General features: G+C 49.4%; 3 protein-coding genes, 1 long non-coding RNA gene and 1 pseudogene across 13 annotated transcripts in view; 2 read left to right on the forward strand and 3 right to left on the reverse strand.

The window, feature by feature from the left end:
- BMPR1A (bone morphogenetic protein receptor type 1A) overlaps window positions 1–2,604 on the reverse strand; it is a 135,988-nt gene extending 133,384 nt beyond the window's left edge. Inside the window, exon 1 of the mRNA XM_040242160.1 lies at window positions 2,416–2,604. The gene's annotated coding sequence lies outside the window, so the exon portion shown is untranslated. The remainder of the gene's footprint in view (window positions 1–2,415) is intronic.
- Window positions 2,605–11,629: 9,025 nt separating this feature from the next.
- Window positions 11,630–11,702, forward strand: LOC120865517 (annotated as a pseudogene).
- A 9,497-nt stretch (window positions 11,703–21,199) lies between these two features.
- Window positions 21,200–81,272, reverse strand: LDB3 (LIM domain binding 3). Of its 9 annotated transcripts, XM_040242167.1 has the most exons (16): window positions 81,132–81,272; window positions 80,912–81,024; window positions 70,790–70,941; window positions 70,237–70,312; window positions 64,104–64,126; window positions 62,858–63,061; window positions 60,711–60,725; window positions 57,972–58,141; window positions 57,307–57,343; window positions 44,663–44,845; window positions 41,393–41,535; window positions 35,869–36,310; window positions 34,251–34,431; window positions 33,540–33,660; window positions 28,478–28,593; window positions 21,200–24,007 (listed from the first exon to the last, which is right to left on the reverse strand). In XM_040242167.1, exons 1-16 carry the CDS (start codon window positions 81,229–81,231, stop codon window positions 23,918–23,920), a joined length of 2,166 nt encoding a protein of 721 aa, XP_040098101.1. In that variant the 5' UTR covers window positions 81,232–81,272; the 3' UTR covers window positions 21,200–23,917. The 9 variants fall into 9 exon arrangements, with proteins under 9 accessions (XP_040098101.1, XP_040098102.1, XP_040098104.1 ...); XM_040242168.1 differs by lacking the exon at window positions 60,711–60,725; XM_040242170.1 differs by lacking the exon at window positions 44,663–44,845.
- On the forward strand, window positions 27,156–34,900 carry LOC120865166. Its single transcript, XR_005721326.1, has 3 exons — window positions 27,156–27,191; window positions 27,312–27,457; window positions 34,890–34,900. It is a non-coding gene; the product is annotated as an uncharacterized LOC120865166 (long non-coding RNA).
- A 2,360-nt stretch (window positions 81,273–83,632) lies between the features above and the next one.
- OPN4 (opsin 4) lies at window positions 83,633–94,055 on the reverse strand. Of its 2 annotated transcripts, XM_040242174.1 has the most exons (11): window positions 93,826–94,055; window positions 92,411–92,556; window positions 91,871–91,906; window positions 91,249–91,382; window positions 90,722–90,925; window positions 89,881–90,052; window positions 89,283–89,447; window positions 88,288–88,395; window positions 87,268–87,448; window positions 85,984–86,127; window positions 83,633–84,053 (listed from the first exon to the last, which is right to left on the reverse strand). In XM_040242174.1, exons 1-11 carry the CDS (start codon window positions 93,967–93,969, stop codon window positions 84,015–84,017), a joined length of 1,473 nt encoding a protein of 490 aa, XP_040098108.1. In that variant the 5' UTR covers window positions 93,970–94,055; the 3' UTR covers window positions 83,633–84,014. The 2 variants fall into 2 exon arrangements, with proteins under 2 accessions (XP_040098108.1, XP_040098109.1); XM_040242175.1 differs by lacking the exon at window positions 91,871–91,906.
- Window positions 94,056–142,038: the final 47,983 nt, after the last annotated feature.

The following is a 142,038-nucleotide window of genomic DNA, read 5'->3' on the forward strand; positions in this document are numbered from 1 at the left end:
GAAAAGTGAAACTTGGAGAACACTTAGATTAATCGGAAGAAGGAAGACCAGAAAGTGCAAAGGGCGCAAAGAATAACAAAGTCAGTATAACCTCAGAGAAGCCCTATTTTCATCTGGGAAATTCATATTCATCCTTCAGAATTGTTCACAGGGTTCCAAAGCAACAATTTCAAGAAGGCCTTCTAAGATTCTTCCAACATAAACCATCACTAGGTCAGGTCCTCATTTTAAGCTCTTATAAATACTCTGCACTTTAATTATACAATTATATTTAATTACAGAATTCATGTCTGCTTCAGTAGACTCTAAGCTCCATGAGGGAAAGGCACCCTGTCTGTCTTTGCCTTCTGCCGTCTCCTATGTTATGTTAACATATAGTATTTGTTGAATAAAATGGGCAGATGAAGGATAGACAAGGAAAGGCATTCCAAGAATGATGGGTTGACGCTAAAAGCTACAAAAAGTTCAAGTTGACTTAGAAAGAGGCCCAAAAGTGTTTATTAAATTATGGGTGACCTTTGCGAAGGTAAAATTCAGATAACAAGGGTTAAGAAATGAATAGATGGTCAGGAAGTAAAGGCAGGAAAAGTAAATTACTCTTGGTAATGTCCCGAGTTAATTTTATGGAATGAATTTTAATTTCACTTCAGTTTTGCTCTATTTTTAACGAACACGTATTACTTCTATAAGGACAATTTTTTGTTGTTGTTGTTAACATGATTTGAAAAGGTAAAGCAGCAACAAGACAGGTGGAGGGAGTAGTGAATTAAAGGGTAAACAAGTACTTTAAGAGAGTTAACAAACTCCATTAAGTAGGAAAGAAAAGAAAAAACTGAAATAAGGTATTAACTAGGAAGAAGGACAAAACATATTCTTCTACCAAGATGGAAGGAAAAGAAGATGATGATAAAAGGAATCCAGTAAATTCTGGAAGGCGCTCCCACTGGAAACCTCAATGTTCTCAAGAAAGGATGTGAAGTGAAGCGAGTAGAAAAAGTTTCAAATGAGTTCTACAGAGAATGCGCAGGGGGCGGGGGGACCCAAAACAGAAGCGCCATACAGGTTCTATTAAAAGGGCATTCTAAATTTCAATTGGCCTTTTGTGAAACTTCATCCCATTTCGAGCTCAGAACTGCCCTAGTTTAGCTTTAATTTTAAATATTTAAATTCTAGTTCACAAACTATTTCAACAACTGAAAATTGATAGGCATTAATACATTCAACTTTAATTCCGACTTGAACTGCTCTTTTGAAATAAATACAATAAAGGAGTTGTTTTCAACTCAAGCAACAAAATAGCGATCATTTCAAGTATGAGTGAACTGAAAAGCGCTCCTAAACTTAAGAGTGTTTGCAGAGAAAGGCTTTTTGTAATTGTTGCTGTTTAACTCTTCGCGTGCCTCACTCTAACAGAATCCGAGTAACAGAGAAAATCTTGGGTTCAAATCTCAGCTCACTTAATCAAGTTATTCAACCTCTCTGGGTCTCGATTTCCTCTTCTGAAAAACGAGGAACACAATAACCAGGATTATCCTAAGGATTAAATGACGTAACACAGGCGAACGTGCCAAGTTCGTACTATGTCCTCAGAACGGTTTGCTAACCGTTTGAAAGAGAAAACTCGCAGCACTTTGACCAAATTAAAACACTGGAAAGCCTGAAAAGGCACAAGTCACAAAACGTCAGACCCTAACACACAGCACATTGGTTTTCTTCCCTGACGCAAGTTATTTTTTTCTTGCCAAACCTTTCCACTAGGAGTCTGGAAAGAGAAAAAAAGGGTTACAGTCAATCCAGCATAAAGTTTTCAGAAACTGAAGCGCAGAATCACAAACAGACATGGCAGCGGAAGCAGCGCGGGACGACAGGTGAAGCTCCGAGAGCCCTGGCACCTTCCCGCGGCAAGTTCTGCAGGAGGGTTCGCAGTGCCTCCAGGCTCGACCGCCCCATGAAACAGACATTCGTTTTCTTTTTTTCCTTTTAGAAACGTAATACACAAATCGTGAATATCACCCTCGCCGCTCCCGGGCGAGGGAGGTGAGCGCCTTTCCCATTTAAGGATTCAAGAATCGTCCTTGGTGGCGGCTTTCGCCCACACCGCCGCCCCAAACTCGGCCCGAAACTCGGGGGTGGGGAACAAAGAGGGGCCCGGAGGCGGGGACGTCGCAGGGGGCTGCCGGGGGCCCGGGTCTCCCGCAGGGCTGGGCCCGGGGCGGCAGGGCCCAGTCTGCCGCGGCCTGTCACAGCCTGGGCGGCAGAGACCCCCACGGGGCCGCCGGGCCTGGCGGCCCCCAGCTCGGGCCTCCCGCGCGCGCCTGGCTCCCCCCGAAACTTCGCCTGCGGCCCGCGCCGGCCTCCCGGGCGCAGCCGGCCTCTGCCGACGCGCACACGCACTCTCCGGGCAAGCCAACTCACCCGAACCCTGGGGAACTCATCCTCCAGCTCTCGGCGCGGAGCGGGGTGGGCGCGGCGGGGCGCGGCGGCGAGGCAGGGGGCCCGGCTCGGCCTCCGCCCGGGGCGTGCAGCGGCCCCAGCCCGGTCGCCCCTCGCGCGGCCGTACAATCCTCGTCTCGCGCGGACGGACACGCCGGAGTCCGAGCCTTCCTGCCCGCCCTCCCCGCCCTCCTCGCCCTCCTCCCTCCTCGCTCCTCCTTCGCCGAGCGCCAGCAGGCGGATCCCAATCTCGGCAGCCGCCGCCGCCGCCGCCGCCGCCGCCGCCGCCGCGGACACTCGCCCGGGAGGGGTGGGGGGCGGCGCGGGCGCGGGCGTGGGGGGAGGGGCGGGCCTCCGCGAGACTCGGCGCGACGCTCGCGCACGGGGAGGGCGCCCGCTCCGCCCGGCCGGGGACGCGAAAAGAGCCGAGCGCGCGGCGGAAGGGCCCGAAGGGGCTCTGGGGCTAGGCGCCCTGCTGCCGCGGAGGAGGGCTGGCCGCCGGCAAGGGGGCGCCGGGCTGCCGTAGGGAGGGGGGCTTCTCCTCCGCGCGGCCCTGCCGGCCCCTCCTCACCGAGACGCCGCATCGCCGCCTCGGCGGGGCCGGCCAGTCTCCGGAAGCCGGGTGGAGGAGACGCCGAGCGCGCGCCGCACAGGACTGAGTGCGGTGCAGCGGCGCAGATCCCGCCGCTGCGGGCTGCGCGCGGCCAGTGCTGCGGCGTTCCTTCGCGTGGCCCCCTCCCCGGACAAACGCTAAAGCTCTAACAAAAACTCGTCACACGTGAGGGCAGGTCAGCGCTTGCGGAGTAAGCCTGATCGCTGACAATTCACACGCCATGGCGGAGAACTGCCCGACCGTGGTGGTAGTCGTTGCGACAAAGAAACGTGCAAAGCCACAGTCCAACTGCTAGTTACCCATAGCTCCCCGGCCTCTCTTTCTGGGCTCTTTGCCAGCGTACAGAGGCGCAGGTAGGGGGGAGTTGAGGGGAAAGAAGCATTTTCGCGTCGATCCAGGAGCTGTGAGGCCTGGCCCGCCCGGGAGCCCTATGATGGAGCCCGTGAATTCCAAAGGCATAAGTTGAGCAGCGGTGTTAACCCAACAGAACTGAAATCAGCGGACTATAAATATTGTTCCCGTCTCTGCTGTCGCTCACTCTAGTGACCTCAGATACCCTCCGAGTCTGATTCCCTCCATTTGGAGAACATAAATAGTTGTCACTCCTTTTTTCTCCCCATTCTTTGGAAAATGCCATTACAAGTATTCAGTGTCCTGTATGTGAAGAGTCTTGGTCTCTTTTTAAAAACCAAATGTGACCTTGATCTCTTTGGTAAGTCTTTCAACGAATGCATGGCATTAAATTATCTCTTTACAAAAGATACTCTTTTTTTTTTTTTAAGTTACCTTTATAAACAAAAAAGAGACAAGGAAAAGAATGTGCCAAGCCCTGATATTTGTTTTCACACACATTCTCCCTTAAGAGATGTTTAGATTCCAGAGTATTCCCTTGTATTCTTGTTTAAATGGCTAAAATCCCTTCCATTCTTGTTTAAAGTTTTTTTTTTTTTGGTCCATCTTTCATTCTGTTCCCTGCCGGTCGCTTTTATCCACCTTTGCCCTTAATGCCTCAGATACCTTCTGTAATTCCAAATTATTTTTTCAATTCTACTTATTCTGTAATTTTTTTTCCTGAACTCTACACCTGTCTCAGGTATGAGAGTCATGGATCTTGCTATGCAGGATGAATGTTTGATACATGAGTTTCCCTGGATCACCTAAAATTTGTCACTTTTTCAAGTTTACTAGGTAGGACACCGCTTTGATGTCAAGGGATAGGGTGGACCTTTTGCTTGAGGAGATTCAGACTGATTAGCTAAAGAACTCATAGATGTAAGCTGAGCAATGTGTCATGGCAGATAAAAACTATGATGAGTGTGTACTCTCTAGAGCCTAGTTCAATTTTCAGATATATGAATCAGTCTATAAAATAGACAACCTCAGGTTAGAAATTTAGTACTTCAAAATGAACAAATCCATGTTGCCTAGGTTGTGTTATACGCCACTGTAGAAATTACAGCAAAACCGAAGCATCAAATTTTAGATCATCATATCTTTGCTTCTCGAGAAAAGGATCTCCTTTTCAAATTTTCAGGAATTTTACTTAATATCCTTTTGCTTTCCTTGGACAGAGCCCACCGAGTGCCCAGGATGAAATCCTTAGCTTTATCACAGCAGGCAACCTAGGTACTGACAACTGAGCAGGGCATGGTGTTTTCTTTGGTTCCTGGCATGTGTATGCATGCCAGCCTGTTTCTCCGGTTTTCCTGCCCACTTAAATGAACAAGAGCAGCCAGGAAGCCCAAAGAGACATCTGAACACGTATGGTCTGGCCCCCAAACTCAAAGACAACACCTCAAGGTGCAAATTCAACATTCTCTGATGTGATAGTTTTCCTCTAAGTAGGTTAACAGAATGCTTTGGAAATGGATCTTTTTTCTCTGCATGGTCTGTTTGAGGTATAAGCCTCAAGAGTGGTAGTTGCATGCCCAAATCACACGGCATTAGTTTGGAATGCAAAATCACCCCTCTTCTACAGTTCTCAGGTCCTCAAGAACACCTCGAGGTGTTCTGATCAGCTATCTTAACACCCCGAGACAGCCAATTTCGTTTTCTTTATACCACTTTTTACTGTATGAAATTACTTCATTTAGTTATTTATTTATGGTCTGAGTTTCTCTGACCCACTAGAATATAAACTCCATGAGAGCAAAAACCTTGTCCATCTTGTTCTCAACTGTTTCTGCAGAGCCTAGTGCATAACTAGTGCTCAATATTTGTTAAATGAATGAGATAAAAGACAGAATTTCCTTTAAGCATTTCTGAACCTTGTCATCAAAATCCAATTTGTATATTTATTTAATTTTCTCTTTTCTTTTAGCCACACTGTGCAGTTTGCAGGATCCTAGTTCCCTGACCACAGATAGAATCTAGGCCCCTTGCAGTGCGGAGCCCTAACCACTGGACTGCCAGGGAATCCTGGTATCCAGTTTTAGAGGGTGGCTTAGACTATGTTGAAAAGGTGAGGGCAAGTCAGGGAAGCTATGGGTTATACCATCTTCAGTGAAATGGACATGTCTGCTTTCAGGGAAGGTATTAATTGAATTAGGACTTCCCTGGTGGCTCCAACAGTACAGCGTCTGCCTACAATGCGGGAGACCTGGGTTCAATCCCTGGGTCGGGAAGATCTCTTGGAGAAGGAAATGGCAACCCACTCCAGTATTCTTGCCTGGAAAATCCCATGGATGGAGGAGCCTGGTAGGCTACAGTTCATGGGGTCGCAAAGAGTCAGACATGCTTGAGTGATAGACTAATCCAAGTTCATCCATCCAAAGTCACTTCCCTGCTATAAAGACTTTATGAGGCAAAGGCAGCCCTAAGTCATCATGGGTATGGAGGTAAATTAGAATTCAGTAAGGAGGGACTAGTGAAGGGATGTCCTTGGCAGAGTGATGCTTTAGTTGTTTTCAAACCCAATATTAAATGGATAAGAGTGCTATGAAGAGTAGAGGACACAGCTACATTATTCGGCATAGACCCTACTACATCATTTTATTGGTTAATAATACCCTGGTTAAGGTCATGGTTAAGAAGGACCAAGCCAAAACAGAAACTGTGTTTAAGAAAAAAGATAGTTATATATATATAATTGAGTGCACAAAATAAAGTTTAAAAATCTGTGTTTTCCTTTGTATTGGTATATTTTACTTCCCATTTTATTTTTACTTGTATATAACTTGATTTTTCCCACTTCTATTTTCATTTCTCTTTGTTTCAAAGGACTTGTTTCCTATGATTAAAAGATGGTTCAGTGAAGCTCTCGCTACAAAGTAGTCGCCACTTGGTCCTGCCTAGTCCACCGTCTCAACTGACCTCTCCCTGCTGCCAGTACACCCTTTACCGTAGAGCACAGTCCTCTCCTGGCAGGAAGACTCTTCTCAAAGCTCCAGTCCCAAGCCCAGGACTCAGCCATCGGCTGCTTCTGCTACTTACACCAAGATGTCCTAACCTTGGCCCCCATCTAAGCACTGACTCACAGCCCATTTCTTGCTCCTGAAGCCCGGGCCTATTAACCTGTGTGGAACTTGATTTTCTCTGCCTGTGGTCTGGACTCTGCTCTCTGGAGTCTGCCCCAGCCCTACAACACAGACTCTGTTGTGTACCGATTGATACCCCTAGTGGTAATACTTGTTTGCCTTCAGCTTTATTTTCTAGAATTTCCCTGTCCGTGTTCTATCCATCTGTCAGGCCTCCTTCCCCCCATTGCCTCAAGTTGGACATCCTGATGCTTGCTGTTCTCCTGGACTACCCCCTGTTGTTGCTCACGGTTCTCCAGCTAGCAGGTACTACCTAGAGGGCCTGAGGTCCTCCCACCCAACACCTGGACCTGGGGTCTCCCCACCCCAGCTCCACTCAGCTTACCGTCAATCTGTCCTTCCCTATCCTGTAGCAATTCACCTTGCTGCCTTTCTCTGTCCTGAAAGCAGTGGGTTTATAACCAATTACACTTTATTTTTTAACCAGATATACATAAGTTCAGTTCAGTTCAGTCGCTCAGTCGTGTCCGACTCTTTGCGACTACATGAATCACAGCACTCCAGGCCTCCCTGTCCATCACCAACTCCCGGAATATATATTAGTGTATATATATATATGTATATAGTTGCTTTTGTTTTTGCCTGGTTAAAAAATAAAATGTACTAGATGCTTGCATACATATATATACATGTATATACTTGTATCTGCATACATATATATATATTTATATATATTGTTAATATGTACATGTATAAACCATATCCAGTTCTACTTACCACTCCTAAACACTGATTCTACTCAAGAATTTTGTTGGCACTAGTAGTCCAGAAATCCTAGCATCTGGAGCTGAGTATGGTTACCTTGTGAATGACCATTCAAAGAAAGACAAGGTGTCATGATAAAGATTCAAGCTGAGATAACTGGGGAGATAATAATTTTGGATCAGGAATGCTGTGTTATTAACAGCCATACTATATCAACTGTACGTGCTCGACATGGTTATCTAAATATAAAGGTGTAGTGTGGTACCTCCAGTGTCCATAGACATACTAGTTTATCTACCACATATTTTGGGGTACCTAACCCTGTGCTAGATAGAAAGTTCTAGAGGACAAGAACTGTCTTTTTCTCACTCCATCATATCCTTAGGATCTAGCCTGCTGCCAGGCACACGAGTATGTGTTCAATATTCACTGAATAAATAAATGTACTATAATGCCCAGTACATTCCTTCCCCTAAAAGCTTAAAATCTCATAAAAGTAAGTTGTGCACATAATTTCTTTACTTGATGTTTCTTTCTGAGTCAAGATTTATTGTCCTTAAGACAGTTGCTAACTCATTTTGTTCTCTATTGATAGATAGCCCCCACTCATTTCTTATATTTTTATTAACAAAAGCAGGGTTGACTTTTTGGGTTTTGTTTTTAGTATTTTTGAGGCTGAATTTTAAAGCACTTAGCTTGATACAGCGAGAATCTAAGAAATCCTGTAATGACAGCACAGAAGTATCACCGACTATAACTTTTTTTTTTTTTTTGGCCATGCTGTATGGCTTCCAAAATCTCCAACCAGGGATCAAACCTGGGACCATGGTAGTAAAAGCCCAGAATCCTAACCACTAGACTAGCAGGGAACTCCCTATCACTGGCTTTAAATTTAACATCTCTTCAACAAATAATGCTTAAGTTTTGGAGTTCTGTGTGCTCTTTAAACGGAGAAGGCAATGGCACCCCACTCCGGTACTCCTGCCTGGAAAATCCCACAGACAGAGGAGCCTGGTGGGCTGCAGTCCATGGGGTCACTAAGAGTCGGACACGACTGAGCGACTTCATTTTTACTTTTCACTTTCAGGCCTTGGAGAAGGAAATGGCAACCCACTCCAGTGTTCTTGCCTGGAGAATCCCAGAGATGGGGGAGCCTGGTGGGCTGCTGTCTATGGGGTCGCACAGAGTCGGACACGACTGAAGTGACTTAGCAGCAGCAGCAGTGCTCTTTAAAAAAAGAACTTCCTCCATTCTCTCATGGGGAAATAAAATCAATTATCCAATCAGTAATCAACAGCTGTCACTGTTTCTTTTAAAATGTAGGTTTTACATTTGGTATGTTACCCACTTTAAAATCTGTCTTCCTCATTGTATGCCTGAATTATACCAGCTACACTAGTTGGTCATTCCCTCTTTCAACTGCTCTTGCTCAGTTTTTCCAGGTTTCGCTTAATGAGACGCCACACTCATCACAATCTGAGCACCACTACTGTATGAAAGGATTCTGCTAGAGTGGTGTCTCCACGTCCCACAGAATGAGCCACATTTATTTCTTCTTTTCATGCCATTCTTACCCCCAATGCCCAAATACCACCTCCTGTAGGAACTCATCTTTGACAGCTCCACCCTAAACCCCTTAGGCTTTTCTCTCTGGTCTACATCACTGACTTTTTTTGGACACTAGCTATTCCTGTGTCTTTCTCCAAAATATTATTTCATACTTTTATTCACTTACATATGAATAGGGGTTTTCTAGCCTCCCAGGCTGGGGGAGGACAACATAGAAGATATCGAAATACTCAAGGTATCAAAATAGTAGTCTTAGGCTGGAACCTACCAATGCTGCTGCTGTTTAATCGCTCAGTCATGTCCGACTCTTTGCAGCTCCATGGACTGTAGCCCGCCAGGCTCCTCTGTCCATGGGATTTCCCAGGCAAGAATACTGGAGTGGGTTGCCATTTCCCTTCTCCAGGGGATCTTCCCGACCCAGGGACAGAACCTGTGTCTCCTGCTTGGCAGGCGGATCCCATTGTAATAGTTAAGATTCTTGCCCCTGTTTCCAAGAGGCAATTGGGGGGAGCGGTGTCACAGACTTCTCAATGCACCTGCTGTGCTGCTCTATCCCTCAGGGTCAAAGAGAGAGCTCCTGTTCCTTCTTGCCTTCTACCCTCTCCTGCCCCTGTTGTTAGCACAATTGCTGTAGTCACTGCACTGAGCGCCTCGGGAAGCTACATTGCAGGATTCCAAGAGGTGCCATCCTGCTTTTTGTGAAAGATGCTCCTGAGAGTGGCGCAGTACACAACCGGCTCCCGGCCCCATGGGACACCGTGAAAGAGCCATTCCAATTCCATGCCAGGAGCCAAGCCCCTGACTTGCTTAAAGAACCAACATTTTTTTTTTTTACTATTAACATTATATATACCTCTACACAACATTATATATCTCATGCTGCTGCTGCTGCTGCTAAGTCACTTCAGTCGTGTCCGACTCTGTGCGACCCCATAGACAGCAGCTCACCAGGCTCCCCTATCCCTGGGATTCTCCAGGCAAGAACACTGGAGTGGGTTGCCATTTCCTTCTCCAATGCATGAAAGTGAAAAGTGAAAGTGAAGCCGCTCAGTCATGTCCGACTCTTAGCGACCCCGTGGACCGCAGCCTACCAGGCTCCTCCCTCCATGGGATTTTCCAGGCAAGAGTACTGGAGTGGGTTGCCATTGCCTTCTCCATATATATCTCATAGATACATTATATTTTACTATATAACATTATATACCTCTCAGGGCATTTGGGGGAAATGAAAGTGGTAAGATGTGTATTTGTCAGAATTAAATCAATTAGAATCCCATATAGAATGTGTAATTAATTAAAATTTTCATTTTGATTTCATTTTCATCAGTGCAAATGCTCAACACAAAAATTATTCTGTTGTTATACTTGGAATAATACATCATGCCAATCAAAATTTACATCTGTACCATATTTCATCAAAATAAGATAACGATTATAAGCAACATTATTTTATGTACAACTAGGAAAGAAAAATACTGCTAATTATGACATATCATTAACTGTAAGACATCCTAATTTCAGAAGTGATAAAATGTCAAAAAGTGTGCATCTAAGCATTGATGAAACACAGTGTGTTTTAATGCAAAACACCACCATATGGTCCAGTAGTTTGAAATATTAAGTTTCTGGGTTTTTGACATATAACTTATTTGTTTGTTATGCACGATCCTCGAATAATCACACTGTGAAAGTTAACCACAAGAGCAGAGACAGTACAGTTCAACTGCATATAAACATATAAAACAAACATGAATAACTCATGATTCAGTCACATAAAGTTTAAAAGAAATACTAGCATCCAGTCAATGTAATGTAGTATTTGGATTACATTACAAATAAAAAATTAAGTTTTGGACAGCTGCTTATTCTGAAAATGTGTGATGACAAGGAGAATGGACATATTTTTATCCTTGGAAAAGTCAAACTAAACAATTAGAAAAATCTCAACAGTGCATTTATCCCGGAAGCTGAACAATAGTCCTTGTTGCTTGTGGGGCCATCAGGAAAAGCCAGCTGTGGGTTTCTTTTTAGTACAATTAATTGCTTCCGCTGTATATAAAATTGAAAGAATTGGGTGCTTTAGTGCGGAAAAAGGATATCCTGTACACTGCTCCTATTTCCTCACAAAAGCTATTATTGAGCCTTTCGCCATTAATTCACATGTATTGGATTATCCTGTGATGAAAGACCAAGTGGCTTCTCATTTTTATAGTCTCTTATCTCCTATTTATTTGGCACCTCTCTGGAGATACCTGCTCTTCTCCCAAGACTGGTTAATTGCTAGGATGTCAGACGGTAGCTAATGACTGACTTCCTTTTCTGAGACTAATTGTGAGCTCATCTCTGTACTTTTTCTTAGAGTGGCATTTCTCATTGTTGAGAAATATTCTGAGTTCTGTTATTATTTGAAATGACAGAGACAGCATGTTTAGTACCAATTTTCAATCCCTGCCCACCGTTCAGTTTGAGATCAGCAAGTGACTCATTATAAATCCTCTGGGTAAACCTGAACGGTCCAGTATACAACAGCCAATTGCTAAGTGTGACTGTGTAAATTTTAAATTAGTCAGAAGGCTCAATAAGTGCTCAGTAGCCACAGGAAGTTAGTGGTTGCTATATTGGAAGAGGGAAGACATAGAAGATGGCCATTTTCACACAAAGTTCTATCGGACAGTGTCGCTATAAACTGTGGTCTGGTCCTCTCAGGCCTCGTGAGTAGTATCTGAACTCTGAGTTGATGTTTCTGTGCTCACCATTGAAAACAACTGGTACAAAGGCTACTTTCAGGATCATTTCTGTAGTCTGTTACTCGAGAAGTTTCTCTGAGCATGTGAAGCACCAGAAATGGGGGGCTGCTGTTCACCTGGTATAAAGTTACATAAGGTCTGGGAAGATCCCCTGGAGAAGCAAATAACTACCACTCCAGTATTCTTGCCTGGAAAATTCCATGGACAAAGGAGCCTGACAGCCTACAGTCTATGGGGTTGCAAAGAGTCAGACACTACTGAGCAACTAACACACACACACACACAATGAGTGTTCTTACCACAATTTAAAGTATATATATTTCTTTTTAAAATTATTTATTTATTTTATTTGACTGTACTGGGTCTTAGTGGTGTCATGTGGGATCTAGTTCCTTGACCAGGGATTGAACCCAGGCCCCCTGCACTGGCAGCATGAAGTATTAGCTGTTGGACCACCAGGGAAGTCCCTATGTATATTTCTTAACAGTAGAAAATTGACGAAAATGCAAACAGTGTCTGTGGTATCTCCAGGTAGAGGGACTATGATTACTTTTTCCTTCTTCCTATTTATATGTGTTTTGGGGGTTTTATTCCTTTCTTAATTAGTAAAAATCACATTTAAGATCCTTAAACCCATTCATTTATCACCAGTTTCAAAGCAGTTTTATCCAACCCCTGCCTTAGTCATTTTGAACAACTGTTTCTTTAAAAATTAAACTCAGCCAGCAGTTTTTAGTTAAAAGATCTGTATTCCCTTCTCTTCTAGCATGAAAAGCATCAGAGAACTTGAGTTTAGGATGCCCTAGAGCCCTGATAAATAGAATTACAAAACATTCCTCAGGAAGAGATGGCTCATGATCACTAGCAATCCTCTCACCCAGGCATTTGTTGGGCATTTTGCCAGGTTATACATATGTCTAAACTATACTTCAGACTCTCAGAATCAAGGCCCAACAGGTTAAGGAGGCCTATGGAGCTGAAGAGGGCTCTGGTTTTACCATTGAAAAGAGAACCATAAAAAAAGAATTCCTTGTTTCCTAAAAGTTCAGGCATGATCATACAGGTTTAATTAGGAACAGCCAGCTGTTTACAGCAAATTATAAACTGCATAAGCAGACCTCAGTGGACACTCCCAAAGGATGTCCCATGAACCCTTACTTCTCCAAGTCCATATTCAGCAGATCTGGCTTGGTGAGGCAGGGTGCTGTGATGCCAGCCAGAGGAGTATTCTAAAAGTCCCTTTCCATAGCTTTCCATGACCAAAGGAGAGGGTCAGGAGGGCATGGAAAGCCTCCACTTTTCTTTCCTTTCATCCTTGAAACTTGAAGCCAACTCACTGTTTTCCTGACTACTACTGCACCCGCCCAGTAGAGAAACATTTCAGAAACAAGCTAAGCAACAAGATAAGAACACCAACTTTGGAGTCAGAATTCTGGCTGAACTTCCTAATTTTTGACCTTGGGCAGAGTTTGTCAACCCTGAATCCCAGTTTCTTCGCCTATAAAATGAGGATAAATAATATCGATTTAATGAGGCAGATATGAGAATTAACCAAGAGCATTTGGAAAACTGTTGGCATAAAATCAACACTCAATTATTTTTACTTACCTTTCCTTTTCCTTCTAGAAGGTGATTGGTCCATTGGTGTTTCTATTGAAGGGGAAGGAAAACAAACTGTAAAACTCTTAATGAGCCTTACTTCAAATACTGCCCAGTACAGTTCAGTAATTAGTATATGAGTTCTGCTTCAGCTTGGGCTGGGTTCCAGTTCTTTGCTCCAGCCTTAGCTCAGGAATTTCCTCCTCTAGAAAGCCTTTGCTACCCAATCCCAAGCTGAGTAAATGGCTTTCCCAAGAAGTCCCATGGCACTCCAAGCTTGTTTCTATCCTAACAGTTTACCTTGCATTCTGCTTCTCAAAACAGGGTACCTAGCATTGAGCATGGAGTAAGAATGTCATAAGGCATCTCCTCCAGAGCATCAGTTTTATCTAATAATGAGTAAAACAAAGGGCATGTATATACTTTTAAGATACAATATTAGATTATATAAGAAATTTCATAATGGCAGAGGGTTCCTAGAAGTCATGTGCTCATCGTCCTTTGCTTTTAGATCTTCTTTGCAGAGAAGTTGGAGAAGCACGTATTGCCACATGGCAGTGAAATTACACAGCAACTAGTCTGTTTCTTCCAGCAGACCATGAGCTCTGTTAGGGCAGACATTGTACCTCATTTGCCCCTGAATCGCAAAACTTACCTACATAGCATGAGGCCTGTCTCAAGGTAGAGGCTCCAGGAATGTGTGTGGATCTGAAATTAACTCTCTCTCTTCTCCCAGTACTTTGGGGAAACTATAGTTTTTCCATCAAAGAGAGCAACTTTGGAATTGTTTAACTGACAGGACTTCACATTGAGTGCCTGTTAGAGAAAACACAATTCTAGCTGTACTTTTGGGGAAAGTATTTAACCTATCAGACTTTTGGCTTCCCAACCTGGTAGGGTGGTTAAGGCTTAATGAGAAAAGATTCACGAAGTAAACTGAGCTTGACACATAGAAGGTGCATGCAAAAAAGCTTCTTTAGTTTTCTCTAAAGTGACTAATAATTAATTAATTCTAATCATTAATCTACAAACAAAGAGATTATTTTGGTTATTTCAATCATTCCAAGCAACTCAAAAGGGATCTGAGCCACTGCCTGGGGCTTCTTCTACAGCACCCTGGTCCTTCTTCCTGAACTTGCAACCTAATATTACCACATCATCCGGGAGTTTCCTTACTGTCTCGGTGACTGTCACATTAAACCTGGACTTAAAAGATAGAGATAATTCAACTAGAAGGTGGAGAAAGGTAACCACCTATTAGGAGAGTCAGCTACAGAGTAAGGGCCCATTTCAAGCCTTGCCTCACTAAGTAATCTGATTGGTTTTTCCAACTCTGAGGCATGTCTTGATCCTGGTTCTGCAGACAGAACTGGGTCCGGGGCAAAGTTGCCAATTCCTAACTTAGAGAATGAGCCAGGGAGTCGGGATCCACAAATGCCTATGTCCTTCATTCTATTGGTCTGGGTCCAGAGTAACTTTACTCAGAAACTAGTAAAGCTTAAGCTTCAGGGTCCCTTACTATCAAAGCCCCCTGTTTATGCTGAGAGTTGCTTAAAGTGTTCTAGGTTGAGCAGGGAAGTCAGGGTGTTATCAGGGAGCATTCTTATGTTAGCTTTTCTGATAAGTTGCCTAAGAGATTTCAGAAGAAAGAGACCTAGAGAGCCTTGATTCCAGGAATTTGATTCTTTCTTCTCATTCTAAATGAATACTCTGTGGTTTACTTTGTGTTTGAAATTTTATATTCTTTTTAAGGATGACTCCAAAAAACCTGAAGCTACTTTTCTCTATTGCCTGCCTACCCTACAGCTCACCAGAAAGTCACAAGCACAGGAGAAGAGTTTCAGAGGCCTGTGTCAGGATGACTCCATGAGAGGTGGACTCACCCTCAGTACCTGCAGTCTATCTTCTCTCTCAGGAACCTGTTGAACACCTTGTACCAACTTCCTTCCACAAATGCTGGGACCGTCTAGCATTCCCAAGTGCTTTGATAGGAATAAAAAGATAAAGCCTCTATTAGCTGACTTCTCCCTTGATCTAAAAATGATTTTTAAATGGTCTTTTTATACCTATTTTTATGCATCGATAGACTTGGTACTAGGGAGGGGTCAGGGGATAACTGACTTGCATATGGAAAGGTAGTCTGTTAAGAATTTTTCCTTTTTTTTTTTTAAACATTAAAAAATTTTTAACTGAAGTATAGATGAATTTCAGTGTTTCAGGTATACAGCAAAGTGATCCAGTTTTATGTATATATATTCTTTTTCAGATTCTTTTCCATTATAGGTTATTACAAGATATTGAATATAGTTCCCTGTACTATAAGGCATGTCCTTTAAGAATTTTAATAAGATATTTTGGGTTTTTTTAAAAAATAGAATTAGTTCGTGAAAAAAGGAACATGGATCCCAAGTAAATGATAACAATGATGGCATCCTTTTGCATTTCTGTTCCTAATGTCTCCACTCTAATGCCTAACTGTAGATGGAGTTCTCATGATCATTGTTAGTCAGTTCAGTTCAGTTGCTCAGTCGTGTCCGACGCTTTGCGACCCCATGAACCGCAGCACACCAGGCCTCCCTCTCCATTACCAACTCCAGGAGTTCACCCAAACTCATGTCCATTGAGTCGGTGACGCCATCCAACCATCTCATCCTCTGTCATCCCCTTCTCCTCCTGCCCTCAATCTTTCCCAGCACCAGGGTCTCTTCAAATGAGTCAGCTCTTCATATCAGGTGGCCAAAGTATTGGAGTTTCAGCTTCAACATCAGTCCTTCCAGTGAACACCCAGGACTGATCTCCTTTAGGATGGACTGGTTGGATCTCCTTGCAGTCCAAGGGACTCTCAAGAATCTTCTCCAACACCACAGTTCAAAAGCATCAACTCTTCAGCGCTCAACTTTCTTTATGATCCAACTCTCACATCCATACATGACTACTGGAAAAACCATAGTCTTTAATAGACAGACCTTTGTTGACAAAGTAATGTCTCTCCTTTTTAATATGCTGTTTAGGTTGGTCATAACTTTCCTTCCGAGGAGTAAACGTCTTTTAATTGCATGGTTGCAATCACCATCTACAGTGATTTTTGGAGCCCAGAAAAATAAAGTCTGACACTGTTTCCACTGTTTCCCCATCTATTTGCCATGAAGTGATGGGACCAGATGCCATGATCATCTTAGTTTTCTGAATGTGGAGCTTTAAGCCAATTTTTTCACTCTCCTCTTTCACTTTCATCAAGAGGCTCTTTAGTTCTTCACTTTCTGCCATAAGGGTGTTGTCATCTGCATATCTGAGGTTATTGATATTTCTCCGGGCAATCTTGATTCCAGCTTATGCTTCCTCCAGCCCAGCATCTTCCATGATGTACTCTGCATAGAAGTTAAATAAGCAGGGTGGCAATATACAGCCTTGATGTACTCCTTTTCCTGTTTGGAACCAGTCTGTTGTTCCATGTCCAGTTCTAACTGTTGCTTCCTGACCTGCATACAGGTTTCTCATTATTAGTCGGATAACCTTTAAAATGTATTTTATAGAGATTAAGTAGGATCACATTGGTGAAGTTCATAGTTTTAAAAAATACATTGTTTTAAAAAGAAAGCAAATCTCAGAACGGTATGCATAGTACGATTCCAATTAAGTAAAACACAATGTGGGTATGTATAGTTTGTGTGAGTATATATACAAGGATGGGTCTATGTTTCCCAGATTTCAGAAAACAACACTGTGCTGTATCCACACAGAACTAATGTTTCCCAGACTTTAGACAACTGCATACAACCTTTTTTTTTTTTAAATCTCGCTGCACTGTGGGGCTTGCGGGATCCTAGTTCCCTGACCAGGGATCAAACCCAGGCCCCTGCAGCAGAAGCACAGAGTCCTACCACTGGGCCACCAGAGAAGTGCTTGCATACAGCCTTTGGCCATACTCATCCAGAACTACTCGATGAACAGCTTTGACACTTTTTTTCAAAAGCTTTATAAGGAAAATAAAATTTATTCTAACAAACGGTGACCTCCTTCACTAATAGAGTCAAATATTAACTCTTTACAACTGGCAGGTATATGAACACATTGTCTACCCTGACTTACCATCGCTTACAAGGCCCTCTGTGCTCTTTGCCACCCCTCCTGCTGCTCTTTCCTTACCTCTGCTCTCAAACCCTGTCCTTTCATTGTGCCAAAACTATACCCTGGGAGCCTCCATGTTTCTTTCCCCCTCAGACTCAAATTTTGGTGTGGCTGGTTTCTTCTCATCATTCAGACCTCAGCCCAAGTATCACTTCGCAGCCAGGTCTTCACTGACCACTTGACCAAAAGTAGCTTATGCCAGCCCCCAATATATTGCTTTGTTTTATTTTCCTGTAGCATGCACTATTTGAAATTGTACTGATTATATGCTACTTGTTTACCATTGTTCTCTTCCCTTTAGTGGGTAAGCTTTATGAAAGCAGGAATCTTGTCCGTACTGTCATCTTCCATCCCTACAATAGAGCCTAGCAATTCAGTGAGTGTTTGTGGAATGAAACGTAATAATTCTGAAATATTATACAATGTTAAAAAGAAATGAGATATCAAGCCACAGAAAAATATGGAGGAAAATGAAATGTATATTGCTAAGTCAAAGAAGCCAGTCTGAAAAGGCTACATACTATATGATTCCTACCATATGACATTTTGGAAAGGGAAAAACTATAGAGACAATAAGAAGATGGGTGGTTGTCAAGGGTTAAGGGGGATGGAGGGATGAGTAAGTGGAGCACAGTGAATTCTTAGGCAACTATATATGATATTATAATGGTGGATACATGTCATAATACATTTGTTCAAACCATATAATGTGCAATACCAAGTGTGAACCCTAATATAAACTACTGACTCTGGGTGATATGGAGGTGTCCATGTAGCTTCACTGATTATGAAAAATGTAGATTCTGGTAGGGGATGCTGAAAATGGGGGAGGGCTTCCCTGGTAAAGTGCCTGCCTACAACGCGGGAGACCTGGGTTCAATCCCTGGATTGGGAAGATCCCCTGGAGAAGGAAATGGCAACCCACTCCAGTATTCATGCCTGGAAAATCCTATGGACCAAGGAGCCTGGTGGGCTACAGTCCATGGGGTCTCAAAGAGTCAGACACGACTGAACGACTTCACTACACTTCACTACTACTATGCCTGGGTGGGGGCAGGGAGCATTTGGGAAATCTGTATACCTTCTGCTCAATTTTGCTATGAACCTAAAACTGCTCAGGGGCTTCCCTTATAGTGCAGCTGGTAAAGAATCCACCTGCAATGCAGGAGACTCTGGTTTGATTCCTGGATTGGGAAGATCCACTGGAGAAGGGATAGGCTACCCACTCCAGTATTCTTGGGCTTCCCTTGTGGCTTAGCTGGTAAAGAATTGCCTGCCATGCGGAAGACTTGGGTTGGGAAGATCCCCTGGAGAAGGGAAAGGCTTCCGATTCCAGTATTCCAGCCTAGAGAATTCCATGGATAGCTCATGGGGTTGCAAAGAGTCGGACATGACTGAGCAACTTTCACTTTCACTTAAAACTGCTTTCAAAATAAAGACTATTTAAAAAGATATACTGACCCAAGTTGTCGATAGTTTTAAGTGTGATCACTGAGTCACGTTGCTGTACATCAGAAACTAACACAGCATTGTAAATCAACTATGCTGCTGCTGCTGCTGCTAAGTCGCTTCAGTCGTGTCCGACTCTGTGCGACCCCATAGACGGCAGCCCACCAGGCTCCCACGTCCCTGGGATTCTCCAGGCAAGAACACTGGAGTGGGTTGCCGTTTCCTTCTCCAATGCATGAAAGTGGAAAGTGAAAGTGAAGTCACTCAGTCGTGTCCGACTCTTCACAACCCCATGGACTGCAGCCTAGCAGTCTCCTCCGTCCTTGGGATTTTCCAGGCAAGAGTACTGGAGTGGGATGCCATAAGATTCAGTAATGAAAACAAAAAACAATGCTGCTCTGAACATAGGAGTGCATGTATCTTTCAAATTAGGGTTTCTGTGTTCTTTGGATACATACTCAGGACAGCTGGCTCATATGGTGGTTTTAATTTTAATTTTTGGAGGAATACTGTTCTCCACGGTGGCTATATCAATTTATAGTCTCACCAGCAGTGTATATTTGTTTCCTTTTCTCCACATCCTCACCAGCATTTATTATTTCTTGTCTTTTCCATAATAGCCCTTCTGAGATGATATCTCACTGTGGCTTTGAGTTGTATTTTCCTAATAATTAGTGATGAATATCTTTTCATGTGTCTGTTGGCCATCTATATGTCTTCTTTGGAAAAATAGTTATTCAGATCCTCTGCCCATTCTTTAATCAGATTGTCTGCCTTCCTGTTGTTGAGTCGTATGAGTTCTGTATGCATTCTGGATATTAATCCCTTATGAGACATACAATTTAACAGATATAGCCTTTATTATGCTGAGGAATGTTCCCTGTATAACCGCTTCATTGAGAATTTTTCTTACAAATGGGTGCTGGATTTTGGAAAATGCTTTCTCTGCATCTGTTCAGATGATCATGACTTTTAGCCATTGTTCTATCAAGGATGTATCATGCCGATTGATTTGTGGATGTTGAACCATCTCTGTATCCCTTGAATAAATCCCACTTGATTGCGGCGTATGATCCTTTTATGTTACTGGATTTGGTTTGCTGACATTTTTTTAAGGATTTTTGCATCTGTGTTCATCAAAAATATTGGTCTACAATTTTGCTTTTCTGTGGTGTCCTTGTCTAGTTTTGGTACCAGGGTAATGCTGGTTTTGTGAAGTGTTGAACAAGCAATTTTCATTTGGTCCACAATTCCTCAGTAAAGAGGGAAGAAATTCTGGTATCAGGTAATACTACCGAATTCTAATTCACATGGTTCATACTTCTGGGACATTTGTGTAATATTTATTCTTGCTGCTGGCTTTCCCAATGTATTTTTTCTGGTTGAACAAGTTGAAGGACTTTAAAAAATGACACAGAAGTGAGGCGTTCTGACCCCACTCTACTGCTGGTAATAACAACTAACATTTGCATTGAAATTTTCTTCCCAAAGTTACTGTATTTGGCTCTCAAAATAAAATGCAGCTGTTATGTTAATAGCTTCATTTTCAGGCAGATAGGCAGACTTAGAGAGAGTCTTCTGTTGCCACACTGGTGGTATTAGATCAGCCTTGATCTAAACACTGGTCTTACAATGTCAAAGTCCATGTTTATTTCATGGCACCTGGCTGCCTCCCTAGCTGGTTGTGTATATGCTGGGAAGCCACTTCCCTTTTCTGAGACTCAGTTCTTACATCTAGAAAATACCCAGGTGATCTCTTGGATTCTTTCCAACTTTAAATTCTGTGCCTATGAATCTTTTTTTCTCCATCATCTATTTGAAAAATTGCTAAAGCTTTAAAAAGTACTAAAATAAGATTTTATTTCTACTTGTAACTGTATGGCTATTTGAAAATCTGATTCAGGCATTAAAAGTCAAATAAGTTATAAAAAATATCTTTTTCTTTTAAAGTAATGCCTAGAAACAGAACATCTCAAAAAAGAATGAATTGGTCATGCTGAAGGCTCCTCAGAGGGGCCTTCATTATTCTTAAAAAAATGCCATGAGGGGATTTTACTCTGAGCTTATTTTAAAACAAAAGGCATGGAAAAAAATATACTTTTCTAGAAATTAAGTTATTTAGAACAGAATAAAAAGAAATAAATATGAAATAGCTAAATAAATAAATCTTTCCAAAAGGAAAAGGCCAAACCTGGTCTTTAGGTTATTATTTACTGGTAAATCCACTTTGTACGCATAACATCTGTATTATTCATGTATCCTTCTTTGTTTAAACTGCTGTTGGACCACACAATCAAAAGAGCAAGTGAGTTATTTGTTTTTTCTCCTTAGGGCATTTTGTTTTCTCTCAGACTTATATTTGCAGGCATAGAGAAGTAACCTACTTTTGGTTATCACATGAAAAAACTTTATACAGAAAAATCTGTATTTGCACATCCGTTTGGGGTTTTATTTTGCTAAAAAGAATTCACACAGGCCAAAAACAAAAAACCATGCAAAACATTTTTATGCACACTTTTACCACACTATATTCCATTTCTGAAATGTTAAAATTAAAAATCCCAAAGCAAGAGTACTTAGGTTGAAAAGTTAACATTATAAAAGCTAGATTCCTAACACAAACACTGCAGACATAAGTCACTCAGTTGCAAAAAGTTAATGTTTATAAATGTTAAATAAATGTCAACAATGAGGAGACAAGAACTGTAGATCCAAAGTGTACTCCTCACCGTGAACTATTAAAACTTGTGTTTGGTGTTGTAGGACATCCACGATGTTAACTTGAAGTAGCTACAACCTTAACCCAACACTATGCCAAACTTAAAAACACGGAGGGAACCATATTAAAAATCACCTCCTTTTCCTGCTACCTTTAAAATGTTTTTGTTGTTGATTTTGGGTTTTGGTAACTAACAGTCCCTCAGAATACACACTAGCTGTGAAATGTAGAAAAACGGCTTCAATAAATGACGATTATGAAGCTCACCTGTGAGATTTAACTTTTCTTTTTAATGATCATATGCTTTTGAATGGCCACACTTGTGTCTGTGTATGTGTAAGATCTTTTAAATGATATTTTTGGGGAAAAAACTCTAGGGAACTTTATTCCCTTTCCTTCAGACCAGTCCTTGATAATTAATAGTTTTTTTTTTTGTTGTTGTTGTTGTTTAAGAAAATCTGCCTAGAGCCTTTCTGTACAGTCAGCAACCTCCTTGTCCCTGTGTATTTGAACTTTCCAAAAATAACAGAATGCTTGCTTGCAACTCCTGAAAAATCTCCAGGCACTCCCTGCAGATGTTACTCTGCCTGGTGCTTTATATTCACTTTCTCCCTGCACCAAAGCTAAAGAAGGGGCCTGTGGTAGGAGCCCATTTATGTCCCTCCTGGTGTTCCCTGGGGGATGTTAGTGGCTCCACTCTTGGGGAAAAAAAAAAAGGGGGGGGGGCCTTCTGTTAGAGACAAATCTAGCTGCTTCTTTCTCCCTCAGGTAGAAAGGCAGTCCCCTGGAAGCCTCAGTTCTCAGAAGAAAAAGTAGTCTAATGCATTCTCATAAAACATTTCAAACGTGCAAAGAGAAAATCCAAAACAGGAGTGAGCAGAGGGTAGCGGTGACTGGAAGATGGCCTAAACATTGTGCTCAAGTGAGAAACATCCACTCAAACCGCCTCCTCTGATGCCAGGTTCAGTGAGCATAACAGCGCTTCCTAAAAGGGAGAGAGACGATACCCATTTCCAACCTAAAAACTAAGCTTCTCTCTTTATCACCAAACAGCTTTAAAACGCTTACTTAACTCAAACTATCACTAACACTTTAAAGAAGTTTGAAGATCCCAGTCTATTTCAGTAAATGCTTAAACAATTGCTAGGTCAACTCAGCTCATACTTTTTTCAAAATACTAGCCAAAATGGCAGACGCGTCTATATCAGGCCATCTTTCCCTTCCAGCAGGCAACACAGTTGTTTACAATCAGTGTGTTGCATTTAAAGGAAGGCACGAGAAGGATGGAGCAGCTCTGAGGTGGGAGGTCCTGCCAGCTTGTGTGTTCTTACTGAGGCTGGCAGAAAGGAAGGTTTCTCTTTCCCACCGGGAGTTTGGGCATGTCCTCAGCCTATTCTGCCATCCTGTTTCAAACACTGTCTGTCTCTTCTTTTCTGCAGGTCATTAAGCCTGTTGAGGAAAGGGATGTTGAAGAGGACCTCAGCAGTGAGCACTCATAGGACTGGGAGCGAAACGCATGCACAAGACTACACATTCATGCTAACGAACCCATAAAGCCAAACAGGGGCCAAACACAGCCCAGAGTTACTGTGCAATCTCCTCTCACACACAGCAAAGCAAAACTGGAAAAAAACCCAATTCCACTTGCCCACCACAAGTCAAAAATAAGCTAAGCTTTCTGGGGACATTGGCTGTTTCAGGCTAAAAGAGGGTGGCAGAAGAGCCCTTCTTTCCCTCAGCTGTCTGCAGCATGAGCCCGATCCTTTCCCGAAGCCCTGTCGATTGCCCAGAGGCTCCCAGAAGACATCCCTCCAATGTCTGGGCTCCCATGAGAATGTTCAAGCCCGTGCAAGGTCTGAAGTCTGATGCGCCGAGGTAGCTCCATGACGCGAGGAATGGAATAACACTTCCTTTTTTGGTGAGGAAGGCCCAATCGGTCTTAGCTAACAAGCTCTCAGCTATGGCTCTAAAAATACCCTGCAGTGAGAACTGTTTGGCACTTCATTTTGTTTGTTAGAGGAGCTCTAAAGAACTCCACAGAAAACTTCAGATTCTCCACAACCGCTCTGAGCTCTGTCCCTGCTCTGGTGACCTCAGGGAAGTGTATCGCTTTGGGAAAGTGACTTTTTCTTTTTCACTTTTGAGTTCTTGGAATTCTGTCCTCAATGTTTGAAGTACAATTCCAGTCTTGGATTAATTACTAGCTTGGTTCAGGAATCTTCATTTGGCTTCTAGTCTGAACTATGCAAATACACGATCTGTGTGCAGAAGAAACGACTAAAATTATACTTCAAAAGGGCTCAGGCGCTTCCTGTCTTCTCCCTTTCCCCCCAAAAAAGAAACATCAGTCTCCTTCAATCCTTTGTTGCCAGCAGCAGGAGCAGCTCCCTGCCCATCCGTATCAGATGCCCTGGGCTCCCTACACATTGATGGCGTGCGCATGCTTCTTGCACAGGGGTTTGTCCTTCTTGGAGTAGAATGGCTGCCCCTCCAGATTCACGTGGCAGACCTGAGACAGAAAACAGACAGGCATGAAACAGTCCAGGAGAGAGGAGGACATGAGCAAAAAGATTTCAGCCATCCTTTAAGACAAAGCACTGTCACAGAGAGATGGGAGAAAAGGCAACAGCCAGCTTCTCCTCACAACAAACGCTTTACAACTAAAGCAGTATATGCGCAGCATTTACACTCAGTCGTGTCCGACTCTTTGTGACCCCATTGACTATACAGCCCATGGAATTCTCCAGGCCAGAATACTGGAGTGGGTAGCCTTCCCCTCCTCCAGGGGATCTTCCCGACCCCCAGATGGAACCCAGGTCTCCCGCATTGCAGGCGGATCATTTATCAGCTGAGCCGCAAGGGAAGCCCAAGAACAGTGGAGTGGGGAGTCTATCCCTTCTCCAGCGGATCTTCCCAACCCAGGAATTGAACCGGGGTCTCCTGCAATGCAGGCAGATTCTTTACCAACTGAGATATCAGGGAACCCCAAAGCAGTATAGATGCGTTGAACTATTATTAAAGACTTCCAAAGGGGAACATGGAATAAACTCAAGTTAAATTAAATTAAATTAATGGAATACAGAATGTATACACAATAAAGGTGATCAATGCTGTGTGTGTTTGCTTAGTCACTCAGCTGTGTCCCATTCTCTGTGACCCCATGGACTGCAGCCCACCAGACTCCTCTGTCCATGGGATTCTCTAGGCAAGAATACTGGAATGGGTAGCCATTCCCTTCTCCAGGGGATCTTTCCAACCCAGGGATTGAACCCAGGTCTCCTGCATTGCAGGGAGATTCTTTACCATCTGAGGTGACCAAAGGAGATCAAACCAGTCGATCCTAGAGGAAATCAACCCTGAATATCCATTGGAAGGACTGATACTGAAGCTGAGGCTCCAATACTTTGACCATCTGATGCAAAGTGCTGACTCACTGGAAAAGACCCTGATGCTGGGAAAGATTCAGGGCAGCAGAAGAAGGAGGCAACAGAGGATGAGATGGTTGGATGGCATCACCAACTCAATGGACTTGAGTTTGAGCAAACTCTGGGAGATAGTGAAGGACAGGGAAGCCTGGCGTGCTGCAGTCCATGGGCTTGCAAAGAGTTGGCAACTGGACAACAACAATTAAGATGATCAATTGATGATATCCACAGAGGTGATTAATATTTAAAGAAATATAACATGTCAGAAAAGTGATCCTGACTAATAATTAAAGGAAAAATAAATTAAAACCTCTATGAGATACCTGTTAACCTGGCAAAATAAACAAAACAAAAAGCCTCAAAAGCTCGTCACCTTTAGCCCATGTGACTAAAGCCAGAAAGAAAAAAAAGTGATCAGTCGAAAGTCAGCAGTATCAAAAGAGATCAGGCCTACTTGTCACTGTTTAGGGAATGTGAATCAGCCCAGCCTTTGGCAACGGATGTGGCAACATGGAAGAGAAGCCACGAGAGGTGCCTGCCTTGCACCCCAGTAACACCACTCTGGATAATTTCATCTTGCAGCAACTATTGCACAGAACAAGAAAGCAACATATGCTCAACTACAAACCAGGTAGCCATTACCATTTCTCTCAAGGGGATGATGATTAAGTTAATTTTTATGGTGCATTTTCCCAATGAAATGCCACCATGAAATGTAAATCAAATATGGCAAAGTATATGCAGGAAAATATTACATGAAAAAAAAAAGGCAAAATTATATACCCCCTTGATGACAACATGTGAGTGGAGCTTAAAGATGGAAACAAAGCAGAAAGGGAGGAGAGCAGCAGTATTTGTCAATGTGGACAAATATGATACCAGACACTCCGTATACACCATCTCATTTAATTTTCACAAAACTTAATGGGATGGGTATGACTCTTCTCTATTTCACAATTGAAAGTTAAGGCTCAGAAAGGCCAAGTATCTTGCTCAAGTCACAGACCTAGTTAAGTTGTAGAACCTAGGAATCCATATTCAGGTCTGCAAGACTCCACTTCTAAGCTCATTTTCCCCCTACCTCACAGCAGAGAGAGACTATGGTTACTCGGAACTGTTCTGGGCTTACAGGCTCGTATCAGGGTAGCTCACTAAGCCCATGGCAGCTAGGAGAACTAGTCCTGATCTTCCTTTCTTACTAATTCTTTTTCAAGTTACGGGAAAATATAAGCTCATTAAAAGTGATTTGGAAATATAAAGTGATGGAAAGAGGACCAAAGAATCCCTGAAAGTTTTCCAATCAAAATATTGCTTTCCCAAAATTAAAACCATGTTCCACTTAGATACAGACAGCTTCATGGGGCACTGAGTGCTACCCTGGGCTAGTTTGGGGGAAGGCATAATGGTTCTCTGTGTTAATTCTCCAGAGGACGGGACTTGCCTGGTTTCTTTGAGTAGATCCTGTGGGCAGTGCTGTGGGTCTTTCACACCAGACTGGAACCTATTTGTAATCTCAGACTGAGCAACCCCAAGCTTTACTGCTTCTACTGGTCTCTCTCTGGGACCTGCACCATATCATGATTCTCAGACAAACACAGAAGGCTCGAGGGAGTGGACCCGCGCTCACCTTTGCGTGATTTCCTCTGCAGGTGACACAGACTGCTCATCAGCCTGCCCTCAGAGAACAAGCCTTCTGTGCCACTGTCTTCCCTGAACCTCCTCCAAGTCTCTTAGATCTTTCTAGAAGTTGGGTAACCAGATTTACAGGCAGCATCTTAGGATTAGACAAGCTATGGCTTGAAGGTAAGGTAAGAGAGCCCTGTACGGTGCTTGCTGAGCTGTGGCTCTGCAGGGGACAACCCCAAAGCCAGTATATTTATATGGCTTTGTCCCTTTTTGGAGGGGAGGTCCTGATGTAATTAAAAGACCCTAAAAGGTGATGAGAGGTGTTCAAAGGGTTGGAAAATCAGAGTGCTATGGACTGAACTGTCCCACCACCACTAAATTCACATGTTCAAGTCCCAACCCTGAGTACCTCCAGCCTACCCAGAACAGGGAAAGCAGTGACTTTATAGGGAAATAGGGTATTTGCAGATTTAATTAAGATGGAGGTTAAGATGATGTCATATGGAGTAAGCTAGGCCCTTAATCCAATATGGCCAATTCCTTATAGGAAGAGGAGATGAGGACATAGAGACAGACACCTGTACAGAGGGGACTGTCACGGGAAGACAGACACAGAGGGAAGGTGACCACGTGGCGGTGGAGGTCGGGACTGGAGCGGCACAACCACAGCTCGAGAGACGCCAAGCACTGCTGGTAACGGAGGTCGGGACTGGAGCGGCACAACCACAGCTCGAGAGACGCCAAGCACTGCTGGTAATGGAGGTCGGGACTGGAGCGGCACAACCACAGCTCAAGAGACGCCAAGCACTGCTGGTAACCACCAGGAGCGTGAGAAAGTAGGGCCCTGCTGACACCTTGGATTTGGGCTCCCAGCCCTCAGAACTGGGAGAGAATAAGTTGCTGTTCATGTTGTAGCATTTTGTTATGGTAGCCTTAGCAAACTAATATACAGAGTGAATACAATGCACCCCACCAATGGGAAGGGATATAGGCATGCAGTGTAAAAGCTGAAGTGAATTGCAGTGAACTTTATGACTAGAGTTGCTCTATGTCATAAGTCTATAAAAAGTACTCAAGTTTAAACTATATAGATCTTTCACACATTCCTAAAATTTATCTTGAGCAGCTCTGGTTAAAAAAAAGCCCTAGTAGCACATTAACTTTCCCAAATAAAGTTTAGTCAATTACAAACTCATATTATGGAGTTTTATCAGAGACAACTATTTTCTAACTCTAATGTGGAGTCTAAGTGTTGGCATGCTTATTGTCATATCCCTTCCCTAAACCAAAGCCCTTGTAAAGACAATGTCAGTCTCACGGTAAAAAATGACCTGGCTATTCAGCAGGACTAAACTGCACGTGGTTAATACTTAATCTAGGACTTATCTCCTGGCAACTGCATATCAAGAACAGGACCATGTAGGAAAATGAAATTATATTTAGTCCTGCCTTCTAAAGGTTCAATCAAAAGAAATCTTACCTCAGCTTTTCATAGGATTAATCAATAAACTCTGATCTAATGCTCATGGTGAACATTTGGGGGAGAACCCTTCAATCACGTTGTCATATCTTAAACAACTTATAACCATGAGAAGTCATCTGCCTCTATTAAATCCAAACATCATTCGATCCTCACACTTATTGAGAGCACTGCTGGTGAGGCAAGCTACCGGTCTGCCACATCCCGAGACACTCCTCCGTCCTTAATGAAGTGGAGAGTAACGAAGCCCTGTTGGTTTATAAATCATTATTAGTAATAAAGTTTGGCTCAACTGTGACCTAGCAAGGCATCACGGTATTTGCCAGCTTTTAAAGAAGATAGAATATTAGAATAACAGTTGAAAGGTATGTGGAGGGTTTCTCATCTGGCCCTAGTTGGTCGCTCCAATCCCTTCTCAGAAAGTCAGAACACCAGGCTAAAAACATACCGCGCAAATGAAGCAGGTGTCATGCCAGGTATGCCCCAGGGCTTCGATAAACTTGTCACCAGCCTCCACCGGGAAATCACAGCCGTGACACTTGGTGCTGAACAGATTGACGTAGTCTGAAACAAAAGGCAGAGTAAGGACCAGGCTGGGAGGGATGCCCCTCCCAGCCACACCAACCCCAAACCAGAACAACTCCCCAGATCACTGAGCTTGAGGCAGTGATGAAACCTAATTGGTTACTTGTCGTCTGGCACACAAAATTCTCAGTTACGTGATTGGTTTTTTCCTTTTCCAATAATTTGCACTGGGGTTGTGCAGATTCAGGCTAGTCACCACCATGTGCTGGTTTGATCTGCAAACACCTTCTGGAACTGTCATTAACTTTCTGCAGGGTGATTTTCTCTGCCTCTGTCACCTCTTTTGGCCCAAAGAGACCAATCCCCCAAAAGAAAAAGCAATCCTATTTCCCAGCAACTATGCTTATTTCAGAGAAATGAGAGCCTTTAACTTTTTTTTAGAGTTATGGAATGTTCTTTGCTTGGTTATTCTTCTGTTGGGAGGTATCTGTGTTGATAATATATTTTCACTACAAGAAACAGTATTTGAGTTACTGTGTCAGAAGTAATTCCCCTCCCCCAGCCAAGAAGATAATAATACCAAATATTATTTATGTAATGTTTCACAGTTTACCAGGAATCCTCACATAGATGGTCTTATTTGCTAGTATCTCAATGTCAAGGTCTATGTATTAGTTTTCTTTGTACTCCCAGCACAGTGCCTGGCACACAAGTTGGTACTCAACACATGTATGTCAAATGACTGAGTGAACGGATGACTCAATAAATCAATGATTTGGAGAAAAAAAAAGATAAAATCAATGAATGAAAATGAACTTAATCTCTGCAAGATTACTTTTGTTTTGTTTTTTTTGGGTGACGAAACTGAGGCTCCAAGAGGTAAAGGCTGTAGCCAGAGCCACATGGGTAAGACAGCAGGCCAGGTCCCGAGCTTCTCAGCCACAAACTGTCCTGGCTGGGTCATGAGCAGCACTCCCAATGCACTCACAGTAGAACTCTTCCAGATCCTTCTAGAAAATCTTGATGCCTTTTACAAAGCCTTTATCCCCCTATAAGTGGACTTGTCTTTCCAGCTCTGCCACAGTTGGCTTTTTCTTATAGCGATTTTCTGCTCTGATCTCCTTGTGGAAAGTGTGCCTGATCACTGTCTTAAACCACTGCCGAGAGTCAGCATGTAGTGGGGGCCATGAACTTGGATTCTGAAGAAAGAAAGACCTGGGCTCAAATCCCACCTGTATACAGGAATTGTTCAAATCTGGGGCAAGTCACCTAACTTCTCAGTGCCTCAACTTTTTCATCCATATAATGTGAATAAGTACAGATTAAATATAATAAAGTATGTGAAGTACTAGGCACCAAAAATGTTGGCTTTCATTTTGAACGCCTTTAAGATGATGAAAGGAGGGAAGGGAACAGGATTTGAGTACCTACTATGTGCTAGTACGAGTGCTTTTTTATGTTTCCTGTTTAATCTTCACAGTGGCTCTGCAATGAACTATTATTTTCATATTAAAGACAATGAACCTGGCTGTAGCAGTTCCATCATGCAAGTGGTCAGGAGCCTGCTCGACTCCAAAGGTCATCCCGTCTCCGTGACTTCACGCTATTTCCAGTTATCTATTTGCCATGAAGCTTTGATAACTTGTATCTCTTGCATATTTTTTCCAATGTATGGTTTCCTTTTTGGGGTTTAATTATAATTTGTCATGCAAATACTCTTACATACATCACAAGCCATCGATCTTGTTTCTGATAGAATACTTAGTTTCTTTAGTAGGCAAAAATCGATTGCCTCACCAGGTAGGAAAACATCATTCTGCTTCCTTAAGAGAGTTATAGCAAGTTTATGGTTCACTCTGTGCTCTGCAGGAACTTACTAGTGTGTGATGTGAAGCAGGACGATAGGCCAACCTACTTCCACTTGAGAGAAAGCCCTGCACCCCACTTGTGAGTTCTCTTTCATTCTGCCCAGCTGGTCTCCAGATGCCCTGGATTCTTTCCTCCATCTTTGTGCCTCTTTATGAACCGGGTCCTGCTCTCAGAAATCCCTCCCCACTTCGTCTACCTGAACCTCTGCAATCCTTCGGGCAGCCTTCCTTCTAGGAAGACCTCATTCCTCTCCCACTCAAGGCAGATGAGACAGCCTTCCTGAGGGCTTCTCCTGGACTTCTCTCCCACCCCATTCATTCATCACCCACCCGTCTATTCATTGTCTCTTCACTGTCCGTTTGCGTGCCAGCATATCAGACGTTGATGGGTCTGCTTGAGGTTTTTCAGGGCAGCGACCCTCTTCTCTATGCTTAGTGCCCTTCACAGCGACTGGCACACATTTGATGGTGAAATAATGAATGGACAAAGATATGTTTCAAACAGCCTTGTTAAATTTGATTCCTTTTGCTGTTGTGCAGCCTGTTTTTTTTTCCCCCACAGATTAAGTTCTTGCTTCCCTGGTGGCTCAGATGGTAAAGAATCTGCCTGCAATGCAGGAGACCCGGGTTTGATCCCTGGTTGGATCTGATTTCCAACCTGGGTTGGAAAATCCTGGAGAAGGAAATGGCAGCCCACTCCAGTATTCTCGCCTGGAGAATCCCCATGGACAGAGGAGCCTGTTGAGCTACAGTCGATGGGGCTACAAAGAGGTGGACACGACCGAGCGACTAAGCACAGCATCGCACAAGCTCTTGAAAGGGCTTGACTTTATTTCTGGAATGTCTAGTCCTGTCTACTGATTAATTTTGCTTTGTTTTGTTTTAAACTTGTCTTTGTACTATCTGGAGAACTGCCACTTTGTTTTGGAATTTGATATCACAGGTCTGACTCTAATACATTGTTAAGTAATTATTTATTTATTGGCCTCACAGCCAATGTGGCATGTGGGATCTTAGCTCCCCAGCTAGGGATGGAACCTGTGCCCTCTGCATAAGAAATGCAGAGTCTTAACCACTGGACGCCAGAGAAGGTCCTTCATATTTCCCTATAATAGTAAAAAAAAAAATGACAAGGTCAGAACCAAACACAATATCCCGTGGTATTATATTGGGGACCTTCCTCAAGGCTGACTCTGATATTTTACCTCAAGGGTAGGTTAACCAATCAGGCTTGATTTTACTGCACTATTGGGTCATCTAGGTCTCCTTTCTTGACTTTGTGCATAAGAGTGTCACTCTTTATCACATTCAACAACCATACTAAATTTCTAATGCTCTTGCTAGAATAAAAATCAGCTATGTTACTTCTTGACTTTAAAACATCTCAGTGACTCCCACCTCTTAAGGGCCTGGTTTCAAACTGTGCTCCTTGGGGAGCTGTGGGTCTCCTGAGACCATTAGAGGGACGATGCCTGCTGTCCACTCACCATGAGCAGGTGCTCTGTCAAGAACTCTGTGCCCACTATCTCAGCTAATCCTCACAACAGCCTCTGAGAGTTAGGTGAGGAAGGAAGAAACTCAGACAGGGTAAGCGTCTGATCCATCACCACACTGCCTGGAAGTGACTCCTTAGGGACTTTAGTCAGGGTCTCTCAGGGTGGCCTGGGGTTGAAACTAAATCTGCTTCCTTGCAGGCTTTTCTTAACACCTTAAGACCCTTTTTACTCAAAATATCATCTTTGAAAATCTTTTTTTGGAGGGATTGCTAGGGAGAAGAGCAGTGAGAAGAGTATAGATCTATTATTCTTTCACAAGCCTCAGACATAAATTGTGGCTTATTACATATTATGAAAGCTATAATGCTTTTAGTTGACTAATAATAGCAATTTGTACTGGTACCACAGCATTTTTTGGGACAACCCCACGGCACGTGGGACCTTAGTTCCCAGACCAAGGATTGAACCCATGCCCCCTGCAATGGAAGCACAGAGGCTTAATCACTGGACCACCAGGGAAGTTCTGGTATCACAGCACTTTTACTAATTACCAACCATCATCATTTCCATGTAAGAAGGGAAAAGACAGGTGCTACCTTCCTCCTTTCACTGATACGGAAACTGAGGCCAGAATGACCGAGTGACGTTTAAGGTCATCCCATGAACCCTAGAGCTGGAAAGGGAATTCACCAGGGCCTCGGACACCAAGAAGTTTCTTTTATAATTTATTGTCAAGGGGAGGAAAAATGTTTTATTTTGTTTTGCTTTTCCCCTTGAGGAACTGAAATGTTTTCTCCTTTCTGGTTTTAAAGTAAACTAACTCACTGTGTTTCTTTTATTGCCCTCAAATTTGCTGCCCAGTCACTGTAGCTCTGTTATTCGTCATAATCAGCATGTTTCTTTTTCCCTCGTCTACTTGGTACTGATCTGCTAAAGTTCTATTGTCTTAACTTTCATGTTTATGTTACCTTTGTTGGAACCTGCCTCAAATCCTTACCTGAGACAGACAGGCTATGAATAAATGAGCGTGTAAGTGTCCGTGAGTGAGTAAATAGCTAGTTAACCAGGATGCCCAACTCTAACAGAATGCTTTGTCTTTAGAATTTACCATAACTGACTCCAAGTTTTCAGATAAGATATAGTATTTGGGGGGATTAGAGAAACTCCAGATTCAGACAGCACATGGCAGGACCCTGAGGGAACATCCAAGTCTGGTAAACATCACAGGAGCTGGGAGGGGACTTGCACATACTGGGTACTTAACACACTTCATACTTTCTCTGAGTTTAATCCTCACCACAACTCTAGGAGGCAGGTGCTGACCTCCCCCTTCTGCAGATGGGGAAAGTGAGGCTCAGAGAATTTTAGTAACTCATTCAGGGTTACCAAACCAGCCTGAGGTGGAACCTGGACCAAAGGCCGGAGCCAAAGCCTTTTCAGACGAGGCCTCATGGTCTCCAGATCAAAATCACCTGAAAGGTTCCCTAAATGATCACAAGATGCCGACTTGGGTCCACATATTTGGTGCAGGGAAAGCAGCAGAGACTGAATGTCTGTGAAAGGGAACCCCTAACCCGCTTCTTCCAGACTGTGGGGCCTCCCCATAGCACAGAGGTCCTACCTTTCTCACAGTAGGGCTCCCCATCTTCCATGTGGAAGAGGCTGTTCCCGAAGGGCTTCTTGCAGGCTGCACAGACGAAGCAGGTGGTATGCCATGTCTGCCTCAAAGCATGCATCACTTCCTGGGGAAAAGAGCCTCAGCTCAGGACAGAAAGGTCAGCGGGGAGGAGGAGGCAGGCTTGACGTCCACACCAGGCCTCGGTCAATGCAAGAATGCCCCATCAAGGAGCAGGACAGGCAGCCCAGAAAGCGGACCTCAGAGACATCGAGGAAGGTCAGAGGTGGCTGACGAGCGGCTCCTACTCGCGCAGTGCCTGCTGGGCGCCGGGTTCTGTGTGTGCTCATATAAGCTGCGACGCTTCCCCTCCCATTAAACCTGGCAGGGAGGCTGCTTGTTACTGTCATTTTACCAAAGGGGCGTCGAGTGTCAGAGCCACACAGAGGTACATGGTGAGGTGACTTGCTTTTCAAAAGCTCCGCAAGCCACTTCAAGCTATGTGGCCCAGGGATACGATCATCTCTCATTTCAAGTTCATTTGTTCCCTAGTTCACTGGTGCCCAACCAACCCTTCTAGGATAGAAATGGAGTTGTTCTTGCTCTGTTAGCACAGCAACTGCTTGGCTTCCAAATGGGACCCCACAACATGGCGGGGGAGGAGAGACTGGTTGGAAAACAGACACGGGTCTGAGGAGAAGAACGCTGCCCACTTACCCCCATGATTTTGGTGTTACACTTGGCACAGACTGGGGCAAAGAACTGCTCATAACACCGCTCACAGTAAACGTTGTTCTGCTCCTCCACAAAGCACACATCTGCCAGGGAGGTCTTGCAGTAGGCACAGTTGAACTCTTCTGGATGCCAGGAACGGCCCATGGCTACCAGAAAGGGGCCCCTGGGAAAGCAGAGAACAGTATCTCCTAAGCAGCCCCAAATGCTTAAGACCAGGTATTTCAAAAATATTCCCAACAATATTCACACTTTGACCCTGATAACCCTGACTTTTGTGACTGTTCTAATGAAATAACAGGAAATTCAGATAAAGCTCCATGAAAAAAGATGAGGTTGCATCACTTACAAAAAAGAGTAATGGGGAGGCTACTCAAACATCCACTACTAGGGGACCCATTAAGTATATTATGGGATATCCATTCAGGTGAATACTTGTAGTAAGAAGAGCCATGATATGACGGTGCTAATGGCTAACATTTGTTAAATGCTTACTCTCTGCCAGGCACCATTCAAGAAGAAATTTGCATTGATTAGTGTATTTAACTTTCATAACAACTCTGTGAAGCAGGTACTATCATGATACCCATTTTTAGATAAGAAAATTGAGGTACAGATGTTAAGTAAGTTGTTCAAGGCTATAGGGCTATTATGCTAGACCCAGGACACAAACCTGGATCTAGCTCAGTAATCAGAACAGTGAGACTAAAGAAATGCTTTATATTTTATTTTTAATTTTTCTGAATTTTCTAATTATTCTCTAATGAGTATATTCTTTCTGTTGTTGTTTGGTCAACTAAGTTGTGTCCAACTCTTCTGTGACCCCATGGAATGTAGCCCGCCAGGCTCCTCGGTCCATGGGATTTCCCAAGCAAGAATACTGCAGTGGGTTGCCATTCCCTTCTCCAGGGGATCTTCCTGATCCAGGGATTGAACCCACATCTCCTGAACTGGCAGGAGAGTTCTTTACCCTGTGCATTGGCAAATGGGTTCTTTACCACTGAGCCACCTGGGAAGCCCCATATTTTTTCTAATGATACTTTATTTTTAAATAAAAGTACATATTTCATATACATAAGTTCATCCTCCCCCACACACATGCACATACTATAAACATGTTATATTCAAAAAGTATCACCCATGACCCTTGGCTTCTAAGTATGAAATGACTTCTTTTCCTTTCAGTGTGGCAGATGGCCACCAAAACCCTGAGCAGCACAGGCCTGACTGAATAGACCCAGAAGCAGCCCCAAAGGAAAGCTGGGTCAAAACCAGCACTGTCAGCCAGCTTGCAACAGGCCTAATAAACCTACCAACCAGACTTGCAATTCTCAGAACCCAGCCTTAGCCCAAGGGGGCGGTGCTGGCACAACACCATGCTGGAGCTTCACCCACTTACCTCATGGAATCCTCACAACTCCCTGGGGAAGTGGGTGTCACACAGGCATAGAAGCTAAAGCTCAGAGAGGGTTAGACCAGAGACAGCTAGCAAGAGGGGCCTGAGGCTGCCCTGCATGCGGCCTTCTCCCTGCACCTCCCTCCCTCCCATCCCCCTTGCCCTGCCAGCACCCCAGCACAGGAGCACAGTGGGATCTGACCTTACCGGATGATGCTGTTGCAGTGTCCACAGAGCGGAGTCCGGCTGCTGGCTGGGAAGCGCTCGGCCCTCTGCACTGTACCCCTGGCAAGGGGGGACACCTGGGGAGCCGGTGGTGGCGGGGTGTAGGCAGGGGCGCCTCGGGGCAGACTCTGCTTGCTCACAGTGGTGGTGCTCTTGCCAGGAGCAAACTTCTGAGAGAAGCTGTCATCTGTCACCCATGGGGGACGGCTGGCAGACTCCGCAGGGCCCCCACTATAGGGTGTAGGATTATAGCTTGGGGCTGGCGAGGGGGTATAGGCTGGTGCTGGGGAGGGGGAATAGGTGGGAGCAGGGGAAGGGGTGTATGCAGGGGTAGGGGATGGGGTGTAGGCAGGGGCAGGGGAGGGCGTGTAGGGGGTTGGACTGTAATTGGCCCCTGGGGATGGGCTATAGGTAGATGCAGGCACTGCAAGCCAAAAATATCCAAAGAAAAATGTGTCAGGAATTCATCCCTCCCAGCTTCCCCCACCCCCAGCCAGAGAACTGTAAAAGACAACTTTCACATTAGAGCGGCACAATTCCAGTTTTTACACAGAGACGTGTCCCGAGCTTCTTCATGGCCTTGATTTGAATTTGCAGCAAGGAGCCAAGGGAGATAAAGAGCCATGGAGCAGAGCCCTGGGGAGCTTGGACAGGGCTGGGAAGGGATAGAACTATAAATATCTGCAGCTGTGCGGGGTGGGGCTCCGCCAGGCCTTGGCTGCCAGGAGCCTGCAGGAGACAGTGAGTGGGGGCGGAGGGTGCCGGCAAGGCTTGTATCTGGATCCCCTGGGCTGGAGAGGGTGAGAGTGGGTCATTGTGGCCTTGACTGGAAGATGCTTTTGTTTGCACTCTGACCAGTGATTTGACATCTGAAATGCCTCAATCGTATACATTTGCTGAACCTGGACCTAGTCCAGCCTTTGAGACAAAGCAGATGACTAGACAGTTAGGTTTTCAAGTTTAGATTTTAGGTTTAGTTGTAATCGTGTTTTGTTTGTTTGTTTTTTCTAACAGCTTGGCTTGATGTGTCATGGGGGAAAGTCCATTTTGGTTTGAATTGGGGTGGTGGGTCTTGAAGACATCATTCAGAGGAAGGCTAAACAGAGATGCTGAAGTGACACGGCCCAGGTCTAGCTGTTTCCTCAGCCTGTGGTTGCCTCTGGGGGACACAAGCTCCCCTGCCTCACTTTGATGGAAACTGAGAGTGTGTCTGAGTGTCTGTTAGAGGTTACCATCCAATGCAAAACGAAAATTCCCTGCCCTGCTTCTGGACCCCCCTCCTCCAGCTCACTGAGGGCTGAACACCCTTTTAGGGCAGCAACACAAAGGAGCAGAGCAGCTGCTCACCCAAAGCCCTCCGAGGTCTGGGCCTCCAAACCCAGGTTTCTAAGTTCTGCTGCCTCTTTGTGAAACTAGCAGGGCCAGACCCAGCTGCGCCCGGCACACCTGGTTTAGCCAGCCTTCGCTCCTAGGGAGGGAGGTTCCGGATGCCTCACCTCAGCTCGCAGTTTGCTCCTCTGCAAAGAGGTTTCATTCCTTCTACCCCAGGAAGTGTTTCAGGGCAGCCTCCCTCCCCATCCCTGTGTCTGGCCTGGTGAATGGACTATGCTGATAGGTGCGAAGACAGCCCTCAGCAGGCTCCAGCCTGGAAAGGAAGGTCATTCTCAGGGCTAAAGTTCCTGGCCTGGCCTCTGGTCTCTCCCCACCTGGTTCCCCTGGATTAACCTGCTGCTCCAACCTTGTACCTCCTGCTCCCAGATGATTGGCCCTTCAGAGCTAGGTGACATGGAAACCCTATTGCTGGGAATGGCAGGCCTGTGATTGAAAGCAGAAGGGATAAAACCCTCCCCAGTCCTGCCCTAGAGCCATCCTGGGAGTGAGGCTGGCTTCCAAAGGTAAATGCTTCTCCATAAGGAATCTTCTTCCCACTTACTAAGAGGATAGGCTAGGCACATAACAAGTCAACTGGGTAGTCCTCTTTACAGTTGAGGTCACTGAGGCTCAGACAGAGCTAGTAAGCAGTAGAGTGAGTCTCCAAAACCATTCTTTCTATCACCCCAAGCTGCCTCTGTGAAAAAACACGAGTCTGATTTCCAGAAGATTTGAGTGTACCATGTTGATAGGAGTACCTATCAACTTGGAGGAGACCTCATGGTCTGGCAATGTAACACAGTCACCAAGAGCCCTGGGTTCAGGTCCTCTCTCTACTACATCCTGGCTGTGTGTCCTTGGGTAAGTTCCTTAACATCTCTAGGCCTGAATTTCCTCGTCTAAAAATGGCAATAATAATTCTTAGTACCTTATTAGGAGGATGAAGGGAAATAAGAACTATAAAGGCTTAGCCTAGTACCTGGCACTGTGTACGTCACTAAATGTTAGTGAGAATGGTGAGGTGAGTGACCCCTGGGTCTCATGGTCCAGATGAACTGTAAGCTCATCTCACAGCTTGATTGTGGCGTCACCTGAAGGACTCCAGCCCAGGGAGACTGTAGGATTTAGAGGATGGGAGATGTGACCTAATCCTAATACTGTGTTATCTAGTACATAGTCCTAATGTGGCCATTAAGCACTTGATATGCAGCTAGTCCAAACTGAGACATACTATAAATATAGAATACACACCAATTTTTAAAGACTTAGTACAAGAAGGTAGAATATCTCACTAATAATTTTATATTGATTGATTATATTGATTAAAGTGATACTTTGAATATACTGAGTTAAATAAAATATATTAAAATTAATTTCACCTGCTTCCATATACTTTTTGTAAATTTATTTTTAATTGAATATATACTTTTTAAAAAATGTAGCTACTAGAAAATGTATTGTTACCAGATAGTGCCATCCTAATCGGGACAACAGTCACCAAGTGCTGCCTGCTTTCACATGCCAGGGCCTTATGTGCATTATTTCATGCAATACTTGCCGCAATCCAATGAGGCAGGTAATAGTCTCTAGTCCGTTTTACAGAAGAGGAATTGAGGCTTGGAGAGCTTATGCAACACCGAGCTGAAACTGGCGCTCGGGATACAGGACTCAACCCCAGATCCCTGCTTAACCACTCCCCAGGCAGAAAAACAGGCTTTAGCACGCCCCTTCCAAATCTGGCCCTAGCCCACTTTTCCAACGTCTCTCTAGCAATACTAACCCTATTGCCTCTGCCAGGCAGTCTTTCTCTTCCCTCATCTGGAAGGCCTTCCAGTCTCCATGATTCACTCCCTTTGTCTAAACCCCCAAAACACGAAGGTCTCAGCAGGTCAGAGGCACGCTGGCATCTGGGCACGGTGGGCTGATTCCTTGCCCAAGAGTCCCCCGGCAACCCCCACCCCACTACCAGCTAAGGCCCTTCCCTTTTTTCCGGCGCAGGCCAGCAGCTTCCCTCCACCATCAGGTACCCGGTGAGGCCCGGGGCGCAGGGAGCAGCTGCTTCACAGTTCTCTTCCCTCTGCGCCCTTCAGCCTGGCTGCCCCCGCCATCCCCGACGTGCCAGGAGAGAGACTTGATATCCCATCTCCGAGCCCGAGGCTGTTGCTATTTCTGCTTGATGGAATGAAGCCCGTCCAAATTAGAAGGTGATATTTCATCTCTAATTGGCAAGTTCAAAAGGCCCCTATCGCACTCGGCGGCTCGGGAATGTGTAATTAAACAAGGTGATTTCTGACTCACTCCAGGTCGGGCCCGGCTCCCGCGAGCGCCTGGCCCCCACCCGGCCCGCGGGCCGACGTGGCTTCCCTCGGCCCGTGTGGGGGCCCCTCCGCCCACGGTCCCCTCCCGGGCCCCAGGTGCTCCAGGGAGCGGCCGCCCGGTCTCGGCGCCCGCGCTGGGACCCGGCTTGCGAACGCCACGGTCGGCCCGGAGGAGCCTTCGTGAGGAGCTGCGGCTTGGGCTGCACACAGGCTCCGCGCCCGCCCCGGGGCCGGGGTCGGCGGAGGCGAGACGGGGAGAGGCCCCGGGCCCGCGTTCCCCGCACCTCGCCGGGCCGCCTGCCAGCCTCCCGGGGACTCCGCCCTCAGCAGAGGGGGCGGAGGCAGGCCGGCTCCGGCGCGAGCCCGCCTGGCTGCTTCCTCCCCCCGGGCAGGAATGAGTTAACGTCTGCCGGCCTGGGAACGCGGCAGAGGCCCGCAGCTCCGGGGCTCCGGCTCGTCTCGGCCGCCCGGGCTCCAGGCCCGGAAGGAGGAGGGGGCGCGCCCGCGGGCCAGGCGGCGCGCGCCACCGGTGCCGTGCCGCCCCCTGGCGGGCCTGCGGAAGAGAGCCGGCGGCCCGGGCGGGGGCGCCGAAGCCAGGGCCGCCCGGACTGTGCGCTAAGGGCCCACCTGGGAGGGGAGCCCGGGCCAGGGCGGAAGTGGCCACCTTGCGCCCCGACAGAGCCTCACCTCCTTTCGCAGCTGCTCCTCCAAACGCCTTATCACCCTCCCTCCTGTGCTCCCCATCGCTGCAGAGCAACTGCTTCCTCCAGCTCCATCCTCGCAGCCGGCTGGAAACTGCTCCCTAATACTATGGACTTTTAATCTCAAACCTCTTGTGTTCTCGCTTCTGAAGAGACAGAGCAGGGCACCTCTCGTGTACCAAGAACTGTCCTGGGTGCTTCCTTCTCATCTCCAGAGCATCAGGTGTAGACAACATGCCTGTTTTTTAAGCGAGGAAATACAGGCCGGGGAGATGGAGTACTTTACTGTGGATAGCAGAGCAGGGCCTGGTGATGGAGCCTGACGCTAAAGCCACTTCCACCCACACTCGACCCTGCTGTCAGAGTGTGTGAAACAGATGGCTGATCATGGCTCCTCTGCCCTACACATCAAGTCAACACCCCAAACAAGGCTCCTCTCGTCTCAATCCCTGTCTCATCTTCCCTTATGTTCACTGAGCCGGGGCATGCCAGGGGAGACACCTAAGCCAGCCTGAGAACTGCCCTGGAGCTCTGGGGAACGCCCAACTTTGCCTAGGAAAAGGGAGGGCATAGGCTGAGCCCTTGGCTCTGCAGTGATGAGAATGTCTAGAACAGAGCCAGGGAAGCCAGCCACTGGCCGACCCTGTGTGGGTCCCTCTCCCGCCCGTCACATGTGCTTTCCATGCCTCTGGTTAGCCTGTCCCAGCTGAAGAAACCAAAGAGCGGACAGGTGAACAGCTTGCCCAGCATCACATTATACCGTAGGTCTGTCCAAAGCCCATGGCACTTTCGTTATAGCTCCGCATCCACTGGCTTGAATCAGACTCAAGACTCCTGGAGGAACAAGACCCTCCCCCCTAAACCCTCTCTTGCTCACTTGGAGCCTGCAACTCCCCAGGTAGGAAATGTCTTGAGATCTAGGAGGCTCTGTTACTGCCTGGCACTGCCCATCTGTCTCTGCAGTGCCAGAGACAGCTTCCATAGGATTCTGATCCATAATTGGAAGAAGGGAGGATGAACGTCATTAACCCCCATCCTTCTGGGGGATGTGGCTTTAGAGCTGACCCGTGGAGCCCATGCCCAGGCTAGACAGTCTCCCCCGACCCTGCCTCTCACCTGGCTGGTAGACAGAAGGCCGGATGCTGGCAGTGGTGACAACCCGGGGCTTGGGTGCAGGGGCAGCTGGGGCCTCGCTGTGTGTTTGGGCAGCAGGTGCTGGAGAGGTGGCCACAGCGGGACTGTAGGCGGAGGCCCGGGGCCTGGAACCAAGTGGGGAAGAGTTAGCAGCCAGAAGGACACCCCAGCCAGGCCCTAGAGCCTGAAGCCACAGCAGGCTGGCTCCCAGATCTTTAAAGAGGCTCTGTAAGGAGGAAACCTGACAAAGATGTGCCTAGGGAGCTGCCAGAGGCTGCGAAGAAAAGACCAGGAGGTCTTAGGGGGATGAAGCTGCTCTTTGGGTGCTAAGTCTTGGTGAGTCTTGTGAAAGCAGCAGAGACACCGTGACTACCACCTTAGCAGAGGGAGGAGAGGACCAGTCAGACCAGAGGCTGATGGAAAACCCTCCACCCCTCGTGGAGACACGGAGGGATGGGGGTGGGAAGCTGGGGCGGGCAAGGAGGTCGAGGCAGGAAAGAGGAAAGATGGAGACAGTCAAACCTACTTCCCAACCTTTGGGGTCCCTCACAGCCTCAGACCACCTGGCTTCCTCCCCCTCCCCCTTTCTATTGTTGTGGAAGGAACAGCTCCAGGGAGGGGAGGTCAGGAGAACCCCCCAGCCCCCAACATACACAGAGGCTCTTCTTCTGTATAGAATTTCTGTTGCCCTCCTCCCACCGCATTAGCTGCCAAGAGGCCCAAAGCAGGCCTTTTGCCACTTATGACCCAGGGACCCTGGGACCAAAGAGATGGAAAAAAATAATGTACCAGTTCATTGCCCTCAGGAGATGCTGTGCTTGGTCTCTGCTCTTAGAGAACTACAGACTCCAAGAGCTCCTGCAGCTAAGCAGCCTGTTCAATGTCTGATTCAGTGTTTCCCAATTTCATTTGCCTGTGAAATCCCTCATCTTTTCTTCATTTTAAAACTAACAAATACTTTACAAAACATGTCCCTGGCTGCTCTCTGCATCTTTCATGCACTAATGGGGATGACATGACCCACACCCAGAGAAAATGGGACATTGACAGGGGAGTGGAGCAATGAGCCCCTGGAAATATACTGCCTCCTGCTTCCTGTCCTGCCTCCCTCTCACGGGCCCAGGGCCTGCCCATCTCTGCTGGGCAGAGTCATAGGATAAGGGAGTACCATCCTCTCTGGGGCTCTGGGAGGGGCTAGCCCTGAGCTTAGAATCCACCACCAAACTCCTAAATGGGTCCAGAAGGGGCTGGGTGCTGCCCCAGACAATTAGTTAGAACGCATCTCAGAGGGCCAATGTGCCAGACGTGGGGGCCTGTCCTGCCAAGTGGTCGTGTTTCTGGTTGAGTGAGGCCAATGTCTCCCCTCTCTGGGCCTGCCCTTCTCTGATATATCCCTGTTAAGACCCATGGAGTAGGAGCCTCAGTGGAAGAGGAAAAGGCCATGTCCAAATGGCGCCTAGGTTCACTGTGGTAGAAGAAGACAAAGGGTCAGCTGGTCCCCCCAGTGGAGGATGCTTTCCCAGCACTCCAGGAGCCACAGGTAATCTATCAGAGATTGGTGCTGGGGGAGCAAGCAGACGCTTAGGATATCCAGCAGGAATTCTGAGGCCGTGTGGGGTGTCCATTTGTCTCCCACTGGCTCCCTCTGGCACCACTCCAGCCCATGCAACAAGGAGGGCAGAGAGCTGGGCCCAGAGTGAGGTCCCTTGGCCCCCTCTGCTCCAGCTTGATGCTGGCAGCCCTCCATGGCTTTCTCCACTCTCCACCCAGGCTTCACATCTCTTTGTAAGGCAAAGTGGAGGGAGGGTTTGCTCTGTTGAGGGGGTCCTGAGGCCTCCCGGACAAGGAGGCCTGGAACGTGGTGCTGGAGCCTGCCTTTCAGCAGGGCTGGGGCTAGATTGTCCATGGGACCCAGGCATCTAAAGCCTTCCCCTCAAACTGGGGTGGCATCTTCTCACTAGACAGTAGGGACATGTCTTATCCTCCTCAAAGTTTCTTCTTTGTGTGGGGAGCAAGGCCCTTACTTGAAGAGACTCTGGTGTGCAGAAGGGAAGCAGCTTGCTAAGTGCCCCAAGGAAGCTGGGAAATGAGGACCCTGGAAGCCTGGTCCAGGCTCACCCTTGATACTTGAGTTGGGTTGGGGAAAGGCTGGGCTCCGCATTACCTGGGTCACTGTGAAGCCAAGGCGTAGAAGCAGGGCACACAGGCCACTCTGCCCATCCTTCATCCTGGCTTCAGGCTGCAGCAGGGAACCATGCACCCTGACCTGCTGAAAAGGTGTCCTTTTCAGCAAAACCCTGGGAGGGGAGTGTGGAGACGGGGAAAGCTGGCTCTGACTCCAAACACCAACTTGGCAGCTCCTCACAGCTCAGAAAGAGCTGGGCCGGCCTGGCCTGTTACACTGCCTGGCCGCTCCAGAATGACCTGTCCAGCCTCCCCCTCTGCCTCCCCACACCTCCCCTCATCCTTTTCAACACCTCCCTTCTGCTGCCTTTGCTGAGTAGCCATGAGGGCAGACGGGAATGCAGTAGCTTGCAAATCCTTGAGAGCATTTTGGGTGCTGGGTGTTTTATGCACATTTTCTGTCCTGACCCTATAAAAGTATGGGCATTGTGCATTAATGCATGTGCATTAATGCCTTAGGAGATGAGGAAGCTGAGGTTCTGCAGAGTTGAGTCACTTTCAGAAGTTACAGACAGTAAGTGGTAGAGCAGAGATGTGAGCCCCACCCTCCAGGTGTCTCTGGAGCTAGCGTGCTTTTCCATCAAGAGAACAGAGGGTAAGGGACAAGGGCGAGGTAGTTTGTAAATAGTCTGACCCACCTTCAGTGCTCAGGTCAACGCTCCCTCCTCCACAGAGGCATCCTTGATTTCCTTTCTCTGTAATCCCAGTTCCAGGAACGTGGATTTTCCACACAGTCTCTCTCTGTTATTTAACCTTACGTGTGTATGTGTGTGTTTGTGTGTGTGTGTGTGTGTGTGAGAGAGAGAGAGAGAGAGACTTTTACCTCTTTCCCTAGAGCATGTGTCCCTGGGGCAGGAGGACACGTCCAGCCTCTGTTCTCAGCCACACACACAGTGCATCGCCCTGAAACGCACCTCCAGCATCCCCTTCAGCCCAGGGTCCAAGGGTCCTAACCACTTTGGACGGGCCTTTCCGCGGGCCCAACACAGCTGCCAACAGACGGACCCGGGGGAGGCCTTTCCTGCCTCTCTTCCCCACGGGCAGAGCCGGCACCTGTGGGCCAGTTACCTTGGACTGTCCGCAGGGCTTGAGGCAGGGGCTGTGGCAGAGGCGGTGGCAGCGTGGGCAGCGGCTGCGGCCGGGGGTGGCGAGGCTGTGCTGGGACAGGCAGCAGCAGGCGACGGGGCAGAAGCGGGCAGCAGCGGGGTGGCGGCCTGGCTGGTGCACACTGGAGCATGCTCAATAGGGGTGCTGATGAGGCGACCAAGAAAGACAACAGGTCAAGGGCGCCACCCTGCAGGAGGGGAGCGGTGGCCGCAGCAGAGGCAGGCTGGGCAGAAGTTACCAGGCTTACTGTGACCAGAGCTGGATCTTCCAGGAGGCCTGTTCCCAGGCTGAGGAAAAGAGCACCCCCGCAGCCCAGGGCTCCCAGGAGGAAGGGCTCAGACCACAGGGCGGATCACAGGAACATCAAAAATATTCTCAAGCCAACTGAGATTCCCTACATGGTTCCCCTTCCTCAACATGCATTATAAAACCAGTGCGGTCCGAAAGGAGTCTAAACCATCAACCACGCTTTCTCCCCCATCCCGTTTTCCTCTTTCTTTCACTGTTCCCTGTTTAGTCAGAGATAAGCATTGCCTTTGAGAAGGGATTTTACAAGGAAGAAAACAGAGGCAAGATATTCTGTGGTCAAGGACTTAGGTTCTGAAGTTGCGAGAACTCGGGCTTTAGGCTGCGAAGGACTCAGAGCACTGATGGTACATTTGGAAGATAGGTAAAAGCTACCATGCCAGGCAGACCAAGGTCACCTGAACAAGAAAGGGGGCAACGTGTCGTGAGGGATTCAAGAATAAAGGGAGCTGTGCCTGCTTTCCGGGCAAACTCTGTGGAAGCAGCAGGACCACAGGGTCCCCTGTGCTCAGGCCCCTGGTGAAGGGGTGGGCAGGCCTGAGGCAGCCCAAAGATCTGCTGGCCATCTTGTGGCCTGGGGGCTATGGACAGCTTCCTACACCCCGAGAGCGATGTGGACGTGGCGCTGAGTGCCTGCACATGTGGAAGGCCCTGTTATTGGGACCATGAGCGCTGACCGCTCTGCCAGTACAGACCACTGTGACCAGATGGGGGGGGGGCGGATATCCCAGCAGATGCCAGCACAGGTAGGTCATGATCAAGGACCAGGTGCCCAGGCTCCCCACCCCACCAGCCTTGGCATTCTGCAAGCGCCTCTTCCCCCAAACCACCCCAGACGAAAGAGGGGCATCAGAGCCTGGGTCAATGAGACTAGATTTCTGCCCCCTGTGAAATGAGGCAGAGAATAAAAATTAAATTATAGGAAAGCAAAGAAATGCACATTCTTTGCTCACTTCGGTTATTGGACTAAGAGCTGTACTTTCTGTGATGGCAACTTGTTCAGTTGTCAAGTCGTGTTGGACCCTTCATGACCCCATGGACGGCAGCACGCCAGGCTTCCTTGTCCCTCACCATCTCCTTGAGTTTGTCCAAGTTCCTGTCCATTGAATCAGTGACGCCATTCAACCATTTCATCCTCTGTCACCCAGGATATTGCAAATCCTACAGGTGGGAATGATCTTCCTCACACGATGACATTCAATTATTGACTTCCCACTATGTGCCAGGCCTGTCTTAAATCCTCACAAAAGCCCTCTGATGTGGGTGTTACAGATTCTTTTTAATAGGAGAAGAAATGGAGACAGAGAATTCCATTGCTGGAGCTCCTAGAACTTGGTAGGTGATAGATTTGAAGCCTTACCCAGTACTTCAAGTGGCCCCTCAACCAGGAAGAAAGAACCTTCTTCCTGCAGTCAAGTAGAATCGTTCCCCAGCAAAAGGCACTATTCTTGTTTGAAATAACTAGAATAATCCTCTTCCCTCTATAAGTGCTTATCATATGCCAGGCCTTGCACTAAACAGCTATATAAGCAGTACCCCATTACTCCACTTGATCCTTTCAACCTGGCTGGGGAATTGGCATCAAGATCCTCATTTCACAGATGGGGAACTTGAGGTCCAGAAAGACTGACTCTCCACTAAAACATCACTTTGTCACCAAGTGCCAGAGACGGATGTGATCCCTAACTACTATATCATTTCTCAGACTTGAATATGTGGGCAAATTGGCCTGGAAATCTTGTTAAAAACGCAGCTTCTGGCTCAGAAAGTGGGTGGCGGGGCTGAGTCCAATTTCTAACAAGCTCCTGGGTGACGCTGATGCTGGTCTGTGGACCACACTCCGAGTAACAGGGAGCTACACAGGTCCGTCCCAGACAGCAGTGCCAGGGGGCCATGAGCTGCTGACCAAGGCATCACAACTTGCTCTCCTCCGTCCAGGGAGGCACATGGTAGAGAAGGGCATGAAACAGCAGGAGAGGGTCAGGAAGAAGCGGCTGGAGAAGAGGCAAGGCTGCAAGTTGGCTGTCACACGGGCGGGAGCACCGTTTTCCTCCGTGACCACCCAGGAAGCATCTGGAGTGGACAAGGGCCCTGGCCATGCCCTGCCCAGCCCTTTCCCAGCTTAGTGGTTCAGAGAGGCAGCCATGGGCACCCCAGCTCTCAGGCTCATGGTGGTGTCCAGGTCCTGGCCCACCATGAGGCCACTCAACGCCCCCCTCATGAAAGAACTTGGCTTCTGGAAGCCATGCCTATGAAGTGGCTGCCTCAGAGGGGCAGCTGCAGGCCCTGACATCCCCACTGAGCTGGCTGCTCAGACCCCCATGGCGTGGACACGTTTGGGAAGGCCTGTCTGACAAAGGATGCCCCATTTCCTTTAGCTGTTTCTCCCTAACCCTGCCACATGGTTCCAGGGGACTTCCGAGAACTGCAGACAGCAGTGATAAAAATACCCTTCTCTGCAGGACAAATAGGAAACTGGCTTTACCTGTCTCCTGTATTCCAATCCCCTGTCAGACCAGCTTACCTGTTGCTCTCCCCAGCCATAGCTCCACATGAATCCTGGCTTCTTGGGGGATGAAGTTGGAGTGGATATGGCCCTGGGAAATCTCATCTACCACAGGGCAGGACAAAGGGCACGCTATGAGCCTGCTGCTCAGGGTTGTGACTGGGTAGCCACCTATCTTGGGTTACTGGCGACAGACGCCAAGCAGCCGGGCCTAGGGAAGGTAGCAGCACCGCTGACGAGCATCCAGAAGGATCTTGGGTTCTTGTCCAGGTCAGTTCATGCCGGAAAGTCCCTGAGGAGGGGGTCTCAGAAATCAAGCACTGCAAAGAGCTTACTAGACCCTGGCTTCAGTCCTTAAGACAGTGCCTGTTAGATCACCCCAGCCTGGTCAAGGACTCTGGCCTGGTTCATAATTCACCTTAAACATCTAAGCAAAAACCAAGCCAACCCAACTATATCAACTAGCCGGAGGCTGCCTGGGAAGGGTGCAGCCAGAGGAGAAACACAGCCTGGCTGCAGTCTCCCTTTCAGTCCATCTCTTGCTTCCACCCAGTTGGCATCAGGGTGCAGGGTGCCAACCCCGTGCCCTGCTCTGTTGAAGCAGCCTTTGGTTGTTGCTCCTATTGGCGACGGTCGCGGTGCTGGGCCAGGAGGGCTCTGGGGTCACCGGGCTCAGGCTGGAACTATTGGCACTGCATGCTGTGGGCATGCCGTGACTGATGGTGCTGAGCAGTGTTTACCTTTACTGGGGTGATGATGCTATTTGTATTAGCTAAAAGAATGGAATATGAACATCTCTGTTGCTTCAGTGATGATAGAATGCCAGTCACGCGGTTGGTCTTGAAGCTATTCATGCTGCCACCCACCCAGTTAGCATTCCACCTTGCAACCTGATGGCAGTTGCTCAGGGCGGCCCTGATCACGTCACTTTGCAGCAGTGTTGCCGCACTGTGTGACTCCAGGAGCCCTGTGACCTGCGGTCTATGCAGTGACCGCCCTCCAGAGCTGCTCAGCACACAGCAACCCCCACAGGCTGTGGTGTGAATGATGCCCTGCAACCTTCCCTAGTTCCACACTGCTTTTGGAACGGAGTCAAAATCCAGAGCCTGGCATCCCAGCTCCGGACCACCGCTGACCATAACATCCTCTGCCTGTCTTCCGTCCCAGTCAAAATAATTAACGCAGGGTTCTGGGACATTCCTTCTCATCAGCATCTCTGTTTCCTCTGCTTAGAATACCATGCGCAGCCTTCCGTGACTGTGCATGCCCCACTCCTGTCTGTTCCCAAAGATCAAACACACAGACCTCTTCTTCCAGGAGGCCTCCCTGGATACTCCAGATGGAAAAGCAATCCCTGTCTCTGGACCTCACACAATCAGCCTTTCATCTCTGTGAGTCACAACCACATCAGCCATTTCGGATTCCTTGGGCACCCACAGTGGCCAGGAACCCAGTGCCTCGACTGATGCCCATGGACATGGAATGCTGAATAAGGACACGCTCCTGTTTGCCTCAGAGTGCTTCACACAGACCCCTGGCCTGGGGCCACCCAAAGTGCTGCCTGCAGTGGTCTGGGGTCACTGGGGAGACACCAGGTGGGCTGGAAAGCAAATAGCCTTCCAGGACTTCAGTTAGGTGGGTCCGAGAGGGTTCCATCTGATAGGCTGGGGTGATAGGGACAGGGGACTGGGGGGCCCCCACTCTGATGGGTTAGCTCAGATCCTCTGCTAGTCTTAGGACACCCACTACCGCAGCCTCCATCTGCCTGGCAGCCCTCAACCCCCAGCCTACCCCTGGTCTTGGAAGTCCTCAATAAAAGGTCAGCTAAATATGAGCATGCCCGAGGATGCCTAAATGCAGGCAAAAGTGCACCTCTCCCCACTTCCCCTTTTGACCTCTGGCCAGCCTGCCTTGCCTGGTCCCTGCCTTGACCCTGGGGTCAGACTGCTAAGGCAGGATGAGATGGGAGGTCAAGTTTGAACAAGAGGGTGTGTGTGTGTGGGGAGGACACTTTGGGGAACATCTCAGGGTGGTAGGCGGGACAGAACACGCTCCCTGACCAGCCCTTCTAGATGGGGCTGCCAAGGTCCCTGGAGGCAGAAAGGAAGCCTGTGCCCGGGCAGTGGGAGTGGGAGCAAGGCTCTGGCCCAGTCTAGTCCCAGGGGTGGCGGGGAGTCCTGAAGGATGGGCCGCAACACCTGCCATTACTTGTCGAGTGTTGATGACCTCATGTTCTCAGCTTGGGGTTCCCTCCGTCAGGGATGAGGCTAATGAGTAGGCAGGTGAGTAGGGAGGACATGGGCCCGCCAGACTGGCCCTTCCTACATGCTCAGGACTAGGACAGGCCCTAGGTGTGTGGAAGCCAGGAATGAGAACCTTCCTTGCCCTCTTGCCACGTGAGCAAGCCTCCACCAGGCACACCTTCCAGCTCCGCCCTCCTGAGCCATGGCCTGCTGATGAGGGAGCCCTGCAGTCTCCCTGTGAGCCACTCCTTAGTCCAGCTGTGTCCGCCTCAGCCACTTCTCTCCCTCCTGGCCAGGGCTGAGCATGCGCAGCGCCTTCCTGGAACCAGGGTTTGTGGTGCGCTTTCCAATGGGGAAGGAGGGCTGGCTCAGCCTGCCGGCTGTGGCTGGCGTGGGAGGGGAGGCAGGGAGCATTCACACACACTACCCAAAGGAGGCGAAGGCTGCCCTCTAGCCCACAGAACAGCTGCTCACCCACTGTCCTCTCTGCCTGCTCTCTGGAGCCCTGGGCAGGGCCAGAGGGACAGGGAAACAGTGGTTTGCATTGGAAGGACTGATGTTGAAGCAACTCCAATACTTTGGCCCCCTGATGTGAAGAGCTGACTCATTAGAAAAGACCCTGATGCTGGGAAAGATTGAGGGCAGGAGGAGAAGGGGACAACAGAGGATGAGATGGTTGGATGGCATCACCGACTCAATGGACATGAGTTTGAGCGAACTCTGGGAGATGGTGAAGGACAGGGAACCCTGGCATGCTGCAGTCCATGGGGTTGCAAGAGTCGGACACCACTGAGCAACTGAACAACAGATCCCAGCCCTAGTGGGCACTGCCCCTGCCCCTCTCCTACAGGCACCTGTCCTCTCCTCATCTCAGACCTGCCCCCTTGGGTGATACGCACACAGGTACAGCAGGACTGGGGCAGGTTTGGTTCATTTCAAATCCTCTTTATTTCGGAATAAGCATGCTTATATGTACAGGAGAGAGAGCTAGGGAGCCAGCCCACACAGCACAGAGAGGGGAACGTGCGCTCCAGGCTCGCCACGGCCAGGAGGGGCCTCTCCCTCGTCTACCCTGGGGCCTCCTCTTCCTCTGCAGGGAGCCCTGTCCTGGGCTGCCTGGCTCCAGAGGGCACGAGGGAGTAAGTGGGGCCGGGGAGCTGGCTTCTTCTCAGGACCCTGATCTATGGGCTGCTCATTCCAGGATGGCACTAGGCCGGGCTGCTTCTCCCGGGAGCTGGGGCTGGTGGGGGAATGGACCAGTGGCAGTGGCAGTCTGTTTCCTTTGGTTTGGGGATGTCCTATCAGCAAACCCCATCGCGTCCTCTCTGATCTACACGAAGGCCCTGCGCAGGGGAGCAGAGGCTTGGGCTATTTGGGGGGTGGCGAGGGTTGCAGTAAAGGGCAGGGGTAGAGTGGGTGCAGTGCTGCGTGGGGCTGGGCCTGGGCCGTCAGCGCTGGGCTGGGCAGAGAGCACAGCTGCTGCGGGTGATTAGCGAAGGTGCCCCCCAGCACAGCTATACATTCTCAAGCATCACCGTGGGGCTCACATGCCAGATCTGTGGGGGGGGGGGAGGGAGGAGTCAGGCCTGCAGGGAATGGGGGTTCCAGACAGCCTCTTAGCTTTTAACATTAAGAATTTGGGCCGAAAGGCCATGGTGCCAGTTGCGTAATTTGGCAAAACGTGGGCTGTTACGTTCCGTTTCAAACCTTTCCCTGTGGCACAGAGAGAAACAGAGAGACAGAGAGAGAGAAAGCAAGAAAGAAGGGGTTAGGGGACGTATCTGCCATCACCCTGGCTGACAGCTGGGGCAGAGGGCATGGGAGGGAGGGTTCAGCTTGGAGAGGCTTTGCCACCCATGGGGTAACTTCCAGGTGGTTAGGCCTGGTTTGGGACAAGACCAGAGTTACGAGGACCAGGATGGATGGACTACTGTCCCTGACTTGAGTGAGCCATGGAGAAGGGGCCTGGCTAGCGGACCTGAGAGCAGGCAGGGCACTGGGGTGGGTGGGGGTCTCCAGGCTCTCCCTGGCCCGTGTGGTTAGGGCTGGGCAGGGCTGCTTTGGCTGTGGGCTCTCGGGACTGAGCACCATAGGCAAGCGCTGCGTGGCCTCTGTTCCCTAGCTGGGCATCAAGAAGGAGGAACGCCTGTCCCCACGACGAGGCTGGGTGAGCAGACCTGCCAACTCCCTGTGCTGCCCCAGTCTCTGCCAACCGTTCTCTGTCCCCAGAGAGAAGCCTCCAAACACCACTAACTACCCCGCCCACCTAGGCCTGAGCACAGCCAGGCACATGCGTGCACATGTATACTCACAAGGCTGCTGGCACACATATACTGGGGGCCAAGACTTCCCGCCACTTCCTGCCAGCAAGGCCTCTGGGGCTCAGCCCACAGCCCTCTTAGCTGAGGACATAGGACAAAGCAGGCAAGGAAGAGCCAGAAATATAGATACGGAGGGGAGATTGTGCCTGGGAAAGGCCAAAATCCTAGACTTCCAGACCAGAGGGACCGCTAACATCTTCCAGAATAGAGGTGCAAGTTGGTGGCCCAGGGGCCTCATCTAGCCACAAACACAGTGTGTTCAACCTGGACAGTGTTGAAAATTCATTTAAAAAATTAACTGCTATATCCAGATCATAGAATACTACCCGGCAATAAAAAGATATGAATGAACCACTGGTATACTCCACAACTTGGATGAGTTCCCAGAGAACTAGGAGGACTGAAAAAGCCCATTCCATAAGGCCTCGAGCTGTATGATTCCATTTACATAACGTCCTTGAAATGACAAAATTATACAAACAGAGAACAGAACACATTAGTGGTTGCCACAGGTTAAGGACAGGGTGTGCGCAACAGGGAGGTTGAGAGTGGTCTGAAAAAACAAGACAGGGGCATCTGAGGATGAGGGAAGTATTCTGCGTTGGAGGGTATAGGTGTCAACACCCTGGTGGGGTTCTAGATTTGCAAGATGCTGCCACTGTGGGTAAAGGCTACGTAGGCTGTCTCGGTATCATTTCTTATAACCACATGCCAATCAAAATTTTAACAAATGAATTGCATATAAAAATCAGAAAGATTGGCTTTAGGTCTTTAAAAGTCAAAGGATGGGGTGATGCTGGACTTACATTTCTGCATGATAACAATCCTGTGTCCCCATATGTACCTCTGGCCACCTCCCCACACCTGTATTACCTGGCAGACTCCCCCTCGACACCTTAAGGCCTGCAAGTGGGTCCCTGTGTAAAGGTCCTGTTTGACAAGAGGGGTCCCCTGCTCATATATTTGAAAACCCCTGGTCCAGACTTTCCTAACACCACAAAGAAGCCAAGGCACAGATACATCACATGAATAGCCTATAGTCACACGGAAACTCAGAGGCAGGACCATGATCTAAGTGCCAGGCATCCCTTGCTATTGCCTACCCAAGGGCGGGGAGAAGGGGGTGAAGATGGTACAAGCCTAGACCCTGTGATGGGGCCCGCACAGCCCTGCCTGCTGACAGCGCCATGGGCGGCAACTATCGACCAGCACTCAGAGCCCCCCCGGGACACAGTGGCAGCCAGTTCGTCCAGCCAGGCCCGAGCCTTTATCATCAGCACTGAGTGACACGGTCCAGGACGGTCCTAGAGAGTTGGCAAGGCTTGTGAGTCTGCTCTGCTTGGAGCTGTTGGGAAATTCACAGCCAGCCAAGAGAGGAGCAAGAAGATGGAGGAGGAGAAGAAAGGGGAAGAGACTGCAGAGTGGGTGAGGGCAAAAGGGAAAGCGGTCCCGGGAAACCCTTGAGGGCTGCTCAGGTGACCCCCAGGGGAACTGTTCACTAAAATCAACTTTCTCCTTAACACAGGAAGGCCACGAAGGGATGCAGAGTTCTCTACTGAGGCGAGCGTTAGGTGAACACAGAGACTGAACTTGTAGACAGCTGCGTAGAGCCAGGCGCTGGGTCAGGGGGTGGGACCTGAGCTCTAACTGCGGCACTGCAGGATGGTTGTGTCCATGCGGTGGGATCCAGATGCCTGGCAGATTCAAGCCCTGCCTAGGACGAAACTACGCTTGCCTGCACTCCCACCCATCAACCTGCTGAGCCATCTAGGCGCTGGAATGCGTTCCTGAGGTCAGATGGAAGGTGTGGTGACCTTTCTGGGATTATAGGCTCTGCTACTTCAGATGAAGGCTGGGGGCCACAATACTACCTGTACCCACGTGGAAACTCGCAGGAGGCTGCTGTTTAAGCCCACTTGACACTTTGCTAAGGCGATGGATCTTTCCTGGGAGAGGAACCATGTCCACAGCTGACACTCAGACTGCTCTGTGGTTGCCCTACTTCCCCTGTAAAGACAGAGTCCCTGGAGATTAGGCCCTGGAGCCTTGGAAGAAAGCTCAAGTTCAAGTTCAAATTGTTAGTCGTGTCTGACTTTTTGTGATCCCACAGACTGTAGTCCACCAGGCTCCTCTCTCCATGGAATTCGCCAGGCAAGGGAAGACCCGGGTTTGATTCCCTGGGTCAGGAAGATCCCTTGGGGAAGGGAATGGCTACCCACTCCAGTTTCTTGCCTGGAGAATTCCATGGACAGAGGAACCTGGCGGGCTACAGTCCATGCGGTCGCAGAGTCAGACATGACTGAGCGTGGGTTTCCATTTCTTCCTCCAGGGGATATTCCCAACCCAGAGACTGAATCCAGGTCTCCCACATTGCAGGCAGATTCTTTACTGTCTGAGCCACCAGGGAAGCCCTACTTGCTACAAGATACCAAAGACATTGCCTCAGTGCCTGGAGCCAGGGCTGGAGAGGAGAGGAGGGGAGGGCGGAGTAGGGTGGGGCTCTGAGCTGCCCTGGGACTTGGTGGGGGCTGTCCCAAAGGTGGCGAAGGGACAGGTGAGGGGCAAATGTGCAGGTCCTCTGACATGCAGATTATACCTGTCCAGGAGGCCACCCAGTGCCCTGCCTGGTCCAGAACAACTGGCATCCCTGCCAGCTTTCCCAGCACACAGCAACAGAAAGGAAAAAGCATCCCAGCAGACATACAAGCCTAAATAGGCTGCCACGGTGCCCAGGTTGCTGGGCCCCAGATTTAGCAAACTCAGGCCATGCTGGAATGAGCTCCCTGGAAGCAAGGTGCAATGCAGCCTTCCTGGGGAGTGCAGCCTTTGTGAGAGACTCTCAGGTCCCCCACTGTGAGTCAGGCTCAACTGGGAGGGGGAAGGACAGAGGCTGTGTCTGCCCTCAGCCAACACGATGCGTCAGCAAGGTCGGGGGGTACAGATTCCAACTTGGGAGGAGGGACGGATGCAAGTGGGGTTCAGTCCCCCAAGGGAGCAAGATCCCTGACCAGCTTGGACTCAGGGTAGGGGTAAGTGTGTTCCCTACTGCTCAGATGGCCTCTTGGTTGAGCGTGGGGCCCCAGCTGGGACCAGTGGCCAAAGTCAGTACTTTGGGCATTAATCACAAACAGAATTGAACCACAGTACCTGTTGTACCCCCATCTCTTACTCCCCGGGCCAGAAGCTGCTTGGCATTCAGCAAAATAAAAAAGCCTACTTTCCTCCTTTGCCCGTGGGGAGAAGGGGCATTTGGTGGGGTGGCTGTAAGGACAACCTTCCAGAAATTAAAGTCAGGAAAAGGGAGAAGGGCAGGAGGCTTAAGCTCCTCCAGTCCCCGACAGAGGCTTCCTGGGGGCCTCAGAGCCTGCATTGCAGGGTCCAAGACCCAGAGGGAGGGGCTGACAGCAGTGCAGAGCTGTTGCGGGGCGGGGGTGGGGGGGGGGGGGGTGAGGGTGGGGGGGGGTGGGGGAGTGCAGCTTTCTTAGGGTGGGTCAAGGTCCTTGCCTGAGGGAGGAAGCAGGAATCTCTCTTCCAGATTTCCATACAAGGCTGAGGGAGAGACTCTAAGACCTGCAGCAGAGTTCTTAAGACACCCTGCCTTCTCAAGGGATCTGAATGGAGTTTGTGGGCAGTTAGACCCCAGGGTTGGGAAAGGGCCTGGTGGGGAAAGACAACCAGGCCGAACAGGCCCCAAGAGATGCTTCTGAAAGGAGGGGAGGGGGAGGCCCACACCGGACCACCGTGAATACTGCCTTTTGTGTTCTCACTCAATGACTTCGCAGAGCCTACAAGTATTCCAGGGAGAACACGTGAGACAAAGGTTCTCTATCCATACTAAATATGCAGAACTCCACCTTCTAAATGGAGTCTGTTCCTGAGATGCAAGCGAGAGTGACTGACCCCAGAAACATAAAGTGACCAGAAGCACTGAGGAGGGGTGACGGGGGGCTGGAAAGGCAGGGCAGGCCCCTCCTGGCTTCTTGATGGAAGGGACCTGGAGATTTTTGAGCAATTTGCGGTGTGTGCTGTGAAGCCCCTCCATCAGATCTTCGGTAAAGACCACACTGCTCACTGGAGTAGCTCTGAGTGGCACTCAGAAGAGGAGGTGGGACCAACAGAGGATGACACAGGAGCAGAGGAGCCCCGGGCAGAGAGAGCCGACAGCTTAGTTACGCCTCGAATAGCTCGATACTACCTTTTGTGCTAAATCAAACACCATCTCATTTCAGGCTCTTTACAGACACACTGCAGGCACCGACAGGTTAAGAACCATCACTGGAACCGCATGCCATTGTTAGCAGGCCGGGGAGGACCACACTTTAGGCTCAGACGCCCCAGCCAAAGAGTGGGAGCAACTTCAATTGGCAGAAACAGAGGTTCAAAAAGAAAATCCACATCAACTCGAGCTGACCCCAGAGTCCCACTCTCCACGTGGTCCCGTGGCCACTACACGCTGGTTAGCAAAGATAGAAAGCTTGGCCCAGAGTGGAAAGGCACCTCTGAGCCCCAGCCCCTCACATGGAGGCCACCACGGGACGTGCCGGCCCAAGGCAGACTCTCCCAGGAAGGACATGCAGACAGCACATTTGCTTCTGGAAGTGTAAGCACAGTCACACTGGGCCCCATGCCTGCCCATGGAAGGCCCTAGTGGGTTCCAGTGGGTTCCAGGGCAGTGTGCCCACCTCATGCCCAGGGCTTTGCTTCCTTGCAGCAGCTGTGGTGCTGTGAGCAGTCTGTGGAACTGATACCTCAACGTGGGTCTGGACAAGTGAGTCCAAAGGCCAGGTGCCCCAGCCCAGCATAGCCCTTCGCGTGCCAGCTAGCTTCCCAGTGCCTACCCTTCAGACTCACAGGGGACAGGCCCTGAGATGAGTGGGCAGGCCAGGCAGCCAGCCCGGTGCCTCATAGAAAGAGATGCCCTCATTCTCAACAGCCCAGCAAAGGCCAAAGCAGCCCTGCCCCTTGCCCAGGGAGAGAGCCGGGAGAGCCCAGCATCCTTGCTCGTGCAGCCTGGGCCAGGGGGATAGAGACTCAGCTCCAGGCACCCACCTCACTGACCTGGGACACACACACCCTAAGCCAGCATCTGCTGGAGCCCCTCAGGGGCTGGGAGTTTTCAGATGCATTAACTTGAGGTGTTGCTTCTGTGAGTTGTGTGAGCTGGGGGCTGCCCTGGGAGGGATGGGGTTAGGAGGGGCAAGGCCACAGAGCCTGAGTCCAGGCACTTACCTTGACCTTCGCAAAGCTTCTTCATCAGGGTCTTGCACTGTGGGTAGGAAGTTGCAGGTCAGGAGGAATCGCGTGGCACATCAGGAACAAAAGCTACTGGAGCTCGTGGGCAGAGCCCCCACCCACGATGGGACAGTTATCGCCCCTACCTGTGCCCTCTGGGAGAAAAAGGCTGCGTGCTGGGCAGAGGGCAAGGAGGGGAAAGGGGGCCTTGGAAGAAGTGGTGCAGCTGGGAGAGAGTGGCCAGAGGTGTGGCCTGTAAGGTGCTCTTTTTTAAAAAATATTATTTATTTACGTATTTGGCCGTGGCAGGTCTTAGTTATAGCACGCAAGATCTAGTGTCCTGCCCAGGGGTCAAACCTGGGTCCCCTGCATTGGAAGAGTGGAGTCCCAGCCGCTGGACCACCAGGGAAGTTCCGCTAGGCCCTCTTAAACCGATGCAGGCACTGCTGGAGTCAGGGAGCCGAGCAGAAGGCTGATGTCAACGTGCCTGCCCCAGGGGCCCAGAAAGGGCGCAAGAGGCCACTATCTATCAAGGCCAGCTCATCTTCCAGGACAGGGGCCTTGACTCCTTGGCTTCTGTGGGACAATGGCGTAGGGCCCCGGACCCTCGTGGCCCTTCAAAGTCACCCCTTCCTGCCCCACCCCTGACAGCCCTCCCTTACTGTATTCTGTTCCAGTCATCTGGGCCAGGATGCGGAAGGAGCGAGACTGTAGGTTGGAGGAGCGGCGAGCCCACTCGTCAGCCTCATCTTCCGGCTTGTTCTGGTTCTTAATCACAGCCTGATACACGGGAGAGGCACTGTCCACGGTGAGGTCTTTGATAGGAAGGCTCCTGCAATGCGGAGAGAGGCCGTGGGCGAGGGCAGGGCTGGATCCTGCTCCTGGCCCCGACACCTTCCCCACGTCACATTCCCCTGGCGCCCCCACAACACCCCCCACGCCTGTTGGCAGCCCCCCCTACTTGTCTGAGCCCACCGTTGCCTTTCCCCACTGCCATCTGAGAGCCTGCAACAAGGGCTTGGCCTGGATCCTCAGTGCTCAGGGAGGTCACAGTGAGTCAGCGAATTCCACTCATGGAGGGCCAGGAGGCTCAGACCCTCCTGTCAACACCCACCCCACCCTCCAGTCTATCTCCAGATACAGGTCTGAAGATATCCGCCCCCCTCGGGAGCCGGATCTCCTTGAAGGAAAGCAGAGGCAGAAGAGGGCTTCTGGAAGTAATTTTGACCTCGCTAAGCAGTTCCTGAGTTTGGGGCTGGGTGAGGACAGGCTAGCTGGGGACTCGGAGGCTTCCTCAAGGTCAGTCCCTTGGCCTCCTCAAAGCTTGGGATCCACACTGGGAGCCACCACTGTCGTGACTTCTCTGGAAGAGGACTGTGGGCTCCTGCTCAGCAGAAATAAGCGAGCTCGGTGAGGATGTGGTTGGAAAAACAAGACAACTGGGCCCCAGAGGCCCAGCATCACCCAGGGATAGTGGGGTTTCTCGTTCAAGGGAGCTGGAGTGGAGCTGTGGGGAGGGTCACCAGTCCTCTGCCCCAGGGGAGCCCAGCCTTTTGAGGGGGACCTGGTGACCTTCTCTGAGACCCCTAAAGTCTGGCATATGGTAGGTGCTCAAAACTTAGTTGAATGAACAAATCCTTGATCAGAACCAGAAGGAACTCTAGAGCCCCTTGAGTACAAGGTCTATCAGCCCAGATCAGACTGCAGGGCAAGATGCATTAAAAGCTTTGCGGATGACCACTCACCCAACCAGAGAGGGCTGGGGGATCCAGGCTGCCCAGTCCACTCTCTCAGGAGTCAGGGTGGGTTCAGGAGAAGCTCAGAATAACAGCAGCCTGTTTCCCCAGCCTGTGGCCCAGTAGCCTAGCTCTCTCCGCTTACTGATGCTGAAACTAGGTCCAGAGAGGCCAGCTGACTAATTCCAGGTTATGTCATGTCGGGACCCCCATGGAGTTAGAACCAAGGCTTCCCAGCCCCCAGCTCAGCCTTCTTTCCATCAGACCCTCTGCAGCAACAGGCTCAGGAAGGCCACTTCTGCCCGCTGAGGATCTGCACACCCCAGATGCTCCCTACCTGGAGACACGGCCCGGCCCAGACACACCCCCTGTCTAGGCACACACTGCCTGCTGCCGTGGCTGCGTTGACCTCTCCCCCCAACCCCCGAGTGCTGGCTAGCTGCAAAGACGACTCCCCCAGTGCTTCCGTCGTCTACCCTCTCTACAAGGAGCTGGACAGAAGAAATGGCCTAGTCTCTCGGGAATGGTCCCCTGTGTCAGCTCAGAGTGGGCTACATGAGCAGAGGAGGAGAAAGATGACAGAAGGTAACTGACCAAGGCGGGCTACAGCTACCCTACTTTCCTGAAGGCTTTGCCCTGGCCCAGAGAGCTACAGGTCCTGGCAGCCTGTGGTTGAGATCAGATAGGGAAACCAGCAGATCCCTAGGGGGTCCCAGCCAGGGAGGAGACTGGAAGCAGAGGAGAGGCTGGGATCTCACTGGGGAGGTCATCTCTAGCACAGGGAGGAGTCTCAAGGGGACCTGAATCAGCGGGAAGGCTTTTGCTGCTATTTCCCTGGAATGTTCCCTTGAGGGAACATATTTCCTTCTTCCTTCCATGGCTCCAAGGGCTCAAGAATGAGAGCCCCAGAAGTGGGTCCCTTAGGAGTCCCACTGTCGGCTTCCCTTCCAAGACTTCTGGTGCTGCCACAACAGACACTGGGAACCAGACGAAGGAACTGCTGTGCCTTTCGAGAGTCTGGGGCCCAGACACAATATGTGCAGAGAGGGGACAGAACAGGCCCTACAGTTCTAGGACCCCGGGTCGGAGGCCACTGTCTGGAGCCACTCCCAGCGTGAATTTCTTACCACCCAAAACCCTCCACAGTCACTACAACACCAAGGTCACCTGTGGGCATTCACTCCACTGTGCACTGCCCCCAAGCCTGACTCAGGTTTCACCTCCTATGGGTGGTCCTGGCAGGGGCTGGCCCCTTCAGATCCCTCTTTCATGAGGATTCTGGGGAGTGGCCTCCAAGAGGCCCCCTCATCACCCTCTCCCTGAGTAATGGCCTGATGTGGATTCTGATGTTCAGGTCTATACCGTCCCAGTGCAGACCAGAAAGGCTGGGGGGAGCCCCCACAAAGCACAGCAAGAAGAACATGAGCCCTAGCCAGGGTGGTGTCATCGCTCTGATTTCTGTGTCTGTAGTGATGTTATTTGGGGAAAACCCCCAAAGGCAAGCACTTGCCTGTAGAGGCCGCAGGGCACGTCATTTACCTGTGAGGTGGGTGTGAGGAAGAATGTGGACGGAGCCACGGTCCTCAGGCACATCCCACCAAACCCATACACCATCCCGCAACCAGACAGACGGACGACGGAACAAATACTGTGGGGTCTACTTACGCCAGTGGTGATGCCCTGCCAAGCAGAGGAAAGCCCAGCAGTGAGTGCGTGTCCATCATGGGAGGGCGGGGGGCGGCGCATACACAAGGGAGCAGGGTTAGGGTCAGAAATGAGTTATGGGAGCGGGTGGATAGAGGAGGAAGAGAGAGAGACAAAAAGAAAACTGTCAGTGAGGAAGGAATCATGGAAATTAACAGCAGAAACGGAACACCTTATGGCAGACAGGGGCACCACGGCAGCATCAACCCAGGAGGGCTGAGTTAGAAGGAAAAGGGAGCGTGTCGCTTCCCAGGCTCGCAAGGGAAAGGAAAAGGATGGGAGGGAAGGTGGTAGGAAGGAGAAGCCTAGATTAGATCAATGGTGCATCATGTTAAAAAAAAAAATTACATCATGGCCATCCTAGAGGTAAAACCAAATGAGAGCAGTGTTTTCCCAAGGTGCAGAAAACACAAAATCAGTGAGCAGCAGTTCTTCACTCATCTTCCACTGTGCTTCCCTTTGGCGAATATTACCATATTAAAGATCACACTGAGGACGCACAGGGCAAGCAAATATTAACAGGAAATCCCTGTTCACTCTTTGGCTTAATCAGTCAGACTTGTTTTCCGGGGCACCCATGAGCTAATGGTTGCATTTTTAAACTTCCATGATCATATTTTCTGCTTTGAAAGATGGGGTTAGATAAGTCAGCACTACCCAGAGAGTTCCACAAAGAACAAAAGCCCTGAGCCCGTGGGGTGTGAGATTCACTGCTCCAGGGAAGGCAATGGCAACCCACTCTAGTACTCTTGCCTGGAAAATCCCATGGACGGAGGAGCCTGGTGGGCTGCCGTCTATGGAGTCGCACAGAGTCGGACACGACTGAAGCGACTTAGCAGCAGCAGCAGCAGCAGCAGCAGCTCCAGGGAAAGCAACCTCCGCCCCCTGGTGGCCCAAAGGAAGTACTGCGTGCCTGAGAGCACCAGGCTCCCTTGCATCAGGAGAGCCAGGAAGACCACACCATTTTCCATCCATTGGCTTCTGGAGGCTGCACCTTAAACCTGCACACACGTCATGGCCACGAGGACTGGGCTCTGCACAGGCCAAACACTACCGGAGTTATCCGGGACTTCATAATGCCTCTATCCCTCTTACAACATCTGGTTTTCCTAGCTTTGGGAAAAAAAAGTGCAATCATTTTAAGATTTCTTGCCTTGAGCTGTTGCAGATCTTGACTCAGGGATAACATGTTACCCAAAGAGATAATCAGTTTTGAAAGTCAACACTAATGGTGTTCCCAAGTAGAATCCAGTATGGGTTCTGTGTATGTATGTGTAAGGAAGAAAGGAACAGAGAGAAAAAAAGAGTGAGAGAGAGAGAGACAGAGACAGAGAGAGGCAGAGAGAGGCAAACACAGAGAGAAATGCAGAGAAGAAAGAGACTGAGATAAAAGAGACAGAAAGACGGAGAAAGACGGAGTGAGGTCCCCATTAACCTTTGCACTATTACCAGTTTCATCCACAAATGATTTTTAGCCAACTCTTTCCCTACTCAGCCCTCAAGTTCCTCAACCACTGCTAACAAGCAAATCCAGGAACCAAGGATGTCCTAAGTCCCACCAACCTGAGCCTGGGCTTCCCTGGGGCAAACCGGAGGAGGCAGGTGCTGGGTGCTCCCCAGGCTCTGGCAGGGCTGACCGCCAGCAGCACGGTGGGTGACTGGTCTGGAGGCCCCTTCCCAAACAAGAAACCCAGTCATGTATTTGAGAAGAAAGCGGCGACTTCCCCTCAAAGAATGGCTTAGCTGTGCGAACCAGGGGTATCCAGAATGTGACCCCCGGTTAACAAGATTCCAGAAGTCTCCTTCTAAACCAGCCCCTCCGGGAGCCTGGGAAAATGCAGAGGCTGTGTGAGGCACTTGGAGGAACCAGCGCGTGCTGTGTTTCTCCACCCTTCTCCTAAAGTTGACCGTGAAACTGACTCTGAAGAGAGAACACCATGTTCTGTCTGAAAGGCCCGGTCAAGGCTGGCTGTCTTCCAAGGGCTGTGCCCTGGGAAGCCCCAGGCGGCAGAGGAAGATGGTCCCGATGGCGCCCAGCGGCCGGGGGCCCTCCGCGGTGATGGAGCGGTGGAGTCGGCGAGCGCCCGCGGAGGAGGGGAGGCGCTTACCCGCTGAAGTCACTGCCCTGGGCCTGCGCCTGCCCGGCGATGGCGTCCATGATGGCGTCCTGGGAATACATGCTGATGGGCGTGTTGTACTGCGCGTGGATGATGGTGGCCTTGCCGCCCAGCCCCTTCACCTCGATGGGCTTGTGGGTCGACAGGGCCGAGTCCTTCAGGGCGCTGGGGTTGAAGCGTTCCTGGTAGTCGGCGCTGGGGGAGTTCAGGGGGAGGGGAGCGAGGGAGAGAGGTGCAAGGAGAGAAGGGCGACAGGTGGTGTTACCCCGGTGAAGGTGAAGGCTGGTGGTGGAGGATGTGGAGAGAGATCCCCCTAAGCCTGATCCTAGGAAGGCTAGCCGAGTTCCTCAGATCCATTTGCCCTGGCTGGGTCTGGTCAGGAAGATCCTCACCCTCCCCAGAGCCCTTTGCAGAAGGGGTTTCTTGCCCGTCTGCACTTTCCCAGATCACTGGAGGCCCCCACTAAGCCTGAGCTGGGGGGGGCATGGAAAGATCTCTCACCACACCCCCAGGGAAACAGACTGCAGAGGGTGGGGGTGGGGATTGGGATTAGGGGACAAGAGCTGGGTCACGAGTCAAAGGCAGCGGCAGCCGAAGCAGAGTCCGGAACGCCCCAAAGGCAAAAACCAGCCCCACTGGGCACCCAGGGGGATTCTGAGCTTGGATCCTCCACGAAGGGGCTCGTCCTGGGTCCCCTGGGCTCTGCTCCTTCAGACTCTTCGGGACGTGTGCTTCTTCCTCGGAGCAGGGCTTGGGTGCTCAGGGCCCCCAGGGCCAACTTGCTGGGCAGCCCACCAGCTTCTACCCATCAAGACTTTTCCCTTCAAAACGTTAAGCACGCTCTGCAGACAAGGACAAGGTCAAGCACAGCCCTTCTGAGGGATCCGGCCAGGCTGGAAATGTCTTCAGGCTCACCTGGAACCAGCATCAGTACACACTCCACCCAGCAGCCCACCAGAGCCAACCTGCCTTCTTAAGCAGCTGCAGCAACTAATTGGGAACACAATGGCCCCAGGCATCCGGCGGAGCCCCAGCACCCCTCCCCAACGCCTCCACTTCATCCTCGCAGCTTCGGACACATGCAGCCTCACTCAGGGACACGAACGCACCCTCACTCACGCATGCACATACATGTACACATGCTGACCCAGGCACACGCTGTTGAGACCCCCAGACACGCGGGCGCATGCTGGGATAGGCAGGCAAGCGCACACACGTGCTTTCCTTTGATACTAACTTGGCTGGAGAGTTGGCTACCACCTGGGGAGGAGAGAAAGAGCAAAGAAGACAGGACTATCAGAGTGAGGCTCCTGCCAGAGGGTTTGAGCATAAGGACGCAGGGATGGGCCTCACACTGGCCATTGTGGAGGCGGAGTCAGCCCAGACAGGCACTAGGTGAAGAGAGCGCACAGAGAGGAGTGGGCAAAGCTCAGAGTCTGGATCAGAGCCTTTCAGTTTGGGTCAGAGATGCCAACTGCAGCGTGGGTCCACAGTACCTAAAGCTTTGCCTAGGAGAAGGGTTGCTTTGGTCCATCTCCACGGGCGCTCATTTACCATATGCATGAATCTCCCACATACAGCCTGGCTCGAGACCTGGAGAGGAAGCCGAAGATGGAGACAGGACCAGCTCTGGCTGCTACAGGAATGGCCAAGGTCCCAGGTGGCTCCTGGCCAGCCACGCACAGCCGCTCTAGACTGGTCCTTGTTGAATGAGAGGCGGCTCTGGGAGTGCTGGTCCGTGAGCAAGAGCTGCCGTGGTGCTCGGGTGTGCACAGTGGGGTTCCTCGCAGCCCTGGGAACGTGTTCTCCTTCCCAGAGGAGGGGCAGGCAGCTCTGGACCCACCTCCTGGCCACAGTAGTAAGGGGTCTGTGTGGTTTCCAGTAACCACCCATGAAAGCCTGTGGATGGGCAGTGGTGCAGGACGGAGGAGTGGGGTAGCCTGGGAGAAGTGTGGGCCCTGGCGTTTTGCAGGAAGGCCCCCATCCAAGACAGCCCAGCTTGGACACTACAAGCAGGACCCCACCCTCACTCTTATCTAAGAGCCAGCCTCCTGGAGCATCTCTCCTTGAAAGAGGCCTTGCCTGCCTTATGTTTCTTTAGATGCAAATTCCTTGCAGTGAGAGACGCTGGTCAGAAATCTGAGGGGAGAAGAATGCAGAAAGTGGTGTCCCTGCCCCCACACTCTGCCACCACTCTGGACTCTGGCTGCGAGAGCCTGGGCTTCCGTTGGCCTGGGCTGGCCTGGTCCTCTCTTGGCCGGGATCCTGGGGATCCAGACCAAAGTCAGGGAGATCCCCCAGTCCCAGGCTCAACCCTGTCTCAGAGCTGATAAAATTCCCTCTGATCTCCCAGGCTCAAAATAGCTGCTGGTGGAGCTCTATTAGGAAAGGGCCAGCACAGATCCCCCATTCCTTCTCCATTTTTGGCCAGTACTGACAGCTGCAGGGTCAGCTCTTGTCCTGACCAGCCCAGTGTCCCCTGTAGAGGGCAGTGTTGGCCTCAGGGGAGGCTTCTGCCCTTCCCAGCCCATGTAGCCAGTTCCCTGTTTAGCCCCGCTGCTTAACTTTCGCCTGAGAACCTGAAGGCTGGGATCCTCGCAGCAGACATAACTCAGAGAGGAGTACCCAGGTCTTGGGAGAATGAGCCAAAGCTATAAGGCCGCCCTGGGGAGGGGGGCCCTTGCATCCACTGGCCTGAGGGACACTGCTCTTCAGTACCAGCCCCAGAGATGAGGAGGCGGAGGGGCTGCAGGCCCCACTGTCCTTGCAGCCACTCTCTTCCTCTCCATTCCTCCTAAGGGGATACAAGTTGCCAAGGAATCACCTTGCAAGTTGCCCAGAGAGTAAGAGAAGGAGCTTCCTTGTGGAGCCAGACAGGATAGAATTCAGATCCTGACCTTTCCTCTTCCCTGTGCTTTGACTCTGAACAAGTTACTTACCTGTCTTAGCCTCCGTCTCCTTATTCATAAAGCTGAGAGGGTGGTGCCCACCGCAGAATGAACAGAATCCTGAATGTAAAACCCTCAGCATGGGTTAAGAATGCAGTGAAAAGACATAGGGCTTAGCATTTGCCAACCCTGTCTCCCGTGAGCAGTTAGACACAGCAACAAGTGTTGGCCTCAGCCCTCGGCTACCCCTGGTCAGAGGCTCCAACCTTCCTGCTGGGGCTGTAGCATTGGCTTTTGCTTTAAATGAGGCATGCACCACACTCCCTCTCTAGCCCATTTTTTCTTCAGAGAAACTCTTGTGCCCTGCTGCTCTGAGTGTCAAGCAATAATGTGACGGTTGTCGGGTTCTGAGAAGCCATCGCACCAATATGAGGGCACCTCTGGGGTCACGAGAAGCAGGAGTGGGGCAGGCAGGCAGGTTCTATCTCCATGCGGGGAGAATTCAGACCGACCTGAGTGCCAGTCCTGTCTGCCACTCAATAGCCGAGTGACCTTGGGCAAATGACTTGCCCTCTCTGGGCTTCTACTTCCCAGTTATCAAATGAGGGAATGATGCCCACCTCTGAAGTCGCTGAGAGAGTTGTGTTAGACAAAGCATGTGGACTGTTAATCAGCCCCCAACCTCCATGGATGGTTCAGTGAGCGGAGACCTTACCATCACTGCAGGTGGGCAGTGGAGGTTTAGATCCACCAGAGCCTGACCTCCCTGCTGGGGGGCTAGTCCCAAAGAGGGCCAGGAAGACCTACCAGCCTTCTCAAAGCAGGAGAAGGGCACCGCTTCTACTTGTCTTTCCCTCAACCTCCTAGCAGAAGCCCCTTACTAGAAAAGGCCTGGGGTTCGAAGGCTTTGCCACCTTGGTCCGGGGAAGCCAGGATCCAAGTGCTCAAACTATTGATCGCCCAGCTTCACTCGGAAGCCCAGAAAGAGCTCGGGGCTCTGGGGAAGCTGGAGATCCCCAGAGAAGGAGCAAGCGGGTGGAGTACAGGTACCGTCTACAGCAAGGTCAGAGGAAGGGTGTGGGCTTGGATCAAACTGACCCAGATTGCCATGCTGACTCATCAGTGTACCTGCTGCGTGACTCCAGGCAGTGATGCCAGGTAGCATGTAGAGAGTGTGCACGGCACATGTATTGTCTCCTTTGGTCCTCCCCATAGTCTAGGGGTATGAACAGGCCCATGGACGAGCCCTGAACCCCGAACCACTGGGCCATATGCCTCGACTCGGCCTGCTCTGCCTCCCGCCCAGAGATGATGACACCAACTGCATGGGGCCACGGGAGAAATTATAATGAGATAACAAATGTGCCGGGCTAGGCAGCTAATGCATGCTCTGCTTGGCAGCTCCCTTCCCTCAACCTCTCCACAGTGCTCACTCAGCTCTAGGTTTTTATAATTCCTGTGCTCCAAGAGTCCCATCAGCTAGACCTTGGGGGCCAGGGGGTGGCATGCTGCTCTCCTGCATGGCTCCTTTCTCCTCAGAGTCCTGCTCCCTTGCTTCCCCACCCTAGTCAGAGTTGTTCCTGACAAACACTCCCCTCACCCCACTGCCCACTCTCTTTGTACCCAGCTCAGGTGCTCCTCCTCCAGGCTGCCTTCCCAGACCACTACCAGACCTAGAAAACGTGCCCTCCTAACCCCCAGGGCTCCCAGAGGGGTGGGATCAGTGCATCCCCTGGCCCCAGAGTTCTTGGAGGTATTAGGACAGGATTTGTCCTGTCATGGTGGGTGACCTGATGTCAAAGTTTGGGGAGTCCGAGGCTTTTGCATTCAGGCCCAGCTCAGCTGCTTAGTAGTTGGACAGCTGGACCCTAACCTTCTCTGAGCCTCAGTTTCCCTCTCTGCAAAATCTGACACACACGGTGGCTTGTGTCAAGTAATGAGGGCAAGCGTCAATAGGCTGACTGCTTTCAGGTGCTGCCCCTGGGGCTTGGAGCTGGCCGCAGTGGGACCAGTCCCCCACTCTAACCTGATCAGGCCTCTGTGAGCACTGAGGACCCAGGTGGGCCCTGACCGCCAGCGGAGAGCTGTGTGCCCGTTACCTACCCTCCTAGGAGTCCAGCGCCTGAGGCCTTCCCTCGGCGGCTCATCAGATACATCTGAGCCGTCTCCCTCAGGGTCTCTGCCGAGTACAGGCCAATGGGGTTGTTATACTGCCTTGGCTGGCTGGAGCCCAGCGGGGCTTTCGGGCTGAGTGAGTCCAGGGCCCCCTCCAGGCTGATCTTGGCCCTGGGGCTGCCCCGGGGTGGGCCGGGGTCAGAGGCCACCGTGTGTGAGGAGAAGACGGAGGTCTGAGAGAAGGAAGAGCTAAAGGTCTGCCCGAGCTCCGGGGTGCCTGGGGTGCCCGGGCCGGCCCTCGCCTCGGGGTGGGGGCTGGGTGCTGCCAGGCTGCTGTTCGTGTCCAGAGCAGGGTCCTGGCCCAGGGCAGCGCCATGCAGGGGAGAGAGAAAAGAGCAGTTAGAGGCCACGGCCGCCCCAGTGCTTCCGCGTGGACCTGAAATAGAGGGGTTAGTGCCAGCGCCCAGCCCACCACCTGAGCCTGCAGCCCTGCACTGAGTTCGGATGGGGAGACGGCCCGGACACCTGGAAAAGAAGAGTTTTCTCAAAAAAAAGGCGGGGCGAGGCACTGGCTCCTTGCCCTGATGCTATCATCAAACTAGACTAAATGCAAAGCCCACAGAGAAAGCTAGGCCAAGCCAGCCTGCCTGTGGGACTTGAAGTAAGGGGGGTGTGGTCTCAGGGAACTCGGGGGAGACCCCTCTATCCTACATCTGTTCCCCTTCCCCTGTAGGAGGACACTGGTGAGCGCAGCCCTGCCTCCTGCTCTGCTGCAATGCTGCACGTGGCCAGTGGGCCGAGCCTCCTGGGCTGGGGGTGAACAGGCAGGGCAGACGTGCAGCGGGAAACTGCAGGAGGAGCGGGGCCGACATCTGGTTCCCTCGGTCTGCCTCTGCAGCTTCTCCCGAGAAGCACTCTGCCCACTTCCTCAATCTGTCGCCCGCCCCAGACCCCCATTATCCTCTTCTTGCCTCTTCTCCCCACCCCGCCCATCGCCCACTCTGCCCCTGTGGACTGACAGGGTCAGTATGAGGTCATTCAGGGGGGTGGGTGGAGAGTGGCGGGAGTGGGTGGTCCCGTAGGCCTGGTGGGCTGGGCCTCCTGTGCTCTCAGTCCCTCAGGATTGAGCTGCTTAGAGGGAGCCAGGAAGGGGCCTGGGGCGGGCGGGTGAGGTGTGCCTGCTGCTGTGCCTGCCTCTGGACCTCACCAGCACTTCTGAGTGGAGTACGTGCGTGTGTGCCAAGTAGCTTCAGTCATGTCCGACTCTGTGACCCCATGGAATGTAGCCCAGCAGGCTCCTCTGTCCGTGGGATTCTCCAGGCCAGAATACTGGAGTGGGCTGCCAGCTCCTTCTGCAGGGGATCTTCCCGACCCACGGATCAAACCCGCATCTCTTATCTCCTACAGGAGACAAGGCAGGCGGGCTCTGCGCCTCTGGCGCCACCCGGGAAGCCCTTGAGTGCAGTGCACGCTTAGCTGCTCAGTCATGTCCAGCTCTTTGTGACCCTGTGGACTGCAGCCTGCCAGGCACCCCTGGCTACAAAAGTAGCTCACAGTGAAAGTGGTTCAGCTGTCTCTGACTCTTTGTGACTCCATGGACCTTACAGTCCATAGAATTCTCCAGGCCAGAATACTAGAGTGGGTAGCCTTTCCTTTCTCCAGGGGATCTTTCCAATCCAGGGATCAAACCCAGATTTCCTGCATGGCAGGCGGATTCTTTACCGGCTGAGCCACAAGGAAAGCCCAAGAATACTGGAGTGGGTAACCTGTCCCTTCTGGGGTCTTCCTGATCCAGTAATCAAACTGGGGTCTCCTGCACTGCAGGCAGATTCTTTACCAACTGAGCTATGAAGGAAGCCAAGGGGCAGGCAACTGGGAGGAGAAAGGAAAATTGGAGGGAGAGTGCCTGTGACTGAGGAGAAACCCTGAGGGGTGGTAGACCACCCACGGCTGAGAGCTTTTCCCGGAGTGACTGACTCAAACTGGGGCCTTGGCGTTCATGCCAGAGTCAGCCCCCTGCTAGTGCCCTCAGGAGCATGAGGGTCAGAGCCTCCTGGACACTTGTCCCTACCTGACCTGTCTCTTCCCTGAAAACACTGTGGACTAAGTCGATTTCCCATCAGCCCAACCGTGAGGCCCAGATATTGGCTAAGCACCCAGGTGGAGACCCCTACATTGTCACGAAATCAGCATTTCATCCAAGCTCGAACGCATCTCTCCAGGGGCCTGCCCCAGCTCTGCCCCTGGCACCTCTGACTCCACCACCCTGCCTGAGTGGGACGAACAGAAGTTCAGGTAGGCAGGCTAGGGCTGCACTCCAGGAACCATGGCTGAAGGTGGAGCCTGCCACCCATAGTCAGCACCTACCTTCTGGTGGGGGATCACTGGCAGAGGAGACTGGATCGGGGGCGCTGCCGTGGAGATGGGAATGGGACGCTTCGACCTGGAAAAGCCAGAAATAGGAGCAGGTGAAGACAGTTGTTCTCGGGGCCCAGACACCCACCTGGGCAGGGTTGGCGAGGGGAGAAGATCTGAAACCCAGGCAAACGGGGCATCCCCTGGGCCTGACCAGCAGGGAGAAGTCACCTCTCTTGGGTACTTAGCAGCCATGGACCTCTGCTAGGTCCCAGGGAGGCTGCCTGTGCACAGAGAAAGCAGGAAGACCCTGGCCTCCAGGCCCAGCTGCCCACACCCTGGCAGCGCCGTGCCCTACCCTATCTGAGCTCCTCTGCAAAGTGAGGCACAGACGTGGAGGTGCTTGATGCCTTGGGCCTGTCCTCACTCTGGCCCAGGGGCTGTCCTCACTTCGCGGTGCAGTCTGGTAGCACAAGGTTTGGCCCATGCTGGACAGCTCCTCTCCCCAGGATGCCTGGTGCCCATGCCCAGCCTCTGCCCCCGCCTCTGGAAAGCGCCCACCTACTTCTGCAGGGTGAGACTCAGGTTGTAGCTGGCAGACTTGATCTTGTTCTGGGCCTCCAGATGGGTCATGGTGTCTGTGTTGACGCCGTCAATGGCCACCACGAGGTCACCCTGGCTGAGCTGGGACTGGGCGGCCTTGCTGCCTGGTGTGATCTGAGAGGATAGCAAACAGAGGGTAAGCAAAGGGTGACCTGGGGATGGGACAGTCCTCAGAGAAGAACCACCAGGGATCATTCAGGAGAGGCTGGCCATTTTGTCTTTTATCCACTGTAGCCACCAAGCCTGCTTCCTCTTCTTGCTGCAAAACTGACGTATTTCTTGGTGCTTTGTATCTGAGTGTGGTCAAGAGACTAGCTCTGGCTAGTGGAATGTAGTTTAAAGCAATGCACCTCACTTCCAGGCCTGCCCCTAGCAATCGTCTTGCCATCCTCCATTCTCCCTGCTTGTCAGCTGACTGGATATAAAGGACCCAGAGGAGATCAGTCAAGCCACTAACTGAAAGGGACCTGGATCCTGGAGTCACTGCTTGGAGGAAAGATGACTAAGGAGCACTGAATTGGATGTTGCATGAATGAGAAATAAACTTTTGCAAGAGAGCTGGGGGTTTTTTGTTACACCAATTAGCCTACTATAGCATCTGCATCCTGAAAACCCATGGCATACTTCCTGGCTCCAGAACTCAAATGCTGCCAGGCCAGCAGGCAGGCCAAATGCAACCTCACAATAGCATCCTAGTGTAAGTGCCTAGCGCTCTACCATGACAGGTGTACAGAGAGGGCTGGCAGAGTGTCAACCTGCCTGGGGGAGCAAGGTCAGCTAGGACATGGAGCTCAGTGCTCTGCGGTTGGCTTCATATTTCCCAGAGGTACAGATGTGGAGGCCAGTTCCCAAATCTTGCACTCTGGTGACATTACAGAATATTAGAGTCTGGGGGCCCCACTCCAGTGTGATCATGCAGAATGCCATGGGTACACCATCCCATGAACATCACATGTAATGTCAGGAAGGTTGCACTCCCAGAGACATTACTCGTGATGCTGAAATGGCTGAGACTTTACTCCCAATGATATCACACATCATGCCAAATTCTGCATGTCCAGCCCCCCAGTAATACCACCCTGAATGTCACAATGGCCTCCCCTACAGTAACATCACATGAAATGTGAAAGTCTGGAGGGCCTGGTGACATCACCTAAAATAGTTTTGTGGCCAGCCCCTAGTGACATTATATACAGTGTCATGAAGCTTCACTTCTAAAAGTGTCTCATGGGATGTCATGGAGACTCTGACTCCACCCCCTGCTGACATCACATAGAATGACTTTGTAACGTGACCCCCATGACATCATCAGGAAGCCCCCTGTGACATCACATGGGGTGCCAGGCAGGCCTTGCCTCTGGTGACACCATAGGAAAGAGGAGACCCTGGGAGTCACTCCCTCCCAATGAGCTGTGCCTGGAGGGTGTCCCTTGGCTCTTCTTCTCCGACATGCCCACCAGCCAGGCCTCCTGGCTCCTCTGGGCACATTCCAGTCACCTTTCTGGCTATATCCCAAGGACAAGGCTGGCTTCTAACATTGGCAGAAGCCATTATCTGGCCAAGGCTTGGGGACCATCCTGGAAGGAGCCCTAAGAGGGCCTGGGGACTGTCCCTGGATACCAGGCCTCATGGAACTCTGGCCAGATTCTGGACTTCAGACATGGATGGAAACCTCGGCTAAGTCCCTATGAGGGGCCCTCAGCCCATTCCTAGATGGTCTAGGGTAGGCCAGGGACCATGTGTGCTAACCCAGGGATTATAGCAATTCTAGGCGAGTTCTTGCTAATTGCCATTGTCTTGCCATTTCAGACACAAGAACTGTGGTACCTTCTTAAACACTGGCCACCTTGTGCCCAGAGCAACCTCCCCACCACTCCCAGAGTCTGCTGAGATGAGGCAAGGACAACAGAAGAACAAATGCCTTCATTGTCAGGAAGCCACGTTATCCAGTTGCCAAGTCCCACCTGCTCTCCAGGCTCCCATAGGGGTGTCTTGAACCACTTGGACCGTCTCAAAACACATGTTGCCTTTAGTCCCAAATTAATGGCCATGCAGAGCCTCTCCTAGTGACAGGAGTTTATTATTTCCTTTGATTGAAATGGCTGCTGCTGCTAAGTCACTTCAGTCGTGTCCGACTCTGTGCGAACCCACAGAAGGCAGCTCACCAGGCTCCCCCATCCCTGGGATTCTCCAGGCAAGAACACTGGAGTGGGTTGCCATTTCCTTCTCCAATGCAGGAAAGTGAAAAGTGAAAGTGAAGTTGCTCAGTTGTGCCCAACTCCTAGCGACCCCATGGACTGCAGCCTACCAGGCTCCTCCATCCATGGGATTTTCCAAGCAAGAGTACTGGAATGGGTTGCCATTGCCTTCTCTGTTAAATGATTGAACAAAGGGTAAAAAGAGATAACAAAGAAAAGCAAAACACTTTCTAGACTGAGAGAGGACTCCTGAGGGCAAGCTGAGTTGCCCAGCCAGGCCTGTCTTGCAAGAAAGTTACCTTCCCCTATACCTTCTAGCTTCGCGTTCAGACCTCTGCTCTTCCTGGCATTTTATTATAGACACCTTTGAACGCAGACGGACTTCCCTGGTGGCTCAGACGGTAAAGCATCTGCCTGCAATGCGGGAGACCTGGGTTCGATCCCTGGGTCAGGAAGATCCCCTGTAAAAGGAAATGGCAACCCACTCCAATACTCTTGCCTGGAAAATCCGATGGATGGAGGAGCCTGGTAGGCTACTGTCCATGGTGTCTCAGAGTCGGATACGACTGAGCAACTTCACTTTCTTCACTTTGAACACAGAAAGGCGGAACTAATTCTACGGTGAAAAGTCAAATGCCCACCGCTGCGGTTCTACTGTAGCATTTCACTCAACCTGCTGGTCATGTGTCCATCCCTCTCAGCATCCATCAGTCCATGTCATATTTGACTCACTTCAGAGGCAGTAGCAGCCACCAGCATGCTCCTGTTCAGGGTAGACTGCAGTGTCTCTGCTGCCTCAGTGGACTGCTCACAGGGCTCCCCCACAGCAGGACACCCCTGTGCTGAGGTTCCCGAGCCAGGGCTCCCCCAGATGCTTCTGTGAAGCTACAGAGAGAGGGGCCATCATCCTGCAACAGGGAGTTCCCAGGCAGGGTAGGCACAGACCCCAGAGGAGAGGGCCGCATGCCTACAGAAGTGATGCCTGCCAGGCAGGACCAGATCTGTGTCCAGGAGATCATGGACAAGTGTGAACAAGGACACCAGAATGACATCCAAGAGATGCTGGGGCCAGATCAGCTGGAACAAACCGCGGCCATCTGGAATGCCCTCCCTTCCAAGATGCCTTGAGGACATCTTTCTCCCTCAAGCCTGGGTCACCAACACAATACCTTCCCAAAGGGCTCCCACCTTGCCCTTGCCTGGCTCCCCCTCGTCCTCAGGAAATGGACTGAAGTGATTCCCAGGGACGAGCCCAGCCTCCCCTGGACCTGGTCAAGAGCCAAACTCCCTGCAGAGAGCCGCCTAGCTGGCTCCAGCCGGCCCCTGGCGCCTCTCTCTCTGCACCTGTGTCTGCTCATCAGGGCTCAGTTGGCCTGACCTTTGGCTGCCCTGAGCACGGTTCAAGACCCCCTTGGGCTGGCGGGTGGAGGATACTATAATCCTCTTTTAGGAAGGTGCTCTGCTTGTTCTGCCCAGGTCTCCTTAGAGAAGAAGGCAGTATGGAGACAGGGACCCTGAGGAAGTTGTCCCTCAGCTCTGCCCAGGGAGCATCCTGCCCAACAGAAAGGCAAGGCCACCCTTGAACCATCGCACAGAACCTAAGTCGTATGGAGAGTACAGTCCAGGCACGAGGTACCCATGTATCTCTTGTCTGACTCCATAACCCCCTCCCTCTACTTGCCTTGTCCCAGAAAAGACCCAAAGCTGCTAAATCCTTGAAGGATATAGTTTTTTTCTTTAAAGTTTTTCTAGCCCCTTTGGAGAATTTGAAAAGTTCTTTGTAATGATTATTTCATCCTCATTTTACTTTTCAACTTCTCCAGTCACCAGCCAGCTTTCAGTGGGGAACCCAGCCACAGGCAGAGCTCCAGGATGAGGGTTCTGTCTCAGAAGCCTCTAGGATAGGCGCTAGGTGTTTAGAGGCCAAGATTGCCACCTAGCCCACAGGAGTGTTTCCTCCTTGCTGGGCCATAGTTTAGGGCATCCCAGAGTGAGCACAGAGACAGCTGGTGCCAGGGAGCAACTGTGGTGCCCGTGACCTTCGGGTGCCTGGGGGAAGCAGCAGAGCAAAGAGCATGGACTTTGGTCTGAGCCAGACCTGAGGTTGCAGCACCCAACTCCATGCCCTCTGTGTAAAGACAGCAACGATTCTGTTCTCCCAGAATTCTGGTGAGGATTTCATCATTAAATGGGATATTATACAAGGACAGTGCAGAGCTGAGAAAGTTTCAGGGAAGCTCCTAAAGGAGGAGATGCGGGTGCTGCCCCCGGCCCCTTGCCCTGGGGTGTGCAGGAGTGGGAGTCTGGGAGGCTGCAGCCTCCGGCTCCACAGGAAACAAGATCTGGAGCTGGCAGAAGGTGGTGTGTGAGGGCCCAGCCCTGATCAGTTCTGAGCCAGCCTTCTATCCTTAGAAGGGCCTGAGCACGGAGCTGGAGGAGAGAGAAGTCCTGAGAGAGAAGTCCTCTCCAGGGCCCCAGGGAAGCAAGATGCCGGCTGAGGCTCTGACTTACCCCTGAGCCCGGCTCCTATTTCCCCAGCTTCCTGGTATCAGAGGGAGCCCCTGGGCTCCACAGAGGTTCCTGGCCATCACTCTCAGTGTTAAAAGCCGGATAGGCAGTGCCTTCTTTTCCGTCTAGACCTACCAGTGTAGGTGTGGCAAGGAACGGGGGACCAGGGCAGGCAGTGGATGGTGTGGACTGCGCAACTTCCAGCATCTCCTCCTGACACCTCCACTAAGGCTGACGCCCAGGGGATTTCCTTGGAGTCCTAAGTGCATTTTTCATTGTGTGATTAAATTACTGTCATGCCACACTCTGCTCCCTCTCCATCTGGCTTCCCCCGGGGCCTTGCTCCATCCCTCACTCTCTCACTTCTGTCTTCCCATGGTCCTGCTCTCCAACTCCACCCTGGCTGATTAAAAAAAAAAAACAAACGAGCACCAGAGTCTGATCTATGCTCAAAAAGCCTCTCCTTACACAGAGGATTTTTAGGGAAGTGAACATATTCTCTAAGATACTATAATGCTGGATACATGTCAGAATACATTGGTCCAAAACCATAAAGTGTACACACCAAGCATGAACTCTAATGTAAACTATTTGTTCTCTGCAAAAATGACATGTCAGTGTAGCTTCATTGGTTATAATATATGTACACGCTGGTGAGGGATGTTGGTAATGAGAGAGGCTGTGCGTGTATGTGTGGGGGGAAGGGCGTGGGTTAGGGAAGCCCCCCATATCTTCCTCTCAATGTTGCTATAAACTTAAAGCTGCTCTAAAAAACTTAAGAGTTAAAAAAACACAGCCTCTCCCTGTTCATGCCTTAGCTGCCTCAGTCAGTCCCTGCCGTGTGTGCCTCCCTTTCTTCACTGCCAGGCTTCTCCAAAGAATGACCCGCAGGCCTCTGCAATCTCCCATCCCTCTCACGGCAGCCATTTGACTTTGGCCCCCGTCACTCCACGCATACCAGTGACCTCCCTGTGCCAAAGTCAGGGGTCACTGGTCCCTTTTCCAGCTGGCCACACACTTTACTGGCCCTCCTCTTATCCCACAGTTCTATGTCAAGAATGTTACGCAGTGGGTCCCCAAGAGCCCTCGGACATGGTGAAGTCCGCTTCATGCCACTTAGGATGGTTCCTGGGAAGAGATGGATCTGGGCTTCAAAGGCACAGAGACACTGTATTTGGGAACAAGAGGGCCCTGGGTAGGGGCCTTGGCAATCTTGGCTAGCCCCTGGATGAGAGGAAGGTTCAGGGAACTGGGGAGGCGTCTCCCAGGCAGGAGGCAAGCCCAGCAAACCCAGCAGACCTCATCCAGGAAGCTCTACTCTTCACGCTCGCTCCTCTCCCACGCCTTCAGCCCAAGGAGCCCTGGGGGCTGCCAGTGAAGCTGCCCTTGTCCTTTGTCCTAGCCCAGGACCTCAGAAGACCCACTCCCCAGGACCTAGCCAGCCTCATACCCACTTTCTTCGGGGCCCTCCCGGGTTCAGGAACAGCTCTGAGCCCCAGGGAGAGGAAGCATGCTGGGAGAGGGTCTGGCCTGGCGACCTCTAAGCATGCATTTCCCTGCAGTGGGCTTCTGTCCATTTATCTTCCCCAGTCCGGTTCGTTGCTTTGGGAAGCCCCTGCCAGCCCCGAAGCAGCCCTCCGGAGGCTTGCCTGACCTTCAGCGCAGCTATAAACAGCACGGCTGTCAGCACAGCTAGGTGCTGCCCAAGAAGCAGCACCACGACCTTAAAATTCCAGGAATCGTCGGCGTGGCTGCCCCAGAATAGCCTCAGCCTGTCCTCCTTCCCGTCCCCGGGGACCCTCTGTCCACCCCACCACAGCCAAGAGAGGCTGGCGAGTACCGGAGCTCAGCTAGGGGCAGAGGCCACTGGGCTGGTGCCCCAGGTGAGCCTGCTGGGTCGGTGGGCGAGGTGGAAGGAGTGGAGGCCTCGGAGCAGAGACAGGACCTCCCTGGGCCCAGGCTCAGCTCCCCCATCCTCACAAGCAGCCCATGAGGAAAAACAGGTGTATTTTCATACGTGTATATTAGACAGCACGCTCACATGTGTGCTTTCTCCAATTCATTATCCCCATGTTACAGATGAGAAAACTGAGGCTGAGCAGGTGAACTGACTTTTCTAAGGTGACCCAGCTGTGAATAGCAGAGCCAAACAAAATCTTAACATCTCTGCCATAAAGTCAAGGACTGCAACATGCACCAAGAGGCAAGTCCCAGACCGTGGCCTTAGCCTTGGCCTAGCTGCTCAGGTATTGGGGCTGGGTCTTTGGAATTTCTCCCTCTCTGCTCCCACCCCTCCCCCACTTCCTGGAGAACTGGCTGGGGTGGGGGGAGGGTGGGGGTGAGAGAGCAGCTCATGTTGCAGGCCCAGCCGCACCTGTCCAGGATAAATAAAGGCATTTCCCCTCCACCCTCTGAGCCTCTCTCCTGAGCCTGTTTCTCTGTGGGTCCTCAGGCTGAGACTCTCACTGAAGGGAGGACTTGAGGGGCTGTTGTTGCTCCAAGGCTGATTCTGTGGGGCTGGTGGGCAAAATGGGGTGGGTACGGGAGCTACTACTCAGGCTGCAGGTGGCCAGCCTTCTTACAGGGGGAGACGCAGCAGAGACGGGCCCCACTCAGGGCTTTATTGCTAGTCCCTAGCCAGAGGATGAGGTTGCAGCCATGGGAGTTAGGGGTTACCAAGGATACAGGAGCGGGTGAGTAAGTTTGAACCTGTTAGTCTGGCTCTGAAGTGAGATGCCCATCCTAGCCCTGTCCGGGGGCCCACAGGCCTCAGGGTTATGGTGTGTGTGCCCCTGCTGAGAATGAGCTGGCCCTGCCTTTGCCTATATCCCCTCACTGCCATACTCCACTAATGCCTTGTTTTTTTGCAAAGACTCAGGCCAGGACATCTGTTGCCCCTCTATGGGAAGAGGATTCTTCCAGAGAGCTCTGGCCTTGTTCCCTTAGGGAAGAAGTTTCTGCTGCAGAAGGACCTTAAGTGCCCCAGCAGGAAATGCCTCAGCCCTGTTGGGAAGGTGTACGTGTGTGTGTGAAGTCGCTCAGTCGTGTCCAACTCTTTGCGACCCCGTGGACTGTAGCCCGCCAGGCTCCTCTCTCCATGGGATTCTTCAGGCAAGAATACTGGAGTGGATTGCCATTTCCTTCTCCAGCGGATCTTTCCAACCCAGGGATTGAACCTGGGTCTCCTGCATTGCAGCCAGACGCTTTACTTTGTATTCCAAGGCCTGCACTGAGACCGGGATGCCCAAGCCCAGGGTATCAGCGGCTCACCAGAGGGTTTATCAAAAGGCTCCAAGCCCTGGGAAGGGCCAGCACCCAGCCCTGCATGTTTCATGGCCTTGGTGATTTGGGACATGCCCCTGAAGGGAGCTGAGAGGCCCCTCCCCTGAGGCCTGCCTGAGCTGTGGGTTCTATTTTTAAAAGTACCCCCTAATCATTGGCCCTAGTACATCCCAATACATCCCCTGCCTACAGTGAGGACATTCTTCCTGCTATCTAGCTTAAGGCCTCTGTGCTGCAATTTAAGCCCTGGGCTGGCTGGGGCCAGGTGGCTCATAGACCCCGGGTGAAGTCATTGGCTATCCTGGGTGCCACTGAGCTAGCTGGGAGGGCTAACATCCACTTGCACGCATGGGGTCGGGACCAGCACTTGAAGGCCTTGGGCATGGTAGCTCTGAGAGAGAGCTGGGCTGTCTCAGGTGTGGGAAGCTGGCAGACCCATGAGAGAGGACGGTACAGAGAGGAGACGTGCAACCAGGGGGTGGGGAGCTATGCAGGCTTCTGGGGGAGAAGGGGGGCGTGTCCACTGGGGCTCAACTGTCCATGTGTCACCATATCATCAGACAGAGTGTGTGCATCTCTGGGTGTTCTTTAGTACATGGGGCCGTGCCATCTCCAGGGCAGGGGGCCTGGAGACTCAGGTAAGAATAAGCCAGACCTCCAGCAGAAGGATGGGGACAGTGCCTTCTCCCTGCAACAGAGCCAGGCCAGCACCCCAGAGCAGTATGGCCTCTTTTGCTCTTATGAGTCTCCCATAGCACCCCCGAGTGGGGTTTTCCATTGCAGGGTCCCTCCAAGTGTCCACATTAGGTTCTACAGCCAGGACTGTGCCTGCAGTGGGGACATTTGGCTCCCTGCCCCTCTGCCGAGCTCCTTTCAGTCCTCTCCTGGCTATCCGCTTCAGTGCTTCCCCCCTAACCTCCCCACCCCATCCCCAGGCCCAAGGCAAGTTTCCTCTGCCCTGGAGAAGTCTCCCTGTCTCCAGGTGGGCAGTGACCCAGACACCCCTGCCCATCCATCACCCTCCAGCGACAGCCTGGGGCCTTAGCCTGCCCCCTTGTGCCCACACCAGCACTGCTAGGGCTCGGCTTTGGCCATACCCCACCAGGCAGGGGTTATCTTTGCCCCGGCACATTTCACAGTTCGCTGCGAGCATAGCTCTGCTTCAACCCCGCTCTGTTGGACTTCCCTTTACTTGACAAGTGTTGTCTGAGCACCTAGGTACTGGTCTAGGTACCACGGACACAGCAGTGGTTAAAACAAAGTCCTGTCTTACAGACAGCTTTGTCTCAAGCAGATCTAGCTTCTTGCTTCTCTGGACTTCAGTGTCTCCAGCTGGGCAATAAGATTTCTCAGACAATCTCCAAAGATCTCTGACTTCTCCATCAGGCAGTGCTCTCCCCCGGTCACAGGACACACAGTCCATTTCCCCAGATGAGCATGGGGAACCAGACGTGAGACAAGCAGGGAGAGCAGCTGTAAGTGAATGGCTAGGTGCTCCAGTGGGTGAGCAAGGCCCAGCTCCATGAAGCCACCAGTGCCAGTTCCTCCAGCAGGCCCAGGGAGGCAGAGGAAGAGAGCTGTTATCTCAGGTCTGGGATGGGGTGGGTGTGGGAGCCCAGTTATCAGCCCAGCCTAGCTCTGACTGCAGGACAGGCAAGGTCAGCAGTCTGTCACCTGCCCTCTCTACGCAAGGAGGGCTGTCTCCCAAAGCAGCGGCCTCCTTCCAGGCAGATGCTCCAGGCTTGGGTGTACCCCAGCCCACCTGGAAAAGGGCTTAGGAAGGCCCTGTACTTTCTGTTTACCTGCCTGCTTGCAAACTTAGCATTTCCTGCTCTACTGAAAAGACCAGCTGCTTGCCTACATTTCATTCTCTTAATAGGCTAGCAAATCCAGGTGGGTAACAGCTGTGGCAGAGACCAGAGGCCTGGGGTGGGCAGGATCAGGCTAGGTCCAGTCCCAGCCCCCAGACCAGGAAAGTCTGCTCTGCTTTCCAAGAGCCTCAGGGAGGACAGACAGATGGACGGATGGCCGCACACACCCTCCTTCTAACATGCCCCGCCCCCACGGGCGGTAGGCTGCGGGCCATGCACACTCACCCGGGAGATGGTGAGCGGCATGTTGAAGTCCTTGCCCCCCTGCAGGCGGAAGCCCCAGGGCCCAGGCCCCGTCAGGGTCACGCTGTAAGACATGGTGCTGACACCGGCGGCCCCTGCAGACAAAGGGAGAAGAGTGGAGTGAGAGGACCCTCATGCCCCCTGCCTCCCCAGTCCAGACCTCAGCCCCAGCCCCCGACCCCCGGGCTTGCCTGCTCTGTGCCTTGCTGCCCAGCCGGGCTGTGTGGAGCTCCCGAGAGGCTCCTAAGAATAGCTGGGAACGAATGCCATCGACACTGATATCTGCCCTCCGCTGCGCCCATAAATGGACTGTAACCCTATACTGTGCCCGCCCGCCCTCAGCCTCCCAGCGGGTCCACCGTGACTCACGCGGCTAATATAGCCCCTGGGGAGGGTTGTCCAGCTCCCAGTACCCCCCAGGGGGCAGGAGAGGGGCCTGGGTGGGGGGGTTAGTGATAATGCTCTGCCTCCCTGCTCTCCTCTCCTTGCTCCCACTGCCCTCTGGAGAGCCTGGTCTGCCCAGCCACACTCTCTACCTGCTGTACCCACTCTTTTGCCCAGAAGACCATGGCTAACCTCCCTTGGCCCAGGGCTTTGTGACTTGGGTGTTTGCAGCCCTGTGATCCCTGGAGAAAACCCTGAAGTTGTCCACTTATCCTCTTATCCCCAAGAGAAACGACAACTTCAGGGCCCAGAATTGTCCAATCCCATCAAAACAGTAATAGTAATAGCAGCAGCTCTGGGCACAGCCAAGCTCAGCTCTGGGCCCTCCACACCATTATCCCCTCAGATCCTGAGAGGCTGCCACTTGTCCTGCAGGAACCAAGGCTGAGAGAGAGGTTAACTAACTTCCCCAAGGTCACACAGGTAGACCCAGGCCATACTGGAGCCTGAGCTCATCCCTATGGGGATTTGTGCCAGATAACAGGTTCTGCCCAGTAGTGACAGTACCTCTTGATGCTCAAGCCTGGAACTGGGGAGGCCCTGCCTGCTGAAAGGTACCCTTAGCGTGGGGTCTGGAAGCAGGTCTGGGACAGGCCCCACACCCTCCAGGCCCTCTGGGGGCCCAACAGTTATTCTTGGCTCTCCTGTCTCATTTGTGCCCTGGAAAAGTTGACAGCAGCGTGGAAAGCTCCAGCTGCCAGTGTCGCACGCCAGGCCCCCGTGCCCTTTGAGCCGGAGTGGCAGGGGCCAGGGAGGAGGGGAGGAGAGGCCATGTGCTCAGCTGCTGGGACAAGGGGCCAGAAGGGGCAGGAAGGGGAAAATGTATGTGATGTGGTCAGCCCGTAACCCAGAGACAGCGTGTTCTAGGTGGGGGCCTAGACCCCTCAGGACTCCTGCCAGTGTGGTCTTTGAGCCAAGATACCTCTAGAAGCCCTTCCTCAGAAGAGCCCTCAGGCTCGACATAGTCTGGAGGTAGATCAAGGCCCCCCGCTAGTTCCCTGCTCTGGAAACCAAAGCTCAGGGAAGGCAACTGTCTGGCTGTTCTCTGCCCTCCTGGGGAGCTCTAGCCTGAGCTGGGCCCTGAGGACTCAGAGGAGGGCTGGATGTGGGTAATTTCCCAGCTGCCCGCAGCCAGCCTCACACTCTGGGCCTAGCACATATGATATGAATGGCAAGAAGGAGTCCCCACTTCACAGGGGCATTTGGTAACTTGCCCAAGGTCACAGAAATATCTAGTGGAAGAAGCCAGTGAGGGACCTGTGTTCTTTCCCCCATTTCACCACCTCTTCTGCTCCGTGTCATGCTGCCCGGCTGTCCTCCCTGCCCAGGCCTGGCCCAGGAGTCCAGCAGCTCATGGCCAGCACGCCCATCCCTTGCCCCTCCCCCAGGCCCCAGCCCATCCATCCCTGATTCCAGCTTTATCTCCTTTCCTGAGTGGGGGGAGGTGCATCTGTCTGGTCAGGCCAGAGAGGACCCAGCAGCAGGGCATGGCCAGTGTGGGGAAAGGAAGGAGCCGAACCCGCGCAGGGAGAGGGAGCCCCGAGCTAGGCTGTACCTGGAGTTGCAGGCTCTTTCTCTGGACTCAGGCACCCGCCATGCCGCCTCTGGGGAAAGGGAGGTGTAAGGAAAAGGATGTTCTTAAAGGGGAAGGCCAGCCTCCCTGCATCTGCCTCCCCTGGGAGATCTGAAGCCAGCCAGAGAGCAGCTGGTACTCACACGCTGGGCGTGAGCTGCTTTCCAATAACAGCAGCTCACTGGGGAGTAGGGATGGGGGCAAGCCTGGTCTTTCCCCTCCTCCACGCTCCTCCCTGCAGTTTGGGATGGGGTTTTAGGCGTGAAAACCACAAGGTGGAGGACAGAAGGAGAGCAGGAAGAGAGAAGCTGCTGCGGGCTTCAGGGGCCAGGGGCCTGGGTCTCTCTCTCCCATGGCGGCACCAGTAGGTAGAGACTGTGCTTGTCAGAGAACTTCTCTGGTTTTTATTTTTCTACATCCCTCCAGGCGCACACAGCCCTGGGGTGAACTTGGACTACTGATTGAAAACCAACTGTAGGCGCGGTGTGCGTACGTGTGTGCTTGGTGGGCATGCAGATACGTCCACACAGGAGCGTGTGCTGGAAAGGGAGCATGAGCACAAGAGGGTGGGCCATGTGGAAACAGCACTCTTCGGGGAGAGCCAGAGGTGAGTAACAGTTTCCGGCGAGCGAAGGTCTGTGTGCGGCTTTGACTGCGGGCCGTGGGAGACTCAGCGCTGTCCTTTCTGTGCCAGTGAAATGCCCAGCCCAGGTGCAGAGGCAGCTCATAAATAGCTGGGGTGTCTGACAGAGCCATCGCTATTGTCATCGCCTGGACAATCACAGCACACAGCATCCGAGGAGAGGCGGACGACTCCAGGCAGCGGGAGGGCCTGGGCGTCCACTCTTCCGTCTGAGCCTGAGGTGCAGGCTGTTGGATTGAGAAGTGGGTGCAGGCCGCATTGCAGAGCAGGGGCTTCGTGGTACGGGGCCATCAATCTAGACCAGCATGGGTGACAGGGCCGCTTCCAGAGCCTGCAAGCCCACGGGTAATGCTGGGTCTGTGTGCGTGAGGGAGATGTGAAGGAGCTGGGCGTGTCCCAGAAGGAAGGCAGGAATGATGGTCACCCTACATCCTGGCGTCCAGGTTGGGGAGCAGCCCCTTGGCCTGAAAGCAAGCAGCAGACGTCAGTTTAGCCCAAAGAGTGTCCCACTGGAAGTGGTGGCTCAGGGACCCTCTGTGTTTAGGGGCACCTCATGATGAAGGGGGCTTGCTTGGGGGCCGGGGCAGGGGGGAAGGTTTTGTCCCGGCTGGGGGTTGGGCCTTCTCCAGGCCATGTGGCTAGAAAATGGAGCTGGTAACGGCCGAGGTTGCCTCCAGGCGGTCCCCCAGGCTGGCCTGTCCTAGGGTCTGGACTCCTGGGGTCCAGAAGGAGCTCTCCTCACCCCCACCATCCAATTCTCCACTTTCCCAGGCTTGGGTGTCTCCTCTCTCCCTGTCGTCTTACATGCCTCATTTCTTGCCCATCTACCGACTTCCTCCCATCTTCTCTCTGCTGGATCATTCCAGGCAACCTGTCCTTCTGCAGCTGCTGTGGAGAGGCCCAGGCTGCTCTGCCAAGCTGGCCAAGCCCACCTCAGCACCCCGGTAAGTCCCCCAAGGGCTTCCTGTCCTCCAGGGTCCTGACTGGAGACCCCTCACGCCAGCTCCTGGTCAGGCCTCCCCACGGCTCCTACCACCTCCTGCCCCCTCTCCATCCTCACCTCCAGCTCCTAGAGTCCCTTGGCGGCTCCTAGGGTCACAGAGAGACATTCTGTGTCTGTCTGTTCAGGACACCCTGTGCCCCCCTGCGTTTGGACCGGCTGTTTCCTCAGTCTGGACTGCACGGTCCCTGTTCCTCGGCCCCATCCCACCTGGCGATCCCGGTTTGCCTTCACCGTTCCCAGGATCCCTCGGCCTCTGCTTTCAGTGCCTATGTGCTGATATCTCGATGGCAGTGCTTATCACGCGTGTTAGGTGACTGCTGATGTGCTGTCCCTCTCTGCCCTGTGCCCCACCCCAGGCCAGGTTTTCCTCCAGGAGAGGTGCAGGGCCTTTCATCCTTGCCTGGCCAGCCTGGGGGATGCTGCCGGCCTTTGCCCCAGCCTCTGTGGTCGCACACAATGCCCGGCCTCAGGGCTGGGGAGAGAGTCCTCTCTGAGGCTGGAGCCGCTGGGGAGTGGTGTTCCCTGGTGTGGCAACGCTGGAAGAGACAGAAGCCCCCCAGCTGTAGGGAGCTGCCCAGGGCTCCCCTTCTCTGGGACAGGCAGGGGAGCAGCCTTGAGGAAGGAAGGCAGGAAAGTGCCTCTGGTCTTAGTGTTGCTGCCCTGGCGAGCCCAGGAACGGGGGGTGTTGTGTGGGTGTGAGTGGAGGGGCAGGGTGGGAGCTGTCAGCTGAGGGGGAAGAGCAGCCGTGGGGCCTGTGCACACGGCATTTCCAGCGTTCCAGAATTCGGCCTTCTCTAATCGCCATCGACATTCCGTTCCATAGGCACTTGGGCTGACAGCTGGCCTTCTTTTAATAGCCACAAGTATTCTGGGCAACATCCTAATCTCAGGGCACTCGTAGCGAGCACATACACAGCTCGCAGCCCCACCCCCGCTCAGGTACATCCCGTTTCCAGTCGCAGAGAGGTACATGCCACTCACACTTGGTCACATTCTCAGCTTAGAGCAGACACATTGGGGCAGCACTCAAACCCATGCCCTGTGGTGTCAGAAGGACAGAAAGCATGTGCCGGGCACGCGGTCACACACGTTCACACACATGTGATATACATTCATCGCAGTATAGACACTACCACCTGCTGTGTACGTGCAGACAAGGTCACGCAAACACACACGCACTCAGGTGCAGTCACACTCAGGCTTGCTAAGAACATCTTGGAGTCACAGAGATTCCCCCCCAAAACCCCCAGATGGGCAAGGGAAAGCTGGGAGGTGCAGGGAGGGGGTGATTCCCAGAGGCCATTGGGCCTGCCCCCCTTTCCTGACAACTTCCTGGGGTACTTGCTCCTGTCCCACCTTTTTACAGGTTGGCAGGTGTCAGACCCAGTTACCTTCCCGGGAGCCTCTGAGTCCCGTCCCTGGGGCCTGGGAAGGGCCTTGGCTTCCACATCGTCCAGGCCCTGACTGCAGGGGGACCATCCACTCACTTGCTGGCCAGCCCCCCAGGCAGCTGTTGCTTCTGTGTCCGTCCAGCCCTGGGGAAAGGGGAGAGTCGCAGTGAGGTGAGAGAGGCATTTGCAGCATTGCCTCCGCCCCCTTCCTGGCCAGGCCTTTCTCCATTCTCCCTACAATCGTTCACCGCGGTGAAGACCATGACACTGTTTGCAGGGCTGCTGGTCACGAAACCCTTGCAAACTGTGAGTGCATGTGCTGGGGGCAGGGGGGTGGAGTGTGTGTACACGCTTTTGTGATTTCTTAACACATGGGCTGAGTATGTCTTCAAGAGGCTCTAGGCCTCTCTGAACGGATAAGATTCACTCTGTGCTGTGCACTACAGCAGTTCAAGGATTCTGACAGCTCCTCCCTCAGCCCCTTCAACTGAGACCCCCAGGGATGGGGGCCGTGGGAAGAGGTCAGCAGAAGCTCTTGGTGAGGGAGGCACAATGATGGAGGAGCTGGGACAGGAGCCCCCGGCACAGGGACCTCTCTTGGGGACCTCGGGGGACATCACAGTCCCAGGCCCCGAGTAGCTGCTGGCAGACTGGTAGATCCTATGGCTGGCCACAACGTGGAGGGTCATTCACGGGCACCCCATCTAGTACGCAGAGATGATGGCTTTCCTTCTTGGAGAGGACACAGAGCCTCAGAGAAGGTGAGTGGGCTGCATAAGCTCACACAGTGAAACTTGAACACAGGTACCTGGCTCCAGGGACAGTGTTCCTTCCGCTGCATCCTCTGAGCTCCTCAGGTCTTCCTCCTCAAGGAGGAGCGGCCTTAACAATGAGGATGATGGGCTTGAGCTTGCACCTACCTGTCTCTCTAGAAGCCCATCTAGGGAAGAAATGCTCATCTTTTTGATCTGAGACTCTAAGGCCCTGGGACAGTGCTGGTAGGGAAGAGAGCTGGCCTGGAGTGGGAAGACCCATGTTCAGTCCCAGCCCTGCTGCTGAGTGACCTGGGGCCAACATGTTGCCTCCCTGACTCTAGTGCCCCTGCCTGGCAGGGAGGGTTGTATGAGGGAAGGCCATATGGAGGTGGTGAGGGGCTCTTCCTGCCAGCGTCCCAGGTTCCTGAGGGTTCCTGAGTCTCAGAGGCAGGCCTGCCTAGAGGCCTGAGGCTGGACTAATTGAGGAAAGAGGGTGCGATGCCAGCCAGTGAGGGCCCAGACTCCTTACCACCTCACTCTCAGAGCCCAGGGATGCCTGGCGCCTCCGTCCAGAGATCCAGCTGAGGTCTGAGGCCTGGCTGCTCAGCGTGGAGCGATGGGTGGAGTGGTAGCTGGTGTACAGGCCAGTGCGCTGGCCCGACACGCCCAGTAGCACCCCCAGGCAGGGCAGGTGCTGGGCGATGGCCAGTCTGGAAGGACAGCACATCAGGTTAGGGGGATGGATGGACAGATTCGAGGAGATGGGGTGGGTGGACAGACTGACACTGGGCAAATGGAAGTGGGCCAAGAGCCACTGGGGAGTCGGGGCCATTCAGACATTGGGGTTATGAAGATGGACAGACAGACACTGGGTCCATGGACAGGGAAGCAGAGCCTTAGGGCGGCAGGTTCAGCCAGAGGCTTGGTTTTAGCCCTCAAGTGGCTGGCCTAAGCCACAACTCTGCAAATGGGGACCAAGAACACCCCTGAGCTGCCTCTGAGCTTATGGACTAAGGCCTGCAGCTGGCCTCTGCAGGGCCGCTGAGTTATTGACACCACCAGGCAAAAGGAAGCACTGAAGGCCCCCTCGTGGAAGAGGCCAGCCCTGCGGGGATTCTATCAGCAGAGAGTGCTCTGGGTCAGAACCAGTCCCAGGCCACTACCACAGCCCTCAGAGCAGAACAGAGCTCTCCCTGCTGCGATCTCTCCAGGCTGTCACTGTCTGGAGCCTCTCTTTGCGGCAGGCAGCACTGCCGATCAGCCATCCTGGTCGCCTCTTGGCCTCAGTTCTGAAAATCCCAGTTAGTACTGGACACTGCCCAGGGAACTCTGATGTCCCCCAAGCTGAGCCCCCTAGGAAGCTGAGGCAGCAGAGTGGGTCACACCAGCTCCAGATCCCACCCAGGGTCATGAGCTGTTTGTATTCCCAGTGTAGATACAAAGGACAGGAAAGATGGCTAGCCTCCGCCCCCATTTATAGGCCCAGGCCCTCCATGCCCATGAGGGTGGGCCTGGGGATCTGGGCCTGGGTCCTGGTGGAGGGTCCCACCTGTACTTGGGGTGGGTGATGGCGTAAATGATGGGGTTGTAGATGGCAGAGGCCTTGGCAATGACAGCTGGCACTGAGTTCATGTAGGGCGTCAGGATATGTGCATACCTAGGACAGAGAAGCTGAGGTCCCCTTGCCAGCTGACCCTCCCTGGAGACTCCACAACCCACCCGTCCTCTCAGGCACTTTCTTCTTCTTAGGCCAACCAAGCCTTGCCAGGGCACAGCCCAGCCTGGTCCAGAGCGGCACAACTAAGTCATTCCCAGAGGATGCACTGTGATGCCAAGGAGAATTCTGATCTGAGGTGAATGGGAACCCAGGGAGCAGTTGAGGGAGGGGTGCTGAGAAGATGTGCCAGAGTTGGGGGGGGTCTCAGCAGGTCCCACAGTTCCTTGGAGACCGTGCTGCTGCCAGTAACCCCCTCCCCTCACCCTCAGTGACTCTGGCCCTCTGACCAGCCCTCCCCACACCCCATCAAACCCTGACGCCGGCTGCTCCCCTGGCTCTTCGGGAGTTATTGCATAGGACCACCCGACAGGGAACCAGGGCACTCCTGCACAGGAAAGGTCTCATAGCCAAACACCTGAAAGGATTCATAGTTCTCACTGTCTCACAGTCCTCATAAAGTCTGGCCAGTGTCCGTGCCGTGCAGGTGTCAAAGTCTCCAGACACTAGCCACAAGAAGCCAGAAGCTCTGGGAGAGCTGCATGTTCCCCAGGGGTCTGGAAGGACCTGGCAGCCCTTGTAGGCCCTCAGGCCAAACCCACTGTGGCCCCGAACTCCTGAGCGTGTCTCCTAGCGCCTCCAGGAATGAGGCAGGCCCAGCTCGGGTGGGGCGTCTCACAGCAGCAGGGAGAGTAAGGCTACGAGGCTGGACCTAAGGTGTGAGGATGGCTGGCTTGGGCTTGGACTGGGGAGGGAGAGGCTGCCCCAGGGTCCCTTGACCCTTCTCCCACCCTTCCAGCCCCCGGCCCAGTCCCTTAACCACTGCTCACCCAGCAAAGCCCATCAGGGCAACGGTGGAGTAGGGGGCCCAGGAGAGCACAAAGAGAAGGATGACCAGCAACTCGATCTTGGCCATTTTCCACTCGTTCTGTAGCCGCTGCCGCTGCCGGGGACACTCACTGCCACCCTCGCAGGCCCCGAAAGTCTGGAGAGCTCTAGGAAGCGTGCAGAGTCTGGGTCTGACCCCACTCAGCTTGCAGTGAGTGCCAGGGCCATGGCTACTATCAGGGAGCCCTCTTGGACCTGGTCATCCTTTCCATGCAGGCGGCCCTGACCCCCGGAAAGTCCCCCATAATATCCAGGCTAAGCTGCCTCCCTGTGCTTCTACCTGTGGTGTTTTCTCTTTCCCCCAGACCCCTTGGCCACGTCTGAAGCCCTCTCTTCAGAAGACCCTATCTCCTGAGACTTTTTGAAGCACCGAGTTTGCACCAGTCTGTAGGAACCCACCCCATAAACACCTGTGCTGAGCTGGTCTTTGCCCATCTGAGCCTGGGAGTGCCCTGGGGGGCTGGATACAGACTGAGCCACGGATGGTGAAGGGGCACAGTCCTCCTCCCATCAGACCCCTCCTTCTTGCCCAGCTCTTACTGGCCCGTCTCCCGGATGGCCTTGAAGATGAAGACATAGCAGTAAATGATGACAAGCAAGGGGAGGAAGAACACGAAGCAGAAGAGCAGCATGGTGTAGGCGCGGACCGACGGCGTGAAGCTCACGTAGTCCCAGGAGCAAGAGGTCAGCAGACCTTCTGGCACATAGGCACCTGGGAAGCAGGGGCAGGGTGCTCAGCCTTCAGGGCAGTGCTGACCCAGGTTCCTCATCCAGCAGGGGCTTCGGATGTGGGGTCTGAGCTTCTCAAACACTGGCCCTGGCCCCGGCCCCGGCCCCAGCCCCAGCCCTGTGCAGCAGAGCAAAGAAACTGGGCGCAGTTGGGAGTTTTCCAAGCTGGTGCTATTAGAAGATAGCTGGTGAAGCCCACTGCTGCCCAGTCTTACCAGTTTGGAAGATAGACCTCATCACAGCCCCAGGGTCTTACTCCCTCAGACTTAAGCCAGTTTCCTGGTCCCGCCGGGGAAGGGTAGGTGCCTGCTGCTAACCCTTCTAGCTGCTGAGGCCTCACATCCCAACCCTTGCCTGTCTGATGTATTGCAAACTCAGCATCAGATGCACCTGTCACTTCCTGCCAGTCAGGAACCACGTGGTCTTCCCTTCTGTATTTGGGGAAGGGAGCCCACGTTAGCCTCTGATCGCTGATGGTGCAGCCTCAGCTCCCCCTGCTGCTAGTCATGCCCCCTGAATGTCCAATTACCTGAGGCTTCAGCAGTCCCCTGGCCCCTCCTGCCAGCTTGGGGACCCAAGTTCACCTACCTGTCCCTTGAACATGCCCCTCCCAAATTATCTTCCCGTCCCCTGATTCCCTGAGCCCACTTACTCCAGCCAAAGAAGGGCGGCAGGCTCCACGCTAGGGCGTAGAGCCAGACACCCAGCAGGACGAGCGCCGCCCGCCTCTTGGACACCATCCCGACGGTGGCCAGTGGGCGCGTGATCACCAGGTAGCGGTCCAGGGCGATGGCCGTCAGGGTGATCATGGAGGTGATGCCAAAGAGAGCCCCACAGAAGGCATAGAATTCACAGCCTGTGGGCATAACTCCCTGACCTCAGTGCTTGGCGGCGAGCCGATCAGATACCCGAGGGCAAGGAGGGTGTGTGGATGGTGTGTCCAAAGCTCCAGCGCTGGCCTCTCGAGGAAAACAGGCCTGTGCTCCTCTCACCCTGCCTGCTTGCATCTGACAGCAGCTTGTGGAAGCCTCTTGCCAACTCGTGAGTCTGAGGCGGGTGCTACCCACCCATGGCCCAGGAAGAGCATATCACCGTCTCATCTGGGCCACCCTCCACTGTGGACATCCTCTGCCCCAGCCCTCCTCCTCCTCCCAGCAGAAGGGAACTCCAAGTGTCTACCTGCTTCTCCAAAGAGCCACTGCTTATAGAGGCTGCTGGCGAAGAAGACGGGGGCCTGAGTGAAGGACATGAGGAAGTCGCTGACAGCAAGGTTGATAATGAACATGTTGGCAGGCGTCCTGAGGCCTCTGCTCCTGGGAGGGGTCATCTGCTGTCAGGAGGAGCTTCTGCTGGGGAGCTTCCCTCGAACACATGTGCACGTGCATGCGTACCCATGCACACATGTGTGCTTGCCCTCAGGCATGAGCTGCTGGGCCACAGACCATCCCACTGCCCAGCAAGTACCAGCCAAACAGCTCTGGAGCCTGGCATCACGGGCAGAGAAGTGAGACCCCACAAGGCAGCAACTCATGCCTCTCTCGTCCTCCTCTCCCAGCATCTTTGCAGTCCTCACCCTCGGGGCTGGCAAAGGGGAGAGGAGCTGATGATGGTGTCCACGGGTCAGGTACTTCCACGAACCTTGTCTCTTATAATCATCCATCTGTGTGTCTATCCCCCCTCTTCATTTTCCAGTAAGCACACTGAAGCTCCCACCCGTGAAGCAGCTTGTGGTCACAAGACTCAGTGAGTGGCACAGTCAGGATTCACTCATTTGCTGGGCACCACACATATAAAAACTTACTCAATCGTCACATTGACTCCATGAAGTAAGTGACAACTCCATTTTGCAGATAAGAAAAGTTGACTCAAAGGAGATAAGTAATCTGCTTAAAGTCATTTCAGCTAAGGGTTATTCACGCCTCCAAATGCCCATCTCAGCCATTCAGCTCGTGAGTGGGGCAGGTAGAGAAGGAAGCCAAGAGTGGTGGGCAGGCCTGGCTGCTGAAGGGCTGGAGAACTCAGGATCCCTAGACCAGGGCTGCTCTTTGAGTCCAGAGAAGATGCCCACTGGGGCAGGTGATGGTGGAGGTGAACCGAGAGCCAGGCGAATAGGCAGAGATGTGTGTGTCCTACACAGAGGGTAGGGGGTGCACCTGGGGCCCAGTTGGATACGCCACTCAGGTTGCCCTGGACTACTTTGGGGCTCCTTTCCTGGCTTTGAAGGCTAGGCTCAACAGTGCCCTGGCAGAGTTGGCACCAGAATTTCAGTCCCGTGTTCTGCCCCATCTCTTCCTGGCTGGCTCCCCTCAGTGCCCAGGCTCCCACCCTGCCAACCGGGCACCTGCAGAAGGTATAGATGACCGTCAGATTTCCCAGCATCCCTGTGAGTCCCACCAGCAGGATCACCGTGCCCAGGGTGTAGTGGGCGTGGTCTGGAACATCAACCGTGGGGAAGGGGACCCAGGCAGCAGCCTGAGCCCTGACTGCCTGTGAAGAGACAGAGAAATAAGGGCATCCGATGACCTCATCACCTCCAAATAGTCCTGAGAAGAAGAGTTAGGGTTCCCAATGGGGCAGATAAAAACTGCCCCAGTGGGGAAGGCTTAGAGTGGCAAAACCATTTGCTCATACAGCTTGCAGGTAGCTGAGCTGGAATGGAAACATGGGTCTCCCTAAAGTTGAGCCCAAGCTCCTATGGCCCAGAGGCAAAAGTCTTCTAGGAGTATGCTCAGATTACCTGTTGGAGGCTGGCAGGACAGACAGACACATGTTTGGCAAGCAGGGACATGGCTGGAGGGACTCCATGTTTCCTAGAGAAGGCAGAGCCCTCTCCTAGGTGGGTTCCTCCCCTCTGTATGGGCCCCACGTCAAACGCCTGAGACAGTTAGCAAATGTATTCCAGTCCCCTTGTACTGTGTGGAGGCGCAGTCAGATTAATGAATGAATTGAAAAAATAAGAATGCTTTTTAAAACAGAGAATTTATGGGGAATTCTCTGACCGTCCAATGGTTAAGGACTTTGTGTTTCCACTGCAGGGGGCACAGGTTCAATTCTTGGTCAAGGAACTAGGATCTTGCCTGCTGTGTGGTTAAAAATAAAGTTAAAAAAATAAAAAGAAAATTCAGCCCTCCCAAGTCACTGCAGGGAGGTCATCATCCTAGAAGGCCAGAACAAAGGGCCTTAAAGACCTCCCATCATAGCTGCTTTCCGGGGATGGGAGTGGCTTCGTTTCTGTCCTGCCCTCGCTCCTATAGCTACTGGAGCCTTCCCTTCCTGTCCAGAACCTAGGCCAGCATCCCACAGCCCTGAGGGCAGGCTCATCACTCCCCAGGTAACAGTGAGGATGTTAGGGGATGGCCCTGGGCCTGGCTAGGATGATGGAGGCAGGAGAAGGCATCAACACCTCACTCTGGACCGGGACAAATCCTGAGGCCCAAAGTAAGCCTTCCTCTCTGGAAGGCTCTGGGGGCATCCTACCACCTCCAGAAAGAAATGGATGGGCCATTCCAACCCTTTGTCCCATAAGGCTGGCCTTTCTGTTCCTCGGATGCTCTCCATGGTGAAGTAAAACTTGCCACACTCTCCTCTATTGGTCTTTTTGCGTAGGACAGGTTCGGAGAGGTTCAGTAACATGCCCACCATCCCAGAGCAGAGCTCAGACCTTTCTATCTCCCTGTCAAAGCCCCTGTTGTCCCTAGGAAGGGCACCAGGGGAGGGGAGGGAGGCTTTGCATGCACACACTCGCCCCAGGCTTACCGTGGGGCTGATAGACGGAGGGTGGCCCAGGCTGGAGGCACTGCTCCGGGAGCTGTCCCACCTGCTGGAGGAGGCTGGGGTGGCCAGGCAGCTGGATTCCTGCACCGGGCCCAGCGGGGCTCTTGGCCCTGAAGGAGGGTTCATCCTGGGGTGGGCTGGTCCTTTCTCAAGCCCACAGAGAAATCAAGGGCACCAGGAGCTCAGGACGTTAGCTGTGCCCAGCCTTCCAACTTTCCCCATCCTCAGCACCCCTTCCTGGTCTGCCGGCTGTCTGCTCCTGTGTCCTGTGAAGCACAAAGGAGAGAGTGTCACAGTTATGGCGACTGACAGTCACAGGATCCGTCCCCACCTTTAAATAGTGGAGCTGGGCGTACACATGCCTATCCACTCGGCGCCTCGGCTCCCTCAGACACAGGTCCCTGAAGATGGCAGTATGCATGTGTGAATGTGTGCGAGGGTGTGTGTGTGTGTGTGTCTGTGTGTGTGTGTGTGTGTGCAGGGAGTTTGAGAGTGTGTGTCTGTGTGAATGTGTGCATCTGTGTATATTACAGAAGAGATTGCCAGGCTCTGGCTCTTGGACTTCGTCCTTCCCTCTGGGCAAATTTCTTTTTCCCCAAGCTCATCAAGTACAGCTTCTGCCACCCCTAAGACCCCCCCAGCTCGCGGTTGTCTGTGGAGCCTGTACTCAGCCTTTCCACTGGGCACCCTACTCTCACATCTGCCCACATTACCCATCACCCCTTCACAGCCATCCCGCACAGGACCAAGGCTGGCCACCCGAGGTCACAGACGCAGAAGCTAAGAGGATATGCCAGAATATAACACGACGGGGGGGAGATCAGATCATAAGGCAATTTTTGTTTGTTGCTTTCTGATCATAAACTTGTTATTGAAGTGTAAATAGGGAAAAAGAAACAAACCCCCCACAAAGCTGGTAGAAACCTGGGAGCTTCCGCAGGCCTGCAGGCCCGGCCTGAAGCGAGTGAGTGTCAGAGGCAGAGGGCCACACTCACCTCTGGAGCACAGTGAGAGCCGTGGAGCTGGAGAGGACGGGGGCTGTGCACTCTGCCTTCAGGGCATCTCCGCCGCTTCCAGGGACGTCCTAGGTGGTCACTGTGTCCTGGGGCACAGTGCCAAGACTTGAAGAGCCCTGGAGTGGAGAGATATGCCCTGTCCTCTTCCTTGCCCCCCAGTCTTTACAAACAGCTCTCCGAGAGCCCCAGGTTCGGGCGGCCAGGGTGGGCAATGCCTACCAACAGGTGCCAGCTCATGGCTTAGATGCGTGTCCTCCCCAGGCCCCTCACTTCAGGTTCACCATGGTGATGGGGGCGGCTGGAGGAAGAAGCTCAGTGCAGGGTCAAACAGGGTGGGGGTCTCTGAGGACCAGTCCCACCAGTTCCCACCCTGGTTAGTGCATATGCCCTCAGAGACAGACCTAACGTTCTTCCTCTCCCAGTGCTGAGGCTGAACTCAGGGCTCAGCAACACCCACTGGCTCTTGGTGCTTCTGTGGCCCCGGGGTCCCCAGTTGACAGAACAGACACACACATACAGCTCTCTCTCCAAGGCCTCCCCCTTTCTCCTGCCCATCTTCTTACAACCCATTCTTCCTGTGCAACCCTAAAGGTGTTTGGAAACACAGATTCCTTCAGGTAATCTTATGCTTAACTCTTCGATGGCTTCCGTTGCTCTAAAGTTATAGATAAAGACTGAATGTGGCAAGGCGGTGAGGAAAATACTACAAACGTCACCCAGGATATAGGGATAAGAAGTGGGTTTTATTGGGGAAACTAAAGCACCAAGAGTCAGCAAGAAGAGGTGTGCCGTCAGCCACTCAGCGTCTGTGTGCCCAGGTCAGGCCGTCCTCACAGGGGACTGTATGCCCAGGAAAAGACCTGCCTCCCCTGCTACCGTCCCTTTTGAACGCAATCTCCACAACAACCTTGTTTCAAGAAAGAGCAGCCAAGCTGAGGCGCCAGGCAGTCTGGGTGTGGCTGCCAGCCGAGCAGGGAAGTGTCTGAGAGCGCCAGCTGCCAGCACCTGGAGACTTTCCTGGAAGTTAGATTCAGGTCTTGGGGGAAGGGGAATTCTGACCACGGGAGGCGGTCAAGTTCAGGTGCAGACCCCCCTCCTGGTGAGGGGGAGCCAGCTTGGTGGCTGGTGACCTGAGCCTCTGGGCCCACCCACCACCCCTGCACTCTGACTGGGCTGGCCTCTCAGACCACAGACTACACACAGTCCTGCGGTCACCCAGCCCCTGCTCACGCGCTGCTCTGGAACCTTCCTTGCCCCTTCTCTGGGTCTCAGCTCAAACACCACCTCTTCAAGGTGTCAAGGAAGGCATCCTGGGAATCCAGTTGTTCATAGCCTCCTGTCCATCTCTTGAAGCACATTATCAGTGGTGTTTATTTCATCTGATTGTGTCTGTCCCCCTCTCTAGACCACAAACAGGTGATTTGTTTCACTGTTGTGACCCAATGCCCAGCAGAGTGGCTGGCACGCTGTTTCAGTAATGCAAAAGCCTCCCTGGTCCTCAATTCTCAAAGTGTGGTCCAAGGACCAAGCACATCAGGGTTACCTGGAGCCTGTTAGAAGTGCTCCAGACCTACTCAGGCAGGCGATCCACCTACACATTAAAGGGGAAGATGCTGATCTAGATTTTGCAAGCAACATAGGGACTGGTGACAGGTAGCGGAAGTCTATCCGAGGCATCCAGAGGTTAGCAGCAGGAGGGGGGCACCACATCCGAGGCTGGGAGGACAGCAGGGATTCCAGGGGCTGGAGCTGCCCCCCAGGGTGCCCCAGGGAGAGCCGGCTCACAGCAGGGCGGGGGAGCTGGAGCCTCCGTGGGGACATGGCTGCCGGCAGAGATGCCACGGTGAGCAGAACATGGTACGAATGCCCACCTCTCCCCTCTCTGATCTCCCCTCCTTCTCAGGTGTCTCGCAGCGGCCAAGCCTACCTGGAAGCCAGAAGTAGGGGGTGGCCTGAGAGATGAGGTTCTCTCCCACAAATCAGAGCAGGGAAGGGTTATGGAGCCCACGTGGGTCATCCCTCCATGCCACCCCCAGCGGCCACAGTAGCCAGTGGACAATGTATGTCCCCTCCAGCCCCAGTACCGGCCACGAGATCACCCCTCTCACTTCGCCTGTAGATGTTGGTCTTTAACTTCTCCCCCCATCCCAGGGGCTGCTCATGGAGACACGGCCCGTGCCCTGGGTGAGCTGTGGTGCCAGCCACCTATTCAGCCTCCATGTTTCCCCTGGACCAGCCCAAGCCACCCTTCTGTTTAACCTGGCCTAGGAGTTTATGGACGATCACACCTATTCCCCCCACCATCCCACTTGCCCTGCCAGGGGATTCAAAGGTGTTGTGCGCCCTCGCCCACAGCTCTACACTGATTTGCTCTCTGCTCTTCACACTTGGCTGGTGTGGCTGGAGGTGGGAAAAGCTTTCCAGGCCCCTCACTCATGGGGGAGCACCAGGGACATAGGAAGAGGGAGGCCTGAGAGCTCCTCTGGGATGACAAAGAAGGCTTGGGCATCTGCGCAGCCAGGGGCCAGGGAGGCAGGAGTATGATGTTTGATGTTAGATCACGCAGGAGTCAGAAACGTCTCTAACAGTGGGCCCTCAGCAGACATGTAACTGCACTTGTCGAGGGATGGTGACCAGCCAGCATCGTGACACTGCCCACAGGGCCCTGATGACGACTTCATATACAGGTCTCCCGAGTTCCAGAACTCCTGTCCTCTGCAGAGAAGCTGTAAAAGTCCTTGGAGGAAAAGCCTCATGGTCCCGCGTTTCTGTGCTTCTGGCCACAGCACCTAGCACCCAGGGAGGGAAGCAGGCCTTCCTGCCCTCCAGCCTGGCGTAGCAGACAGCACAGTAATGCCATCCGCATCCTGTCCACTCCTGGGGACCAGTTTCCTCATCCTGGGGCTGGCCAGGGCTGTCTGGTTACCCAGAGACTCTTGGGAAACTCCCTGCAGCTGTTTCCAGGGGAATATGAAGTCTCAGTGAACATGTTCCTGCAGGCACCTGGCCAACCGCTCACCTGGACCCTCCCTCACCAGGAACCTGCTGGATTCCAGGCAAACCCTGATAGGATAGGGCCCTCCTTCCTTCCCTTAGCCTGAGGGAGAGACAGTAAATGCAGAAGCTGAGAAAATCCTTGCTTGTATGTTGCCTTGCATCGTATCGCAGGAGTGTCGCTCTGCCCTTCTAGCTGCCCTGGGCTTAAGAGTGCCATCCATTCCCCCCCCAACCTGGCCTGCACCTGCCCACTGGGAGATAGTCAGTTGACCTGGTGGTCCTATTAATGTCTCTGTGGCCGACCTCTGTCTCTGGTGCTCTCTCCACCCTTACTTCCCTTCTGGCCGCTCCCACTGAGTTCTCTTCTACCCAGCCTGTGCTAGCCAAGAGGGGCGGGGCAGGGCAGGAGGGGGAGAGCTGCAGGGCAGAGTCTACACAGCACTGCGGGGCTGTCTTCTGTGGCTGCTTCCTGGGTCTGACGCCTCATGGTCCTGCTGGCCCAGGCGCTCAGGGCTGTCCCCTCTGACTCCACGTTCCATTTCTGCTGATCCGTGCATGTCATTTCAGTGAGTCCGGCCCAGGAGTCTTCAGCTTCATCCCCATCCTGGGGCCATGCCTTCATCAAACAACTGCAGCGGCGCGCCCCGCCCTGAGCCGGCACCACTCACCGCGGCTGCCCCGGGCAAGGCCGCCCTCAGAAGGCGGTCCCTTCCCCGCTTTAGCGGGAGGCTTCTGTTGAGGGAGTTGGGGGCCAGTTAATAGGTGTGAGGGAGGACTCAGGAAACAAAAAGTCACGGAAAACATAGCGAATAGTGAAGTCTCTCAGTCGTGTCCGACTCTTTGCGACCCCATGGACAGTAGCCAGCCAGGCTCCTCCATCCATGGGATTTTTCCCGCAATAATACTGGTGTGGGATGCCGTTTTCTTCTCCAGGAGATCTTCCTGATGCAGGGATTGAACCCGGGTCTCCCTCATTGTAGGCAAATGCTTTACCGTCTGAGCCACCACGGAAAACATAAGCAAGGTGGAAAGAACAAACCTTTAGCTAGAGAACTGATTACATACTCTAGAAGGGCATGCGGCTGTTAAAAAAAAAAAAAAAAAAAAAAAAAAAACCCTTCGAGTGAGTGGTCCTGTATTTCACATACTTTGGGCACACACAGAAGCCCGTCAAAAGCAAGAATTTGCTACAACGAAATTTAGAGTGAGTGAACTGGGTGAATGTAGTCAAAAAATACAAACTTCCAGTTGTAAAAGAGCTAAGACCTGCGACGTAGGGATCAGATGGTTAATAATACTGTATTGTATATTTGAAAGTTGCTAAGAAACTAGATCTTAAAAGTTCTCATCACAAGAAAAAGATTTTTTTGCTGTCTCTCATACAGGGTTATCGTTACCATCTTTCTAAATCTGTGGGAGAGGGAGAGAGTGGGATGATTTGGGAGAATGTCACTGAAACATGTATAATATCATATATGAAACGAATCGCCAGTCCAGGTTCGATGCATGATACTGGATGCTTGGGGCTGGTGCACTGGGATGACCCAGAGGGATGGTACAGGGAGGGAGGAGGGAGGGAGGGGGGTTCAGGATGGGGAACACGTGTATGTATACCTGTGGCGGATTCATGTTGATGTGTGGCAAAAGCAATACAATATTGTAAAGTAATTAACCTCAAATTAAAATAAATAAATTTATACTTTAAAAAAAGAACTTAAAAAAATAAAAAGGAATGACGTAAAAAAAAAAAAAACAAACAAGAAGATTTGTAACTATGTGTGGTAATGGATCAGAGAAGGCAATGGCGCCCCACTCCAGTACTCTTGCCTGGGAAATCCCATGGACGGAGGAGCCTGGTAGGCTACAGTCCATGGGGTTGCTAAAAGTCGGGCACGACTGAGTGACTTCACTTTCACTTTTCACTTTCACGCATTGGAGAAGGAAATGGAAACCCACTCCACTGTTCTTGCCTGGAAAATCCCAGGGATGGGGGAGCCTGGTGGGCTGCCGTCTATGGGGTCGCACAGAGTCGGACACGACTGAAGCGACTGAGCAGCAGCAGCAGCAGTAGTAATGGCTGATAACTAGACTGATTGTGGTGATCATTTTGGAATATATACAAATATTGAATCATTATGTTGTATAATATAATGTTATGTCATGAAAATAATGTTATATCAGTTGTATCTCAATCAGAAAAAAAAATGAAACTCATTCCTTGGCACCTTTGACATTTTCTAGTTGAGCACTCTCATTGGGCACACAGAAAGGCTCCATCTACCCTAGGAATTATTATACACTTTTTCTGATCTTTTGGTGATCTGCTGGAACAGCAGGAAAAACAATTTTCTTCTTCAAAATTTTTAGCTGGGGACTTCCCTGGCGGTCCACTGGTTAGGAATCTGCCTTCCAATGCAGGGGACATGGGTTCGATCCCTGGTTGGAGAATTAAGATCCCACGTGCCGCAGGGCAACCAAGCCTGTGTGCCACAACTAAAGAAGTGTGCACACCGCAGTAAAGAGCGTGCATGCCACAGCAAACGTCCCTCATGTCACAACTAAGACTCAATGCAGCCGAATAAATGTATATATATTTTTTTGAATAAATATTTTTTAAAAATTGTTCTGTATCTGTTTAAGAAAAATCTTCTAAACGGTGCATGTTTACAAAAATGCGTACATATAAAGCTATACACATTAAATATATTAGAATAGCCTCCTGTGGAGAAGAAGGTCATGAGAGTGGGGAATGGGGATAAAAAAGGAAATAAAAGGGAAAAAAAGACTATTAAAAAAACATTTTTTTTAGCTGATCTTAACCACAATCCTTAGCTGTTTCCCATGGAATGAAGCATTTTTCTGAGGGCAAGAGGAAGGGAGGAAGGTACGCACTTTGACTTAGGACAGTCCGGAGAGATTTCTGACTGCTCAGAGTGCACAGGTGTAGACGACAGGATGGAAATCTACAATCAGCTAGAGATGTTCTTAGTGAAGAGTGATTCTGGATACAAGGTGTGTCTGGGTCTGTTCCCAGTGACCACCCCACAAGCCCTCCTTTATCGGAGCATGGCATGAGTGGCACCGGAAGACTTTTGAATGAAAATCCTGCATTGAAACTGGATTTGTCTTTTAATGTGACTGTAGACATGTCAGCTTTGGGAGCAGAATCCTGAAACTATAAACACTGAATTTCCTTTCACGTCTGCCCAGCGCTGCTCCTATCCATAACGGTCTGGGAAGTAACAAGCAACATCTCTGAGACTCAGTTTCCTCAGCCCTAGAATGAGGCACTGCTGCTGCTGCTGCTAAGTCACTTCAGTCGTGTCCGACTCTGTGCGACCCCATAGACGGCAGCCCACCAGGCTCCCCCGTCCCTGGGGCTCTCCAGGCAAGAGCACTGGAATGGGGAGGCACTAAAACTGCTCTATTCATAAGGAAGTGTATAGAGGACACTAGCAAGCTGCCCCCAGAGTCGGGGCCCCAGGCTAACAGGGGCTGTCGTGCCTGGAGCTGCAAATTTTGGACAGCACAAATATTTGCATCATCACCAGAGAACAGTGGGGTCATCTAGGCCTGCACCACCGTGTGGAACTTTGTGACCTCGGGCAGCTCTTCTCCTCTGAGCCTCCCTTCTTACCTATAAAATGGAGACAGCAGTGCCAGCCTCATTGGCTCCAATGATTAAATTGATAAGAGTGACACGGTAAATTACCTGACACAGTGCCTGGAGCCCAGCAGGCTTGGGCAGTGCCAGCCCCCATGTCTTGCACCTGGTTGCTGAGGCTGAGGCTGGTTACCCGGCCTTCCCTTCTCTCTCTGGGGCCCAGGCAGGTCTTGTCACAGGCCATTTTGTGGCAGAGTGAGTCCCTAGCCAGACCCTCCGGAAGCGGGCATAGGAGCAACAGGAGGAAAGGCAGGTATGCGGGCCACAGCCCTTTTCCCAGAGTGGGGAAGGGAGCTGGCACGGGAGCTGGCACAGGAGCTGGCACGGGAGCTTGTAGCCAAGCACGCCAGCCCCATATCCTCCAGGGGCCCCAGCTCCCCTACCTTCGGGACCCGTGGGGGTTAGTTCTTTGCAGGCAGTGAGTGCGTTGGTGGGGAAGGTGCTCATTCTCTCCTTTTGCAAAACCAGCTAATCCCAGGAGACGCTAGCAGTTTCAGGCAGCCAGAGTTAGGGGCTGGTGTTGGCTGGCGCCCTCCACATTAGGGTCCTCAAACGCAGCAGAAAGTTGCAGGGTCCCCCAGGCCTCTGTCCTGTCTTTCCTTCCCTGCTTGGTTGGGTTCGGGCTCTGGGCTGAGCACCCAGATGTGCCTCTGTGAGACTTCAGGGCCTCTCTTCTCTCTCTCCCCACCAAATTCTCTGTCTTCTGCCTTCACACCCAGGCCCCAAGGCACGCTGGAGTCACTTGGGAGTTTAATGAATTAAATACCTGGAGCCCAACCGGGTGTGGCCTAGGCATTGGGATTTTTAAAAAATGCTGCTGAACACAAAGTGGTAGGCACCGACCCCCATCTTTATGTCGGTGCCATTCACGCACACATCTGGACACACCTCTGCCCTCCCACCTGCTCTCTGCTCCATCTCCTTTGTTTGTTGCTACTGCTTTGCAAACTCTCTGTATGGTCAAGCCACTCAAGATGGTGGATCTCTTGCTCTCTGTACATTCCCTGCCAGACCAGCGCCTACTTCACGTAAGTCTTAGGCATGTGATTGACCTTTCTATGTACTTGCTCCAGGCCCCAGCTGTTGACAGTTCTCATCAAGGGTGGTGAGGGGTGTGCCCTCCTATTAGTTTCCCTGGTAACTAATGAGCCACCTGATGTCAGTTTTTCTGTAACTGGTAATCTCTCCTTCCACCAACCCCCCAGGAGCAAAGACTGCTGCCATGTTTTATCCACCGGCTGCCACACACTATGGTGTGTCCCTCCAGGACCCAGCTTCAGACAGGTAAGATCCCCCTCCCACCCATTAACCTGTGGATGTCTCTATTGCTGACTCCTGAGGGGTGTGGCCCCACACGACTTGCTCAGCGCACTGTCTGGATTCAGACCTCAACCAGCCTGTTCGAGCCCCTGAAAAGTGGGGGAGAGGGGTGGTGAAGGAGGTCCAGTACCTGCTGCTGAGGGCCACAGGGACACAGGAGAGGGGCCTAGTGGCAAGGAGTGAGAAAAGCAGATACTATGAGGTAGGGGACCAGGCAAGAGGCAGGGTTCTTAGCCTGGAGTTTGCAGGTAGAGTTTAAGGCATCCATGAACTTGGGTGAGGAAAAAAAGGATACTGTTGTTTGCACTAACCTCTAGCTGAAAGTTAGCATTACATTCATTATAAATGTGGACAAAACCCATGTCCTATTACCTGTGACTTTGTTACAGGTGGAAATCACTGCCCCTTTTCTATATGACAGACAGTGGTTTTGCTCGTCACTACTTCAGAATTGTGTGCGCATGCTAAGTCACTTCAGTCATGTCTGGCTCTGTGCAACCTATGGACTGTAGCCCACCAGGCTCCTCTGTCCATAGGATTCTCCAGGCAGGCATACTGGAGTGGGCCACCTTGCTCTCCTCCAGGGGATATTTCTGACCCTGGAATTAAACCCATGTCTCCTGCACTGCAGGCAGATTCTTTACCTCTGAGCCACCAGGGAAGCCCATGGGCCTGCTTAAAGCCTCCACTAGGTCTTATTTCTGATTTGTTAAGAAACGCACATATTACTCCATTGTGAATTTACTATTTAATATTAATTAATAGGAACCGATTCACTGTAATCGGTTCCCTTTGTAATTCTGTGTATTTTATTTCATGCGATGAAAACATTCTGGAAAAGGGCTTCATTTTAGGCTGCACAGCACCCTCAAGGGGTCCCTGGCACAACAGGGCTTAAGAAACATGGAGTAGAAGATGAGGCCAGGAGATGGCAGCCATGATTCCAGGGACTAGAGGTAGCCTCCCTTGGGTCTCCCCCAAGGGCTACCTGGAAGTCTTGAGAGCTACCCATTCTGCTGGAAGACTTGGTCTGTGCCAGGCCCGGTTGTTCAGGTTTACCTGGGTCCCCTGAGACTGCTAGAGTCTGGAAGGAATTTCCTGACCTCAAGGCCCCACTCTCCACCTCAACCCCTGAGCCCCGACACCTGGCTGCACGTCTTGCCTTGCCGTTCGTCGGATAAACTGAGATCTTGGCAGCCAGCAGAGCTGACCGACACAGGGAGGGCAGAGTCTGGGAGAGGCCTGGGCCACCCAGAGATGAGAGGACCCCAGGGTGTGGCAGTTACCCCAAGACAGAGTCTGAGCATGGGAGGTGCGGTCCCAAGCAGGGGACTCTGAGCGGGTGAGCTGTGCTTGGGACCACGCCTCCCTGGAGATACAGGAGCTGCTGGGCTTTCCAGGGAGGGCTAGACGGAGTCTGGAGGTGGAGACAGGCTAAGAGTACGAGACTGACTTCCAGCATGGAGGGGTTGGGAAAGGGGGTACCTGCTCCCCTGCCCTTTGACACAAAGGAGGCCCAGACTCACGCCCCTGTAGCTCAGACCCTCCAGCCAGGCTGCCCCTCTGCTCTTTTCACTCCCAGAGGCTGCCTCAGCCTTTCCCTAATCATCTAAAAGTGTCTCAGAATCCTACTCTGAATTGGAAAAGTCTAAATTAGAACAAATGACCTTAATCTGGGGACTTGAAATAAAAACATTACTTGATTTTACAGAACCCCGAGCATAAAAGCCTGAAAGTTTTTAAAGCACGTCCACACTCTCCCCACCCCTCCCCATTTCCTCCTCTAATCCTAGGTCTAATTAAAAAGCACAATCAGAACTTCAGACCCCTCCCTCAAGTAGCCAAGCCCTGAATTAGTTTCCTCGGGTTCAAGTTTCTGACCTTTAGACTTCTTGCACAAAAATGATGTTTCCCCACGAGAAAGAATGCAGGCTTGGGGATCCCTAAGCATTGTTTTCAAACTCACTGAAGAAAGCTAAGCTGCATCTCTCTCCATCATGGGTTCTGCTGTGCCTGCCTCTGGTTAGTGTCCCCGGAGGGGCTGCAGTCCAGAAGGTGTGAGGTTTCTGGTACCCCTGAGCCCCCTGACATAGGCACATCTCCATCCTGGGTCCAGACCTGCTGAGCACACAAAAACAGGTGTTTGCAGGACGTTGGGGAGGAGTTAAGCCTTGAGGAGGAAGCTGGCCTCACAATAACAAAGCCTCCCCGTACATCAGACCTCCTGTGCCCCTGAGAAGGGTGGAGGTGCTCGTCTGAGCATGTATGTGCCTCACGGAGAGCCATATCAGCAGGATATCCCACTGAAGAACAGCTCCTTGCCCCACCCTTCTGCCTCCCCCTCCACCCTTCTCTTGGGCCTGATCTCAGCCCTCCTGTGCTCAGAGATGCTCCTAACCAGACCATCCAGTTCTTGAGGGCCCACCCAGACAACCCCTTTGCCATTTTTTTTTTCTTGCCACTTTTGATTAGAAATTTCTGGTACTTCAGATCCAAGAACACTGGGTGGAAAGGACTCAACTGGTGCTGGGAGAGAGGTGAGCAGAGTAGGAAAGGGGAAAGGCAGTCAAAAGGACCATCTTAGGCAAAGTCCCGGCCTCCACCTGATTCTGGGGGAAGTGTGGTGTGTAAATTACCATTGAGAGTTGACCCAACCTCCAGGAAGGGAAGTTTAGCTTTCCTCCACTAGCAGTTCTTGGCTACAGGCTGCTCTGAAGAGGCATAGGCATTTCCAGTTCACTCCAGAGCCCAGGGAACAAGGAAACCCAGATGCCAGCCCTTAGAAGAGGGTGAGTGCACAGAGCTGGTGAATGGGGGCCACAGGACCTGTGCAGAGTACCCCAAACTCCTGCTACACTGAGCAAATAATTGGAATAAAATTCTCCAAAAAACAACAGGCGCTCAGTGGGGCCGGATCTCTGAGTGGGAAGGAAGGTCAGAGGTCATTAGTAGACTCCCAGCTTCTGGTCCACCCTCTCTGAGGGAGAATCCCTTCCTCCAGGTTTAACCTTCCAAATTTGTCATCTTCTCTTGAGTCCACCAGCGCATCCTGTCCTCCAGTCTGCGGAGCTGACTGACCCATAGGCTGCTAGAAGAGTCTTTGGCCAATATTTTCTCGCGTAACTACGATGACCCAAGTACTCACCTCACCAGCACCCCTGCCCATCCACTCTAGCCGACTTTCAGGAAGGGGATTGTCTGGCATGCAGAATTTGTATAAATCCAGCCACTGTTCCCTTTCTCCTTGTTGACAGGTTTTAGAATTGACCTGCATAGACATGAACGCTTCTAGAATTTGCTTTTCTGGCTTTCTAGATAATGGGATATTTGTTCCCCACGTCTCCCTTGGTGCCTGTACCCCAAAGGCTCTGGGGGAAGGACTGTACCTGTTGTGTTCAGCAGTGCATCCCCAAAGTTTCTCCTGATGCCCAGCAAACAGGAGGAGGTGCTAAGTGACTATGTGTTGAGCAAAACTGATGTCACAGGGCGATTTTTGTACAACAAAGTGTGAAGAATGAGCTTTGCCTCAGCCTCGATTCCCTGGAAAAGTCTGAGGCAAAAGTTTAGATGTTAACACTTTTTGGGGGGAGTGAATCCCAGGGTAGCTGGAGTGAAACAGGCAAAGAAGGAGGGAAGGCAGGAGTGAGCTGGCCACAGCACTGTGATAAGCACAGCAATTGCTCAGCTGCGTAAGACATCTTCAGAGACGCCATAGGGACCACTGTGATGCCAAGAAGTCTGCCTCAGGGGAGGGAGGGAGAAGAATAGATCCACAGATCCCACCTCCCAGCTGCCTGTTTTCTGGGTGGCCTTACCGGGCGCTGGCTAGCCCTCACTATGCATGCTGCCCCCGTGGCCTCAGCAAGCACTGGGAGAGCTGCGTCTCAAGACCATGGTGGTCTACAGCAGTGGTGGTCTACGGCCGCAGCCTGTAGGGTAAGCCAGGCAATAAGCAGAAGCCAGTGGCACTCCCCACCTGCTCTCCTGCAGCCCGCAACTTTGCAGGTTGCCCGGGGTTGGCCAACAAGCAAGCAGAGATGCCAGGCGGGCCTGCAGCTTTTTGTGTCTCCATGGGAACAAGCTTCACAATAGGAGGGAGAGACATGCGGCATGAACTGGGGGTGGGGGCAGGTGTGCCACGGGGCTTCCCAGGTGGGTCAGTGATAAAGAAACCGCCTGCCAATACATGAGACGCAAGAGACACGGGTTCCGTCCCTGCGTCAGGAAGGTCCCCTGGAGGATGAAATGGCAACCCACTCTGGGGTTCTTGCCTGGAGAATTCCATGGACAGAGGAGTCTGGCGGGCTGCAGTTCTTAGGGTCGCAAGGAATCGGGCGTGACTGACTGAGCATGCACAGGTGTGCCCCAGCGTCAGGTGGTTGGGCAAGGGTCACTAGGCAGACCTGGCCTGTACCCACGGGCTGTGCCCAGTTCAGCAACTCCCTCCTATGAAGATCCAAATACTCACTGTGCCTCAAGGATGTGGGAGTGTCAGGCTGCAGCCAACACTGACCAACACCTGCTATTAACATTTTGTTTTCTAGTCTCCCTCTCCTGGAGCTACAAGCTTACTAGGTTCATTGTCTTCCTTCCGGTTTGTTTAGGTGATGGTTTTGTCAAATACATTCATGTATAACAGCTTCCACAATCATCTTCCTTGCCCCATAAGTCAATGCCACAAAAGTGAGATTGTTAAGATAACCTCCATCTCCCAGCAGCAATTTTTGTACCAATCAAAGTATGCTAGGTTATGACAAAAGTTGAATGACATGAAGTAACAAAGATTTATTTCTTGTTTATGTCGTATATATCTATTCCCGGTTGCTGGGTCCTCTTCACTTTACACCTTCTCACTCCAGGATATAGGCTAATGAAGTAGTCATGATCACTGCCATGAACAGTCATGAACACTGCCAAACTTAAAAGCAAAAGTATTGATCTAGAGGGTAACAAATCAGCAATGAGACAGATGTTCTGGCCCTGAAGTGACATACATTCGCTCATAACAGAGTGGCCGGAACTAGTCATGTAGTACCCCATCCAACCACAAGGGGGCTATGAAACAACGAGGAGTCCCGAAGGCAAAGAGCAGGAAATATTTGGTCAACAACACAATTCAACTGCTTATGAACTATATAATTGAATGCTCTCTGGATCTAGGGAATAGAGGCCTAGCTTTACTAGAATTTCAGCCCCTCATAATCCCATTTCCAAACTTAAGACACCGCTAGCCAGTTTTAACAGCACAAGTATACACTATGCACCATTTTACTAGTTCTCCACCAAAGAACTTGTGGTGATTTTGCCAGGTAAAGAAGAACCTCCCAAACTTTCAGGTACAATTGACCCTGGCTCAATAAACCCCCCCCAAAATAAAATAAACCCTGGAGTCAATAAAACCGCTTCCTTGATATGTAGACCACCAGCCTGGTCCTCCAGTCAGGACTTTAAGAGCCTCGGTGATTACTGAAACTTCGGCCACTGTCAACAGCAGGCCCTGTGAAGCAGCAATCTCCAGTCATTTCCCCAGTTTCTGATTGTGTAGACGGAGCAGGTGGCCTGACTGCCGTGGAACCGCTCCCTGACTTAAAGAGTAAGTCTATTGCAATCAGTTCAGTTCCGTCACTCAGTCGTGTCCGACTCTGTGCAACCCCACAGACGGCAGCCCACCAGGCTCCCCCGTCCCTGGGATTCTCCAGGCAAGAACACTGGAGTGGGCTGCCATTTCCTTCTCCAATGCATGAAAGTGAAGAGTGAAAGGGAAGTCGCTCAGTCGTGTCTGACTCTTTGCAACCCCGTGGACTGTATAGCCCACCAGGCTCCTCCTTCCATGGGATTTTCCAGGCAAGAGGACTGGAGTGGGCTGCCATCGCCTTCTCCACCCTTCTGGCCTAAGAGGAAACAAGTTCGCTCCTTGCTCCCTACCGTTGGAGGCTGTTGTGTTGCATTTTCTCTCCTGTGCCTGAGTGATTGCTGCCAGCTAGCATGAAGAGTGCCTGCAGCTAGGGGAAACAAATCTGCAAGAACCCAGCAGAGACTAGGGGCAGAGCTGGTGGTACCCAAAGATGGCCAATAACCAGGGACAAAAGCCAGAGCATATTCAGAGAGTTCCTTCTGTGGAGGAGGTGAGACACCTGATCAAGGGCAGTGGAAGGAGAAACTTCACAAAATAAAAAAATAAAGACAAGGGGAGGCAGAGACTTCTTAGGAAATGAGTCTGTCCTTCTGTAACTGGAAAATCACCTTATACATTGCAATACCTTATACATTGCAATGCATGATAACTCTTCATCCAAATATCTCAAAATATCTTCATCAAAATATCTATTTTTCCAACTTCTGTTCATCATGAATATATATATATATATATAACTTTTGAGATATAAAGGGAATAGTTATATCTGTGTCCATCTAGTTTAATAATTTACTCATATTTTAAACCATAGTTTAAATTGATGTTTCAATCTATAAATGTTTCTTTCTTCCATTACGCATTTTGTGAAACAACTTGGTATCTTTGTTAGTCCTAGGGCCTCCTGTTGAGTCATCCAACAGGTTTCTTGAAAAAGGTCATTTCTTAAGAGCAGAAAACCAAAAAGGCCTTGAGAATTCCAATTCCCCACTTACCATCAAAAAGGTCTCAAGGAAATAAGTTTTCCGATGGTACACTTACTAAAGGTGGAAATGGGGAGCCACTTGACTACTCCGTGGAGGTGTGAGACGGGTGTAACGCCAGGGGACACCCAAAGCACTGTCTACCGAAGGGTGGGAAAAGCAGTGACCCTGGGACGTGTGACATGGTCACAGAAGGTTAGGTTATGAACAAAGCATCTAAAAAAATTTCTTAGGTTAAAACAAAAAGGAGAAACTTTAATAGGTTAAAGGAAATATAAGCCATGTCATCAGAATGCAATGTGTGACTCAAACCAACATTTGGAGATAATCAAGGAAATTTGCCCCTGATTAGATATTAGATGTTTCAAAGAAATGATTATTTTTTTAAAGATGAAGTAATGGTATGGTGTTTTTGTTAAAGGAATCCTTTTCTTAAAGATATATAATGTCTAGAATTTACTTTAAAATAATCCAGCAGCAGAGGTTGGGGAGGAGGTAGAGGAAATGTGTGTGTGTATATGTTCAAGGGGAAAATAAAGAGGAAACAAGATTAGCTACAGCTAATAATTGGTGGATGAGTACTTGGGCAATAATTACACTATTCTCTTTGCTTTTACATGACATCCTCCAGGGACTCCAGCAGAGTATTGGTGTATCTGCATACCAGTGTCCATAGCAGCACTGTTCACAACGGCCAAAAAGCAGAAACAACCCAAGTATCCATCGACAGGTAAACTGAGAAATTAAATGTGATATATAAATGCAGTGGAATATTATTCAGCTATTAAAAGGAATGAAATTTTGATATATAGTACAACATGGTAGACTTTGAAAGCATTATGCTTAATGAAATAAGCCAGACACAGAAAGTCAAATATTGTATGATTTCATTTATATAAGGTACCTGGATTGGCACACAGAGAGGCAGAAAGCAGAGTAGAGGGTACCAGGGGCTGGAGGATGACTGGAAGTGGATATTATTATTTAATGGGTATTATTTATGTGGGGAAGGATGAAACATTTTGGGTATAGATAATGGTCATGGAAACAGTATTGTGAATGTTTTCACTATCACTGAATTGTCTTACAAATGGTTAAGAGGATGAATATTATGTACATTTTACCGTGATTTTTAAAAGAATTTGTATTAATTTTTGGCTGCACTGCATAGCATGCAGGATCTTCACTCCCCAGGCGGGGATTGAACCTGCGCCCTCAGCAGTGAAAGCACAAAGTCTCAACCACTGAACCACCGGGAAGTCCCCATGACAATTGTTTTCTAAAGTTAATTAACGATAATAAGTGGCCACATAATTATTGGATCAGACCACCCCAAAGAAAAACCAAATCAAAATACTGGGACCAGGTGGTAAATGGATCAGAGCAAACACTCCAGAAATAGAGCCCTGGGTACATGTGAGTGAGGGGGGGTTCCCTAGTAGCAGAACCTGACTCTGGGATCCTTGTGTAGCAATTTGCTGAGGGACAGCTCTTAGGAAAACTCTTGGGGAGTGAGGAAAAAGCAGGACCAGGTGGGTGAGAAGAGGCAAAGCTGTGGGCTCAGGAGAAGCCTAGACTCAGCCTGATCCCTCAGGGACTCGGGAACATGACTGGCACCACAGAGGTTGTCCCAGGCATCAGTAACCTAGTACCCCCTGTATCCATCAGTCAGTGGCATGCATGGGGTGGGGTGTGACCTTCCAAGCGTCGCTAGGCAAGGCAGCTCCTATCAGTCGAGGTCAGTCCTCCCAAGAACAATGCAAATGTGAGCAGTTAGCAGTCAAGGACTCCAGCAGCAACAAGGTGGGGGTACCAGCCTGGTGAAAGGACTCCAGACACCAAGACCCTCATTACAATATGGTAAGTTAATAAATTAAAATGCAGCATTTCAAGTCAGAGTGGGAAGGATAGAATATTCAATAAATGATGTCAAGACCATTGATTATCTATTTGGAAATAAAAGACAGCTTGAGCTACACCTCATACTATGAATGAAAATAGGTTTCAAATGGACCCAAGATTTATCCATTTTACAAAACAAACAACAAAATGGATTTGTTCTCTAGATTTACATAACAATAGACAATCATCTGCTATCTCAGCTTCTGTGGGCCAGGAATCTGAGAGTAACTTAGCTGGATGGTTCCGGCTCGGGGTCCCTCATGAGTTTGTAGTCAAGATGTCATCTCAGTGTTCAACTGGAGACGGATCCACTCCGAGATCACTCAGCTAGTTGTTGGCAGGCCTCAATCTCTTAGTGGTTATTGCCCAGAAACCTTGTTCCTTGCCAGGGGCATCTCCATGGTTTATCTGAAGGCCCTAAAAATATGGCAGCTGCCTTGCCCCACAGCGAGTGACCTAAGAGAAAGACGGAGGGTACAGTCATGTATCACCTACTATCGGAAGTGACAGACCATCACTTCTCATATGCTTTTGGTCACATTGTGTGAACTCCTGCACAATGAAGGAGGGGACGACGCCATGGTGTGAGGGCCAGGAGCAGGGATCACAGAGGTCGTCCTGGAGGCTGATTACCACACGAAATCCTTGAAAATATATAGAAAAGTATTTTGATAATTAGTAGCTAAGCATGTTAATAAATCCAGAAGACACAAAAGAAATATTATTTTATCTGCTGTAAGGTAAAAGACATGACCAATATTTCATTTCTCTCTTTTTTAAAACATATATGCCTTCCTGGTTTGCTTTTGGAAAATTGCTTCCCCCTGACTGTGTGTAGCTCTGGTGGCTGTGATGGTCTCTATATGCTCAGTTCAGTTCAGTTGCTCAGTCATGTCCGACTCTTTGTGACCCCATGGACTGCAGCACGCCAGGCCTCCCTGTCCATCACCAACTCCCGGAGCTTACTCAAACTCATGTCCATTGAGTCGGTGATGCCATTCGACCATCTCATCCTCTGTTGTCCCCTTCTCCTCCCACCTTCAATCTTTCCCAGCATCAGGGTCTTTTCAAGTGAGTCAGCTCTTCACATCAGGTGGCCAAAGTATTGGAGTTTCAGCTTCAACATCAGTCCTTCCAATGAACAACCAGGACTAATCTCCTTTAGGATGGACTGGTTGGATATCCTTGCAGTCCAAGGGACTCTCAGGAGTCTTCTCCAACACCACAGTTCAAAAGCATCAATTCTTTGGTGCTCAGGTTTCTTTATAGTACAACTCTCACATCCATACATGACTACTGGGAAAATCATAGCTTTGACTAGGTGAACCTTCGTTGGCAAAGTAATGTCTCTGCTTTTTAATATGCTGTCTAGGTTAGGCATAGCTTTTCTTCCAAGGAGCAAGCATCTTTTAATTTCATGGCTGTAGTCACCATCTGCAGTGATTTTGGAGCCCCCCAAAATAAAGTCTGTCACTGTTTCCATTGTTTTCCTATTTATTCGCGATGAAGGGATGGGACCAGATGCCATGATCTTAGTTTTTGAATGTTGAGTTTTAAGCAAGCTTTTAAACTCTGCTCTTTCACTTTCATCAAGAGGCTCTTTAGTTCCTCTTCACTTTCTGGCATAAAGGTGGTGTCATCTGTGTATCTGAGGTTATTGATATTTCTCCCGGCAATCTTGATTCCAGCTTGTGCTTCCTCCAGCCCAGTGTTTCTCATGATGTACTCTGCATATAAGTTAAATAAGCAGGGTGACAATATACAGCCTTGATGTACTCCTTTTCCTATTGGAACCAGTCTGTGTTCCACGTCCAGTTCTAACTGTTGTTTCCTGACCTGCATACAGATTTCTCAAGAGGCAGGTCAGGTGGTCTGATATTCCCATCTCTCAGAATTTTCCACAGCTTATTGTGATCCACACAGTCAAAGGCTTTGGCATAGTCAATAAAGCAGAAATAGATGTTTTTCTGGAACTCTCTTGCTTTTTCCATGATCCATAGGATGTTGGCAATTTGATCTCTGGTTCCTCTGCCTTTTCCAAATCCATCTTGAATATCTGGAAGTTCACGGTTCCCATACTGTTGAAGTCTGCCTTGGAGAATTTTGGGCATTACTTTGCTAGTGTGTGAGATGAGTGCAATTGTGCGGTAGTTTGAGCATTCTTGGGCATTGCCTTTCTTTGGGATTGTAATGAAAACTGACCTTTTCCAGTCCTGTGGTCACTGCTGAGTTTTCCAAATTTGCTGGCATAATTAATGCAGCACTTTCACAGCATCATCTTTTAGGATTTGAAATAGCTCAGCTGGAATTCCATCACCTCCACTAGCTTTGTTCTTAGTGATGCTTCCTAAGGCCCACCTGACTTTGTATTCCAGAAGGTCTGGCTCTAGGTGAGTAATCACACCATTGTGGTTATCTGGGTCATAAAAATCTTTTTTGTATAATTCTTCTGTGTATTCTTGCCACCTCTTCTAAATATCTTCTTCTGTTAAGTCCATACTGTTTCTGTCCTTTATTATGACTATTTTTGCATGAAATGTTCCCTTGGTTTCTCTAATTTTCTTGAAGACATCTGGATATGCTAGCTATTGTTAAAAAAAAAAAAAAAAAAACCTCCAAAACTCAGTCTCAACCCAGCAAAGGTCACTTTCTGGTTCATACCAAGTCCAACCCAGAGGTGCCTGGTTCGGTGGCTTTCTCAAAAGCATTTAGGGAGTCAGACTGTCTGTATCCAGTGACTCCAGAGTCCCCAGGGCTCTTGAATTCTGAATCTGGCCACTGATGTGCAATGCAGGAATGTGGAGAGTTACATTATAAGTTTGAGGGCCAGCCCTGGAAAAGGCACAAGTCACATCTACCCACATTTTCTTGGCCAGAATTAAACATCTTAATGCCAGGGGCTGTGATGCTGTGAAAGTGCTGCACTCAATATGTCAGCAAATTTGGAAAACGCAGCAGTGGCCACAGGACTGGAAAAGGTCAGTTTTCATTCCAATCCCAAAGAAAGGCATTGCCAAAGAATGCTCAAACTACCGCACAATTGCACTCATCTCACACGCTAGTAAGGTAATGCTCAAAATTCTCCAAGCCAGGCTTCAGCAATGTGTGAACCATGAACTTCCAGATGTTCAAGCTGGTTTTGGAAAAGGCAGAGGAACCAGAGATCAAATTGCCAACATCTTCTGGATCATCGGAAAAGCAAAAGAGTTCCAGACAAACATCTATTTCTGCTTTATTGACTATGCCAAAGCCTTTGACTGTGTGGATCACAATAAACTGTAGAACATTCTTAAAAAGATGGGAATATCAGACCACCTGACCTGCCTCTTGAGAAATCTGTATGCAGGTCAGGAAGCAACAGTTAGAACTGGACATGGAACAACAGACTGGTTTCAAATAGGAAAAGGAGTACGTCAAGGCTGCATATTGTCACCCTGCTTATTTAACTTATATGCAGAGTACATCATGAGAAACACTGGGCTGGAGGAAGCACAAGCTGGAATCAAGATTGCCGGGAGAAATATCAATCACCTCAGATATGCAGATGACACCACCCTTGTGGCAGAAAGTGAAGAAGAACTAAAGAGCCTCATGCTGAAAGTAAAAGAGGAGAGTGAAAAAGTTGGCTGAAAGGTCAACATTCAGAAAGCTAAGATCATGGCATCTGGTCCCCTCACTTCATGGCAAATAGATAGGGAAACAGTGGAAACAGTCACAGACTTTATTTTGGGGGGCTCCAAAATCACTGCAGATGGTGACTACAGCCATGAAATTAAAAGACTCTTGTTCCTTGGAAGAAAAGTTATGACCAACCTAGATAGCATATTAAAAAGCAGAGACATTACTTCGCCACCAAAGGTTCATCTAGTCAAAGCTGTGGTTTTTCCAGTGGTCATGTATGGATGTGAGAGTTGTACTATAAAGAAAACTGAGCACCGGAGAATTGATGCCTTTAAACCGTGGTGTTGGAGAAGACTCCTGAGAGTCCCTTGGACTGCAAGGATATCCAACCAGTCCATCCTAAAGGAGATTAGTCCTGGTTGTTCATTGGAAGGACTGATGCTAAAGTTGAAACTCCAATACTTTGGCCACCTGATGTAAAAAGCTGACTCATTTGAAAAGACCCTGATGCTGGGAAAGATTGAAGGTGGGAGGAGAAGGGGACGACAGAGGATGCGATGGCTGGATGACATCACTGACTCAATGGACATGAGTCTGAGTCAGCTCCGGGAGTTGGTGATGGACAGGGAGGCCTGGCGTGCTGCAGTCCATGGGGTTGCAAAGACTCGGACACGACTGAGCGACTGAACTGAACTGTGTCCAACAGGACTGGTGTCCTTATAGGGATTGGGACATAGACACATTGGGGGAAATCACAATGCCACTACCCAAAGACACAGGAGAACAGAGTCACCTCCAGGCCAAGGGGAAGAAACAGCCCTGCTGACCCTTAGCCCTTGGATTGCTATCCTTCAGCTCCATGAGAAAATTAATTCCTGCTGCTTAAACCCCCTGGTCACTGGGATGTTGATATGTGAGTTGGTGCTTTACCATCCCTCATTCATTTTCCTGAATCTTCTCCACTCCTTTATAAGATTATCTCTAGAAAATGTTCCGATGAACAAACTTCCTTTTCCTGTCAAGACCAGAATTGGCTTCTCCTTCCCATTAATACCAGGACTAATACCTTTCCAGAGATGCCCCTGGTGACCCCACACCTTCCCGGCTGGACTCTCAACCCCACCCTCCAAGACTCCCACCCCCAGAGGAAACTCCTTGGCTTGGTTGCTGTTGCCCAGCACCACCACCCCCATCTCTGTCCCCATCGTTTCTCAGGCCCTGACTGCTTCTCACGCTCTCCCTTCACACTGCGGAGGAGCCAGAGCTGACAGAAAAGGTCCCTGAGGACACCGATCTGTACCCCACGGCTCCAGCCTCAGCCGCGTCTGATCCCAGCCACCCTCTCAGCATTGCCTCTCAACTGCTGCCCCTCATGGGTTTGGGAAGTGGTTGCAGTTCATGAATTTGAAATATCCCCTGTAGCTGACTTTCTTTCCTCCAGCAAACCACTGACAAGGGCAGTGAGGTCCTGTGGGCTGCAGGGTCCCTTGACACTCTCCCACTCTTCTGGTTTCTGATACAGGTACTACTTCCACCTTTGGTGTCTGTCCTTGAGTAAAATTCAGACTTTCTCTCAAATCATGCCCCTTAGGGAAAGAGGTTGGTTTGAGGTGGAGATATCACTGGGAAGATGGACTCTGCTGTAGGTGGCCTGGAGGTGCCATAAAGCCTGGGCCCAGGCACCCAGCAAAAACCAGCAGAGGAGGCCAAGTTCCCGGCATCCCATGGAGGTAGAGTTGGAGCCAGAGGGTGTGCCAGTCTTGCCAGAGCAGCTGTAGGGATCAGAGAGTGTGTGGGTTACATGCCCAACCCAGGGTCTACCTGTAGCAGGAACTCAGAGAATGGTCCCTCCCTGTTCCTCATCTTGAGAAAGACTCATTTGAAAAAAGCCCCAGGGCTGGCTAGGTTGACATCAGGTAAGAGGTCTGTGTGTGCCTATCTGTAGGTGAAAGTATCAGGGGACTTATGCTTCAACCCACAGACCTGGCAATAGAAATGGCCTAGGGAAATATCCCCTCCCTCCCTCCCAGAGCAGGGTGTTGAGTGACTACCAGGCTTGCTCCTTTCTTCCCATTCAGCATGAGGACAGGGCCTCAGGGAAGAGAAAGGGCATCTGGGGAACAGGGTGGTGTCACCCAGACTTCCAGAGTCCTCTTCAGAGGCCCATGAGTTTCGCATTAGTTCACCGGCTTGCTCCCAGTCCACAGGGAGGAACACGTCCCTAAATTCTTCCTGCCCAGATTTGTTATCACTAGACCACCGGAAAAGCCCTCTTGGCAAAGACTGGTAAGGTCCCCAGGGAGATGGAAGAAAGGAGGGACCCAGCCATCTGGGCTCCTGTCCGTCACTAATGCCCTGGCTGGAACTGTGCCTTAGGCTGCTTGTCTTGAAAATGATCACAGTCACAGTGCTGTTTCCTCTCTTGTATGGCCACTTGAAAAGAGATCTCAGAATCTTGCCCCTGGACCAACGATTCTCAACCACGGGACACCTGGCTGTGACTGGAGATGGTTCTGGTTGTCAGAATTGAGGGAAGGAGGTACTTTGGGCACCTGGTGGGTAGATATTGCTAAACATCCTACAATTTGCAGGCCAGCTCCCACAAGAGAGAATTATCCGGCCCCAAATGTCAATAATAGGCATCAGTTCCTCAGGGTTCAGCCTTCTTTATGATCCAACTCTCACATCCATACATGAGTACTGGAAAAACTGTAGCTTTGACTATACAGACCTTTGTCAGCAAAGTACATTCAAAAAGCTAAAGATTGTGGCATCCGGTTCCATCACTTCATGGCAAATAGATGGGGAAACAATGGAAACAGTGACAGACTTTATCTTCCCGGGTTCCAAAATCACTGCAGACAGTGACTGCAGCTGTGAAATAGAAAGACGTTTGCTCCTTGGAGAAAAAACCTATGACAAGCCTAGAGTCAAAGCTATGGTTTTTAAAGCTATGGTTAAAGCTTTCACCGTATAGTCAAAGCTGTGGTTTTCCATTAGTGTTGTATCCAGCGCGGGTCCCCTCCAGCCTCATACCTTCACTGCATCCCCCATAGACAGTTTGAGTTGCCGGAACTGAGACGTGAAGTAAATATCCAAGGTCACTCAGCCCACACGTGGCAAAGTCTAGATTCAAACCAGGTATAACTACAGGGAAACTGATGGATATATTTGGGTGATAATTCATAACATATAAACAGAGTTATTACATTAGACATTGGGTAGAAACCTTATTTTTCCCTTCTCTATTTTCCAACTTTTGGACAATATGCTTATATTGTTTTGGTAACCTTGAAATATATTTTAAAATTTAAATGAAGTGATCAGAAAAGCTACTTTATTTCTATGAACTTTGGTTTCCAAGAGAAGCTCAGAATTCCCTGTCATCTACCTTCTGCAGTGACTGGAAGTTTTCTGGGAGGCAGCTGCATCATTATTCTTTTTGTAGGTCTTTCTCCTCTTTCTCTCATTTAAACCAATATTCCTGACATCCTCTCTCACACACTTAATTCTACTGAAAGCTGCAGTCTTCTAGGGAGTGGGGCTTGAGATGGTTCCCCAGGGGTGGTTACTCAGGCTGGTTTTTAGTTGTGAGGTCATTTCTCTCTCTCCTTTTACCTTGTCCAAGCTCCTCCATCTTCAGTTTTCCAGCAGATGACCAGCAATTTTCAACATTTGTATCTGATATCAAGCTGAGCCCCCTTTGGATTCATAAATGTAGCCTGTGATAGGAGAAAGGGGAGACAGAACAGAGGACAGGAGTGACAGATTCTGTTGCTTTTGAGCTAGAAAAACGGCTTCATGATGTTCAAATATGCACGAATACCAGACCCGGATGCCACAGTAAAACTCTCCAGGGTCTCAGCTCCATTACTCTCCCACATGGCTGCGAGTTCTTTTTTTTGCTCCTGGAACAAAAAGATGCATTTTAAGCTCTTCTAACAAACATTTCTGCTGCTCCAAATTTCAGGTCAAGGTTTTCAATACCTCCTTCTCTTAAATTTGTCTTGTCATCTTGGTCAAATCACTCTCCCACTGAGTCTAAGACCTCATCAGTAAAATGGGATAATACCAACTCCCCAGGAGTATTGTGATGGTGAAAGGAGAGGGTGGGTGGAAAAGAAGCTGGCACTGAAAGTTCGCTAGATAATAGCCACCTCTGGATTATGGATAATTTACTGATGAGCCTTTCAGATGGCTGACCTCAACCACAAATAAATTGCTTTTAATAATTATTTGCTTGATTACAAAAACATGTACCAAATGTGGGAGGGCAGAAAAGAACAAATAAGCAAAAAAAAAAAAAAAAAAATCACCAGTCACTGTGCCCAACCATATTGCAAACTCCCATGCAGTTCCCTCCCATCTCCATTTTAATAGCTGTCCAATGTACCATTTTATGGATTCATTTCTATCTCCCATGGCTAACTTGTTTGATTACTTAACAGTTGTTGACTGTTGCTAAGAATGTTCTGGTAAATCCCCTTAAAGACAAATTTCAGTGCACATCTACCATTATTTCTTTAGAAGAGATTCTTAGAATTTTTAAGACAAAACACAAGTATAATTGTAAAGGGTCATGTTATTAAGGGTTAACTGATTCCTCAAAGGGAGTTGGGAGTTTGGCCCCTATGTGGTTTACTGACCTGCACGCTTGGCCTGCCTGCTGGCAACAATCTTCGGGAACATGACCAGAGCTCTTAAGATTTACAGCATCCCTTTTCAGGATCTTAACCAAGCTTCTAACCACACGCTTTCTCACTCTAGCTTTTATGCATCTCCAAGAAAACTGGTTAAGTTTTGCCTTTGGATGTTTATTTGATTAAAGTTCTAGATTTATCGAATATGTTTTTAACCTTTGAGGGCTTCCCACCTGTAATATTCTGGCATTTTTCCGAGAGAACAGGACCTCCCACTGCTATGCGAAGAACCACTCCATTTGCTTGACTTTGTTGCCAGGCCCCAGCTGTCAGGAGCAAAGCTACAGAGTTGTTGGGCAGACACAGGATGCAAGAGCTTGAAAGTGGATTTGGTGTTTCTGCTGCCCTCCCCCCACCTCTACTCTCCTCTGGGGTGCCAGGGTAGCCCCATTCCCTTTTTGCACAGATGAGGGGTTTACTTTTCACCCCTCCATCTGGACTCAGGTTGGAGGGGTCTGCTCCCTGGTATCTCCCTGTGATCCATCCTTCTTGGGGAAGCACAGCCCCTCACCTCAGACCTGCTCCTCCCTTTCTCAAGCCTTAGTCCTTCTCTGGAATAGAACTCTTATCTGTTTCCCTGGGCAGGGAAGCCTTATCCTGAAACTACAAGTCATGCCAATCTAAGAAAAAGGCTTAAAAAAAAGAAAAAGGCTTGAGGGTCGGGGGAGTTCAGGAAGGGAAAACTGCATCCTCGTCTGAGATCAGGAGTCTTGGGGTCCCTGATCAGAAAGGGCCTGTAACTCACTCATAAGGCAACTGAGGCCCAGGGAGGGGTGTGGCACACCTGAGGACATGCAGTGAAGAAGTGCTGCAGCAGGACCGACGAGGGCCTCCCCTGTGCCCACTGCTCCCCATGACCGAATTCGAAGACTGACTGTCTTCATGCACGTGGCAGGCACAGCGCCGTTCGAATTCCAGCCATACACCAGCTTTGTGAGGATGCCACGAATCAGACCCAGCCCTTGCCCACCAGTGGTACAACTGACTGAGGAATAATAGTGCCAACTAAGCAGGGCACAACATTTGCACACACTTTTATCTCCATGGACTCATTTATTTCTTACAACCCAGCAGGGCAGGTTGTAAGAAACAAATATTATTATTATTCTCCATCGTGTAAGAAAACAGAGGCCAGTGAAATTAAGTAAACTTGCTTTGTTGTCTCAACAACAGATAATGGGCAAAACTGGAATATGAGTCTAGGCTGAATAAGCTAGATAGGAGAAAGTGGTGTCTTACATTTAGGTCTTTAATCTATTTTGAGTTTATCTTTGTGTATGGTGTTAGGAAGTGTTCTAATTTCATTCTTTTACATGTTCAGTTCAGTTCAGTTCAGTTGCTCAGTCATGTCCAACTCTTTGCGACCCCATGAATTGTAGCACACCAGGCCTCGCTGTCCATCACCCTCAACCGGAGTTCACTCAGACTCACATCCATCGAGTCAGTGATGCCATCCAGCCATCTCATCCTCTGTCATCCCCTTCTCCTCCTGCCACCAATCCCTCCCAGCATCAGGGTCTTTTCCAATGAGTCAACTCTTTGCATGAGGTAGCCAAAGTATCGGATTTTCAGCTTTAGCATCATTCCTTCCAATGAACACCCAGGGCTGATCTCCTTTAGGATGGACTGGTTGGATCTCCTTGCAGTCCAAGAGACTCTCAAGAGTCTTCTCCAACACCACAGTTCAAAAGCATCAATTCTTCGGCACTCAGCTTTCTTCACAGTCCAACTCTCATATCCATACATGACCCCTGGAAAAACCATAGCCTTGACTAGACAGACCTTTGTTGGCAAAGTAATCTCTTTGCTTTTTAATATGCTATCTAGGTTGGTCATAACTTTCCTTCCAAGGAGTAAGCATCTTTTAACTTCATGGCTGCAATCACCATCTGCAGTGATTTTGGAGCCCCCCAAAATAAAGTCTGACACTGCTTCCACTGTTTCCCCATCTATTTCCCATGAAGTGATGGGACCGGATGCCATGATCTTCATTTTCTGAATGTTGAGCTTTAAGCCAACTTTTTCACTCTCCTCTTTCACTTTCAACAAGAGGCTTTTTAGTTCCTCTTCACTTTCTGCCATAAGGGTGTTGTCATCTGCATATCTGAGGTCATTGATATTTCTTCCGGGGATCTTGATTCCAGCCTGTGCTTCTTCCAGCCCAGCGTTTCTCATGATGGACTCTGCATATAAGTTAAGTAAGCAGGGTGACAATATACAGCCTTGACATACTCCTTTTCCTATGTGGCTGTCCAGTTTTCCCAGCACCATTTATTGAAGAGGCTCTCTTTGCCCCATTGTATATTCTTGCCTCCTTTGTCAAAAATAAGGTACTCATAGGTGCATTGGTTTATTTCTGGACGTTCTATCTTGTTCCATTGGTCTATGTTTCTATTTCTGTGCCAATACCGTACTGTCTTTATGACTGTAGCTTTGTAGTATAATCTGAAGTCTGGAAGGTTGATTCTTCCAGCTCCATTCTTCTTTTTCAAGACTGCTTTGGCTATTCAGGGTCTTTTGTGTTTCCATATGAATTGTGAAATTTTTCTTCTAGTTCTGTGAAAAATGCCATTGGTAATTTGATAGGGATCATCATTGAATCTGTAGATTGCATTTGGTAGTATAGTCATTTTCACAATATTGATTCCTCCAACCTAGCAACATGGAATATCTCTCCATCTGTTTATGTCATCTTTGATTTCTTTCACTAGTGTCTTATAATTTTCTGTGTACAGTTCTTTTGTCTCCTTCAATTCAGTTCAGTCACTCAGTCATGTCTGACTCTTTGAGACCCCATGAATCGCAGCACGCCAGGACTCCCTGTCCATTACCAACTCCTGGAGTTCATTCAGACTCACGTCCATCGAGTCAGTGATGCCATCCAGCCATCTCATCCTCTGTCATCCCCTTCTCCTCCTGCCCCCAATCCCTCCCAGCATCAGAGTCTTTTCCAATGAGTCAGCTCTTCGCATGAGGTGGCCAAAGTACTGGAGTTTCAGCTTTAGCATCATTCCTTCCAAAGAAATCCCAGGGCTGATCTCCTTCAGAATGGATGGGTTGGATCTCCTTGCAGTCCAAGAGACTCTCAAGAGTCTTCTCCAACACCACAGTTCAAAAGCATCAGTTCTTCAGTACTCAGTTTTCTTCACAGTCCAACTCTCACATCCATACATGACTACTGGAAAACCATAGCCTTGACTAGATGGACCTTTGTTAGCAAAGTAATGTCTCTACTTTTGAATATGCTATCTAGGCTGGTCATAACTTTTCTTCCAAGGAGTAAGTGTCTTTTAATTTCATGGCTGCAATCACCATCTGCAGTGATTTTGGAGCCCCCAAAAATAAAGTTTGACACTGTTTCCCCATCTATTTCCCATGAAGTGATGGGACCAGATGCCATGATCTTCGTTTTCTTAATGTTAAGCTTTAAGCCAACTTTTTCACTCTCCACTTTCACTTTCATTAAGAGGCTTTTTAGTTCCTCTTCACTTTCTGCCATAAGGGTGGTGTCATCTGCATATCTGAGGTTATTGATATTTCTCCCAGTAATCTTGTCTCCTTAGGTAAGTTTCTTCCTAGATATTTAATTCTTTTTGTTGCATGGTGAATGGGATTGATTCCTTAATTTCTCTTTCTGATTTTTCATTGTTTGTGTATAGAAACGCAAGTGATTTCTGTGTATTGATTTTGTATCCTACAACTTTGCCAAATTCACTGATTAGCTCTAATAATTTTCTGATACTGTCTTTAGGGTTTTCTATGTACAGTATCATGTCATCTGCAAACAGTGAGAGCTTTACTTCTTATTTTCCAATCTGGATTCCTTTTATTTCTTTTCCTTCTCTGATTGCTATAGCTAGGACTTCCAGGACTATGTTGAATAATAGTGGTGAAAGTGGACACCCTTGTCTTACGCCTGATCTTAGGGGGAATGCTTTCAGTTTTTCACCACAGAGAATAATGTTTGCTGTGGGCTTATCATCTATGGCCTTTACTATGTTGAGGTAAGTTCCTTTATGCCCATTTTTTTTAAGAGTTTTAATCATAAATGGATGCTGGATTTTGTCAAAGGCTTTTCCTTCATCTCTTGAGATTATCATGTGGTTTTTATCTTTCAGTTTGTTAATATGGTGTTTCACATTGATTGATTTGCATTTATTGAAGAATCCTTGCATCCCTGGAATAAACCCAACTTGACCATGGTTTATGAGCTTTTTGATGTGTTGCTAAACTGTTTGCTAAAATTTTGTTGAAAATTTTTGCATCTATGAGAAAAACAGGCAGAACACTTGATGATATAAATCAAAGCAAGATCCTCTGTGACCCACCTCATAGAGTCATGGAAATAAAAACAAAAGTAAACAAGTGGGACTTGATTAGACTTAAAAGCTTTTGCACAGCAAAGGAAACTGTAAGCAAGGTGAAAAGACAACTCTCAGAATGGGAGAAAATAATAGCAAATGAAACAACTGACAAAGGATTAATTTCCAAAATATACAAACAGCTCATATAACTCAATACCAGAAAAACAAGCAATCCAATCAAAAAGTGGGAAAAAGACCTAAACAGACATTTCTCCAAAGAAGACATACAGATGGCTAACAAGCAAATTAAAAGATTCTCAACATCACTCATTATTAGGGAAATGCAAATCAAAACTACAATGAAATATCACCTCACAGTGGTCAGAATGGCCATCATCAAAAAGTCTACAAACAATAAATGCTGGAGAGGGCGTGGAGAGAAGGGAACGTTCTTGCACTGTTGGTGGGAATGTAAATTGGTATAGCCACTATGGAAGACAGTATGGAGGTTCCTTAAAAAACTAGGAATAAAACCACCATATGACCCTGTAATCTCACTCCTAGGCATATACCCTGAGGAAACCAAAATTTAAAAAGACACATGTAGCCCATTGTTCACTGCAGTGCTATTTACAATAAAAAACATGGAAGCAACCTAGATGTCCATTGACAGATGAACAGATAAAGAAGTTGTGTTACATATATATATATATATATATATATATATACACAATGGAATATTACTCAGCCATAAAAAGGAATGCATTTCAGTCAGTTCTAATGAGGTGGATGAACCTAGAACCTATTATAGAGTGAAGTCAGAAAGAGAAAGGTAAATATCACATTCTAAAGCATATATACAGAATCTAGAAAAATAGTACTGAAGAATTTATTTACAGGGCAGCAGTGGAGAAACAGACATAGAGAATAGATCTACGGACACGGGGAGAGGAGAGGGTGAGATGTATGCAAAGAGTAACATGGAAACTTACCTTACCATATGTAAAATAGATGGCCAATGGGAATTTGCTGTGTGGCTCAGGAAACTCAAACAGGGGCTCTAGATCAACCTAGAGGGGTGGGTGGGGAGGGAGATGGGAGAGAGGTTCAAAAGGGAGGGAATATATGTATACCTATGGCTGATTCGTGTTGAAGTTTGACAGACAACAACAAAATTCTGTAAAGCAATTACCCTTCAATTAAAAAAAAAAGTGATGTCTGAGCTGATTCAGAGTGGGGGGAGAAAGGACAGTAGGAAGGAAGAACAACCTGAGTCTCAGGCAGATACAGCGACCTAGAGCCAAGTCTCTGTGCCCAAGGATTCCAAAGGCATTGAGCCTGCTTCTCTGACATTCCCGCACCGTTTTAACCTTGGCTGAAAAGTGCAAGAGGGCCCCCTCCAAGAAGGTGACCCATTGATGACCTTCCCCTCCCGCAGTAACTGGTCTCCAACCGCAGGGGACAGAGCGGACGAGCCCTCGGCGAGTAGGCTTAGGACATACAGCCAGCCCGCCACTGGGTGGCGCTGAGGCTCCTCAAGAAAGGGAACTGGCCACAATACGGAGTGCGAGTGCTGCTGGGGTTACAAGAGGGACGATAAATAGCTCCCGCCTTCCGAGAGTCCCTGGTGAGACAGACAGACACGTGGATAACTAATTAATTGTTCTGACAAATGGTTCCAACGGAAGGGCCCAAGGGAGGAGGAGGAATTTGAGCTTTGACATCGGATTCTGGGACAGGCTATTCTGGGATAAGATGGCTGTGGTGGTGCTGGGCCCCGCGGCACAGACACGGGGTGGAGGGAGAGGGTTTTGCAGAATCCCTAGGAGCGCAGGAGGCAGGGGCTGAGGCCTCGGTCAGCAGTCTGCCCCGGGGGCGGAAGGAAGGGTGGGCCTCTGTGCGCTGGAGCGTCAGTGCCACTCCCTACGCCCTCTCCCATCTTGGGATGCTGTTTATCTCCATGAAGCACTTGACTCAGGGACCTGGAGACGCCCCTGGTCTTAGGACAACTGGAAAATGCTGGAAACCCCTGGCAAGGATGAAAGAACAGCTTCCTGTCCTCTTGCTTCCTGGCCTTCAGTCCCAGCTATGGTGCCACCTTGCTACAGGACCTGGGCCTAGACCCTCCAGCCCTTGGGGCTCAATGACTGCATCTGTAAAAGGGCTCTTGTGCAAAACTAGGTTGAAAATGAAAAAGGTCAGAAGCCACAGAGTGGGGGAAAATCAGTCAGATAGCAACCCATGTGGTTTCCTGCTGATCTGAAGTCGTGCCCCGGTCTTCTGTTGGGAGGTGTGGCAGCTGCAGGAGGCAGACTCCCTGTGCTCACTTCAAGCCTGGCCAGGGCCCGTTCGAAAACCAGAGTATGTCTTTGTCCTTGAAGAATGTTTATCTCCACAGAGTCTGTAAAATTTGATAGGCTGAGCTTTGCAGCAGGAAAATAAATGGATTCATATCTGTTAGATATATTTTCATTAACTTTTAAAAGGTAGAACAAAGACTTTCTGTTTTCAAATTTTCTATTCAGAAACTAACCCATCATGATGTTGAAAGCCACGTTCAAATGGCTGAACTAAAATCAACTGCCTAAAGCGAAACTCAAGTGAAGATGGACTGGCCCAGCACATTGCAGGTGGTCAGCATCAGGGTCAGGGGGCTCTTATCCCTCACACCCATCACTTGAAGGGGCTGCCTGTTTTTTACCCCCAATCCTGCCACAGGCACGGGCAGGACAGCCTGGAGGTGGGGCTGCAGGGCAGGACCCAGTGTATCTTTTAGAGCAGATATTCTGCCCCTTCATTAGTCATTTACAAGTGACTGGTGAGAGATGATAAGGGGGCTTGGAGACGCCCAGAGTTTGCCAAGGAGAAGACTCCTCCTCACACTCCCCTGCACCAGTTTCCAACCCCAGAGCCAGACTTGCCCACTTGAGCTGGGGAACCCAGGTCACCTTTCAGAGACCCCAGAAGAGGCCACAAGAGGCTTTGCTGTAAGCAACACGTGCAGAGTGCTACCCATCTTTTCACTTAAATAGTGTATTACAGATTCATTCAAACTGCAGTTTTCCAAAGTTGCTTTTAACTATACATTTCATTGTAAAACAACAGAAAATTTCTGTAACTATCTGAGTAATGATGAGGGGAGAGGAGGAAGATGGCCTGAGGAGAGCTGATGGGGATTAAGGGAGATAAAGCCCTCCGGTCCTGACTTCTCCTCTGCCCTAGCCCTTTTGCTCCTAAGCAATTACTTTTTAAAGTTACAGATTAGGCAGTCATGTAGCAAAAAGGCTAAGGAATACACTTGGCCCAGGTATTTGGGGTACCACACCCTGTAGTGAGATTATATGTAATTTCTCGTCCCGAAATTGATAAGGAGCTTTCAGCTCAGACCAGATTAGATGCAAAAATGCTTCAGCACTGAAGCTGGTCTTGGAGGAAGGGTAATTGAGTTTTCCGGGGCATGATGCAACTCCCAGGCACAGATTTATTTTCTGCAACTGTGTGTTCTAGGAAATGATTTGGGGAGAACTGGGAATTTATCTACGCCTCATCTGTTCTGCAGAATGCTTCTAATCTCTTTATGTTGTATCCTGACACCACCGAGTTCCTTTTGTAACTTGTGAAAGTGAAAGTCTCTGTCAAGTCCAACGCTTTGTGATCCCATAGGAATTCTCCAGGCCAGAATACTGGAGTGAGTAGCCTTTCCCTTCTCCAGGGGATCTTCCCAACCCAGGGATTGAACCCAGGTCTCCTGCATTGCAGGCAGATTCTTTACCAACTGAGTCACAAGGGAAGCCCTTGTAACTTTTAGATATGTAAATTTATGCAAGTGATGCTATGTCTGGTCATTCCATCAGAAAGAGCTTACTCTTGACTTTGTCAACAATATCTTGGTGACGTATTATCCTTGGAACATGAAGAACTCATATAGATTAAATAAAAAATGACTACCACAATTGAAACATGGGCAAAAGGCATGAAAAATACACTTCACCAAAGGTTAAAACACCCAGTGTTAGCTGAAACCGGGCTTCACCTTCTGTGATTAGGCATATCATTTTATACAATCTATCAGTTGAGAAAAGTTTCAAAATGATTGAATGTGAATACTCTTTGATTAAGCGATTCCACTTCTAGAAATTTATGCTGTAGAAACTTCTGCCCAACTAAGCAGAGACAGATGCACAAGGATTTTCCTTGTAGTTCTATTTACTGTGTAGGCAAATTGGAAAAATCATTTTACATCAAGAGTAGAATGGTTCAAAAAAAGGAGTAGATTGGTTAAACTGTGTTATAAACACACAATGGAACACCATATAACTTAAAAAGGATACGGTAGATCTGTATTTCTTAATGTATGCCAATATATCAATATATCCTCAATATATTGTCAAGTTAAAGCAGATTAAAAATCAGTATGTTTCCTGTGAGTTCGTCTATGTAAAAATAGAAACCTATGTATACATAGGAAATCTGGAAAGTTATACAACACATTAAACTTTACAAGTGGCTAGCTTTGGGAAGGGTTTCAAATGTCCTATTTCTACTTTTCTGGATTAAAAAAATTTTTTTCGTAATATTTCTCTGTATTTTATAATATTTCTTAGAAATATACTTAGTATTTCATAGCATCAGTAAAAACAATAGAGTTTCTATCTGGGGAAAAAAAGCAAATATTCCAACATTTTAATCCCTCTATCTTTGGATGTTTCATGAGTTATCTGCCTGCTGTGTATTGGTGTGATATGCTTTCAAAGCCACTTGTTTATGAGTAAAGTTGTTTTAATGTGCATATTTATGGCAAAGATTTTTTTTAATTGCTTTTAGAGGTAAAATTGTTTTGATATAGATACAAAGTAAGTCATGTCCAGAGGTCATCATCTGGTTCCTTGTCACTGGTGAGCACTCAGTGGCTCGGCTGCTGAGGGGCCTAACTGGAAGCTCACTGATAAGAAATGTGCAGAACAGGCATACCTCAGAGATATTGCCAGCTGGGTTCCAGACCACCACAATAAAGCAAGTGATACTTTTTTGTTGTTTGTTTCCCAGTACCTATGAAAGTTATGTTTACACTATACTGTAGTCTATTGAGTGCAATGGGCTTCCCTTGTGACTCAGCTGGTAAAGAATCTGCCTGCAGTGTTGGGAGACCTGAGTTCGATCCATGGGTTGGGAAGATCCCCTGGAGAAGGGAAAGGCTACCCACTCCAGTATTCTGGCCTGGAGAGTTCCATGAACTGTATAGTCCATAGAGTCGCAAAGAGTCGGATGCGACTGAGCAACTTTCACTCTAAAAAACGTACATATTTTAAAAATACTCTATTGCTAAAAAATGCTAATCATCATTTGACGACAAAAGGTTGCCACTAACCTTCAATTTATTTTTTAAAAATGCAAATATTTGCCAAGTACAATAAAGTGAAATGCAATAAAACAAGGCATGCCCGTAAATACTGAGTGTCTGGGCAGGCAGCCCTTTGCTGATCTAAATAGTCTGGGAAACTATTAGACATCAGCTTCTGCAAGGTAAGGGCTAGTCTTTTACTGGCAGTGGGGAAAGCCTGTCCACAGCTCCTCCAAGGAGACCATCCCACCCATCAACAGCAGTGCCTTCGTTCCCTAGCAATGTGCTCTAGCGACAAGGAGCTTTGACTTGTGTGCTGGCGGTTGGATGATAGCTAGCAGTTGGCTAAGGTGTCTGTCCCCTCCCAGCTTTTATAAAGGTACATCACAAGCCAAGTTTGGACTTTATTCCTTTCTTCTCCCCTTGCCTGGAACAACTGTGATTAATCTATCAGTGGTTTGGAATACGATATTTCTTTTTTTTGGCTTATGAAAGAGACATTACCCTGTATACTCAGCTTTGAGCTTCCCAAAGTGAAACTGTGTCAAATAAATTGGTGAGCATTAATTTTGCCAGAGTAAAGTAATATAAAGCACTGCCCCTCTCCAGGTCGGAGAGGAGGCCAATAGATTCACCTCAGTTTTACAGATGGGCACCTTGAACCCCCAGGACTGTAGGAAACTTGACCAGCATCACACAGTCAGAAGTGTGTGCTCCTTTCTCTTCAACTAGATGTTTCACAAGGCACTTTTTGTTTTTCTTTTTTTATGGGAGCCAGCCCCTATACCCTGAAGATCTTTTAGTCACCTTGGTATTCTGTATTTTCCTGTAGCAGATGCTATCGATACCTTACCTTATACACTCTTAACTTTATCATTTCATTATTTGCTGGCCTGACTTCTGAATGCTAGCACTTGTATCTAATTGCCTTCAAAAACAGTCCAGAAGTGACAGAGAGTTCATCTTTCACAGTCACAGCCCTCTACTTAATCACATGCAAGAATGGGTGTATAAACACCCCAGCCCCCTCACTCCCCAGCTGGCGGCACACTGACCCAGCTGCTCTATCTACACTGGCTTCCAGAGTTCCTTAGCGGACTGATCTCTAGAAACTTGCTTGATAACATATGACTTCTTCCCTGTCTTACTTTCCCAAACCCTTAATGGGATTTTCAGGGAGCCTTTCTGAAATAAATTATGTTCATTTAAATCCTTATGTCAGAATCTGCTTCTAGGGCTACTCAAACTAAAATGCCATGTTTTGTTAGCAAGTCGGAAATGGGAGTCTCAGTTCAGTCACTCAGTCATGTCTGACTCTTTGTGACCCCATGGACTACAGTGTGCCAGGCCTCCCCGTCCATCACCACTTCCCGGAGTTTACCCAAACTCATGTCCATTGAGTCAGTGATGCCATCCAACCATCTCATCCTCTGTCATCCCCTTCTCTTCCTGCCTTTAATCTTTCCCAGCATCAGGGTCTTTTCAAATGAGTCAGCTCTTTGCATCAGGTGGCCAAAGTATTGGAGTTTCAGCTTCAACATCCGTCCTTCCAATGAATATTCAGGACTGATTTCCTTTAGGATGGACTGTTTGGATCTCCTTGCAGTCCAAGGGACTCTCAAGAGTTTTCTCCAACACCACACTTCAAAAGTGTCAATTCTTTAGCATTCAGCTTTCTTTATAGTCCAATTCTCACATTCATACATGACTATTGGAAAAACCATAGCCTTGATTAGATAGACCTTTGTTGGCAAAGTAATGTCTCTGCTTTTTAATATGCTACCTAGGTTGGTAGCATCTAAGGAGTAAACGTCTTTTAATTTCATGGCTGCAATCACCATCTGCAGTGATTTTGGAGACCTAAAAAATAACATCTGCCACTGTTTCCACTGTTTCCCCATCTATTTCCCATGAAGTGTTGGGACCAGATCCCATGATCTTCGTTTTCTGAATGTGGAGCTTTAAGCCAACATTTTCACTCTCCTCTTTCACTTTATCAAGAAGCTCTTTAGTTCCTCTTCACTTTCTGCCATAAGAGTGTTGTCATCTGTATATCTGAGGTTATTGATATTTCTCCCGGCAATCTTGATTCCAGTGTGTGCTTCTTCCAGGCCAGTGTTTCTCATGATGTACTCTGTGTATAAGTTAAATATGCAGGGTGATGATATACAGCCTGATGTAATCCTTTTCCTATTTGGAACCAGTCTGTTGTTCCATGTCCAGTTCTAACTGTTGCTTGAGGGCAATAATCACATCTTAATGTCAAATTAGGAATAACCTAAAAAAAAAGGAGAATACCAAAATTCCCCCACAATTCCAGTGTGCTAGGACAGGGTTTGGCAAGCTTCTTCTGCAAAGTAGGTTAAGTATTTTCGTCTTTTTGGACCGTATGGTCTCTGTTGTGGTTGCCTAGCGCTGTCATTGTGACATGCAAGAAGTCATAGATAGTGTGGCAAGGAACGGGTGTGGCTGTATTCCAGCAACACTTTATTTGTAAAAAGGTAGCAGGCCAGCTTTGACCACAGGCTGGGTTTCCTGACCCTTGCTCGGGGACAACAAAGAGAGGCTAGGCAGTTAGCTGGCCAGAATGGGGTGCTGGGTGGGAGGTGAGGCCCGTTGCTGCCGTAGACTCTATGAATCCAGCAGCAGGGCTCTCTGCCTGAGACTCCTATGGCTGTGCTGCCAAATCAGGAAAGCCTCTGATAGCTCTGCCAACAGTGGGGCACTCGGTATCTTAGCTTTCAAGCTCAGGACAAGTTTTCTACTTCAGTTTTATACTAATAGGTCACTTTTCCTAATGGGAAGAGGTCTGCCCACTAGTGGAAAAAAAAATCTAGCCCCTGGAAGGAAAAGCACCTTAATATTTTAAAAGGCATATAAAATGGTATATTCAACTGATGTTTCAAATAAGACAGGTAATACCAAACTTGATTGTAAATAATTTTTGGAGCAAGAAATGGAGTTTTTTGTTGTAAACTGAAGATGTAATATTGATAAATGACTGCAAGAGAGACTTTGTTTATGGAGTGAAAAGTACAGAACCAAGTTCATCAAAAGGAAGCTGATCCAAAGATGAGTAACACATTAAGAAGAAAATGGTTCTAAATATTGTAATACATGTTTCTTGATCTGGTGACTTGCATTCTGGAAAACTTACAGATAAACTCACGCAACTAGTTTGTTACTCCTTCCAGTTTCCAAAGAAGATTTCTCTGTAGTGAACTTCATGCAGACCCAAGGTCATGTTGCAGACCATGTTTTTGGAGAGGCTGGTTTGTGAACGGACCCAAAAAGGCAGTGAATCCCAGAATGAAGGAGAGACAGTGACAGGCTAACTTTATTTGCTCTTTTGATGGTGGTTACTCTGCTGGTGTGTCAGAAAGTGCAGAAGACAGAGGGTGTGGTAGAAATATATTTTAAAATATGAATTTTTGTGCTTTTCCCTTTTCAGTTCCTAGTACCTTGTGGCCCTTCCCCAATCCTGGGGAATCATCATCCAGGCCTGTGGTCAGTCATCCGGGCCCATCTCCCAATCCTGGGTCAAGACAGATCAATTACTTCAAACTGGTACAGATATCAAAGCACTCTTTGAATTCTAAAATAGGCTTTTAAAATTTGTGACAAAGATTCCACTTCGATAGAAGGGGTTTTAGGATTCCCAAAGCTTTCTGTTGCCTTGGATGTCAAAAATAAAGCCCCAAAGAACTCAGGATATCTAACTTATGTCATAAAATAACTGTTTGGGGGAATTATGTGTAAAATACCAAATTAATCCCACCTCACACATTTGAGATAAAGTTCCAGTTCCCTGGGGACAAGCAGGTCAAATATTACCTGGCAAAGAGATTAGAAGGGTTCAAGTCAAGATTACATGGTCCTGAATTGCATGGGAAGCAAGATTAGAATCAGCATGAAGAAATGGCCTAGAACGCCCTCCTAAACTTGGAGTGCGGGCATCTCTTTTAATGTTAAAGTTCTGTGAAATCCAGAAGTCACAGACTACATAGTCAATAAATTTGCTTACATAAAATCTAGACATTCCTGTGTGGAAAAAAGTTAAGAACAAAACAAAATCTCTAGAAGCAAATTGTCAAAACAAATGACAGACTTCCAGCTGTCATGCAATAAAAAGGGCCAGATTTGGCATTCCACCAAAAGACAGATAAGCAAAACACTAGACAGAATCTGTGAGACTGATCTCAGACCTCAACTCACAGGCAACACGCCATTGTGATACCTGAGAGAAAGGAGACAAATGAGTTGAGCCCTGTGATCACCACAGCTTTCTGCCTGGAGGTGCATTTCAAGCTATGGAGTAAGGGAGACGGATCCAGAATCAGAGTTCAGGATATCTGAGGTGGCTAGAAACTGCAGGGCAGAGTTTAGAGAGGAGTGGATTTTGCAAGAAAAGAATTCCAGAAATCTCCAGGTACCTCCGTGAATCTCTGCTAAGTACTAGCATGTGAATGTATGGGATAAAACTTCAAGAGGATGAATAAAGACCAGCCAGAAATCTATGAGCTGAATGGTTCCTCAAACTCACAAAAACACTGGAACACACTTGAGTTCTGATTAGCCATAACAGAGAGGTCTCATCAATCCCTTGGTGTCCTAAGTGGGCCATGCCTTGGTAAAAACACTAAACTTTCCCTAAAATATAGGCCTCTCTAAATCTACTGTGTTGTTCAGTTGCTCAGTCGTGTCTGACTCTTTGCGACCCCATGGACTGCAGCACGCCAGGCTTCCCTGTCCATCAACAACTCCTGGAGCTTCCTCAAACTCATGTCTATTGAGTCAGTGATGTCATCCAACCATCTCATCCTCTGTCGTCCCCTTCTCCTCCTGCCTTCAGTCTTTCCCAGCATCAGCGTCTTTTCCATTGTGTCAGCTCTTTGCATCAGGTGGCCAAAGTATTGGAGCTTCCGCATCAGTCCTTCCAATGAATTTTTAGAATTAATTTCCTTTAGAATTGACTGGATGTCCTTGCAGTCCAAGGGACTCTCAAGAGTCTTCTCCAACACCACAGTTCAGAAGCATCAGTTCTTCAGCACTCGATCTTCTTTATGGTCCAACTCTCACATCCATACATGACTACTGGGAAAATCATAGCTTTGACTATATGGACCTTCATTGGCAAAATAACATCTCTGCTTTTTAATACTCTGTCTAGGTGTGTCATAGCTTTTCTTCTAAGGAGCAAGTGTCTTTTAATTTTATGGCTGCAGTTACCATCTGCAGTGATTTTCAAGCCCAAGAAAATAAAGTCTGTCACTGTTTCCATTGTTTCCTGTATATTCATGATGAAGAAATGGGACTGGATGCCATGGTCTTCATTTTTTGAAAGTTGAACTTTAAGCCAGCTTTTTCACTCTCCTCTTTCACTTTCATCAAGAGGCTCTTTAGTTCCTCTTCACTTTGTGCCATAAGGGTAATGTCATCTGCATATCTGAGGTTATCGATATTTCTCCTGGGAATCTTCATTCCAACTTGTGCTTCATCCAGCCTGGCATTTCACATTTAAGTTAAATAAGCAGAGTGACAATATGCAGCCTTGACATACTCCTTTCCCGATTTGGAACTAATCTGTTGTTCCATGTCTGGTTCTAACTGTTGCTACTTGACCTGCATACAGATTTCTCAGGAGGCAGGTCAGGTGGTCTGGTATTCCCATCTCTTTCAGAATTCTGCAGTTTGTTGTGATCCAAACAGTCAAAGTCTTTAGTGTAGTCAATGAAGCATAAGTAGATGTTTTTCTGGAATTCTCTTGCTTTTTTTATGATCCTATGGATATTGAAATTTGATCTCATGGGTTCCTCTGCCTTTTCTAAATCCAACTTGAACATTTGGAAGCTCTTGGTTCACATACTGTTGAAGCCTAGCTGGGAGAATTTGGAGCATTACTTTGTTAATATATGAAATGAGTGCAATCGTGCAGTAGTTTGAGCATTCTTTGGCATTGCCTTTCTTTGAGATTGGAATGAAAACTGACCTTTCCCAGTCCTGTGGTCACTGCTATTTTCCAAATTTGCTGGCATATTGAGTGCAGTACTTTCACAGCATCAGCTTTTAGGATTTGAAATAGCTCAACTGGAATTTCATCACCTCCACTAGCTTTGTTCGTAGTGGTGCTTCCTAAGGTCCACTTGACTTTGCATTCCAGTTTGTCTGGCTCTAGGTGAGTGATCACACCATGGTGGTTATCTGGGTCATGAAGAGCTTTTTTGTATATTTCTTCTGTGTATTCTCGCCACCTCTTCTTAACATCTTTTGCTTCTGTTAGGTCCATACCATTTCTGTCCTTAATTGTGCCCATCTTTGCAAGAAATGTTCCCTTGGAATACCTAATTTTCTTGAAGAGATCTCTAGTCTTTCCCATTCTATTATTTTCCTCTATTTCTTTGCATTGATTACTTAAGAAGGCTTTCTTATCTCTTCTTGCTATTCTTTGGAACTCTGCATTCAGATATAAGTGTATCAATCAACACATTGTACAATGTTATATGTCAATTATATCATAATACAGCTGGGGGGAAGAAAAGAAAATAGGAAAAGAAGAGCAGACTAATCCCAGGGCAAGCAGAAGGGAGGGAAGATATAATATAGATCAAAGCAGAAACTACTGAGATAGAGAATTTTTATAGGGACAACAAAACCAAAACTTTTTCCTTTGAAAATATTATCAAAATTGACAAATCTTTAGGTAGAATGAACAAGAAATTGAGAGGACTTAAATTAATAAGATCAGGAATGAAGGAAGAGACATCAAAACTAACCTTACAAAACACTAGTGAAGTCGCTCAGTCGTGCCTGACTCTTTGCGACCCATGGACAGTAGCCTGCACCAAGCTCCTCCATCCATGGGATTTTCCAGGCAAGAGTACTAGAGTGGATTGCCATTTCCTTCTCCAGGGAATCTTCCCGACCCATGGATAGAACCCAGGTCTCCCGCATTGTAGACAGACGCTTTACCATCTGAGCCACCAGGAAAGTCTCAAACACTAGTAGTACAGTTTTTTCTTTTTTGACTACACCATGCAGCTTGCAGGATCTTGGTTCTGCCAACCAGAGATTGAACCCAGTCTCTCAAAAGTGAAAGCTCAGAGTCCTAGCCACAGGACAGCCAGGGAATTCCCTAATACATCATATTTAATAGAATAAAGAACAAAAATACATGCTCACCTGAACAGGTGTGGAAAAACAGTTGAGAAGATTGAACAACTTTCATGACAAAAGCACTCAACAAATTAGGAATGGAAGGAAATTTCCTCGGGCTATAAACGGCTTTTTTGAAAACCCCACAGGTAACAAAGATACTTAATGGTGAAAGACGATTTCCCTCCAAGATCAGAAGTAAGATTGTTCTCTCTCCCCACGTATATTTAATATTGTATGGGAGATTCTGGGTTTCCCTGGTGGTTCAGTGATAAAGAACCCACCTGCTAATGCAGGAGAGCTGGGTTCGATTCCTGGGTGGGGAGATCCCATAGAGAAGAAAATGGCAACCCACTCTAGTACTCTTGCCTGGGAAATCCTGTGGACAGAGGAGCCTGGCAGGTTACAGTCCATGGGTCTTAAAGAGTTGGACACGACTTAATGACTAAACAGCAGCAACAACATTAAAGGCTGAAGGTTCTAGCCAGCATAGTTAGGTAACATAAAGAAATTCAGATTGCAAAAGAAGTAATTAAGCTATCTTTATATGTAGTTGAGATGATCTTTCATATAGAAAGTCTTAGAAATTACACTAAAAAACTGGTAACTAGTAAAGTTCAGCAAAGTTGCATGTTATAAGCTCAATATGCAAAAATCAGTTTTATTTCTGTATGCTGCTAATGAATAATCTGAAAGTGAAATTAAAATAATCCCATTTACAATATCAGCAATAAGAATAAAATATCTAGAATAAATTTCACAGAAGAAATGTAGGGTTTGTACATGGAGAATTGCAAAATCATTGTTTAAGGTAATTATGAAGATCTGAATAAATGGAAAGACGTTCCGCTCTCATGGATTAGAAGACAGTATGAAGATGTCAGTACTGTCCAAATTGTTCTAAAGATTCAACACAATCTCTAGCAAAGTCTCACTTTTTTTGCAGTAATTTAGAAGATGATTCTAAAATTCATATGGAAATGAATGAGACTCAGAATAGCCAAAAATAATCTTGATAAAAAAAAGAACAAATTTGGCGGACTTATACTTCTCAATTTTAAAATTCACCATAAAGCTATAGTGTAGTGCTGGCATAAGTATAGCTAGATCATAAGGCAGAATTGAGAGTCCAAGAATAATCAGCCTTTACATTTATGGTCAATTGATTTAGACAAGATGCCAAGGGAGTTCAAAGAGAAAAAATAGTATTTTCAACAAATGGTGCTGGGACAACCGGATATCAACATGCAAGTGAACTAGCTCACATCATATGGAGAGAAACTAACGCAAGATGGATCAAATACCTAACTGTTGGTGCTAAAACTATAAACATTTAGAAGAAAACACCGAACAAAAAAGTCTTCATGACCTTAAGCTGGTATAAGCCCCCAAACACAAGAAAACAAAGTTGGGATAGACAAATTAGACATCATTAAAATTAAACACTGAAGTTTCAAAGAACACCATCAAGAATGTGAAGACAACCATAGAATGGGGTAGATGATTGTAAATTATATGTCTGATAAAGGACTGATCATATCCAGAACATAGAAAGAACTCTTCAGTTCAGTTCAGCTCAGTCGCTCAGTCGTGTCCGACTCTTTGCAACCCCATGAATCGCAGCACGCCAGGCCTCCCTGTCCATCACCAACTCCCGGAGTTCACTCAGACTCACGTCCATCAAGTCCGTGATGCCATCCAGCCATCTCATCCTCGGTCGACCCCTTCTCCTCCTGCCCCCAATCCCTCCCAGCATCAGGGTCTTTTCCAGTGAGTCAGCTCTTCGCATGAGGTGGCCAAAGTACTGGAGTTTCTTACAACCTAACAATTTAAAAAATCCAATTTAAAATTGAACAAAATATTGGAATACACATTTCTCCAAAAAACAAATGTACAAATGACCGATAAGCAAAGATGCTCAACATCATTAGCCAGTAGGGAAATGCAAATCAAAGCCACAATAAATTACCACGTCATATCTATTGTAATGGCTTTAATTTTTTTTTTTTTTAATGAGAGGATTTCCCTGGTGGTCCAGGGAAGACTCCATGCTTCCAGCGCCGGGAGTGCAGTTTCAGTCCCTGGTCAGGGAACTAAGATGCCACGTGCCGCACGGTAGAGCCAATGAAGTTTTAAAAAAACTAAAAATGGAAAATGACAAATGTTAGCAAGAGTGTGGAGAACCCTCATACATTACTGATAGGAATGTAAATGGCGCAGCCACTGTGAAAAACAGTTTGGCAATTCCTATAAAAGGTGAACACAGAGTTATCAATTGACCTAGCATTTCTGCTCCTAAGTATATACCCAAAAGAACTGAAAGCACGTTCACACAAAAACTTAAACACGACTGTTCAAACAACTCAAATGTCCATCAACTGATGAATGGATAAGCAACATGTTGTACATACCCACAATGGACTTTTACTTTTGGCTGTTGTCGAGCAGCTTGCGGGATCTCAGTTCTGTAGCCAGGAATGAACCCGGGCCTAGCAGTGAAAGCTGGAATCCTAACAACTAGGCCATGAGGGAACTCCTACAACGGATTATTCAGGAATAAAAAGGAGTGATGTACTCATACATGTTACAACATGAATAAACAGCAAAAACATTACACTAGGTTTTAAAAGCCAGTTGCAAAAAGCCATAAATTGTATGATTCCACTTATATGACTTTTCTGGAATAGGCAAGTCCAAAGTAGGTTAGTGATGGCAGGACCCGAGGAGGTGGGAATTGGGAGTAACTGGTAGTTACTGCTAGTAATTACATATGGAGCTTCTTCTTTTTTTTTTTTTTTTAAGAAAGATAACCCAATTTTTTAAGCCAAAGATTTAAACAATTACTTCATAAAAAGGAGATACCAAATGGGCAAAAAAAACAAACAAAAATTTTCTACATCATTTCTCATCAAGAAAATGCTAATTAAACCTACAATGAGATATTACTATACCCCTACAGTTGCTAATATAAAAAAGACTAGCAACACCCAGTACTGGGACTTCCCTGGGTGGCTCAGCAGTAAAGAATCCACCTGCAGTGCAGAAGATGTGGGTTTGATCCCTGGGTCAGGAGCATCTCCTGGAAGAAGGCATAGCATCTCACTCCAGTATTCTTACCTAGAGAACCCCATGGACAGAGGAGCCTGGCAGGCTGCAGTCCACAGGGCTGCAAAGAGTCAGACACGACTGAAGCAAAGGAGCATGCGTGTGCCAAGCATTGGTAGGGATGTAGAGCAATTGGAACTCTCATTGCTGGCAGGAAAGTGAATTAATACGACTGCTTTGGGCTTCCCTGGTCCACAAGTTGGTACGGAATCCGTCTGCAGTGCAGGAGACCTAGGTTCAGTCCCTGGGTTGGGAAGGGAATGGCTACCCACTCCGGTAATCTTGCCTGGAGAATCCCATGGACAGTGGAACCTGGCAGGCTACATACAGTCTCTGGGATCACAAAGAGTCGAATACGACTGAGCAACGAACGCAACACGCACACTTTCAACAAATGTGCTCAGTGCCTGCTAAAGATAGCATATATCTTCCCTCTGACCCCATATGAAGTTTATTTTGAGGGATGATAAGAATGCTCAAAAAATTTATAGTATGCTCTTTGAATATAGTAAAATTATTGAATTGTACATTTTAAAATGGTGACATTTATGATATGTGACATATCTTGATAAAGCTATAATTAAAAAATGGATCATAGACTAAACGATAAAGCTAAAATTATAAAACATTTGGAGGTAAACATAAGAGAAAACCTTTGCAACCTTGGGGTAGACAAATACAGTTTAGATAGGACACAAAAAGCACAAATCATAAAGGAAAAAATGGTAAAGTAAATTTCAAAAAAAAATGTAAAACTGCTGTTTGAAAGACATCATTAAGAAAATGAAAAAACAAGTCACAGACCTGGGAAAATATCTGTAATACACAAACCTGACCAAGGACTTCTTTTCAACATATATAAATAACTCTTTCATTAAGGAAAAAGAGAAAAGCTTGGTGAAATATGGACAAAAACCTCACCAAAGAAGACATATGAACGGTCACGAAACAGAGGAAAAGATGCTCACCATCTGTAATCATCAGAGAAATACAAAGTAAAACAATGATCAGATACACTGGGTATATCACTACATACCCAGTAGGTCAACTAGAACCACAAAGACTGCCAAGTATTTATGGTTATAAAGATAAACTAGAACTCTCATCTGTTTCTGGTAGGAGTATGAAATGCTAAAACCAATAGGAAAACATTTTGGCAGTTTTTAAACAAATACAAAATGAAACATATTCTTACCATAAGATACAGCAATTGTACTCCAAAGAGAAAAAATATGTATATTTACACAAAGGCTTATACATGAATATTCATGTTATGAAAGTATAAGTGTTAGTCGCTCAGTCGTGTCCAACTCTTGGTGACCCCTTGGACTGTAGCCTGCCAGGCTCCTCTGTCCATGGGATTCTCCAGGCAAGAACACTAGATTGGGTTGCCATTTCCTCCTCCAGGGGATCTTCCAGACCCTGCGTTGCAGGCAGATTCTTTACCCTCTAAGCCACCAGGGAAGCCATTCATGTCATTCTTTTTCATAATAGTCAGAATATGGAAACAATATAAATATCCCTCAACAGGTAAATGGATAAATATGATTGTGTATCCATACAGTGGTATATTATGCAGGGAAAGGGGGAAAAAAGAAAAAAAATGAACTATTGATTTGCAATATGGTTAAGTATCAGAAACAATCTGCTAAGCAAAGCAGCCAGACAAAAAGGTACATACTGTACATTCTATTTATATAAAATTTAAGAAAAACAAATCTATAGCTAGAGGAAGAAGAGATGGGATTTCTTGGATCTGAGAGTAGTGGCTGGAGATCTCCTGGGGATGGACAAGGGAAATGTTTCAGTATGATAAAATTGTTCTGTATCTTGATTGCAGTACTGGTTACATGTCGTGTGTATGTTTTTCTAAATTCATCAGATTGTACTTAAAATAGGAACATTTTATTGTATGTAAATTATGTGTCAATTGAGCTTATTTGAAATATTTGCAATTCAGGGAATTTCCTGGCAGTCCAGTGGTTAGATAGGACTCGGCACTTTCACTGCTGGGGGCCCAGGTTTGCTCCCTGATTGGAGAACTAAGACCTAACATCCCACAAGCCTCAAGGGACAGCAAATTCAGATCACAAGGCCAATCTCTCATTTGTTAATAATAAGGAACTTCTGAAAATTAAGAAGTCAAGAACCAACAATTTATGCAGAAAATTTCTGCAGAAAAATGTTGAAAGGCATGCATATAACTTTCAGAAAAAGCAATACAAATTGCCCTTAAACATATGAAAAAATGTTCAACTTCACTTATAAAAAGAGAATGCAAACCTAAACCACACTGAGGTTGCATTTCTCACCAATCAGATTGGCAAAGATTCAAAAGACTGATAACATACTTGCTGAGGCCGTGGGAAAGCAGTCGTGTAGGAGAGTCACATATATATGCAGCTCAAGCATAGCTGGATCAGATGCAAAATGGCACCTTTCCCGAAGAAGGGAATCT

Source organism: Oryx dammah, unplaced genomic scaffold (genome assembly GCF_014754425.2).
Source record: "Oryx dammah isolate SB20612 unplaced genomic scaffold, SCBI_Odam_1.1 HiC_scaffold_6, whole genome shotgun sequence".
In the NCBI taxonomy this organism is placed as follows: Eukaryota; Metazoa; Chordata; class Mammalia; order Artiodactyla; family Bovidae; genus Oryx; species Oryx dammah.

Excerpts from the sequence above, each read along its gene's own strand:
- OPN4 (XM_040242174.1), bottom strand. The coding sequence starts at position 93,969 with ATGAACCCTCCTTCAGGGCCAAGAGCCCCGCTGGGCCCGGTGCAGGAA. Across the intron at positions 91,383-91,870 it reads GGAGTCAATGTGACGATTGA|GAGCAGAGGCCTCAGGACGC; the intron begins GTAAGTTTTTAT and ends GACCCCTCCCAG. Across the intron at positions 90,053-90,721 it reads GCCGCCCTTCTTTGGCTGGA|GTGCCTATGTGCCAGAAGGT; the intron begins GTAAGTGGGCTC and ends CCTGCTTCCCAG.
- LDB3 (XM_040242165.1), bottom strand. The coding sequence starts at position 81,231 with ATGGGCGCAGCGGAGGGCAGATATCAGTGTCGATGGCATTCGTTCCCA. Across the intron at positions 70,942-80,911 it reads TGCCGCTCACCATCTCCCGG|ATCACACCAGGCAGCAAGGC; the intron begins GTGAGTGTGCAT and ends CTATCCTCTCAG. Across the intron at positions 44,846-57,306 it reads GAAGCTTTGCGAAGGTCAAG|CACCCCTATTGAGCATGCTC; the intron begins GTAAGTGCCTGG and ends TCGCCTCATCAG.